The sequence below is a fragment of the Lepisma saccharinum genome, chromosome 14 (genome assembly GCF_977018435.1).
Source record: "Lepisma saccharinum chromosome 14, izLepSacc3.1, whole genome shotgun sequence".
Taxonomy (NCBI): domain Eukaryota; kingdom Metazoa; phylum Arthropoda; class Insecta; order Zygentoma; family Lepismatidae; genus Lepisma; species Lepisma saccharinum.
Window position 1 is genome coordinate 78,181,601 of NC_139242.1, and position 144,179 is coordinate 78,325,779.

Genomic DNA, 144,179 nt, shown 5'->3' on the forward strand with positions numbered 1-144,179 from the left:
CCTCTCTCCCACTGACTACCATCTCTTCCGGCATCTCGATCACTTCCTGACAGGGAAGACCTTTGCTGCTGATGATCGGGCGGTGCAACATGCCGTTAAGGAGTTCTTTGCGTCGCAGACTCCAGACTTCTTTCGCCATGGAATCCAATTGTTGGCTGAGCGATGACAAAAGTGTGTGGCTGCAGACGGCGACTATTTTGATTAACCAGGTATTGCAGTTTTGATTTTTTTGGCCTTTGGCAATGACGCACCTGAGCCGGACATTTCATTCGCACCAACCCAATAGTTATCTTATAACTATCCATTCTCATCTTCGTGATTAAGGGCCTCTCCCATGGCGCAGTGGTAGCGTCATTGCCTTGTAATCAAGGGGTTCCGGGTTCGATACCCGGTGGAGGCACAAGTGGTTCGGATCCCACTTTAAACTGTAGGTCCAGTCCCAATTAGCCTTACTGTGCATAAAGTGGACTAAAACACCAACTCAAACCAACTCATCTTTGTGATTAGCCAAAGGTGGCAAAAAACAAAGTAAAATAAACAAAATCAATCTATTTCTATCAATGTATATTTTTGCTTTTCTATTTTGACTTCTATTATTTAACACTGACAAGGTTTTGTTGCAATTATTAGTAGTAGTAACACATTCAGTGTGCTTTCCAACAATAAATAAATAAATAAATTAAGGAGCAACCATGAATCTGTGGTTTCATAGATAAAGAATAAAAATCCTGGTATTCAAAGACCCATAAGACTAAAACGAGGTCTCAATAAGCAAAATGTCACCAAGAAAAGTTGTTCCACACAATGTCCCCTACACACTATGAAAGTCTGTGTTATATGAGGACACTCTGTATATTGTATGGTAAAAGGATAGAACAAAGAGCCAGATGGGCAGTTACCATGAATTGAGCTACTACTTATATAGATAATTTTAAATAAGTAAATCTGTAATTCCGGGAGAGATAACAAAATATCACCCCAGCTAGCAAAAGTTTCATAAAGCATCCTCCCAGCTGTATCACTGTCACCATAGGATATTCTCTCCAGCTAGACCCAAGGCTTGACCAAACATCACCTCAACTCACTGGCATACCCAGAGGGGGGGACTGATGGGGCTACAGCCCCCTCCAAAATTTTGAGAAAATCACAATTTTCAACCAATAGCAGTGAAGAACTCTGGGAAGAAACAGTGATAAATGCAACCCCACCCCCTTAAATTGCTCCCGATTGCAATTTTTGAGAGTGGAAAGTTCTAAAAATATGAAATATCTTGTAGTTTATTCCGCCCCCTAGAAAGCAAGTATGTACTTTACAATTCCAGCCTCTGCGTACGACGGTGCCTCAACTAGCAATGTTCACTTGAAGCACTGGATATATACATATATACTGTAACGAGTTACAATGGTTCACCATTTACAAATGACAGCAATTGTTTCGGAAAATGGCTTTTTCAGCACAATTACACACTATATTATTGTTATATACGTACATTGTGAACTGAATAGTGAGTGATACTTTGAATTTCTTTCCAGGAAAGCCTGTCATATTTTCAGTGAATCTGAGGTCATTTGTTATAGATTCAGTTAATATTATGGAAGGGGTAAGTGTTTGCAGTTTACATTTTTACATCTTTAATTACAATAATATGTCCCGCACCGTGGCTGTGCGATCTAAGAGACCAGGCTTTGGACTCCAACTATGGGACGTGCACATGTTTGAGTTACCTTGGGGAAGCATAACATCTTTTCTCTTGAGATTTTGGCCTATGTATGGGACCAGTGGCCACCCAGCATCATGAGGAAATTTGGGAATTACGAATGAGTAACTTAACCTAGTCAAATATGGATCAGGTTTTATTGCATAATACAACTTCCCTGACACATTAAATTATGGAAGACTTGCATACAGAAATGTATCCAACGTTTACGTAAAGTAAGAGTTTTGATAGGGCCTGTATGCTATTTTGATTTAAAATTCACTTTAGCATTTTACGCATATTATTTCAGTCTCAATTGATGTGAAAAAGCATAGGTTAGAACTGAAGCTATATCTTAGTCAGATGAATCAAGTACATTATAACTGCAGCAACATAGCTTTTATTTCATACGAAATTATACATATTTCCTTAGTGCACAATGGTGGCACAGCAGGCCCGTAGCCAGGCAGGGGCCAGGTGGGCTAAGCGTCCCTGGAACTACCATCAGCTCCCCCTGGCACTGAGGTCAGCCCCCTTGACATTAGGTAAAACTATTTTGAGTAATTTGTTTGCAGTGAAAATGTAGACAACAGAAATTATTTTGCTCACAACTTTGGTGAAGGATAAATTCAGGGAGCATGAACAGGAGCTATTACATTCGTTCATCTTATTTATAAGAAGTCTTAAGTAGCGGCAAGTATTTAGGAGATTCTCTTCTCTAGACTTCAGGAAGTTCATTCACAGGGGAGCTTCTTTATCTGTACCTTCGAAGTGCAAGGGGTGATTCTTCCATGTAGTACACCTAATTGTCAACGTCACTTCCACATAGTACAGCCTGGACTGCTTTTTGCAGACTAACGAGGCTATGGTGACTGGCACTATGGCCAGTATAATTCTGTATGTTGTCCTGTTTATTGTCTTTATGTGTGCTGAGTGCCCCTTTACAGCCTCAGCATTTAGCCGGTCAGAATATTTTAAGATTTTATTTATGCGACACTAGTTTTGTTATATGTTATGGTAAGGGGCTGGACTCCGCATAACATGATGGGTGCAAAATAGCCTAAGTGCTGATGAACCCAAAAATTTCAATTTCAAATTCAATCAAATTATCTGTACCTTCATTGCCCCTGTTACGACCTCCCATTTATACAGAAATCTATGACTTTGATGTCATTATGGAAATTCCCTCCACATCTTCGTCAAAGGTTAACAGCTCCCAAGTTTTGGGAACGAAGAGGAGTTTTATTGTTTCGGTCGGGGAGTGGAATGTTCGGTAGGCACTATGATTGAATATTGTCCATTTTTTCTTGAGTAATATAAATATCTGTATCATCAAACATAGTATGGAGTGTGTAGTAAGGGATGATTTCAGTAGCAGCCAATTAACACCTCAAGTGATATTTTAAAAGATATAGAAAAATGTAGTACTTGTGTGATATTTCTAAACTTTATGTAACTTAATGACCCCCTCCCCTCACACACATAATTTACCTTCATTTAACATTGTTAAACTTTTGAAAAATGGACTTGATTTACAAAGTTCCCCCTGATAACCCATGAGACCCCCCCTGGAGATCAATTCTGGCTACGGGTCTGTGGCACAGTGAGATAAAATGAAATAATAAATACATATTACCAGGCAAATTGCATCACCTTGTTCAGCCACTTTGGAAAGTTCAAGAATTTTAATAAAATGCTAAGGAAGCAGTTGACAAGCTCTACACTACCCGTCTCAACTCAATTCCATTTCTAAAAGTAATTTCTCTTATGTAAGACAAAAATTGGATGAATTTTGATGGGCACTTTGCTTGGTAATATTTAGGTATCCACTGTAGTATGAGTACTCTTGTGCACTAGGTTTGTTCTATAGTTGCAAAGTTGGAAACTTTGTTCTGTGATTTCAAGAGGCAGGTTTCTATAATATATAGTACCGACCACCTTAAGTATTTTGATTATAATTTTTGTTAAAGGGAAAGAACTGTGAATTTCAAAGCAATTTTATATTCTTCCAGAATTCCTTTGCTATAAAAAGATTTTATATGTTTTATATTTACTTATAAATAGCTACATATTGAGAAAAATAAAAATGTATTATTTTCGACAGACTGAAAAATGTCGTCCAGTACCGACCACCAAATATGGACGACAGTGAAATACAAAACAATTATTAAAATCAATAAAACAAGAAACCATTTACCTTAGTAATGTCTGCCCAATTCTAATAACTATATTTTGTATTATTGTGATATGCAATACTTAAATTGATGAGGTAGCTTTAGATGCTCTGCCAAATCATATGCAAATTTTAGGAATTCCTTCATCTACAGCCACCTTCATAACTGCTTCCGCCCAATTTCCTATTTTCCTCTCCTTCAGTGTTGTCATTTTCCTCTGTAATGATAAAAAATAAAGGATCTGACCACTATCTTCAAATTAGACCACATTTTCTTCTACAGTTAATATTGGTCAGTACTGGACAACGATGGGGTGGTCGGTACTGGACGACACACTTGTTGTTAACTTGCAGGTGATGGCACACCATGTAGTGAATATATTACATAACTTTTACCATAAACATTAACCTAACACATGTACCTTGCACAAGCATTGCAAAACACATGATGGACTTACCTTAGAAAGAACCAATGGTATCATAAAGATAACTTTTCTCACTCAAAATATTGTGAAACTTGTTCAACGCCTCTCAGTTCCCTAACTACTGAACAAAAGACATCGTGCCCGAACTATGTAAGGTATGACTACAGGATCCCTCCACTTGTCGCTGTAGTACCCTGCAATCTATCAGTGGAAGTGAGAACTGTAAGCCTGTCGGTACTGTAAGACTTTCCCCTACTACTGATAGTTTATAATTTAATGTACACTATCTACAAAAAAGTAATTGGGCACCTACCTGAAATGTTTGTATGCGGTCCATGCAGTACGTATGTGCAGGATGTCCTCTGGAATGTTCTGCCATTCCTGTTGCAAAATCTCAGACAAGTTGGCAAGGGACATTGGTCGCATCTCCTGTGACCTCACCTGCTGGTCCAATTCATCTCAAAGGTGATTGATGAGATTAAGGTCAGGACTCTAGGTAGGCCAATTCAAGCATTGAACATTGTTGTCTGGATATCACAGCAGCTACATGGCACTTGGCATTGACATCCTTGTAGTAACAGGGGTTCATTCCATAAAAACAGCACAATATTTGGAGCACCATGTATTACAGTACTGTGAGTTAATGCTGCCACAAATGACCACCAATGGTCCCACACAGTAGTACATGAGCACCCCCACACCATAATGCCACCACCATGAAATATCTTGGTGGGCAGTATGCACTCTGGTAGAAGGCATTTCCTGGGTAGCTGCCATGCACATACTAGCCTACCAATCTTGACGCGCCACTCCACAAAACCATTTTCAATTGCTCCAGGGTCAATTGTAAAGGTCCAAACAATACTTGAGCCTCTGGACTTCATTGGTCTTCGTGACATGGGGATTATGTGCAGCTCCTCTGTCTGATCCAAGGTGGTGGGCCTCTGTTCGCAATGTTCCAATTGAAATGGATACTCCTGTTGCAGCCTGAAACCTCTGTCTGATGACAGCCACTGACTGCGTCTGGATTTAGACAATTTCATGTTTCAGGCTTTGGCGATCTTGGTTGGTGTTTAAGAGTTTATTTCATATTTTTCTGTTCAAACATGATAGCAAAATGAACTTCCACATTTCAAAAACATGAAAAGTGAACATTGTTATTTCACATTTCATGTTTCTGTCAAAAACAAAATATGCATGCCTCGACCAATATGTAAATCGATAAGGTATTGCAAAATAAAATGCTTGCAGTAGAAATTGTTAGGCGCGGGATGTTTGCTTGAGCTTTAGGACAGCTGGAGTGCGGTGGGATGTTTTAGGATAATTTTCGTAGCTGGGGAAATTGCACATAATAAAGCAGAACCTCAATTTTACTTTTTTTCAGGAAATAACGGTGACAAAACTTAAAATGTAACATAAAGGTAAAAAGGTAAAGTGCTCCCCTGTGCTTAGCACTACGCCATGAAGGCGTATAGGGGGTGTGGGGGTAACGCCCCACACTTTCTTGATCCGGTCGTGAGTGGGGTGATGTGATCAGCATCATGCCCCTGACCGCCTTTACCCCCCAGGGTTTCCCCCAGGTACCCATGTTATTCGATGCTGGGTGGGCGCCGGAGCTGCTTCCAACGTTAGAAAAGTTCGCGGATTTGAACCGGCCGGGGATCGAACCCGGGACCTTGAGCATGGTAGTCAGACGCGTTACCGACTGAGCCATCGCGGCTAATGTAACATGTAGGAAGATTTTATAACATATTGCTCTATAAAAATTGACTGTATTTTCTTAGTGCACCAGTGTTGGTGGCAGAGAGAGACAAGGGGAGGAGGCACTCACCCCCCTCAACCAGTCCAGGCCCTTACTGCCCCACAGGAAAAAAATAAAGTAGATAAATAGAAGCTCTTTCAGCACAAGTATGCACTATTGTGTGGTATTTAAGTGTATACTAAATTTGACAAAGGTGTATGAGAAAATATTAGAGAAAAGAATAAGGGAAGTAACAGAGCTGAACATGAGAGAGGAACAGTATGGATTTAGAAGAGGCAGATCAACAGTAGATCTGATATTCACCATAAGGCAATTACAGGAAAGGCATTACGAGTATGGAAATGATTTTAGATTTAGATTTATTTCATCCATGAATCACATTTGCATTTTCATACTGTGATATTGGACATGTCAGTCAAACATTACAATATACTAATACAATGAAATATAATAATGTAATATAAATACAATGAAATGATACCTTATCCTATTACAGATTTATGCTTGGAGGTGTGTACTTGTATTAGTTTTACTGTCTATACATAAAAGTAGTCGTAGAATGTCAAGTTCCCTGAAGATTTCCCTACATGGTTCATTCCATTTCTTTCCCATCATAGTTCTTAATACTTTTTCCTGTAAATACTTTTGTGCTGTTTGCTGCATTTCCCCAGAATATAATGCCATATGTGAGTTGCGATTCGAACAGACTAAAATATAGGGTTTTTGTTGTGCTTTTTTCTGTTATATCTTTCATGATTCTTATGCCATATATGATTTTGCTTAATTTTCCTGCTAGATAGTTAATATGGGTGTCCCAATTGAGATTTTCTTGTATCCATATGCCCAGAAATTTTGTGGAAATTTCAAATTTAATGTCTTCATTTTCTATGTTTACAGTTGATATGTTGTTGATTTTATTTCTTGGGTGGTGGAATTTTATTGCTACCGTTTTGTTTTTATTTATTGTTAGTTTGTTGCTGCTGAACCACTCTGAAAATCTGTCTGTTGTGTGTTGGTGTTAGAATTAAGTGTTTGCTCATTTTTGCCAGTCAGCACTATACTTGTGTCATCAGCATATAAAGTTGTTTTGGTTGGCTCTAAGTTTGATGACAAGTAATTTATGTATATGATAAATATAATTGGTCCCAGGATCAAGCCTTGGGGGACTCCACATGATACTTTACAAGGTTTAGAAAGGCAGGCAGATACAGAAGTGTTTTTTGTATGTAAGATTTCCACGATTTGACTGTGGTTTTGTAAATAGGACTTGAACCATGAGTTTACCAACCACCTTATACCATAGTGGTTTAGTTTATTTGTGAGTTGGTCATGCGATACTGTGTCAAAAGCTTTTCTTAAGCCTAGAAATAGTCCAACGCGTTGTTCTCTGTTGTCTAAGTATGTTCTGACATGTTCTATGTATTCAAATATTGCTGTATTTATGTATTTGCCTTTCCAAAAGCCATGTTGTGAATTTGAAATTATGTTGTTCTTTTTTAAAAAAGGTTGTCAATTGTTTGTTCATTGCAGTTTCTGATTTTAGAGAAGGGGAGAGTAATGCTTTGGGTATGTAGTTACTTATGTTGTGCTTATCCCTCTTTTTGTATATTGGTTTAATTTTTGCCACCTTTAATTTGTCGGGGAAAACTCCTGTGGAGAAGGATAGGTTGACTAGATAGCACAATGGATGAAGGATATTGGTAAGACTTTTCTTTATGACTGTCAAAAGGTATATCATCCAGACTGGTGGACCATTTACTTTTCATATTTGAAATGATGTTTCCCATTTCCTTTTCAGTGACTGGTTGTAGGTACATTGATGTGCTACAGGATTTTACCTTTATTTGTGAATAGGTTTGATTTGGTTTTAGTTTGCTTATCTCTAATTCAATGAGGTACTTGTTGAACATGTTTGACACTGCCTGGGGGTCTTTTATGGTTAACTCCTTGTGCTGCAGTGTGAATGTTCTCTTGTACTCCGTTGTTTCTGTCTAATTCTTTGTTTACTACATCCCACATAGCTTTGGATTTGTTAGAGTTGTTTGATATTAATTTGTCATTGTGCATTTTTTTTACTGCTTGGAGCACTTTTCTATATATTGATTTATATTTACTGAAATAGTCTTCAAAATTTTTAGTTATGTTTGTAGTTTTTCTGGATTTGTTAAGGAATCTCATTTTTTGGCTTGATGTTTTTATACCTGTTGTGATCCATGATTTGTCTTTCTGATTTTGTTTCTTAACTTGTTATTTTGGAAAAGCTATATCATAATAATAGGAAAAAGTATTATGGAATTTATTAAATGCCTGATTTACTGTACTGCACTCATATACAGGGTGAACAGAAACTATAGGAACAAACTTCAGGAGGTGATTCCTGACAGGTAAAGGAACAAAAAAGTTCATATCAACATATGTCCGGCAATGGACGGTGAGCCTGCAATAAAGCAATTAGTACTGGTACACATTACATGGCATGACTTTTTTCCATGTTACAATATGTGTTCAAAGTGGCTTCCATGGGATGCAATGCAAGTGTCCACACGTCACATCATGGATTGCCTCACTCATTCGAATGTTCCAGCCTGTACCCGAATAGCGTCATAGGCTACATGGACACGCTCTTCAAGGGTCTGCACATCAGGAACTGGCTCAGCATACACAACTCTTTTCAGATGCCCCCACAAGGAAAAAGCAAGGGGATTTAAGTCTGGTGATCCTGCGGGCCATGCCACAAGGCCGCCTCTTCCAATCCATCTTCTGGGGAAAATGTGTTTGAGTTCTTGACGAAGAATAATGCGAAAGTGGGCTGGCGCTCCATCATGCATCAGCCACATTACCTGTCGTATTGCCAAATGCACATTCTGAAGCAAAAGAGGCAGAGTGTTCTGAAGGAATTCCAGATACGTCTCTCTGTTAAGGGCATTGTGGAAGATCAAATGGTCCAAGTAGGTGGTCGCCAATAATCCCTGCCCGAACATTGATGCTGAACCATTGCTGATGAGACGATTCAACCATTCCTCGAGGATTGGCTGTAGCCCACAGATGACGATTGTGTAGGTTGACAATGCCATCTCTATCAAAGGTCGCTTCATCGGTGAAGAGGACTAACGACAGAAAACCCAATATGGTGGTGGCCTATTGCAAAAACCAGCGACAAAACCGTTCCCTTGGAGGAAAATCTGCAGGTGATAATCCCTGCACACGTTTCAGGTGATAGGGATAGTAGCGATTTTCATGTAGGATACACAACACTGTCGCTTGGCTTACACCATGCTGGCGAGCCACTTGCCTGGAGCTTGTACTGGGGTTGTTCTCAATATCATCTAGCACATGTTCCTCCAGATCTGGTGTATGCGCATGCCGCGGCTGCCGTCCATGTTCGCCTGTATGAAAGTCCCCAGTGGTGCTGTCTGTCCGGGTACGTGGCTCGATAAATCCGTGTGGCCTCTCGACCGTTTCCATCTACTTGACCGTATACGAGAACAATCTCGGCTAGTTCCTGGTATGAATAATGGACCATGGTGCTTCGACGTAGCTCCAATCACACAATTTACAACACAACAAAGCACACTGTGAGTGTTGTTATGAGAGGATGATGTCGTTGTTCAGTGCCATCTACCTTGGCAAATATGCATTTCCGGACATATGTTGATATGAACTTTTTTATTCCTTTTCCTGTCAGGAATCACCTCCTGAAGTTTGTCCCTATAGTTTCTGTTCACCCTGTATATCTTTCCAGTTTTCTTTACTACGTAAGTGGTTGAAGTAGACATAATTATTGTCATTAAAAATTATTTTCTTTATGTATTCAGTTGTGGTTTCAGTTCCATTTCTTTTGTGAGAGAAAGGAATGGAAATTTTAAATGATTGTGCAAAGTGATCAGAAAAACCTGTGTTGTAAACCTCTACTGAACATTGAAAATGTAGTGTGTTTAAGAGTATTTGAGCCAGAGCAGTTTTGGAGTTTTTTGTCACTCCACTCGGTTCTTTTACGATAGCATTCCTAGATATAGAAAAGGCATATGATAGCATGGACAGAACAAAGATTTGGAAGACTCTGAGAGAGAAAGGAGCAGAGGAAGAGTATTGTGTAGAGTGCAGAGCACATACAAAGCCAACCAGAGCTGTGTGAAGATACCAGTGGGAACAACAGAGTGGTTCAGTAAAAGTAATGGACTAAAACATAGAAGTGCTCTTTCCCCACTGCTCTTCAAAATTACGATGGATGAATTAACAAAGAGGTGGGGAGGAAGATAAGAGAGGAAGAGATGAAGGCCCTGTTGTTCGCTGATGACGTAGTAATATGGGGAAACAGGGAAGAAGAAGTACAGAGACAGCTTGATAGTTGGAAGGAGGAAATCAGAAGAGCATGAATGAAATTCAACACAGAAAAGAGTGAGGTGCTAATAACAACAAGAAACAGATCCAGAAATATACCAAGAATAAAGATGGACATGGAAGAGTTGAGGGTAGTGGAGGAGAGTTTCAAATATCTAGGAAGCATAATTGAGAGAATTGGAAGAATAGATGAGGAGGTAAACAGAAGAGGACAAATGGGTGGTGGACTATATCCAAGTGTTTGAAGATTAATATGAAACAGGGATGTACCTATGAAATGCAAGAAGATAATATATGACACATGCCATGTGCCAATAATTATGTATGGAACAGAGACTTGGACAATGACAGAGTGAGACAGTGATGCAGGGAGGGGAGTGGAAATCAAATTTTTAAGGAGTATATTGGCGAAGACTAGAAGGGATAGAATAAGGAATGAGGAGAGCAGACAGACAGTGAGGGTGGTGAAGTTCCAGGACAGGATAGATCAGGCACAGATGAGATGGTCTGGACACATGAAGAAGATGGATGCAGAAAAACTACCAGTAAGAGCTTACAATGCACAAGGAGTGGGAATAAGGCCAAGGGAGAGACCAAGATGTCTGTGGAAAGAGCAGATAGTGGAGTGTGTTAGGAGAAGAGGACAAGATTGGAACACCGTGGAAGGAGAGGAGTAGTGAAAGACCAGGAAAAAATGGAGAGGCTTGACTTCTATGCCGACCCAGCCAGAGGCAAGAAATGGCGAAGGATGATGACTAAATGTAACAGCCTCTCTAAAATATTCCTGCTCCACCTCTCTGCCTCCCCACTCATTTTCCTCTGGCATCATCATTGTAGTGCACAAATGGGATATAATGGGGTAGTTCCTTGTTTCGTACAGGCAAAATGCCAAGTTTAACAACCATTTCCCCTCTGATATGTTGCGTTAGAGCTAGTCAAGATATTCCTTGTGTTAAGATGCACAACTTTTCTTCCTTCCTTCTTTTCTTTCAGAAGAACTTCTTATAAAGGGTGTTTTTTTTAGAGGCGGAGAACTTTAAACTGGCAACACTGTTTTCTGTGACAGCATAGAAGGCAGTTCCCACTTCTTTCGAGGTTAGTTTGGTTTGGCAAATCATCATGAATAGACTCACGCCGAAGCAACGGTTGCAAATTGTGCAACTTTATTTTGAAAATCATGGTTCCGTTCGACAAACTCATCGAGAATTACGTGCAATTTACGGTGCTCATAATGGTTATGTCAATAAACAAAATTGCCGCATTTGGAGTGATGGTAATCCACAAGCCATTGTCGAAACACCATTACATCCAGAAAAGGTGACCGTGTGGTGTGCTCTATGGGCCCGTGGAATAATTGGTCCGTATGTCTTCAAAAATGATTTTGGTCAGAAAGTGACAGTCAACGGTGCGCGGTACAGGGACATGATTACTAACTTTTTCGTGCCTCAATTGCAAGACATGAATGTGGCAGACATGTGGTTTCAGCAGGACGGGGCCACCTGTCATACAGCGCATGCCACAATTCATTTACTGCAAGAAACGTTCGACGACCAAGTAATTTCACGCAATGGCCCTGTTAACTCGACACCGCGTTCGTGCGATTTGACGCCGTTGGATTATTTTCTCTGGGGATATGTCAAGTCGCACGTCTACGCCGATAAACCAGAAACAATTGAGCACTTGGAAGCCAATATTCGACGCATTATTGCCGACATACAGCCTGATGTACTGCGAAGAGTGTGTGAAAATTGGACCTCCAGATTACGTCATGTACGTGCCAGTCGCGGTGGCCACATGCCTGAAATCATATTCAAACATTAATGCCATAACATGATCTGTAAAGTACAACCAATTACATGGATATTGAAATAATTTTTCTGTGTTTTATTTCAACTTAAATTCTCTGCCTCTAAAAGAAACACCCTTTATATAATGCCTGACAACACTACATTTTGTAACCATCTTTGACTATAAAGAACATAATCACAATGCAAAGATGTCCAAGTCAGCACAAGATTGAGAATGGAAAATGAAACCACAATTACAAACAGTACCCCATCACATTGCTGCATACATGTAATATTCTGACATGCAAGGTGTACAAAATTGTAGTTCATGGATGCAAAATCAAATCAAATCAAATCAAACTGAAATTACCTAAGCTAAAAATGATGTGATATTGGCAATCAATTTCAAGGTAATTCAATAAATGTGTAAGTTTGGGGGAAATTGAGACTCATAAATTCTCTCAAGTGGTGGTAACCCATACTGTTTACCATTGTATGTTTCTTGTAGGAAATCATATTGGGTAAGTGATTATGTAAGAAGAAAGGGACAGTTACATAATGTTTGCATATAAATTACAACATTTTATTTCAAACAAGTGTTTTTGGGTTCTTTCAAACTAGTAAGGTTAAGTTGACGTTAATTTCCTCTTAATGGAAGTTAAAACCAACTTAATGTGGCTGGTAAGCCGACAATATTTGTTTGAATCATGTTGTCAGGAAAGCTACAATCCCAACATTTTATTTATTTTCAGGCAATCAAGATTGGCGTAAATTTTCTCTTCAACTGGGTGGACATGAGATTCAACATGACAAAAGATGGGAAGGAAAATTTCAGATTTCCAGTGATTCCAGACATGAGGCATTACTATTGGAAACCAGATTTTTTTGCTTACGAAATGAAAATGTTTTCACCATTAGGAGGAGATTCAGAATCGATAATTATGTTTTTTTATGGTTACAAGAAAGTAGGCTACATCATAAGGTATGTTTTTATATCATCGAATTGAATTCATATTAGTGAATGAAGTAACATGATCTGGAATATCATAAATCAGAGATTAGCTATGTTATATTTTACCTCCTTTTCACATACATGGACATTTTAGGACTACTAACTCAAAGACGAGGGAGAGACATGTGCTAAGTACACACTTGGGCATGCAACTTATAGTATGCCTACTTCTGCCAAGTGAATATTAAACATAAATGGCTCAGTGCATTCACTTACAAAATCTTGCTTTCATCGTCTTCAGGAATCAAACTTTTAAAATTGATTTTTATGCCAGCATTACAGGAGATAAAAATATAAGATGTCTGGATGAAAGATAATCAAAAATAAAATGTTATACCTCATAAAATTGAGATACGTATTGCTTAGTCTTATAAATATACCAATTTCAAGTACAACTTTCAAAGTTGTTTTTTTGAGAAATATTATTGAATCACTTTGGTGAAGCACTGCTCCAGAGACTGGTATAGGCTTCCAGGCATCCTGTAATGCAGTGCATCCTTTGATGGTTCGAGTCTTTACCTGCCACTGATGAAATCCACTTCCGCTGGGTCCCTAGTCATGTTAGCTTTGCACTATTTTCCCACCATTGGTGCATGATGTTCCTTCAACCATCATCAAGAAGTCATTCTAACTTGGCTGTGGATTAGACACAGCCATCTAACCCATGGCCACTTACTGCAAGGACTGGATCCTCCACTGTGCCGCATCTGTAATGCCTTTTTAAGTGTTCAACATATTCTTATTGAATATGCCAATTTTAATTTCTTTAGACAGACTTTTAATCTTCCCAACTGTTATCAACCCTGTTAGGAGTTGATGAGTGTTTTAACAAATGTTTTTATCTTTTTGGTTCTTCTTCGTGGCCATGCAGTCTAAGGCACTGTGCTTTGGAATCCGACTGCAGGACCACATGGTTTCGAGTCCTCCTGGGTTCTTGGCCTGTGTATAGGACTGGTGGCAACTCCCCATCGTGAGGAAATTGGGGAGCTACAAGTGAGAAGCGTAACCTAGTCTCGGAACTCTCCTATAATGGCTGAGGGTTCGATGTGCTGACCCCAAGTCACCCCATTACTGGTTGAAGATCTCCACACCTGTAGGTAGGATTGTGGGAGGGAGACTGGCAGTCGAGAGACAGGCCAAGGCCCTTGCAGGCTGTAGAGCCATGGGTTATTGTATTATTTTAGCTTTATGAGAAGAGCGGAAAAGTTTTTAGTGTATCCTTACCTCTTTAACGTGTTGTGTTTGTCCTGTGCAGGTTCCTTTACAACCTTGCACTTCTAACTTTTCCCAAGTAGTATTTTATGTCCCTTTTTTAACTCTCAGGGAAAGATTTTAAATAAGGGGATATTTCCCTGTGTACATTGAAGGGTGCAAAACGATCATATGTTCTGATACACCTAAAAATTGTATTCAATGATTCATTCACTGCTGGTACCACTGATAAGGAGTGGTATATTTTTTTACTTAACGCTTTACTGGTAAAACTGTGAGCACTGTGCTCACCTTTGGATGTAATAACATATTTTTCAGGATTGATTAGAAATTCAGCTTGCCGTGGATGGAGTGCGAGGTAATCTTGAATATCTGGGGAAAAGAGGTGCCCTCACTGCTCTCAGTCTGTGCAGACATGTCATTTTGATAACGGGTGTGTTTATGAACACTACGCTCATATGAAAAACTCAATATGCTGACCAAGGCAGAAATTTATTTTGTTATAAAACAGGGGTTTCCAACTGGCGGCCCGCGGGCTGCATGCGGCCCCCGTTACCTTTTTCTGCGGCCCGCGAAGCCAGGTTGCAAAATACATTAATTTTATTTATTTTTATTAAAATACGTTCTTTTTTTACTGAAGGAACGGATGCTCTGTGAAGAAAGACAATATCACAGGTAGAATTGATTTTGCAGTCAATAATGATAATCAGAAGAATCTAAAGTGACGTAACTTTCTCTTCACATCATGCATTCCATCCCTTCGCTATGCGGAATGAACTCGACCGCTTCCGCAAAGGCTTCACTCTTTGTGTTTAGACACAAACCTCAGAGAGGCACTATAGAGATCTGTTTTACTACGCACGAAGTACGAAGAGATTTCCAGTGTACCAACTCTGATTGTACTGAGACTGATTGTTAAAGTTTGTGCAAATATCGAAATGAGCAATATCTCCAAAAAACGTAAGATTGAAAATTAAAATAGCTTCTCTCCAACTTGAATTGCGTGATTTGCAAAGTGATGGATGTGTTCCTTCAAACTAGGCAAGAAAAGAGGCCAGAGTTTTTCAAATACCTTTCAAAAGAACGCTTTCCAAACCTTCGTAGTTTTGGGCGAAGAATGACATCGATGTTTGGCAGCACATACACGTGTGAAAGTGTTTTTTCTTCAATGAAGTTAATCAAGAACTGCTACAGAAGCCGACTGGCAGATTCTTCACTGCTTCACATTCTGAGACTTTCAAATACAGAAATTCACATACAACTTTAATAAAAGAAGCAGATTGGGCTCAATTTTCACATTGAACACTTACTATGAAGGATTCTTATTTGTATGGTGTGTCATTAATTTCTATCAATTCATCAATAAGTATTGGGGTTTTGTGAAATAAATTGTAATTACACAATTTTGATTTGTAATTCCATTGTTTTATTTCCTCATTTTAGAAATTTAGGTTCATCGAAAGTACTACATTTTCAGTTCAGTACTTACAACTTTTGTAATTTTTAATCCCCTCCCCAAAAAAATGCGGCCCGCCTATCAACTGCTGGATATAATTTTGGCCCTCGGACCTTTTGAAGTTGGAAACCACTGTTATAAAACATAAACTAAACGTAACATTTCAACCTTCTAGCAAGGTCTTCTTCAGACTATGTACCAAGTACAAATGTAACAAGGTACAAGAACAGGACGATATATATACACGAAAATACTCCCCTCCATACTATTAGAAAGTTGTTCTGGAACATTCTAGCAGGTGGCTTACCCTTGTCAACTTTACTTTCACCTGAAAGTGAATGTGGTTGGACTCTTTATCTCACGCTCTATTCTTCTTCCTTCTTCTCTCCTCTTTCTCTCTTGTCCTTTCCACTCTTTCTAACACCTTCCTCCATTCTTTGTTTAACTTCAGTCCCCCATTCCACTGCATTGTGTCTTCTTCACCTTTCTTCTCTATTTCCTTGGCCTCCTTCCATTTTCTCACTAGTATTCTCTTCTCCCTTCCTATCTGCTTAGCCTCATCCCATTCTATGTCATGTCCTGTTTCTCTCGTGTGTTTAAATATCGCATTTCTCTCTCTCTTAAGTCGTACATCATCCCTATGTTGTTTCAACCTGTCTTTCAGCCTCTTTTTAGTTTCTCCTATGTACACACTCTGACATTCTTTACATTTCACTTTGTAGATAATCCGTTCCTCTTCTCTGTTTTCCTTTTTCTTGTTTGCATTCTTTGCTATTCCTAAGATGCTTCTCCCTCCCTTCCTGTAAGTTTTAATGCCCGCCTTCCTAAGCACTTTGCATATCTTTTCTGTGGTCTTCCCCATACTCCTTATTCCAAACCTCCTCTCTTTTTCTTTCTCTTCCAATTCTCCCCTGCCACTTTTCTTCCTTAATTTGTTTATGTCCAGTCTATCCTCCTTTTCATAGCCATTCTTTTCCAGCTGTTTCCATAGGCTATTTATTTTGCCTTCTTTTTCACATTCTTTTGTGCATATTTTCTTGATTCTGTTTTCCATATTCTTTATAAAATTTATTTTTGTCACCTCACTTACATCACTTCTTTTGTGGCAGAATATCCCCGCTGTAGAGTCCAGCGCAGATATTTCTGCCGTGCGATGCGCGAAACAACTAAAGAAGCAGTGTTGCTAATGGAGCAGATAGAAAAATCGCTGCAGTGCGCCGATGCACAGCTGTTACGTACAACAATAAAATTAGAGAATTCAGGTCTATCTAACGTTGAGTTTTAAACGTCATGTATTATACCAGGACTAGGATTAATATGTACTAACAAGTGGCTTTGTATGTAGCTACATACATATGGACTAAAAATTCGCAAAATATGAACTAACACATAAGTAAAATTACCAAAAATGCTGCAAAGAAGACTTCTTCATACGATTCCTTATTTGAGTGATTTCAAACAAAATAAAAAATATATATATATTATTTTTCATTGCATTAATGCACTGGTGGCGTTCTAACTTTTCACTCCCAAAACCTGTATACACTGGTATGGAACTGCAATGGCAGATAATAACATGCCAACGTGTTAAACCGCTACAATTGCACCATAACACTCCTCCTGAAGCAGTATTATTATTTCCTCTCTGAGATCGGCGACAGTCGGTTGCCTTTGTTGTACATTTACAAAGGATGCCGGCTTCCACAACAATAACAAGTACATATACTGCCACTAGACGATAAGCTGCGCGGCCTTCATGAACGCGTGCACGTTGCTTAGAATTTCCCGAGCTTGGCTATGCAAGGTTTTTGATTTCAACTTTGACAGAACTGGAGGCATTATGGAATTTAACGTTCATTAGCAAACACACACTTTTACATACACACACGCAATACACGCACACAACGTCAAACCGGTCAAATACTTAGTATAAAATAAAAATATGGTGCTTCCAATCCAACAAAACTCACCGCCACTTTACCTGCCTTTCCCCTTTCGTGACAGAAATAGTGCTTCATTATTACAGTTGGCAATACTAGTTACTAGCTAGCCAATGAACATGCACTGCATAAAAGAAGCAAGCACTACGCCGTGCTATATTGCCACATTACCATCCCTGCCGAACGGTGGGAACCACGAGCTGGAGCGCTATTCAATTGTTTTCAATGATGTTTGCGCGAGTGTGTCCAGGAATGGAATGACAATATGGCAACAATAGCGAAGGTTTTCGAGCAGGGTAGAACACATGATGCTAAGAGAGAGGGAGACGAAACGAAAATTCATTTCTACGCAACGGCAAATTTACGTGTGTGGCACTCTACACTTCTTCTGATGCAAGTGGTTTCAATTTCTTGTACTCTCTTCCTTTTCATCAATATATCTTCTTCTTCTATTTCGAGTTCCAATAATATCCTTTTTTCTTCAGCTTGTATTTCTTTGGCAAATATGTCGAGCTGCCTCTTCGTTCCCTTCCATATGCCAAAACAATCGTCCACATATCTGCAAAACAGAATAATTTTGTCACCTCCTTTTACTACTACTTTGTTTTCCCATTCATTGATAACCAATTCAGCCAATGCTGGGCTTAGGCTAGAACCTATATTCAGTACTTCACTCATTAACATTATTTTATCCCCCATTATACTGTAAACATTATTCCAAATGGTTTCCAGCACCTTCACTACCCTTTTACTATCCCATTCTCCTATAATTTCTTTTTCCATCCTCTTTTTAATAATGTCCAAAATGTGTCCCCTCTTGGTGGTCGGGAACATACTTTTTACTTCTAAAATAAACATTGTCGTCTTCATCTCATTCAACTTTAGTCCTTTTATGAGGTCCACTACTTGTTCACTGTTCTTAACTGCTCTGCTTTCTTGCTGTGTTACTAACATTTCAATAACGCTCATATGTATACCAACCACATCACCATTTTCTTCAAAAATATTTCATATCTATAGCCATTCAATAAAGTTGTTTAACTACGTATTTTCATCTTAGATTCTTCTGTAACTATTTTATTATTTGTCTCCATTCACTTATTACTGCTAATATTTCTCACTGATATTCAGCATAAATGAAGAAATGCAGATTGAAGCAAGGCTTGCTGAACCAAGAGCTGAGAAAAGAGAAGACCTGGCCAGAGTGTTTGATTCTCAAGGCTATGTTCAGGAGCCATTGAATAGTGATCATGATAGCAACAAGGATCAATCTGACAATTGATTTGTGTTTTCTCATCAATATATTGGGTATGGTGAGGGTACAAAGTAGAAAAAGATGGGATTTATTACCAACATTGTGCAAATATATTGTACAATATGAAATTAGTTAACATCAAAGTAAATTCCCAATAAAATTATAAAAATTGATATGTTTTTCTTGATTATTCGTTTTCCATAATATGTAATAAATAATACACGTATATATATATAAATATATATTAAATTAAATTAATTAAAAATCTATATTTATTATATAATAATAAAATGATATTATTGCATAGCAACATTATTGATTATTTATATATATATATATATATATATATATATATATAGTGGTGGTGATTGGGTTCCAAAACCAGGGGGGCAAAGACAGTATATTTCCTTTGTAGATATGGTTTAGCATAGTGCGAGGGCAAAAGTGGCGAAAAGTGGGAGGGGGGGCAACTGCTCCCCTCGCCCCCCCTAATTGCCACCACTGTATAGCAATAAATATTTATGAACAATTTTTGAAGTGATGAAAAAATAATTGGAAAAATGACAAAAAAACAATGAAATTCATATGCGAGTGCCAGGCTCACATATTCACTAGCCATGTTACTCTGGAACATGTGTACTAATGAAGGGTTAATGGTGCACAAAATGCTGGTCTACTGTATATTTCTGTTACTAAATCATAAATAAAACTGGGCAAACTACAATAGAATGAAAAATTGATGAAAGCTTCATAGCTAGGGTAAAACAAAAAAATGCTTCATTTGTAATGTAATTTGGAAAATGAATTTCCAAAACTGAAGAAGTACAGACATAAAAGAAAATGAGTGGAAGAAGTCTTATAGTCTTATAGGAGACTGATATGCGATCCAGGGTAAATGTTGATGGATAATCACAAGTAGAATTGTTGATTAACGGTTATTATGCTGGAACTCGAACTTTACATTTCCGGATTTTACCTTTTCCCTTTTTATGCATTTAATCTTTATTGCAACAAAGCAAAATGCTACAAAATTTTCTACGGTTTTCCATTTTCAGGCATTTTATGTTTTATCACCTTGGTCCCCTGCAAAATGTAAAATCAACGTTCCACTGTAGTAACAATTTTGTCAAATTAAAGCTTTTTAAGTAGTTTTGTTACAAAGTAATCCTAGATAGAAGAATTGTAAACATTACTGATAACATGGAAACTTCCAAGTACAGAGTTGAAACATTGCCTGTTTAAATAATATATATTTCTTGAATTTGATTTCAGTTTGACAAATTAAATTTAAAAATTTGGTATAAAGGAGGTGTTTATAATATTGAATGATTATTTTTTTCAGGGGCTTTCTCATTGTGAACTGCCAATTTGATTTTTCAATGTACCCAATAGATATTCAAGTCTGCCCTATCAACTTTGCCGTAAGTAAGTGCTGTATGAATCACATTTCTACAATACTACAGGGTGAGCCTAAAAGAAATAGACAGATTAAACACTTTATAAATCGAAAACTGTTTGCTTTATGAGGAAGCATGTAGTACTGTTTTATAGAGAAACTCTTCAAGCTTACACCTCCACTTTTCGTTTATTTTCGTGATGTCAGCATCATGTGAGCATCCTTGATGCCAGTCAAACAATATGGCTGCTAGCCAGGTAGAAAAGGCTTTCTGTGTGCATGAATTTGCAAAAACAAATTCTGTTACTGTCATACAGTGTCGTTTTAGAACATAGTATGGCAAACAACCACCCATAAAGCAGTCCATCCATGATTGGAGCAAGAAAGTTGAGGAAACTGGTAGTCTGTGCAAGGGGAAAAGTCCTCGGAGAGGAGAACTGGACTCTCACATTGATATCTGCCGTATTACAAAAGGGTCACACATAGAACATTTGCAACTTAGCCATGTAAACTTCAGGACGTACACTTTCAAGCACGTAAGTATTTCATCCATGTTATTAAAACACTTGTTTCTGTAAAACTTTGAAACTGTCTATTTCTTTAGGTTCACCCGGTATATTGTTACAAATCAAACTACATAGCAAACATCTCGCCAAAATAGAAACTCAATGACAGATTTGCACAAAACTGAAGTCTGTGGCATGACAACCTTTTCAGGCTAAGTATACCAGACCCAATTTCATGATCAGCAAATTCATTTGTCCTCATGCCATTGGGTCAATACTAATAGCTGAATTCTCACCAGTTAAGTTTGTACACATCATTGTTTTCTTAAAAATTCCATCCCTTTGCTTGATGACTAACTATGTATATGACTCAGTTGGTTGATTATATTATTAAATTGGTAATTTAATTTATTTCAAAAGAATGTGGATCTTGTGAATGGTTGACTAAATCTCTTACACTTTGTCCTGTTGATACAAAGACTGTGTTTTGTGTTCTTGCTACTCTGGAGCAATCAAATACATGCCAACCTCTTTGGCTATAAATGCACAAGCGCGCGCGCACACAATCACACACACACACACAACCTAATGTAAAAGATGAGTTAGTATTATATATTAATAACAGAGAGTCTATAGCCTTAATGTTCCCTCTTATGCCTACAGAGCAGTAGTATCTCGTGACTTTTCAAGGAAGTGTGCTATTCAGATCTTCTTCACAGTAGAAATTAGGATCTCTTGCCTAACATGAACTCTCATTCAGTTTTGGGGATTTTGAAGTGATGTGACATTGTGATTACAAATACATATCATTAAAAGAACAACAGTAAGAAAAGGATTTCGAGTATTTCATGCTTATTTATAAAAAATATTGCATCCCCCTATACTGTTAAATATGTTTTTATGTGGGCCTAAATAAATATCAAGTATTACATGCAATAAACTTCTTTGCTTGAATACTTCATTTGAACAGGAACTCCATTCATCTTTCCTTTAGGATAAATTTCATGTTCATAAAATGTTTTTTCTGACCGGTCTTTCCTTTTCAGAAGAAAAGGTAGGCAGAACAGCCAAATTGTTCAACTTGGCTTGGTCTTGGGCTGAAATATGATTTAATCTTCTTCTTAAGAGCAGGAAAACTTCTTTCAACTCTCACCAAAAAAATATAATTCACTCGTTACACTACATGGCATGGCCATGTCACAGAGAAAGCAAGGAGAGGCAGCAAGCAACATGACATCAGAGGAGAAAGATTTGCCCTAGTTGTTCAGCACATGAGATGCATTTTGTTTTGTACGTAATTGCTATACAAAAGTGCACACGTTCAAAGATGCTGATATGTTTGCTGAGTTCCATAATAAAAACAGAACAGCGGTTCCTCCATTGAACATTTTCAGTTGCTACTGGTCAGCCACGAAGAACAGGAGGAAAAGTTACACTCTTGACCAGAAAATAAAATTTCCACGGGAAGTGAACGCTAATCCACATAAAACTATAACTGAAATAGCTGCACTGAATTTCATTCTTGCTTTTGTGATTTCCTCATTCCAACTATCAAGCTGTCTCTGTACTTCTTCTTCCCTGTTCCCCCATATTACTAAGTCATCAGCAATCAACAGGGCCTTCGTCTCCTTCTCTCCTATCTTCTTCCCCACCTCTTCATTAATTGCATCCATCGTAATTATGAAGAGCAGTGGGGAAAGAGCACTTCCCTATTTAGTCCATTACTTATAGGGGCTATCCACGAGTAAACAAAAACATATCGAATGACACAATCGATTGTGGAACTGTAGCACAACAACTTCCGGTTCAAGGAGGCCACGTAATTCAAGGACATACTTGTGGCCTTTCTTCTCGTTTTATATACCGGATGAAATGGATCATATAAAAGGACTTGACGATGAGGAGAATAAGAGAAACCAGGGCAAAGTAGAGGCCTTTGCATATCAATTGGATGAGAAACTAAGAAGTAATACGGCACTATTCCAGGATGAGATCCATTTGCTGATCGTAGTTGCATTGGCGATATTTGTAGCCGACATATTTAATAGAAAGTATTTTTTCCTACAGAGCGACGAGCAAGAACGCTTAAAGCACGTAAATCTTTGGACTTTTTGGGTACCTGCACATCCGTTGTCATTACTGCGGAGTCTACTCCTGCTAATGGGCTTCAAATTTTCATGCCTGACAGCTTGAATGCAATAATTTTGGTGCCTAGATCTCGAGGAAATGGATGAAGAGAGATCCGTGAAAGATTATTTAGCCCTGATCGTAGTTTACATCCTCCTTGTACAGTGGGATCCATAAGTATTACCGTGCAAATTGTCCATGACCATTTTCATTAATTTTTCTCTTACATCCTATGTGTTTTTAAGTGATGGATTTTTGTGTATGCTGGTGCAGAAGTTGTCAACAGCTTGTTTTGAGTTTTCTTTTAATTCTTGAAGCTCTTATTGGGTCAAGTAAAGTGAACGAACATGGTGATGGACAATTTGCACGGTAATACTCATGGATCCCACTGTACACACCCATTCGTTCCTTTCATACATGACACAATCTCAGCTCCCTTTAGCGGCATGTTGTGAGCCTACGAACCGGAAGTTGTTGTGCTACAAGTATGGCGTCCGCGCGAAGGCACTTCCTTCCGGTGGATAGCCACTATACTGAACCACTCCGTTCTTCCCACTGGTGTCTTCACACAGCTCTGGTTGGCCTTGTATGTGCTCTGCACTCTGCACACAATCTCTTCCTCAACTCCTTTCTCCTTCCAAATCTTTGTTCTGTCCATGCTATCGTATGCCTTTTTTATATCTAGCAATGCCATTATCAAATCATTTCCATACTCGTAGTGCCTTTTCTGCATTTGCCTAATGGTGAATATCAGGTCTACTGTTGATCTGCCTCTTCTAAATCAATACTGTTCCTCTCTCATGTTCAGCTCTGTTACTTCCCTTATTCTTTTCTCTAATACTTTTTCATACATCTTTGCTGAGTGGCACATACGTGTTATTCCTCTGTAGTTTTTACATTCCTTTCTGTCACTCTTCTTAAAAATGGGAACTATTAGTCCCTTTGTCCAATCTCTTAGCACTTATCTCTCTAGCCACACTGTTTTCAACACACTGTACAGCCACTGCACACCAATTACTCCTGCTCCTAGTATCATTTCCACTGGCACTTCATCTACTCCCGGTGCTCTACCTCTCTTCATTCTCTTCAGAGCTTCCTCCACTTCTTTCCATGTGAGATTCATTTTTTCCTTCCTGTTTTCTTTTTGTTTCACTTTTTCATGTTCATTTCTTTTTTCACATTCAGCAATTTCTCGAAATGATTTCCCCACATTCCCCTTATTTCTTCATCCTCTTCTACAATGTTTCCCCTTCCATCCCTTAGCTTACAGCTGTCTCCTCTTTCTCTTACTAAGCCATACAATACTTTCTTGTTCCCATCTACATCTTCTTCTAGCACTTTGGCCCATTCTTTCCTCCTTTACTACTGTTCTTGCCTCTTTCTTCTTTTCCACATACTCTTTTCGTGCATTTTGTGATTTAACTTTAAACCATTTTCTAAATGCATCATTTTTGTTTTTCACTGCCTCTCGAGTTCTGTCATTCCACCATGGTGTTTCTTTCTTCTCTCTTTTCTTGCTTGTCCTTCCACATACCTTTTCGGCTGCCTCTACTAATTCTGTTTAAATCTTGTCCATTCTGTTTCTACTCCTTTGGGTTTATCTCTTGGCACTTTTGTTCGCAATATTTCTTCAAATTTCTCTTTTATCATCTTATCCCTCTCTCTTGTTCCTCCCTTCTATCTTTTATTTTCCATCTCCTACTAGTAGCCTGTGTTCACTGTCTACGTTCTCACTGAGTATTACTTTAATGTTGTTCATTTTCTTCTTTACTTTCTTGCTTACCAATATATAGTTTATTACAAACTACACTACAAATCCAACCCCACTTCGTCTGCCCTCTTCAGTCCTTGCCCAGTACAGTTTATAGTCTTTCCTCAATTTCATTTCTCCTCTTCCTTTCCATTTCATTTCGCTCATTCCAAAGATGTCTATCCCTCTTCTCTCCATTAGATCCACAATTTCTTCTGTCCTTCCTGTCAGTGTTCCAATATTCAATGTCCTTATTCGTAGCCTGTGTCGTCTCCAATTTCCAGTCCGGTTGCTTCTTTCTTAACTCGGCTGTCAGCTAATCGGGCCTGTCACAGCCTACACTTGAGTGGTGGGGCTGCCACCTGTGGGTTTTCAGGTACACCCTTGTTTTCTGTCAGGGTTCCAACTCCCTTAGCCTTTCTGGATCCCTCCAGGCACACAAGGCAGTGGGGGCTAACACTTTTATGGTGGTGTTTCTTTGCCATGTCACAAGGCTGTCGATGGCTATCTGTAGTATTTGCTGAGTATGTCCATGCCGCTGGACACCTTTCACACCCTGATAGCCTTGCTGCATCAGTCCGGTACTGCTTATTTGAGTTTCCCCTTATTCGCAGCTCCCCCTCATATCTGAGGCAGGTTTCACTATCTGCCACCTGTGACCCATCCAGTAGCTGAGGCTCGCACTGGAGTTAAATTAATTGTTTATTGCTATCAAAGTTAGTTTTAATTTATATTTCAACTCTATTGGTAAAAAATCATCTTAAGTTTCTTGCATGGTCACAAATGTTTCTCACAACTTTTTTGCATTTTATAATGTACACTTTTGCAGTACTTGATTTCTAATTGTTTAAATTTTGAACCAAGTCTCTTTACCACAAACATTTTTTTTACTTGGTTTTATTGATTGATGCCAATGCTGCAAATCCATTTTACTATAAAAAATGGAATGAATTTTATCTTATTTATGTTGTTCATATCTTGAATAATATGACACCTTGAACTATCACATATGTTTAGTCTTAACAATAAAATACTAAAATATATTTTACTGCATACACGTTCTTACAAGTCTGTAGAAGACTAGGGCTAATACAAAACACTCAGCACACAATAAAAAAAACACGAATTTCTGATGTTTTGCTCATTTCATAATAATAATAATAATAATTCCTTTATCCAAGCATCATCAGGAAAAAGGATGAAGGTAGAAATCAACATGCCAACATGACTAAGGCAGAAGACCTGAGTTCCTCTTCCATTTTGATGAAACTGTAAAAATAACAAAATTTTAAGTTTTTTTTATTGCGTACCGAGTGTTATAAATTTGTCCTGATTTTGAACAACAGGTAAGAACAAGATATTCCATGTCTATCCTAATGCACTATCACTAAAACTTCAAGTGGCTCCAATTTCCTTCATTGCAGAGGGACCTAGTGTGGAGGAGATGGTTTTGGTGTGGAATCAGAAGAATAAAGTAAGCCATAAAGAATATCAACTCCCATTGTATCATGTGAAAATGTGTGCCAATCCACAATCAATGGTTAAAACCTTAGCTGGAGGTAAGAAATATTAGCATATGCATTTTACATTATGCCAAGGCGGTCAGGGGCGTGATGCTGATCACATCACCCCCACTCACGACCGGATCAAGAAAGTGTGGGGCGTTACCCCCACACCCCCTATACGCCTTCATGGTGTGGTGCTAAGCACAGGGGAACACTTTACTCTTTTCTTTACTTTATTTTACATTAAGAAATATATATTATTATCGTAATTTACATTCATTGCTCTTGTTGTTATTATTATCATCATTGTTATTTATACATCCATCTTTGCTTTAATAAAATGTATTAAATAATATTCAATTCAGTAAAAAGAAAACAAGTAAAACAATGTAACTAGCAACACTTTACTTTTACTTTTTTGTTACTCCAAATGTTTTCTACCCTGATTAAAGGTTTGTGGGTTAAGCTACAAGGTTTAGAAAATAACTATTGTTTGTTTTATTCATAACTAACTAAGCAATATGCACCATCAAGAAGACATATTTGTAGTTTATTCCATCCATAATCCAACATATTTCTAAGGAATATGATGATACATAGATAGATTGATTGTTTCATTTTGTTTATTTTACTTCACTTTTCTGCCACTTTGGCTAATCACAAAGATGAGGATGAATTAATGAAGGGACACTCACAAAGAACACCCATGCCAAGGCTGGGATTCAAACCTTGGACCCCTGGCATCATAACATGTTGTGCTAATTACTCTACTCTAAGGACCATAATCATACAATTGTACAATTTTTTGAAGTTTTGTTTTAAATTTGCTTTATGATCAGATAGGATAATCAGGACTAGACCTACAGTATAAAGTGGGGTCTGAAACACTATGTACCTCCACCAGGTATTGAACCCAGGACTCCTTAATTACAAGGCAGCAATGTTACCACTAAGCCATCATAAAATTCTTGATTTTACAAATGCATAATTGCAATTAACTGTTTCTAAATTTACACATATGATTTTCAATTTGTTGCTGCAGCTTGCTAAATTATGTGAATGAGATAAATATACAATATAAATAATTATAATGGTGTGTTAAATGCAAGTTAAACACAAATTATTATACTAGTTATATAGTGAAATGTATAAACTTCATTTGAAGCTGTGCATTTATGACCCGTTTACATTTCAGGAATGAAGAATGTATCCATTCTACGATTCCATATTGTTACAAGTAGACTGTTGAAGAGACACATTTTTCAGACATACATTCCAAGCACAATATTTGTGATTATGTCATGGGGAAGTTTTCTTGTGCCACCACATGTTATACCAGGAAGAATGATTTTACTTGTAACTACATTGCTATCTATCATAACATTATTTGCTGGCAGCAGGTACATTAGTTTTACTTTTTACAATTGATGCTTATGTGAATTTCTGAAGTACAACTTGTCTACCACCTGATAAACTAACTCAATATATGTATTACTTTTATAACATCATATGTATTCCAATGTGAGTCATTCAGAGGCCACAAGTTACATTTTTCCACTTCTTGGTTTCAATAAAGCAAAACGATACACAATTTTACACATTACAAGCTCTTTAGCATCGGTTTCTTGAAAATGTAAAATTAAGGCTTCACTATACTTTAACGTACTACAGTTATGCTATGTGAATGTAGTTATGGCATATTACATTTGCATATATACTGAACTACAATTCACATGGATAAACTTAAATGGGTAATGTTCCAAATCACATATCGTCTTTATTTGGTTAAAAAGGATTTTTTTATTTGCTAAAAAATCTATTTTAGAAGTAAATCAAAGTTCTGCCTTGATTGTGCCAAGGAAAAGTTTTGTAAAGCTTTGAAGACGTATTTGAAAATGACTTGCTAATTTTAGACAAGAGTTTCTGAACTTGCATTAATTCAACATGCCAGAAGTTTGGAGGAGGAGGAGGAGGGGGGGGGGGGTGAACCTTAAAAAAAAAAATTTAAATATGGCCATGATTCAAATCATGAATCAAATAACTATGTGCACCATTTGGAATTGGCTTCAGACACTTTGAATTCAAGGAAACAGCCATCAATCAGTATGTCAGGGAGAGACACTTTTTGCATAAAGATACCAAAAAGATAAATAATTCTTACATAATCCAATTAAACTATGATGAATCCAGACCCTTGGATAGAAATTTATTTCATGTCGAGGAGTTGTTTGTGAGAGAGATTATATAACAAAAAAAAAGTGTGTATCTTAATGGCTGATGTTTTAAATAGGGATCTCTGCATGAATCACTACTAAATTTTAATTTTTAACACGTAATGTGCAAAACAAGATTTCTCATCCTTTTTTTTTCTGCTTGCTGTTGCATCAATGATTGTGTTTATTATTTTTTCAGAGGAGAAATTCCTCCTGCTACAGAGATAAACTGCATAGAGGCATGGCTCCTGTTCTGTATTCTTTTTGTATTTAGTGCTCTACTTCAATATGTACTCATTCTCTACCTTGGAAGTAAAGCAACTTTGAAACCTAAAAAACTCAAAGACTTTATGTTTAATGGTCGTTTGTATCAACGAACAGGAACAGCTAATACCAAGGTAGGCAATCCATTATTGTAGTTTCATTACATGCATGTGTTTGTGTGTGCATTTTCATAAATTAACATTCTGCTAGTTTTTATTCAAATTGACATCTTTATGAAGAACATTTTAATTATGATTTTATTTTGTCTGTAATAGGGTATTTACATTTATTTTTGCAAGTACAGCCTGGACATTTGATTACTTATACAATGTGAAAAATCAGAAAAAAATGTGTTGCAAATGGATGTAATTGTGGTGGCAATGGTATGATACTTCAGCCAATAGATGGCAGGTCACACATTGTTGATACAGGGTGACTACTCCAGAATGAATATATATATATATATATATATATATATATATATATATATATATACATATATGTGAGTGAGTGTGTGAGTGTGTGTTGTGTGTGTGTGTGTTTTTATGGACTGGCAACAGAGCTTGCATTATGCAGGAATGAGTAGTCTCTCATGGTGGTCTCGAGTTGTAGACACTTAAAGAATAATGTACAGGGTGGCCACAAAGTGAGTGTACCCCCTGGTTTTTTGCCGCAAAGTAGGTTTAATTGTTGTTGATTTGCAATCGTTGGATCATGATGAAACTTGATTTAAAGTGCAAGCCGTACCGTCCTTGTTACATTAATGAACTCTCTGATGCTGATAGGACGTGATGCCAGAATATCTCCGCAAAATATCTGCCAGGACATGGCAGCAGAATTCAGCTGTGCTACAATCTTGATGGTCTCCATACCAATGTCCTGGACAATTGAACTATCAGGTACGTGATCACATCGCTAACAACAACAACCACTGTAGTATCGGAAACAAAGAGGGGTACGCCCACTTTGTGACCACCCTGCACATCCTTGTATATTACCACTAATGGCAATAAATAGTTATTGCTGTTTATATAAGCATCGCTGCTTCTGTTAAGGATCCTGAGAAAATGAAACTACAGAGAGCGTGAGTGTGTAAATTACATAAACTTGTTCACAAAAATTTTAATTGGCTTTCTTTTTTCAAATTTTCAGATGCATGGAAAGACCAACACAAAAGCAAAGTTGATTCTTTGGAAAAAGTTCCAAACTCTAAAGAAATTGTGCCAGAATCCAGACAGTGAGAAGTGGGGCATACAAGACAGAATTTCTATTTGCATGTTTCCAATTGTTTTTGCCATCTGCACTGCATTCTACAGTTACATTGTGTCAGCAAAGCTACAGACAAAAAGTAAAAGCAGCCTTGATGAAGTGGAGAAATGTTTTGAAGCATACCTCAAATAACAGAACATATTTACTGTTATCCGTATTTTATAACTTTGTGTGAAAAGTATAATAATTCTTATTAATTTCAATCATAAAAATTCCCACTGTAACGTTTAGCACCTGTGGGCATATTAATCTTATAACTTCATTATTTTATTTCACTTCATTATTATTATTATATTATTCATTGTTCCAGATTACTAAATATATACACAGGGTTAGTCAAAAGTATCGGGACAGGCCAGTAATAACGAGATGCGTGGACGGAGCAAAATCACATGTTGCAAGTGGGTATTGGTGCGGAAACTGCATTGAATAGGGGTGTGGCCACCATGGCAGCCATCTTGGATTCTGCCATATTGGATATCACGCAATATTTTCAAATGGAAAGGGGTATGTATGACACATCAATTTAGGCTAGAATTGTCCCACAAACGACAATCCGAACTCAGTTTGGACCTATCGCCATTCGTGGAAGAGATACGTTTGACTGCAAAAAAATGAAATTGGTCTGAAATTATTGTTTACTGTATTCCTGTGGGTAACTTTACACTGGAAATTACAGAGAGCATGAACAAGAAAACATGACATTGAGTTACAGAATGCATCAAAGTAAGTGCTCAAACTGCTTCCCGTCGACTGTCTGACAATATGCCAACCGATCGTAAAAACTGCAAAGTGCACGTTGCAGCATATCCCGAGAAAGTCCTCTTGTTTCGTCCACAATGCGATTCTGTAGATCATTCAAGGAGTGTGGTTTGGTGCGATACACTTTGCCCCCATACATAGAAAGTAATCCAGGGGTGATAGATCGGGAGATCGGTTTTCCTCAGTTCCCCCAGCCGAATGCCAGGATGGAACCTTACTTCGAGGCCGTGACTTCTACTTCTCTTCGTTTCTTCCATTTCTGCCTCTAGTCTTCTCCGGCTTGTTTTGATAGTATGTTGAAAACAACATAATATTGCAAATAACCGAATAATGCCAGTCTAAACAATCCTTCCTTACAACAGCGTAACATACTCTTTTGTAGCTAACAATCCAATTCGACGAATTAAGAGCATCAGGTACGTGTTTGTTTTATTTTCCCTTCCACGGACAGCAATAACAGTGTTCGTCTGGATATGGACTCTACCTGCACACATCCCTTGTAGATTGTAGTCAACTTCCTCGAAGGTCAGTTGCATTTGCTATCGTCCTTGCGAACGTTCTGCATGTCGCTCATGTTGGTGAGTGTTGTGCCAAAGGAAGGAGATTTGTGTCTGTGTCAGTGGTCAAAATGGAGCTCAGTGAACGAGAATATATTACGTTATTAATGATGCGTGGCTATGGAGATCGCAAGCGATCGTATACCGAGGTGCGACAGTTATTTAATGCTACATTCCCTGAACATAACCCAATTTCAAAGTCAACCGTCGAAAGAACCATTCGACGTTTTGCAGCAAGTGGAAGTGTTAAAGACCGTGTGCGATCAGGAAGGCCGAAATCGTGTAGCAACGAGGCAGTTTCTTTAGATGTGTTACAATCTTTTGTGGAAAATCCGCATACATCGACAACCAGCATTGCCAACAAGCTGAACATTTCCCAGAGTTCAGTACAACAAATTTTAGTGTGCAGTAAGTTTAAACCCTACAAAGTGAGTTTAGTGCACAAACTGATGGAAGATGATTTTGATCGCCGTATTGAATTTTACGAAGTAATGATGCGAAATGTAGATAATGATAGTATTCACCTCAATGACATTGTATTCTCTGATGAAGCGACATTTATGTTAAACGGGCAGGTGAACCGACATAACTGTCACTATTGGAGCGATGAAAACCCGCATTGGATGATGGAACATCATACGCAGTATCCACAGAAACTGAATGTTTGGGTAGGAATGATGGGAGGCATCATTCTTGGCCCTTTCTTCATTGACGGCAATCTGACAGGTGAGAAGTATTTGACAATGCTTCGTGAACAGATTGTCCCTGCCATCCAAGTGTCCACACAGGACTTCAATCGTGTTTGGTTCCAACAGGACGGAGCGCCGCCACACTATGGATGGGATGTTCGACAATACTTACATGAAACCTTTCCACAACGATGGATTGGAAGACGAGGTATGATTGAATGGCCTGCAAGATCTCCCGATCTATCACCCCTGGATTACTTTCTATGGGGGCACATGAAGGACAAAGTGTATCGCACCAAACCAACTCCCTGAATGATCTACGGAATCGCATTGTGGACGAAACAAGAGGACTTTCTCGGGATATGCTGCAACGTGCACTTTGCAGTTTTTACGATCGGTTGGCATATTGTCAGACAGTCGACGGGAAGCAGTTTGAGCACTTGCTTTGATGCATTCTGTAACTCAATGTCATGTTTTCTTGTTCATGCTCTCTGTAATTTCCAGTGTAAAGTTACCCACAGGAATACAGTAAACAATAATTTCAGACCAATTTCATTTTTTTGCAGTCAAACGTATCTCTTCCACGAATGGCGATAGGTCCAAACTGAGTTCGGATTGTCGTTTGTGGGACAATTCTAGCCTAAATTGATGTTTCATACATACCCCTTTCCATTTGAAAATATTGTATGATATCCAATATGGCGAATCCAAGATGGTTGCCATGATGACCACACCCCCATTCATTGCAGTTTCCACACCAATATTAATTTGCAACATGTGATTGTACTCCGTCCAAACGTCTCTCTTAGACAAATCTAAATTTTTGTAGTCAAACGTAGCACACCCTGTCTCTTCCAGGAATGGCGATAGGTCAAAAATGAGTTCAGATTGTCGTTGGTGGGACAATTCTAGCCTAAATTGATGTGTCATACATACCCCTTTCCATTTGAAAATATTGCGTGATATCCAATATGGCAGAATCCAAGATGGCTGCCATGATGGTCACACCCCATTCAATGCAGTTTCCGCACCAATACCCACTTGCAACATGTGATTTTGCTCCGTCCACACATCTCGTTATTACTGGCCTGTCCCGATACTTTTGACTAACCCTGTATATATATATGTACTAAAGAAAAAGCAACAAACATTACATACTTATGCTCAATAATTTATAAGTAATCTTTGTTTTTCCATTATATATATATATATATATATAATTGTTCTAATTTGTATTGATTTGTAATCCTTTTCATGTTTTTATTCTTTCAATGTATACCCTTTATTCCATTGTATTGCATTAATCTCCCTAGAGGCCGAAACATGCTTGCTCTAATAAAGACGATCTATTATTATTATTATTAATTTATGCATTGCTTGTTAAGACTTGTGCTGAAGGATGTACTGAATTTACAAATCATTCTCCTGGAGAGGGGATATTGGCTCCATCTTCCCCAACATAGGAAAAACCACAGGCACAAATCCTGCAGATGCAAACATAGACAGGCCAGATCAGAGTTTCCAAGATTTGTCCTATCTTCCCTCCATTAAGCTTTCGGGGATGAGCAGGATGTATATATTACATCACATGTATTCTGCTCAGGAAAAGTCGAATATCCCAGTAACACATGACAGCAATTAACACCATATCAATTACACATGATATTTCAGTTCTGTCTTTTTTGTTCATTTGTATGCAGATGAAGGCATGACATACTGAATTACAAAACAATATATCCATTGTTACTGTTATTAACCTCTTAACTGGGTATGACGTAATACTCCGTTCTGGCTCTACTGATTTATAATGGGCATGACGGGATACTACGTTCTCATGTTCTTACTGCTGATATCTGTTGTGTATGACGAGATACTTCGTAAAATTACTTTCTTCTTTGTTTCACCAGATGGCTCTGACTTCCAGACTGTTGTAACCGTTAGAATTAGCGGGAAGCAACGAACACAGCCCGACGTTCAGTTCTATCGCGTATGCAATAATGGGTCAGGCAAATCGGAAGCGACGTTTGAAGAAATATTACCAGAAGATGTTCCGCTATTTACTTGATCTTGTGTGCCTGAATGCCTTTATATTATACAAGAAAAATGGTGGACAATTGTGGAGGCTTGATTTTCTCATAGTATTAGCTGAAAACTTATCCTCATCTGGTGCGGTACAGAAGTCTGCCAGCAGGGGTCGTCCGTCTAGAAGTCCAGCACCAAGTCGACTCATGCGACGATGTTTTCCAGACACGCTGCCTGCAACTTCTAAAAAGTACCCTACAAGAAGATGTGTTGTATGTTGGAGCAATGGAAAAAGAAAGGAAACATCGTATTGGTGCCCTGACTGTGAAAAAGCTCTGTGCGTTGTGCCATGTTTTCGTCCATATCACACTGACAAAAGTTTAAAACTATGAACTATTTTAGGTGTAACTATTGTATTTGAAAGCATTGTAATTGTAAACATTGTAGTTGTAAACATTGTAACTTTATAATTGTAAACAATATATTTGTGAACATTTCATTTGAAATCTCGACATTGTAAAAACATAGATGATTTTAAACCAAACTAAATATAAACATTCCTTTTGTAACCATTGCAATTGTAAACATTGTAGTTGTAAATCTCGCATATTGTAAAAAGTACAACAAGGACCAATAAAAGAATAAACAATACCTAAATGGTATGCCATGGAGCACAGAAATATTAACTAAAATATTGGTTTACGAAATTCATCAATTTATCAACAAAAATTCCCAGGGCAGATTGGGCTTTCGACGAGGAAATTACCCAGTTAAGAGGTTAACAAGCAGAGTTTGAAAAAGTCCCTTCTTTCCCTCTCAGTATTATGGGATAGATCTTATAAAATGTACTCTAACTTCTCAACCACCGCTTTTTGCTGATATATTTCACCTTTACATGTAATACTGAGAACAAAGGAACACTTAAACCATGTGTGACAATTAGGGGTCCAGGTGCAAAGGGCCAATTTTCAAAATTTCCCGAAAATTACAAATTTCGAAAATGTTGTGTAATTTCTGTTTTTTTTTGTTTTTTTTAAATTGGGGGACGAGCATTGCATATCTTAAAGAGTGGTTGTCCATCCACTGTTCATAGAGCCGACGCTAGAAGCGAAATTCCAGAAATTCTTTCAGTTAGCTGGTAACACTGCAGCTTTTATACATTGTTACTATTTTTTGCCACAAAGTATAGGCCTATTTTCAACAAAACTTTGCACGATTGTAGGAATGTACTACTGCTATATACTACATTTTTCATTCATATCGGTTTATTGTTTTGACCACAGAGGCGTGCCAAATACCAATTTCTTTCAACTGTCATTATTGGGAGGTACAATGTATAAATTTCAACTCCACTATAAGCCCTATCATTCTGAAAAAACAAGAAGTTGTTGTTCCTGCTGACTTCATACATTTATATGTACTAAAGATGAAAACCACAAACATTAGACATTAGTTTATACATATAATCCTTTTTCTTTCTTTCTTTCTTGTTTTTATTCAATTTGTATTTTTGTAATCAATGTTCATCCATCACACATGAACAGGTTATATTCATATATTCCATTTGTACTTTTCATTTACTTTACTTTGTATTAATCACCCAGACAAGGGTTTGTTGTAAGAGCGGCCCTCGAGGCCGAAACATGCCCACTCTAATAAAGACTATTGTTATTATTATTGTTTAAGGCAGCCTGCTTTAACTAAGACAAACAAGAAGAGAGACAATGCTTCAGACTCTCAACTGCAACATGTGTTGTGGTTTCAGAGGGAGAGAAATAGGGTAGGGTTGTCATACTTTCACAAAGACTGTAAACAGATATAACTTTTGTCATTACATGTCAGACAAAACTTACACTAATTTTATTCATTATTGTGTGGATAAAAGATACTTAGAAGCAAATTATGTTATTACTATTATTTCGTTTTACCACTTTACACTGTGCTTCACTACTCGAAATCTTGATATTTAATAAATAAAAAGTGAAAATATGCAAATGAAACAAATACAATGATTGCTTGAACATAATCTATGTATTTTTATTACTATTACTGTACAGTGTAAGTGGCCTTCCCGATGGCACAGTGGTTGCGTCGTTGCCTTGTAATCAAGGGGTCTGGGTTTGATACCTGGTGGAGGCATATAGTGATTCCACTTTACACCGTAGGTGCAGTCCCGATTAGCCTTACTGTGCATAAAGTGGACTTAAAACACCAAATCAAACAATCAATGTACAGTGTAAGTCTGTGATCAAACTAATCATGTTGTTCTTCCCAAAGTAGAAATAGCACTGATAGTTCCCATGCCAATCAGAAACAACTTGTGATGCAAGGTGTTGCTATAGTTTAGCTCATGTGTGATTTTTGTGTCTTATGATAAATAGTCACAGTAGTCTAGTCCCTACAGCATCTAACTGTCCTGCAGAATGCCTGAGGTTGATCCAATGTTGGAATTATTCAGGCTATGTCCCCACATAAAGCGACTCCAGAGTTCACCCAGCCTAAAATAAATGGGTACCTGGGGGGAAGGGGTTAAGTTGGCCAGAGAATGGTGCTGGTCACATCACATCCAAAATGGCAAAGACCAAGAATGTGTGGGGTCCTACCACCAAATGTGCCTTCATGTCATGGTGTAATATGCACCTAGCTTACCTGATGATAATTTGTTGTACATTAATACAATGATGTTGAACTGGCCTTCTTTCAAATCTACAGTGCATATTGTAAGCACTTTATAATCACAACAAATTATTGTGGTAATATATATACAGGGTTTTCGTAAATGATTGTCGGGGTTACAAACAAGCACTGTACTTTACGTAATAAAGGTAGACACATGCAATTTTTTGCAAAATGTTAGAAAACTCACCAAGTTTTTATGACAAAGTCACAAATGTTCCATGTGCTCGCCTCACGATATCCTGCAGATATCTAAGCGATAGTCCATTTCCTGCCACACTCGGGATAGCATATCACGTGTAACACTGTTGATGGAATTCGTTATGCGTGTTTTCAGTTCCTCGATGGTAGTGGGTAATGGAGGATAGTAAACGGTATCCTTTACGTATCCCCAGAGAAAAAAATCGCAAGGAGAAAGGTCAGGGGAACGAGGCGGCCATGATAAAGGTTTTCATCCTCATCACTCCCGCGCCCAATCCAACGTTTTGGTAATTTTCTGTTGAGCAATGATCGCACTTCACAGTGGAAATGAGGTGGGGCTCCATCCAATTGAATGATGAAGGTGTTAGAATCTTCTTCCACTTGAGGAAATAGCCACTCATTCAACATATCCAGGAATGTCAATCCTGTAACTGTTTTCTCCATGAAGAAGAATGGACCGTACACCTTTTCTCGTGACACAGCACAAAAAACATTCACTTTAGGCGAGTCCCGAACCAATTCAACAAACTGATGAGGATTTTCCGTTCCCCATATGCGCACATTGTGTGTGTTTACTTTTCCACTTAGGTGGAATGTCGCCTCGTCAGTGGAAACGAAATTCTCGATGAAATTGTCATCGTCAGTCATGAGATTTTGCATATCGCTGGCGAACGTTTCCCTTACACGACGGTCGTTAAGTGTTAGCTTTTGATGCAGACTTAGGCGGTATGGTTTCATGTTGAGCCGTTTTCGTAGAACACTCCATAATGTTGTCTTCGGTATGTTTAGTTCCTTGGATCCAGCAGGAATCGATTTCTTCGGGCTCCGTAGATAGGTTTCACGAACACGCTCCACATCATGTTCCGGCACTGATGGTCGACCACTGCTTTTGTTTTTGCAAATGCAACCTTTTTCCTTGAACTTCGCATACCACCTTCTAATCGAATTGTCTGATGGTGCATCTTTCCGATATCGCGCACGAAAATGTCGCTGCACAACTGTAACGGACCTCGTTGCGTGATATTCAAGGACACAGAACGCCTTCTCACTAGCAATATCCGCCATTTTGGAAAACTGCCGCCTAGCGGCAGAATCTGGAAACAGAGGTCTATGAAACAAATAAGGAACAAAACTTGTTGAGTTTCTCAAGAATATCGTGCATTTGTGTTCACCATGTCATTCACCCAAATCGGTTACAACAATGAGGAAACCCCGACAATCATTTACGAAAACCCGGTACTTCTACATCTTCAATCCAGACCTGGCAACTCTGCAGGTCTCTAACTTCCGTTTCCGCTTTTTCTTTTACCACTGATGATGCAGGTTGTGGCTGCGAAAATTTTAATTTTCTGCCATCTGGTGAGCGTTTCCTTTTCCATTTTCTTGTTTTTTATTTAACCCATGTGGCCCTCCTTCCTTTCATCCACTATATATAATTCATAGAACAAACATGGAGAAAAATTCAATTCTCGTATAAACATATATCACATGGTGTGTTATTTGTCCACCCAATTTCTGAAAATCTTCAAATTATGAAAAAATTGCATCTTTCAACATATTTGTTGGACAAGTCTAACGCTACACATTGGTCATATTGGACCAAGTATTTATCAGTAAAAAAAATGGAAGCAAATCAATGACTATGAAGCAACCTGCTCAGGGTGATTTCGTGTGGAATAACCCCAAAGGTTCTTGTGCTCACTCTGTAGTCATGGGTGATTGTGCTAAAATTTCTATGTATTAAATGTAAGCTAATCAATATATTTTTCTTTTTATAAAATGCATTATTTATTCCATTTTAGACTTCCCTTCATAGTAACCTAAGAATTCTAAGTTCAATGTCAGTTGTAACACCATGAATATTTTATTATTAAGTTTCACTGCTTAGTTTTATTTTTTTTATTTCTTTTATGATTGCTTATACTGTTGTTTTCCTACATATTTTGTGTTAATGATGACCAATGTTGGAATATGAAGTTACTTTTTTTTAATAAGAGTACCTGTATGCAGTTGCTTCTTGAAATTTGGTAATTGACAAATACTTTATCAAGTAACCATTAATGTAAATAAGAAGTACTTTTAGTTACTTTAAATTTTTAACATAGAAAAAGTTTACTTGAGCCAGATTTCCTATTGTATCAAATTCTTCCTTCAAAGAAAAGGCAAGTTGATGATCATTAAAGTGTTAAAAAAAATGCTATACTATTATGCTACATTGTCAGGACATGTGCCCACAACTGTATTTTAGAACAGCTGTGATATGGTAAAGGTAAAAAAAAGGTAAAGTGTTCCCCTGTGCATAGCACCACACCATGAAGGCGTATAGGGGGTGTGGGGGTAACGCCCCACACTTTCTTGATCCGGTCGTGAGTGGGGGTGATGTGATCAGCATCACGCCCCTGACCGCCTTTACCCCCCAGGGTTTCCCCCAGGTACCCATGTTATTCGACGCTGGGTAGGCGCCGGGACCGCTTCCACCGTTAGAAAAGTTCCCGGATTTGAACCGGCCGGGGATCGAACCCGGGACCTTGAGCATGGTAGTCAGACGCGTTACCGACTGAGCCACCGCGGCCACTTTAAAAGACGTGTGATATGGGAGCATATAATCCCCAACAATCATCCCAGACAGACCAGTTTCTTTGTTCAATAGTAATTAAATATACTTTGAATTTTTTACTTCTATATTTGTTATACCTGACACTATATAACATTAGTTATAATTAATGTTAATTTTAGATGATTATCTATGAAAAATAACAGCCTGCTTGCGCAGTTCCTGTATGAGATGAAGGGGTCGTGTGTAAAACATGGTAAGTGATATTTTGATCATTTCTGAGTTCATTAAGAAAACAGGTTATTAGAAGCTATACTGTAGATAAATTGTTTTCATGCTGTGTTTACCAATTTCAGAAGGCTTCCCTGAGTCCAATGCAAATTGTATGACATGGCAATTTCACTCGAAAATTGAAGGATGGCACATTTTACTTTGTAATGCAAAAATGACAAAAATGTTACTTACCATTTTTTACACCGAGCCCTTCAAATATATTGTACAAGTATTTCATCTAGAAATAAGTAATTGTAAATTGACTTACAAGTATTTTTTTTAAAAAGTACTGGTGATTGTAACCGAGTTAGTTTTTGAGGGAAGGAACAGCAACTTAGTTACTTTTAAAAAGTGACTTCCCAAACACTGATCACGATAATGTGCATGGATGATTAGACATGGAGCTATTGGTGATGATCGACTCCAGTGGGATGTCCAGCCAAATGAGCCAGGAAGTTCTTCTTCTGAATGAAGCCTTTCGTGCACAAAGGGCAGGTAAACGACCTCTCCCCAGTGTGGGTTTTGAAATGCATGAGCAGGTGTGCCTTCTGACGGAACCTTCTGTTGCACACTTCACAGGCAAAGGGTTTCTCGTTTGTGTGAGTTTTGCAGTGCACCATTAGGTGAGCAATCTGACGGAAACTTTTGTTGCACAACTCGCAGGAAAATGGCCGCTCACCTGAATGCACTCTGAGGTGACTGTCCAGTTTTGCTTTCGCCTTGAAGTCTTTCGAACACATTGAGCATACATACTTACTACTTTTGTTTGAATCGTAACCTTTCTGGTACAAATGTCCCACTCTTTCTCCTCTTCCCGGTGCAGAGACAGTTGTGACATATCTTTGAGAAATGTCCGTGCATGTTTGCTCTGACGAGATCTCTGTCCATGTGCCTGTGAGACGAACAGCATCAAAGTCCATCGGATTCAGAATTTTGTATTCATTTGTATCATTCACAAAGCACTTTAATTCGTCTTTTAAAGTTTCTTCACTTATATATGATGGGACATCACATCTGAAATTGAAAGGATAATATTTATATGCTTTCTGAATCAAACTTACATATCATTTGCTTTTACCTTCAATGTATTTTCTTAGAAACAACAAAATGGTATTGAATACTTTCAGATTATGATTATATGAAAACATTTATACACACATAACTGACAAGGACCAAGTAAACTGGGTGAATGACTAAGATGATGGACTTCTGTTGGGGAGGTTATGGGTCCAAATATTACTGCCGATCACCTTCACTGAAATATTTCTGTTCTACTTCAGTCACTCGATGTAAATGCTATGGTGGCATGTTTAATGAAAGATTCTGTTTCAGCTCCTTGCTGTGGTTACCCAAACTTTACAATTACGCAATGTTAACTAAATCAACAAATGGCAAGGGCATTAACATTAGTTTCTGCCAATAGAAACAAATATGGAAAGAGTGAATAGAATATGACATGCAAATATGTTAAACATCATAAAAATATGAAGATTTTTTTTAAAGTAAGAATCAACACATAACAATTACAAAAGAGAAGTGAGAATGGACGCAAAGCTCAAGCAGTAAATTTCTTGTCGATGTTCTGGTATAGTTTTGGGACAGGCCCATCCCTTCAACAATGAGTAATTGGGGCAACTATGGTGGTAAACAGCCAGCATGATGCTGAATTACATTACTTTCACCTCTGTTCTACTGAAGCTGAAAGGTATCACTTTTATTTTTGTTAGTATAAACTTCTAATGCACAAACATTGCCTCTATTTTTCAAAACAAGCACAAACATTGTTTAAAAAAACAAGCCATCAGATAGCAGTAATGGTGTTTACCAATAGTTATAATTCACTTTTGTAGAAAACGTATTAGCAATTAAAGATTGTTACTTTCTCCTAAAATTTTTACATGAATTAATGCTGATTTCAGTCTCAAGCAAGATATGCAAATTTGAAAATACGGAATAGCTTTTCAATCACTTCGATTTTCTTCTTCAACTATTTATCATAAGGAAAAATGTCAAGATATTTCACACAGTGCATTTGTAAATGAATGCAATGAAAATATCTAACTAGCAAATCCTTTAGTGTCTTCAAGCTGTATGGATGCTTGTGTGAATAATGAGAGATCGCTTATCACTATATCTTCTGTTGCATCTTGAACATCCAAAACGCTTTTCTCCAGTGTGGGTCCTGATGTGATTAATCAAGTGGTCCCTCTCCTTGAACCTCTTTTGACACAATTTGCATATGTGTGGCTTCTCTCCAGTGTGGACTCTCACATGGCGAGTGAACTTCCATTTGTTGGGGAAAGTTTTGGAGCACTCGTTACAATGGAACTTGTGACTTTTGCCTACTGTGCCCACCATTCTCACATTGCTATTACGTATGAAATGCACTGATTGTATTGTATCCATGTTTGAGAATTTTTCTTCAATACTGGTAATTTTTGTTTCCACAAACTGAGACTTGTTGCACTTGTGCAAGCCAGAAGTTTGATCCGTTTCCTTATGAAGTTTGTATCTGCAACCAAAGAAAACAAGTAGAACAAATGTGAATCTCTCGCCTAATAATTATATACCAGAACTAAATTATGTCACAAATATTGATTGATCGACTTATTTTACTTCGCGTTTTGTGCCTCTTGGCTAATTTGCAAAGATGGGGATGGGTGATGAAATTGATGAATGGACATTCACAAACAACCATGTCCGAGGGGGATTAGAACCCGGGACCCCTATGTCACAAATATTACTTTATTAAAAATACATTCATGCTATTTAATGATTATCTTGTCATCATGAAGGTTCTCATTCTTTGTAAAAATATTTGAAGATCTCTGAATTCATATAGAGCGAACAATCAGGGAATGCCATGCAATGGCAATATTAATAAAAATGAGCAAGTGCTCGAATAGGAGCAGAACAGGTACTCAAGTGAGCATATATTCGATTTCGTAAAAAATGAATAATGTCCTATTTACATAGTTTCAAATCCAATGACTGCCCATGGATTTATTAGCTATTTACAACTTGGTACCACACATACGTGAGGGTGTGCATATAAGCACATTCTTAGTTTCTGAGAACCTGCTCTATTCAATCACAACACAATGTATCCACATGTTATCACTACTGGAGGCAGGGCCACCGTTAGGGAATGTGAGGCCATGTGCGAACTATATCCGTGAGGCCCCTGTATTATGAAAAGTGAAAAAATCAACATCACGAGTTTATTGTAAAATTCTACATTAAAGCAAACATGGATATTAGTATCATGTACCGGTAATTATTATCTATTGCTCGTATACCCACGTGCATGTTCGTACTATCCTCTTTTGCCACCAATGAAATCTAAAATTTGACACCATGTAGAGGAAGGTGACATCAAGGCAAACAACTTTCCTTAATGACTTTTTCTGATCGAGACCTTCTTTCTGCACTATAACCCCCCCCCCCCCCCAATATATATCCTGTGATATCGCAGCCATGTACTGCAAATTTATTGTATAAAACAGACGGCCACTCACTCTCACTTGAGTCTCGTAGAAGCAGAAGCAGAACTATCATCTGGTGCAGAAGATGAAATACACCCGTCCTCGCAGTTTGTTCCTACATTGCAACCTGACCCACAGAAGAGTTAAATTTAAGATCACCACCGCCACTGGCACACACGGCTGCGACTGTATCACCAACAACAACACTAACACTAAACCCCAGGATTTCGATATTATTTCCGTTTTATCGAAGCAAACAGTACTTAGAGGTAGTAACAATTTTTCGAAGGCACCTTTCTGGTTTTTTTAAAAATGCTCCTCCCCTTCTTTCCTTTTTATAGCCTTTTGGAAATTTACGAAATTTGTCCCGTTTCCTAGACATTTGATTTCTTCCCACAATTGCGATTCTACACACCCGCACGCACTACTGTCTCAAACAAGAATCACTTCATTGACTTGAAAGTCGGCACTTTGGCATAGTTGACTGCAAACGCTCCTTCTCTGGGAGGGATTGTACGGAAATAAAAGTAAAATATCTCCAGATCTTTATTTCTATTCATCTGCGGGGGATTATGCCGACACAAGGGCTGTTGATGAGCTCACTGCCTGCCTTGAGAGGTATGTTTATAAAGCCCCTTTTTGGAAATAGATAGAGCTGTAAAGTTTGACGTCAGAGGGATGAAAGGTTGCTGCAGAAAACATACGACATGCCTGCTTAGAGCAAGTGAAATGGGGTCGTAGCCAGGCAGGGGCCAGGGGATGCTCAGCTCCCTCTGAAATTTGGTAAAACTGCTTTATAAAATTTATTTGCAGTTATTGTTGAAAATGTAAACAGCAGATATTATTTTTCTCAAGACTTGATAAAGATTAAATTCACAGAATAAATAGAACAAATATCACAATCGTTCATCTGATTTATGAACTGAAGTCATAGTAGCAGGAAGTAATTACAATATTCCCCCGGCTTCAGCTATAAGTGGGAACAAGGGGTGTGTGTGAAGATATTGATAAAAGAACTTTATTCATTTGAATGATATTTCTACATTTTCTGTGTCCTACATTAACTTAATAACCCCCCCCCCCCCCCCCCCCGGAGATCAATTCTGGCTACGGGCTTGAAGTGAAATATGCTTGTGTATTTTTTAATTATATTAGTTTGTTTCTTCTGAGAAATAAATATGTCCGCAATTATATGTTGAAACTACTAAAATATAATTTTAAAAATCTGATATTTATTTTCCATGTTTCCTTCCAACAAAAAGTAGCTAAAAGTTATTGAAAAGATAAATTTGGTGTAGGAAATTATAAATTTGTGCTTTATTTTTTCACAAGAGTGCTATGAGCGCTGTTTAAAATCTGAAGTGCTTGGAATATTACCCTATAAGGGACTAAATAAAGATCGACACCAATCCTGGGTTGTGAATTGCTCACCTCGAAAAGTCCAAATGAAAACACCATGAAAAAATTCTTGCAAATCTACTGCTGTGCAGTCACAAGTAATAAGAGGCAAATGATTGATTGTGATAGCAATAGGACTGTTCTCCTGCTTTTCTTATTTTGCTTAACTTTTGTGCCTCTTTAGGCAACTTGTAACGATGAGAACGAATGATGGTTGAATGAAATTGAAGAAGGGACACTCACAGAGTGTCATTGTGGATACTCACAATGAAATGAAATTAAACACTGACGCCCAGGCCAGGATTTGAACCTGGAATTTTCGGTGAGGTTGACCTCTCAAGCAACTTGACCACTAAGGTGGGCTCATGTCTGAAAATAACAATGATTGACTGACTTTCTTACTAGAGTACTCAATAAGAATGCCCTAGATAGGGTTTTCTCACAAACTTTGTGGGGTGGAGAATTTTCATTTTAGAAAAAACTGAATGTTAAGCACACAAATTACCTCGTGCCAAGAGTAATGTGACAAAGTCATGTATGATTTACAACCAATGTATTAACCAATTTATCGTGCAGATGATGGCCTTCTCTCTTTCTCTACTCGACAAAAGCAAAAGCACTGAACGTATCCATAATTTCGATGTTCTTCACATTAATGTTACTACAAACAATTCCAGCCCTCTGAGAGCCAGGGTCTGCCAAGTAAGTGCATCTTTGGATGATCCGTGGTCAGCACATTGAGTCCCATCACCGCTGTTTTTTGGCTTTGGAGACTGCCACATCTTCTTTTCAAGTAGCTCGTCAATTGTCCTCACGATGCTGGGTCAACCCGAAATTTTGGGGGTTCCCACCGGGTGCAGGCCCACTCGCTCTAAAGCTAGAGTGCTAACCACTATGCTATGCGGGAGCCCTCTTCACAGTAATAGTTATGCTTTCTTTTTATCTACTAAAGCATCTTTTTTTCTAATTTCATCTATCATCATAGTCACAATCAGCGCAAAGAACAGAAAAGTGTGTCTTTTTATCATTCTGGTTCCCATTTGCATAGGAATTTTAGGGTTTTTTAGTGCCAACAAATATGCACCCTCATTACTTTCTAAAACGAGAGCATTACTAATACATGCTTTGCACTACTTGGAGTACCAAACACTCCAAAGACAGTTTCATCTTGCCGTCAAGAGAAACCCTGCTGCAGTTGTAAACACTAGAGCTTGAAAAGAGCCCAAGCGGTCCTTCAGGACTTTGATGCCGTCTCTTCTTTTCAACTTTTCTCAAATTGGCCAGATCGTAAATTCCAAGAGCGCCGGGTGGCACACCCTCAAATGTGTTGTCCCTCAGCTTGAAAAATTAGACAAACAACCATTTTATGGTGCCTGTCCTCTGTCGAGCAATAATATAATCACAGGAAATCGAGGAAAATTGGTTTCACAAATACGTCGCTGTTCCTTGTCGGTGAATTCTGAATGATGGCTTGACAAGAATGGACACCATTGTCCGTTACGAGAAATCAACTTTGTTATGTGGAATCTTTCGTTTCACAGGAATTGTGTTTTTCTTCCTTCTCTTCCTCTATTCGAATGCAATCTTGCTTGCACAAGAAATGAATGAATGAATGACTGACTTGAAAGTGCGAGGCCCTGTGCGGTGGCATGCGTCGCACACCCCTAACAGCAGCCCTAACTGGAGGGAGTAGGTGCTCTTGTATGGGCAGGATCTCAGCCATTTTATTCATATGAGCCAATGAACAACTATTGTCATTTAAAAATAAATGCATTGACATGCACACCACATACGAGCTGAGACACGAACCAATACTGATGAACCAATATCAGTTTCAGTGGTATTGGTTGGTATTTAATTGCCAATCCTGTCTAATAGTGATTTACCCACACATCCACATCCCCAAACACCCCCAGAATTTCTTCAACGATATTATAAAATTTTCCCCAAAGGCCCAATTTATGATCATTTTGGCTTAAATGTACACTTACACCCTCTCCCCAAATGGAAATTCTGCATAAACCCCTGCTATCTAATACTTTCTAGTCTCATAGTCTGAGAGAGTCTAAGGGCCTCCCTGATGGCACAGTGTTAGCGTCATCACCTTGTAATCAAGGGGTCCGGGGTTTGATGCCCAGTGGACGCACATGGCACAGTGGTTCGGATCCCACTTTAAACTGTTGGTCCAGTCCCAATTACACTTTCTGTGTTTAAAGTGCACTTAAAACACAAACTCAAATTCTCAGAGAGTCTGCAAAAATGCCACATAGTACTTTCAGGGAAATATCCTGAAAATCATGCATAATTTTCATAATTTTTGTAACAACAGGAAGAATGGAGGAATGGATTTCGTGATTAAATGATCATCTCATGTGAATTCATATTTTGGAAATGAGAGATGCGGTGGTCGATAAATACAGAAAAAACTAGTACTCACTTTTTCCGCGAAACAGTTTTTCTATTCAATAGAAGCATGCCAAGCAACAGTGGAACAAGTTCCAACGAGGATGGTGTCAGTGGCTACTGAAAATAACAGAACTACAAAAAACAATTTACCACTTTTCTGTTTTATTGGCTAATCGTAAAGATGGGAATGAGTAATGATATGATCACATTGATGAAGAGACACTCACAATCAACATTCATGCCCAGGCTGAGATTTGAATCTGGGTTCCCTGGAATGCTAGCAACCAAGTACACAATTATTTATTGTACAAAGGTTCTTCACCGATATATAACAACGCAAATAATGAATAAAACCCATATATTACATTTTATTGATAAAAGTAACACAAACTGATGATATACAAATGCTATTAATGAAGATACAATAGGTACAGTGGAACCATGATTTTATTCATGTTAGGGGGAATAAAAATGCTCTTGATAATAAGAAGACGTAAGTGAGTTACGTCTTCTTATCATGATATTATGTTTCCAGATTTTTACATTTTTCTGCATTTTAAGTTCTTGCTGCTTGGTCCCCTGAAAAACACAAAATCGAGGTTCAACTTTTTTTTTTCTAAATATGAATTACTTCTAATCGAGGTTTAACTTTTTTTTCTAAATATGAATTACTTCTAATTTCATAAATGTTAAGCCAAAGTTGTTTGCAGATTTGTAGATCTCTTACTTAGCAACAATAGCTTCAGATTACAGGCAAATTATTTTTCTTGTGTACAAGTAGATGCCTTTTTAGATGGTCCTTGGAATGGAATGTCTTTCTACATATTAAGCACAAAAATGGCTTGACACCTGAATGCATTCTAAAATGCCTGTCCAAATGAGTCTTCTGCCCAAATGCCTTGTTGCATATCTTGCACACATAGTTCCTCTCTCCTGTATGGGTTCGGAAGTGTCTGTTCATGGCCCATTTACCCAAGAAGGTTTTGGAGCATATGCTACACTCATATTTATTACTTCCATTGGAATTTAAGCTGCTTTCATTGCATTTGTCCTCCATTCTTGAAACGAGAGTGGCATTATCTCTTGATGATTCCCATGGCTGGTTCAGGTCCAGGTTTGTTTGCATGAACAGCATCTGTTCTGGAGAAGGAAACATTGAAAATTTGCTCGAGCCACTTTTCGGTCTGTGGCAGCTAACTCTTGGATCCTTCGACATGGAACATCTGGAACTGAGAACATGATAACCATGAGAAGTTTTCGAGCAAACGGAAAAAACATTGCTGGCTGTGTGCATGCATTCTCCATCACTAAGTGGCTCTTTGCTCTCTGCACTCCAAAACATGAAACTTAACACAGATGAATTCACTCTCATGGACCACTCTGTGAATAGAAGAGTGCCTTGATAGATTGCAGCTGTGATGCCGATTGCAAAGTGCCACCTCATGAGGAAGAATAAAAACAAGAAAAAAGAGAGAGATGATAGAGATAAATAGATGGAGAGAGACCTTAGGATACCAAATACATAAATAGAGTAAATGTGTTGTAACCAATAAGATACATCATAGAATTAAATCAGGCCTTCCCATATCTGAATATATTAATATCTGAATTATGAATCCCATACCTGACTATATATCAAAATAATGGAAACCCCTATGGTCAGCAAGACAGCATCTGTGTGGGGGTGGTAACACTGAACATTCGTGCACTGCGACTGTCATTTGGTTAGTTAGCAGTACGACAGGCGGTGTAGTACGTATGTGTGTGTGCAATCGCCAGATGTAGGCGAGACAAAATGGGGAACCTTTCCGACTTTCAACGAGGGCAGATTGTAGGAGCGCGGTTAGTTGGCGCAAGTGTAATGAAAGGTGATGACGGCATACACAATTCGTGGCAAGACATCGTCAGCGAAGTGTAATAGTGGAGAGAAACCCATCCTCCGTGATCGGGACCTCCAAACATTGAAAATGATTGTCTCAAAGAACCATCGAGTTAATGCAACACAAGTGGCACACAGGTCCAAACTCAATCAGCATCTTGAACAATCTGTTTCTACAATCACAGTCCAACGCAAACTGCACATCCACAACCTGAACATTCGCGGCTAGGTGGCAATCGCCAAACCTCTGATCACCACCAAGAACGCATTAGCAGGATGCAAATTGTTCCGGGACCATGGAACATGGACCAACGATGATTGGAAGACAGTAATTTGGTCCAATGAGTCATTCTTCACCTTGTTTCCCACATCAGGTTGGGTTATGTATGGCAGATGCCCAAGTCAGCTTATGAGGCGGACTGCCTCTGTCCTAATGTTAAACACGGAGGTGGATCTATGATGATGATGTGGGTCATAATTTGAGGGTATTCCGTTGGTCCTATTATCACTTTCAATGGATGATGTATGGCCAAGGATTGTTTGGACATTTTAGGTGACCAAGTGCATCCTATGGTATAGATGTTGTTCCCTAACAAGGATGCCGTCTTCCAAGAGGACAATGCCCCAATTCACACTGCTGGCTCTGTTCAGGCATGGTTTGATGAACACGCAGATGAACTTCAACACCTAGGCTGCCCAGTCTCCTGACCTGCATGTTATTGAACATCTGGGGTCCGTTTTAGAGCAGCGAGTCTGGTGCAGATATCCTCCCCCTTCGCTGGTAGAACTGAGTGCTGCACTGCATTATGAATGGTACAAAATTTATCTGGAAACAATTTACGAGCTGTATGCATCCATTCCGTGATGACTTGCAGCTGTACAACGGGCTAAAGGTGGTCCCATGCCATATTAAGCAAGATCGGTAAGATGTTTCCATTCTTTTGATCACCATATCTATGTCTTGCGCTATTTAATCAAATAATTACAGGAAACTAGTAACATAATAAAATCAATATAAAGAGTTTTCACAATGTTGAACGTGGCACAACATTTGATTTTTTGATTGATTGATTGATTGATTTAGTTTATTTTACGTCACGTTTTGTGCCTCTTGGCTAATTTGCGAAGATGGGGATGAGTTATGAAATGATGAAATTGATGAACGGACATTCACAAACAACCAAACCCGAGCAGGATTCGAACCTGGGACCCTTGGCATCGCAGCATGATGTGCTAAGCACAACATTTGAAAATGAGCCTATTGCAAACTTGGAAGTTATAATATAATGTTATATTACTAAATAAATAACTTGGAAGTTAATATATGCCAACCCACCATTCTGAAGGAACATATCAGTAGTCTCACTTTAAAACCTCTGAGTGCCACAAGGTGGGAAAGCAGATTCGATGCCTTAACTCCGTTGAGATATCAAGTGGGAGAGGTCTATGATGCGCTCCTTCAAATAATTGGCGACAATAAAACTGTCCAAATAGTCGCAATGGTTGCCCAGGGTTTCAAAATAGCTAGCACCGGCCCTGGTAGTAAGTAGTTAGATAAATAACAGCATTTCATATTTTTCACTTTATCTATGCATAATGTTCTGTAATCTACAAGTACAATAAGCAGCACCTAAAGTGTAAAGTGTTAGCTGGGGGATGTTGGTCGAGCCCTGGGCTTAGCTGGGGAGATGCTCGTACAGTTTAACATGATGACATGAGACAGGGGGGATGCTTTGCGAAAACTTTGCTAGCTGGGGGAGGGGAATGACATCCCCCTGAATCCTCCATCATTCCAAACACTGACCATAAGAGAAAAGAGCGCTTATAATCATGGACCTTCGAATATGTTGTCACATATTTCGACACTCCACATGTTGCGAAATCCAGTCCGTTGAGGACCATTTTTATGAACGATGAATCCGGTCTGGTAGGACCATTTATGATTGATGATCCTAGTCGGCAGGATTTATTGTAGGTTACTACTTACACCTCTCTGGAATGGATTGTGTCAATTATAGGGCTAAGTTCACCGCAATCTTCTTGGAGTTGTAAAGAAAAATACAGGTACACACTGATAACCATAACTATGTATTATAATTTATACACACAACACGAAATCACACTTCCCTGCACTCCTGTCTAGGGAAAACTTTTTTACACAAAGTTTGCAGCTGGTGTCACAATAACACGCCACTAAAAACATAGCCACGTTAGGCTTACGATATCCGTAAGTGTACGCGACGGTTTCCAGTTGTTGCCCGAGTGGCTTCTCCGCGCACACTGAAACTGTAGAGTGCAAAGATATGGCAGTAACAAGACATCACGCTCAGAATGAATTAGCCAATGGGAGTGCAGATTTCTTATGGCATTTGATATACACAAATAAACAATTGAAGCTATATGCAGACATAAAGAAAAAATAAACGTGGTTAGTTTTATAGATAAATCTCCAACACCATACATTTTCTTTTACGGCACTGTTTAGTACCTCTTACTTACTTAGATGTTCATTTCAAGTGCTGGCTGTGGTACATCAGATTGAAACCAATAAAAGTTTGAATAATAATTAAAAGAACACTGTTATTTCATGTACATGCATGCGGCAGACTGGAGGATGTCATTTAAATAACTGTTACTACAACCTCGCCTTTAAAAAAGAAAACTTGTAGATTTTTCCAAATGTTGGCAACAACATGTTTAGAAGCTCTAAAGGATAATTGAAGGGCTCAGGTGGGTGTAAAACATGGTAAGTGACATTTTGGTCATTTTTGAGTTACAAAGTAAAATGTGCCACCCTCCAATTTCTTAGTGAAATTGCCATGTCATAAAATTTGGATTGGACTCAGTGAAGCCTCCTGAAATTGGTCAACACAACACGAAAACAATTTATCTACAGTATAGCTTTTAATAACCTTTTTTTCTTAATGAACTCAGAAATGACCAAAATGTCACTTACCATGTTTTACACCCGAGCCCTTCAATTGTAACATGAAAACTTTAGCACGTGTAATTTTTTTACTTAAAAGTTTTAATTGATGGATTTTGTTTAAACACATTACTGAGAATAATATTAGTAATACTATTTTTATAGCAAAGTGTAAACACAGGTTATCATGACATTTTAAGTGTTAATCATCAGCATGATTTATTTACCAGTTGCTTCTTCTCATCACTGTAGAGATTAATGTGCCTTATGTTAACTTCAACACATCGGAGCATTCACTTGGCTGGCCATGAACAACCATATGTCTCTCTACAGTGCATTTTGAACTGAATCCTCTGTTGCAAATTGGACACCAATATGGCTTCTCGCCCGTGTGAGTTCTCAAATGGGCTTTCAGGTGCGATGCCTGTCGGAATGCATTTGAGCACAACCTACATTTATAAGGTTTTTCTCCAGTATGTGTTCGCAAATGCCGAACGACAAGCCATTTCTCACTAAACGACTTTGTGCAAATATTGCAAACGAAGTTACACGATCCAACAGCACTGAACAATGGTTCTTGATGATGAGAAGCGTCAGAATTAGTGTCATTTCTACGTAAATTTCCTTGGGTGAGCCTTCTCGAACACATCCTTTGATGAACGTTCAAAGATGATGTTAGTTTTGGCAATTTGTGCTTTGAGTTGCCTTCAATGGTTGCCAACCTGCAAGTGAAGGAAAGGATAATTGTAACATGGCAACTTTATCAATCAGAAGGTTAAGCGCAACAAATCACAAATGGCACTGCACTTTTAACACAAATCAAACCTGAAGCTTCAAATACACAATAAATTATTGTGCAATAACAGCATCCAAAGATATTAGTGTTCTTATGAATAGGATATCTCGTGTGGTTAGTCAACTTTGACATACGCATTATTTGGGTAGACATGTAAGTGGTATTTAATATCCAAGATCGGAACTGTTGGGCAACACACAAGGGTGTACCCTTAGACTCCATCTTTCTTTTTTTTCCACTTTGTCTCCCCTTTCTCGTTTTCATTCTCTATCTTGCCTGTCCTCCTACCACCCCTCCTCTGCTTGCATGTACCTCCCCCCTTACCACTTTTCCCTCTTCCACACTCTGCTCATTTTCACTTCCATATTCATCCAATTTCTCTAACACTCCCACATTCTTCCCAATCTATTTCTCTGTTTTCATGTCTCTCAATATCTTGCTTTCACTTTCCTTTCTACCTTGAGATTTGCATGAACAAAGGTTAACACACGAAGGCAAAAAAAGAATGCAAATTCATTCCATTTAACAAGATATTTCCTGTGATTTGTAATACATTAAAATGGAGCTAAGGAACAGAACAGTTATGAGTACTTGTGGACATTTCTAGAATTGACAGTATCTGCTCTGACCAAAATTATACTTATTTATGGATGAATACTTTTAGAATTTAGAATTGAACATTTGTTGATTTGGAGAAAGAAATTTTTAATTGGGTGAGTGCCCATTACTGTTCATTTCACACCAAGTGTACAAAACTGCAGATTGGATATAAGCAAATCTGATGTGAAATCCACTTGTCACTTGTTTGTGATTTCAGTCTGAAAGCTCCCTAAAGCATATGCTCTGTCACTTTGACCATTGTGATTCACCTGCTCCTCCCCTTACTACGCTTCCCCGATGGCACCAGAATTTTCCGGCCTTGTCCCCGCATGAAGCTGCTCTGGTGTTCACCCAGCCTCAAATCAATGGGTGCCTAGGGGCAACCCTTCGGGGTAAAGGCAGGCAGAGAGTGGTGCTGATCATTTCACCTCCAAAATGGCTGAGAACGAGAATTGTGGGGCACTGCCCCCAACATCCCTTAAATGTGCCTTCATGGCACTGTGCTATATGCATGGGGACAAATGGTCTTCAACCACCATCACTTATTACCTAGTATCTCACCCTGATGTGCGACAACAACAATCCTATGATGGCCTATGGCCTGCACAGTACGAAGGCTTGAACACAAAAACTTGCACCATTAGAAAGCATCTAAGAACCAACATTGCTGTAAATAATTCCATCATCAACAGGCTTGTTTTGACTAAAAATAGTTGCTCCTACTATAGATGATGAGTAGATATATGGTAGAACACAATGCTCTCATATCCTCAACAACAATTATGATACACCAATAAATAAATTTTCTTAGATTCTATCTAACAGCAGGAGCAATTATAGGTTGAGCAAATCAATGCAAAGAAATCACCATCACTAAAAAGGGCAATGTAAGACATGGGTTTTCTCAAGTTCACTTTATGCACAGAGGGTATCAAATCCAGAAGAAGTCATCAGGAAGGCCCGTAAGACATGAAGAAACTAGCAACAAAAAGTCAATCTATTCAAGTCCATTTCGAGTGTTTCATAAAAAGTAGTTACAAATATTTACTACTTTACTTACAAGAACACCATGCTATCAACCACAGAATTCATGTTTTTCTAGTATTCCATGGGCCCTTGGATCAAATATATATATGAGCAAAAAAAATGGCACAGAAATCACTACCATGAAAGGAGGAGAAAAATAACGTATGGGATGAATCAGTATTTCACATTAATCTGATATTATACCTAATTCCGAACCATGACTTGTACTTTCGAAGGTAAAAAAAAAAAAAATGGCTTAAATAACTTACCCAAAAGTTGCTTCAGAAAGAGGAGGAAAGCACCACCCATAACGAATATATCTCTCTCTACTTTCTATTGACTATAGCTCTTTTCTGTTCTTGCGGTAGACACTCTAGAAGCTGGCAGGGGAAGTGGGGAGCGGGGAAGCGACCAATCCAGCACGATAAGAAATCTAGCGGCCAGTAGAACGAGTTTCACGTAGTGCTTTATCTGGCTGCGTCGTGTCTCTTGGCGCCACTGCTGTTGTCTGGTTGGTCTGTTGCGTAATCCCCGCTCCCCACTTCCCTTGGCAGAACTAGGACCGGCCGCCGTAAGAACTGAAAAGAGCTATAGGAGATATTCACACCTCCATTTCCTCTTTCTCCTTTCTAGTTACGATACTTTCAATTTCTTTCCTATCTTTTGGATTAATTGCAATAATGAGAACTTATAAAATACATGATGGGGCTGGCTTCAATGTACAAAATGCACCATGCAGGCCAGCTCTCAATTTTCTCCATTTTGATTGCTACAAATATTTACTTAAAATCATTCATTATATCTACTCTTTACTCATTGAGATTTTCATATTTTCCATGATAGATGACCTATGTTTGCAGAACATAGTATTTGCATTTGATAATACACTATAAGTATATCTTTGTTGCTGCATTGTATGATATCAGTTAGGTGGCGAGACAGCCAGGGCTAAACCTCACTCATGCAAATTAAAAAAATATATTTCATAAGTATATTAACTTTTGGAACTGGCAATACACACAATTACTATTTGGGAGCTGCTTGGAGGCACATAAAACTGTGAATATCTTCACTTGATCCCATAAACAATACCGTGGAGCCACGATTTCACATTTTCCATAGGACCAATATTTTTGAAAAACTTACAATGCAGGACAATATAAAATCCGGGAAAAATTTTATAGCATTTTGCTCTTTTGCAACCATGAAGATTTAATGTATAATGTAGGGAAATAGAAAAATGAACAAAGCATTTTAAAGTAGAGTTTGAAAGCTGTAAGGATATCTCCTGGAAATTTATTATTTAAAGTTGGCGATCGTATGAGTGACGTTGATTCAGTTACCTTCCTAACATCAACATTGCAGTCAGCAAGGAATAGCAAGATGCAAACTAACTGCATTTCTGGAAAAAACATGTATTTGGAAAAAAAGAATTAAAACTTGGGAATAAAATCTGTAAAATATGCAAAAATGGTTCACTACATATATGCTTCCATTTTCTTATAATGTTGCCAAAATACGTAAGAAAACAATTAACTACACCTTTTCAATAAAAACATGCATTGTACATAAATCCTCCATATATACTGGTGCATTGCATACATATACAGGCTCCAGATATAAAAGTACAATGCTTTGTAGCTCTAAAAACAGGAAAATGAAAATGCAAAAATAATTCATGTCTAATATGGTACATCAATGAATATTAACAAAAAATCCGCTATTCCATATCCTCATGGATTAAGAAAATAACAATGTAATGTACTGATATTTGAATAAAGAAGGAAATTAATAAAATCTAATTGTTTGTAAATATAGACATATCTTTATTTTTTTACCAGTTAAAATTACACAACTGTTGTCAAGGGCGAGGTGGTATTGTTTCACAAAGTTAGTCTATACAATGCACAATGGATAAATACAGGAAGACAAGCATTCAACTGGTTCAGTACAGACTACTGTTTAAACTCCAGCCATGCTCATTTTGAAAAAAAATTCATTATTCACCACTCAATATTCCACTTACTCTAAAATACAGTACTCAAAATTCAAGTATGTATATATTTTAACACCCCACACTACTACAAATCTAAGTTTACATGGCTCAATTTTACAACTTGGAGCTACATTTACCGCATAACAACAATACCTTACATGGGTACTAAACCTGGCTTGTGCTGTGTGATTTTTACGCACACAGCTGCACAATGGAAAGTATATGTGTAAAAGTTTCAATATTTGTAAATGCTCTGGCCTAGGTTGCTTTTTGCCCGGTAGCCAGGGAAGCCAACGGTTGCTTTCCTTCAACGGGTTCCCTGTTTGAAAGGTTGCCCCGGTGGTTGGGGGTGTGTCGTTTGTCGGAGGTATAAATACCAGGTTCCGACTTGTTCTTTCTCTCATATATCCTGAAACAGACTCTCAGACTCTCAGATCAGAAAGTGGCCATCCCTCAATGGATTAAGACAGTTTTATGGATGCATCGAGACACACAAAGAGTAAGCGCCGTATGTGTAGGGACCTCTGCATGATAAACTGCGGGGGCGGGTAAGCGCTATGCTAAATAGTGCACTAGTAGAGTGAAGTCTAGATAAGTACATTTCTCTGTATGATGGAGCAAAAGGCACATTCTGTTGGCAGGAATGACATCTCCCGGAGTTCTCTTGTATGTACAGTTTATTTACACATACCTCCCCTACTCCGTATATACATCTTTCCATTACAAATCCAATAACACATGCTTTAAGTTGCCTTTTGCCCCATCACACAGAGATACGCATTTATCAAGATTTCACTCTACGAGTGCACTATTTAGCATAGCTCTAACCCGCCCCCGCAGTTTATCACGCAGAGGTCCCTACGCTGTCCTCTTGTTAAGTGCAGTACATCTTATTAAAGCTACAAGCACACTATTTAGCAGAGCACTAACCTGCCCCCGCAGTTTATCATGCAGAGGCCCTATACATACGGCGCTTATTCTTTGTTTGTCTCAATGCATCCATGAAACTGTTTTAATCCATTGAGGGACGGCCACTTTCTGATCTGAGAGCCTGAGAATCTGTGTCTGAGGATATGAGAGAGCGTAACAAGTCGGAACCCGGTATTTATACCTCCGACAAACAACCCACCTCCAACGATACTAGAGACTCATTGGCCTGCAAGAAACAGTTACTTGGGTGTATTTATTAAAGTAAGGTTGCCTTTGGATGACTTCTCAAAAGATTACCCCTCACACCACTGCTGCCTCCAAACAGCACCCAATCCACTAGTTTCAAAACAATTTATTAAGGCATTCTTGAACACTGATAGCATTGATAGCACTATGTGCAGGTATGTTTTGTTGTAGGACTGATGCATCTGCTATTCTAGTTGTTGTGAACTGTTAACAGTCATTACCAAGCATGTCATTGTATGACTGCACATAACCGAACCATCAAAAATTAAGGTCTAAAAATGTGGTTTGTGATGTGTGGTGGATGCATTTGCAATTCATGCGAGAAGTAAGATTTTCATTAGCTCAAAACACAACATTGCATTAAATTGCTTACTCATTTGTAAACATGATGTTATTGTTATCACATGTGAATCTTTGGACGGTGGAGGTACATAGTGGTTTTGGATCCCACTTTAAACTGTAGGTCCAGTTCCAATTAGCCTTACTGTGCATAAAGTGGACTTAAAACACCAACTCAACCAATTAATCAATCTTTGAAGAAGTGCAGTGCAAGCATTTTGCTGAGCATTCAAATCAGCATCACACAGTTCTTTAACACACATGGTCGAGAATATTTTAGGCCTAAATCCTTGTTCATTTGACATCACGTTGTTCTTCAGGGTATATGAAGTTCTGCCAAGCATTTTCATGTTGACTTAATTGACAACTGCTTCACTGATGCCAGTTTTCATTATCACTGAGGGTCTCCCATTTTGTGCGTGAATGTTCAGACACTCTGTTTGAAATCGACACTTTTCCCACTGTAATAATGTTATTCGTGGGGGGTGGCAGAATACCAAAACTTCTCTTGATAGATTGAATTGTTGTTTTAGGTCCACTTTATGCACAGATAGGCTAATCAGGACTGGACCTACAGTTTAAAGTGGGATTCAAACCACTATGTGCCTCCACAGGGTATCGAACCAAACTGCATTTGGAACTGCTTCATAACTTATTTCATCATAATACCACATGGAGTCTCTTATACATCCACAATGTGAGAATCAAATGCTGTTCAATATGCACTTGTATCGACCACGATCACCAATGTTCTTTTGAAACTGATGCATGGCTATAGAGCAGCCACAAAGAAAAGAACCTTTGGCCAAAAGTCTCCGAGCACCTTCCCCTCCATTGGTTCAACTAGGCCCATAAGGAAGCACGCTCCAATCTATCTCTCCCCTCCACATGAGTCCAATGCATAGGAGAGACGATCCTGCTCAGGCTCTTTTGCCTGTGGTTCCAATATACAACTACTACCACCCCACCTCCCTTAGTTTACCACATTGTTAAGCATTGGATGTCTTGTAAAAAACAATTTACCCCATGTCTGCTGTAGTTATTCATACAATGTAAGGCAACTTATGAAGTAAATAAGGTGTAATTTGACTTATGGCCCACTCTGTACTTTCAAATTTCTAGACCACATTTTCAGAGATTCACAAATGAGATTCCGCAATTTTAGTTCGCTAAGAGAAAACCTTCAAATGTAGGATATGATTGGGGAAGGTTAAAGAGACAAAGAGGAACAGGTCATTAATATTCAGGGCACTCCAATTGTTGTACAATTACATATTTTGATCTGAAATTTTCACAGCACCTCTAGACACTTTCAAGAACAAGTCTGGCATTGAATTTAAATGAAATTATTCAAGTCATTTCATTACTCTTATAATCTATCATAACAAAATTTTGGAAAATATAGTTGATGTGTTGAAAAGATGTCTCTTCATAAAGACTATTACAGATAAATTTGAAAATCCTAATATACTCACACACACATACATACACACATGATGCTACCTAAGTTATAAATTACAGTTATAAAACTTTACAACTTTTACTTATTCAACTCTAGCATCTACAATGTTTATCAGGAGAACTGGATCCAAACAGAAAAACTGAAAGCTGTTACAAATAAAGGAATTGAAAAGGTTTGAGAAAAGTATGACGGTCAGAATGTTGGAACCCAGCATCACAAGGCCAATCGGGAAGTTGCTTGAAACAAAGTAAGAGGTTTGGGAGCAGAGAAGCCATGCAATGAACAGATCTTTCCTCACTCAATTAAATGCTACATGGCAGTCATGGCCCATGGAGTGCTTAGTTTAGGACAAAGGTATGATGATAATGACGACAAGTCACACTTAATTCCAGCACTGGAGGAAGTTTGAATGATTTGCTTTATTTTACTTTGCCTTTTGTGCGACTTTTGGCTAATTTGCGAAGATGGGAATGAGTGATGACATGATGAAATTGATGAATGGACACTCACAAACATCCATGCCCAGGCCAGGATTCGAACCCGAGGGCCCTGGTGTTGTTGCACGATATGCTAACCGGGGTGGGGGACAAAAATATTTGGTACTGGGAACTATTTTATTAATTTGACTTGGAAGAGCAGGATCCTGCAACAACCAAGATGTCATTAAGTAGGCTGAGATGTCGCTCTGCCCCTTATTGACTTGGACGCATGGAACTTGAGATGCTTCTTCAGATGCTCCTTCTGGCGAAAGGACTTGCTACATTGTCGGCAGAGGAAGGGTTTCTCCCCTGTGTGGGTCCTCAGGTGCCTCCCCATCCTCCACTTCTGGTCGAAGGTCTTTGTGCACACGTGACACACATAATAGCGATGTTCGGCAATGTAACTGTACAGGGACTGTGCAAGAACACTGTCACCATGCGAAAAATCCAAGTTGGATACACTAACAGAAACTGGTGCTTCAGTTCTCTCTGGTTTCCAACACAATGCCAAAGGATGATCTCCAAATTCAGCAGTTTCCAAAATGTACTGGCTTTTTATATCTTCCTCTTGTTTCACAACACACCTGCAACCAAGGAAAAATATAATAACAATGTAGAGAATGCATTGTCAATTTATTAAATGCAAGTGAAATGCTTCCTGATATGCACAATGCTTGACAACTTCATTTTCACTACGTCTAATTACAAATGGAACATGCAACTATAATGAAAGTCTCACATTTGTTTCATTTGTAATTTGATGGAATTATCAAGTCCACAGTATTAAAGGAAGAAATGATGCTAAGTCAGTTTCTGTGTTGAAAACTCCATCACATCCATTAAATAATTGTAAAGTACTGGAATGATGTACAAGGAATGATAAATAAGTTTGGTTTGCAAATATTGCCACTGCAGCACTGCAGTCAAGATCTGCAAGTGCTGAGTTTGTTGATTCTTTAGCAAGGGAAGGATGCCATTATCAGCTATTCAAATGGTGTTTAACATGTTTTATAAGATTTAAGAAAATTGAGAAGCCTACCGCATGTGCAATGCACTTTGTAATTATTTTTTTTTTAAATGAGGGAACATGAAACCAGCTGAAATTGTTTTTTAGTGCTGAATGATGTCCTAAGTTGAAATATTGATTCAGCCCTAAGAAGACACTAACAAGCATACAATCAAACATCAAACCAGAAAACTCCATGCAATCTACGAAAAACTTCATATACAACATACAGAGTGTCCCATACAAAACCAGTATGGCTGTACTGAACGATACATAGGAAATAACCTAATTTAACCTAATCTGTAAATGTAATAATAAGTGATGGAAGTGCCTTCCACCAACACCGATCCACTGCACCATGTGATCATGCTTTCAGTAACACATCCTAATTCTTGAGGAGAGATGTTTTGTAACACGTTTGTAATATTCAATTTCAGTTGGTCAATCATCCGAGGGATGTTAGCATACACCTTGTCTTTCAAAGCTCCCCATAAATAAAAATTGCAGGATGTTAAGTCCGATGATCAAGGAGGCCACAGGCCCTTGCTGACAAGCCTGCTGTTGGGAAGCACTGTGTTGTTACGGGACACACGTTCATTGGATGTGTGTGAGGTCCCACCATATTGTTCAAATATGCCAATCTGCTTTTCAATTCCTGTTAATTGTGGGTAGAACAACTCAAAGATATCCAGATATAGGGCAGATATTGTGCACTAAATGTGTACCTTCGCCAGGTGAAGAGGTTCTTCATGCATGATATATAGGCTATCCTGCAAACGAAATCTGACATTCTGGGAATTAAAATAACCTGGCAGATGGAACCATGCGTCATCTGTCATGAGGTAGAGCATAGGGACCAAGTAACCATTAACCCTTAACCGGGCAACCAGTGTCTATCGGAAACTGTTGCTTATATTTTTTGTCACATACTCCAAACGACACTTCCTGCGAACCTGATATTTTTTACTTTCTTTGTTTCTCTCTCTTTTTTTCATTTCACAATATTTGGCTTTTTTTGATAAAGAAGGTCAGGCGTAAAAAAATATTTTCCATTTCACTTATGTAAACGGGCAAACAGTGTCTGTCGGACACATTGTAAAGAAGTCTACTTGAATATGTATTAACAAATTTTCAATAAAAATAAAGTATTTAATAAGACATCACATAAAATATTATTAACACTAAAATTGAAAAAATGAAACATATATGAGCAAATAGAACAATTTCCTCACACTACCTTCCAGCCTAACATTTTTCATATACTATGCTGCAAAAATTACAACATGCAATTATGATGATGATGATGATGAATACAAGAATTATGGGCGTAACAATGATGATTATGTTAAATATCATGTTACTCACTTGATTCCACAGCGATGAAACATAACAATCTTGCATTAGAAGGGCAAGATCCATTTAAAACAATGCAGTGTCCGACAGACACTGCTTGCCCGGACACGTTACAAAAATAACTTGCCCGGATAAGGGTTAATGATCTAACACAAGAGCCAGTTGCAATAAGCAGCTCGTTTAGCTTTGTCTAGTTCTTTCAATTCACGCACTACGGTTGCACTCTTTAAAACACATGGTGGCATATTGAGTGGGATACACCAATTTCTTGAGATAATCTGCATGTCGATTATCTGGGGCTTCTGGTTATGTCACTCCAAATTCTGTCCATTACCTCCTGGGTCTTCAGCCAGGGGCCATGCCTGATCACGTGGTCTGTGATGCAATGTGTAGTGTCACTGAAAGGGGAGATTCTTCTACACGAGGAATTTTGCACACTCTACATGGACTTCCCCCTTTTCCCCTCTTGGTGCACATGTGAGATAGGAGTCAATATGTATACAGTTTTTTTAAGATCAAGCTGAAGGTATCCACAGTTTATAAGTTGTCATAATTCACTGTGAAACCAAAGGTGTAAAAAAAAAAAAAAAAAAGTTTGTCCAAGTTTGTTTCAAATCAACTGGACTGGACCTACAGTTTGAAGTGGGATCCGAACCACTGCATGTCTCCACCAGGAATCGAACCTGGGATCCCTTGATAACCAAAGGTTTTCCTGTAAGAATAGAAATATATATGGCCCTTTCATACAATGCAATAAATCATCCATTGGGGAACTACCAACACTGGGCAAGCCCTGGAATCTACCAACACATTGAGTGAGAATGAAACATTGGAGGAACGTTAAATTGAGTAAGACTGGGACGTAGGGGTTATAATAAGTTGGGTAAGAATGAGAGAAGGAAGGAACAATGAGCCTTTTCTGCTCTTTCCAAATTTTTGCAACAAACAGAAGCATGGAACAAAAAAGTTGCAGCCATCGACTTTAATTTTCCTTTGCATTACAATTGCAATTGTTGATTCTATGAACAACACTAAGAAGGATGCAATGCAGGAAAGAAATATAATAATAATAAATGACAACATATGGCCAGAGGATTCCTAAACCAGTGAACCCCACATAACAATTTATCATGATTAAATTACTGTCTTGTCTATGATTGAAAGAAAGTGATTTTATCTGGTCAGGTTGAAAGAATATCTCATGTAATTTCAAATTTATTGCCTTTTAAAAAACAACTTGGGGGCTCCTATGGGCTACAGTGTCACAATAATTATATCATGGTGAAGTTAAGGATTGAACATATAAAAATTTGCATTTGTCAGGCGATTGTTCTTACAAACAGTCTTTTTTTTTGTGTGCTCTTATATGGAATTGTTACACTGTTATTTTCAGTGCTACATTTTTGCCACCAGACACTTCTTTTTTGTGATTGTTTCATCCTATTAAGAATCTAAACCAAACTGGAAGGGTTCATTTTCAGGCAATTAGATGCAAAGCATGTTTAAATGTGATCAAAATCAGTGTTTGAACTGCACCCCAACTTGTGAATTTTACACTGTGCAAAACAATTTAGACCATAATTCCCACATCTCTCATTACTGATTTTTTTTATATAAAAAAAACTTGTCAGACCAAACAAATATATATACTTTCATCATGTTCTTTACAAGAAATGCTACATTTTGAAACCCACAGAGTTCAATGAGCCTTTCAATTGTCTCTGGAAAATGATGTTCTGTTCTTACCATTACTTTCAGTTGCAACAGCACACTTCAACACATTTCAAATGATCCACAACAAACTACTCACAAATACTCTCCTTGAATTTCCTTTTCAAAGTAAAAACACAAAAAAGAAACCCGCCTTTCCAAATAGTAAATGCTTTTCTTTCCATGTGCTGAACACACGAGTGTTTGGTTCTGTTCTCCATGTAGCATCACACACACACACACGGCAGCCGCTAAAGATAAGTGTCATTCCTGCCTCTTCCCTTTATTAGTCTTGTTAAGCACTCCCACTTCTTTTCAGGCTCAGGGAACAGCCTTCATAGTTTTGAACCCTTTCAGTTATAACACTGAACAAAAGATTGTCACAAGCAACAAAACTGCAAGTGATATGTGTATCAGTACAATAATTCAGAGATACGAGAGGTGTTCAATAAGGTTTCCCCTAACCTACTTCCAGTGGTCGTATGGAGATGAAAGTGCACATGGATAAACATTCATCCTTACATGGGACATACTGCAATTTGTAGCCATGAGCTAATAACAGTTTCTGTTTTATGGCTGCGAAGGTGTGAGGATGGAGTCAGTGGAGTACAGAGTAGTTACCAGGTTCCTGTTTCTCTAAATGCTCTAATGCAACACACCACAACAAATTTTCCAGAAGATGACAATACTGTATGGAACAGATGCCTCATCCTAGAGATCATAAAGCAATGGCATAGGCAATTCAAATGTAGTCGGACCTCAGTGCAAACGGCTCCTATTCCCGGTCGACCCCAGTCAGCCTTAATGGAGACATCGTCAACAAAGTTGAGGCTGCAATTGTAGATCGCATAAACGGAAGGTTTCAACTTGCTGGGTTCACACCTTTCCAGAGCGTAAAATCAAAATTTGTTATTTACTTACGTACAGTGAGTATATACTTGTCAAAGACAACGTTTCGGTGGCAACTGCCCCCCCTTCTTCAGGTCAAAAGGTCGGCTTTAGGGAGATCCACAAAGCTTCGTCATTTAGAAAGGATATAGGTTTTTACGTGGACAGGTTGAATGCTAGGATAACAAATGACTAAAACAGGATTATTCCCACATTTTAAAATCCCTTAAAACTCATATAAAAACTGTTAAAACCTGTGTTACTATCCGATCACAATTCACATGTTGACTGGAACTGGTATGTACTCAAATGTGCGAGGTTGCGAGTGGAGCTGTACGTGGAACATGGCAACACAGCACATAGCGATGTCCGTTGAAACGTGTAGCGATGTCCGTTGAAACGTGTAAAATGCAGGCGGGCACTACGAGTCAATGCTTGTGGTGTTGCCACGTTCCACGAACAGCTATATTTCGCTGAATAAAAATCTGAATAAAATCGGTTTCGCAATGTGAATTGACAACAATAACGGATTTTAAAAACAGATGAAAATAGCTTCCAAACAAGACTAATATTGTATTTGTAGGATTACCCAATACTAAAAAAAAGTTGTTTCGCAAAATTGAACATAACGGTCTTTTGAGAAATTTTAAAAATCTGAAAATTTAGAATTATGTTTAAAATTTTTCTGTCTGCACCATACTAAAATTTCATCTTGAACAGGCAACACGTTTTCGATTTTTAGAATTTCAAAGAGAGCGTGCGTTCTCACGACGATATAAAATATAAAGCCTACTCGAAAAAAAATTGTTAGCATAGATTAACGCAGAATTGAATAAGCTAAATTTTGATGGAACTCTGTTTTTATGTAGGTTGACTCGTTAATTTTTAATTGGATTTCAAACTCGAGTATCTATAATTCTTAATCCAACAGTAGGTTATCAGTATCAGTGAATTGTACATGGTATATTTTCAATTTTTAGGTAGAAAGTAAAAGCTAATTTAAAATTCTTACTGAAAATTTAATAATTCTGATAATATATACATATGTTGTTACAAATGTTCAATACAGCATTTATCTAGTATTAAGTTATAGGTCACAATGTAATACAAATTACTGAAGAAACAACATGCAGAATTAAAGACATGGTATGGCACCACATTACATTTGTACAACATTAACTTAAACACAATTACATACAGAATATACCAATGTGATGACTGAAAACTTGGACTACATGCTATGTCATTTACCCAAACATGTTTGTCAACATTTTCAGATTGACCTTAGTCAATGAATACGAGGATCACTATTTATATTTTGAGCCTTGGCAACACTAATTAAAGTTAGGCGCGATTTGACGTTTGCACGGAATCGTCTGGCATTATTGACCATAACGTACTTCAAATGTTTTGTCAATAGCTTCATTTGTGTTGTTTATGTTGCCTTGGAGATTGCGCGACAACAATAAAATGGAATTAACTCGTGAACATTTTCGTGCGATGATTTTTTATGATTTTCGACGTGGATTATCAAGACAAGAGTCTATCGATCAACTTACTTCCACATTTGACGATGAAGCCCCATCCTTTGCCACTGTGAAACGCTGGTATAACGAATTTAATCGTGGCCGCCATTCGCTCACCGACGAGATTCGCGAAGGTCGTCCAAAATCAGTTGTTGTTCAAGAAAACATTGATGCTGTGCAAAACCTAATACTGCAAGATCGTCATGTGACATACTGTGAGATTGAGGCAACCATAGGCATTAGTTCCACCAGCATATATAAAATATTACATGATCATTTAGCTGTGAGAAAGGTATGTTCTCGTTGGATCCCACACAATTTGACAAAAACTCAAAAAGACGCTCACGTCAATTGGTGCAAACAAATGCTCAATAAATACAATCGTGGTGCTTCAAAAGACGTATATACGATTGTAACAGGTGACGAATCATGGATATGTGCATATGAGCCGGAACGTAAACAGCAGTCGACTGTGTGGGTGTTTCAAGATGAACCCAATACAACAAAAGTTGTTCGCGCTCAAAGCACATCGAAACAAATGGTCGCCTGTTCTTTCGGGAAAACTGGTCATGTGGCAACTATGCCTTTAGAGGAACGCAGAACGGTCAACTCTGAATGGTACACAACAATTTGTTTGCCAGAGGTCTTCGGTCAAATATGGAAAACAAACAAACGCCGTCGGATCATTCTTCATCAAGACAATGCCAGCTGTCACACATCTCGTCTAACAACCGACTTTATGAACAGTCAAAAAATCGAATTGATGGGTCATCCGCCATACAGTCCTGATTTGGCACCCAATGACTTCTTCTTGTTCCCGAATGTCAAGAATAAATTGCGTGGACAACGATTTTCGTCGGCGGAAGATGCCGTTGATGCGTTCAAAAACCATATTATGGAGGTGTCTCAAGAAGATTGGAAAAACTGCTTTGACAAATGGTTCGAACGAATGCAAAAGTGTATTAACCATAAAGGAGAATTCTTCGAAAAACAATAAAACAGTTTTCAATGCCAAATTCCTGTTTTTTCATTGTTAGGCTCAAAATATAAATAGTGACCCTCGTAGTACTAGCATAAAAAATATTGAAATGATTTGTACACTAAAGACATTCATTCTGAAGACGGGGTCCCCCCCAAAAATTCAGTCAACAGTACAGGACATACAGTACTAATTTCCAATCATAAACTAACTTTGTGAACAATGTATATTTTACTGCATTAGTTGCCAAATGTGTCATTTCGCATCAACAGTATTCATGCATAAACTAATGCTCCCAGATTTTGAGGATAAATTGATTTGCATTACTTGACATTTTTCAAGATGAAACATATTAACATATTTGTGCACTCATATTTTTAGTGCCAATAATTCTTCCACATCACAAGTCAACTTGGGTTTTTGACAGGCCACTGTATAATGTAATCTATCATCTGTATATAGAAGTCTCTGTGACATAGATGTTGTACTTCCAGCCAACCTGTGATTACTGAAATTTGATATACGACTACATCGTATGAGGTTTTGATCATAATAAAGAAATGCATCTTAGTAAAAATCATATTCAAAGCAGTATGGGTTTTTGACAGGCCACTGTATAATGTAATCTATCATCTGTATATAGAAGTCTCTGTGACATAGATGTTGTACTTCCAGCCAACCTGTGATTACTGAAATTTGATATACGACTACATCGTATGAGGTTTTGATCATAATAAAGAAATGCATCTTAGTAAAAATCATATTCAAAGCAGTAAAGAAAACCTGACCTTGCCTAGATTCAACTGCAGGTGGTGAATATATTTACCCAGATGTTGAAAACATAACAATCATATTAAGTGAGATTATGTTAGCTGTAGTAAAAAAAACAGTAGCAGAAGAGGAAGTAGATGAAAAAGAAGAAGATAAGGAAGAAGAAAAAGAAAGAGAATATAAGTTAGACGTAAGAAAAGTTGTCTGCTCTTGTGTGGTGTAGTTCATGCGTAATAGGAAATCGAAATATGGGTCAAAAGTAGGGATGGGCAATATAGGAAATTTGAAATTGTGATATATCTTCAAGAAAATATCGTCACAGATGATACGATACAATGTTTTTTCGATATTATGATATCTGCGATATATCATCATCTGCATGATATATATTGTTAACTATTGTGACAATATATCACTGCCACGATATATACAGCTAAAATATCATGATCATCTATGGCTAACACAATATATATCGCCAAAATATCATAATGATATATCATCCAACACTAGTCAAAAGTGAAGTTTGTGTGACGTGGACATTGAGTTGCACTTGATTCAAAGGCTTCCACACCAGAAAGACTTATTCTGCATGAACGTGAAGTACATACGTGCCAATATGCTATGTATTATTGTATTTTCTCTATTATTGCATTATTTATATTTGTCATGGTGTATGAAAGCAATTTGGTATAATATACTGCATAAAAGAAGAAGGCTGGCAAATACTGGTGTTTTATTTGTTAATTAAATTGAACGGAATTCTGCTAAAAAAAACCTACACTTTCCACTTGCGACTTGTTCAGAGAATTCCACACTTAAGGGGTTAAGCTGTTCTGGTTAAGTATTCTGTAAGTTTCATGTAAACATATTAAAGTTCTTTCAGTAAATATACTCAGCTGGTCGATAGCCTGAGAGAGAATCTATTCAAAATACATACATTTTTAACATCATGGAATTCACTTTGTAAAATTGTCAAAACTGGTTGGAAACAAAAGAGCTGGAGATAAACAACTAAACAACATACCCGTCAAGTGACAACCACTGGTTAAGAGAAAGTGAAGACAAAACATTTTAAAATTAATATGATCATTACGAAAATGTAGTACAGAATGAAGACTCAATATTAGTTCAGTAAGATTAGCTATCAAATGCACGTGTTGTGAAAAAAAAAATTATACTTGAGTTCCGGGGGGAAAAAATTAAACTCCCAATTTATCATTCTTGCTGAGTGCATAAAGTGATCGTTCAATCTTCGATCTTGCTACTAAAGTTCGTGGGTTTAGGTCTCAGCTTGTGCATCAGTGTTCTTTGTGAGTGTCCCTTCATCAATTCCATCAGTTTATCATTTATCCTCCTCATCACAATTGGCCAAAAATGGCAGAAAGGTCATGTAAAAGAATAACCATAAAACACATTTACAATTACTAAACACTCTTTAGATTTATCATTGCCATTCGAAATTTATAAAAAATTGATAGAATCAGAACTATAATTATAAATGTATTGTACACATTATGGTAACAATATTTTATCTTCCAGGTAACAATATTTTATCTTCCAGTATATTCCACATGTATAAGTATTCAACATATGTAATTATTACATGGGTCTTCTTGTTCTTGTATGGTGAATGGCAAGTGAAAGGTACAGATTGGTTAATTAAAGTTTTTGTGATTATTGAATTGATTACTTGTACAGGGTGTCCACGCTAGAGGGATCGAGAAATAAGTGATAATTTCTAGTGAACAGAATGTATTGGTAACATAAACTTTTACTTTTACTTGATACAAAACTCACCAAGTTTCAGATGATGTTTAATGCAACTCGATATGTGCACCTTTGGTGGCTCTGCACACATCTAAATGGTATTCACAGACACTTTCACATATTTGCCGATTTGCGGTAGTAAAGAACCTGTTTTTCAGAGTGTTCTGTCCCATTGGAGAATCGCTTTATGACCAGGTGGATCCACATTCCACGTACGACGAACACGGCATTGAACCCGAGTAACAGATTTCTCTTCTACTAGCCATAACACGCACTGAACTTTCTGTTGCGGTGTCCACATGTTTTCCACTGCGCGATCGACTACTGAATGGTGCCTGGCTTCCTTTAGACACAAAAGCTATTGACGCGCATGCGCGACTGTGTAGTTGTCTGAAAACAGTGTTGCACAATCTCGGAGAGTTTCTCTTTCATGTCATATGAAAAATACAGCAATATCCTTATCTGGTTTTAAATGGCGAGCATTTATTTCTCGATCCCTCTAGCGTGGTCATGCTGTATTATCGGCCTATGTATGCTAATATTTGGTTCTGTGTTTTTTGTGTGTAAACCAATATATGTACGCATACATATGTGTGTGTGTGTGTTTACCTGCCATATGTAATTGGAGGTTTTATCTCTGTTGAGGGTAGTAATTAATAAAATAATCTAAATAAATAAATTAGTTGACTAAAGCTGTCTTTGGCGTTAATTCACATAAAATTCCTTTTCCAGAGTCCCAAATGTTCCTCGGAATGGAAAATACCGACTAAACCATCCATGGAGTCAACATGTCCTAAGAATTTTGTGCACTTTTCAATAATTTTGTACAAGATTTTTAATAGTGTGTACTATTATTTACTCATTTAGCTATCTAGGAGGTCTTTCAAAATTTGTGGGACTATGCAAAGTAGTGACTATTGAAGCACGTACAATATGTATATTGGTAATTACTATAGTCAGTAGAACCTTTACATATTACACATATCACACCATTCCCTCTTCAATCATGCAATGGATAATGCTTGGATAAGTGATGGCGTTTAAGGTGATGCTTTAGGCGAAATCTTTGATTGCATAATATACATGAAAAGGGCCTTTCGTTTCTGTGCATGCTGTAGTGGATCTTTAGGTGCTGTTTCATACGGAAACGTTTGTTGCATATCTCACATGTGAATGGCCTCTCATCAGTGTGGGTTCTGAAATGAATACGGAGTCTCGATCGTTTCGTGAAAGTTTTCGAACACAGTTCACAAACATGTATCTTTAAGTTACCGTCTGTGATTGTAAAACTTGAATCGCTAACACTGTGGATGTTACCATCAGAAAAAGTGCTTCGAAATGCAGAATCTACACCGGAAATTACACCAAGATTTTCCTGCTCTTTTGTTATGGAGATCCTACCAAAATGTGATGAATCATTCACATTTGCTTCACCATAATAGTGTGCAGCTCCATAACAGATGCCTGCTGAATCTTGCTCTGATGCAAAACAATCTAATGCATACCTGCAAGCAAGAGAGACTGATGTACAAAACAGCTGGGCCAGGAAGGGAATGATTATAACAAACTACATGACACAGTGGATAAAAACTCAACAATTTATGAAATTATAGATACTCGAGTTTGATCTTCAATTAAAAATTAACCAGTACACCTTCATAAAAACGAGTTTCATCAAAATTCAGCTTATTCAATTCTGTGTTAATCTATGCTAACCAATTTTTCTTTCGAGTTTGCCTTCTATTTTTTATCATCACGAGAACAAATAAGTACCTTTTTTTGGTTTTGCAAACGATGGCTCTCGTTGAAATTCTATAAATAAGAAACGGATGGTTCAATTGTGATGAAATTTTAGTACGGTGCAGGCAATACTTAGCATGCACTGACTTACAGTGACAGCCTGCAATTTCCACAGTTCAACGGACATTGCTGTATGCCATGTTGCCATTTTCTATGTACATCTTACTGTACTTTACTTTATACTGTACTGTATAAAATCGGTTTCGCAATGTGAATTGACAATGATAATGGATTTTAAAAACAGATGCAAAGAGCTACAAAACAAGATCAATTTTGTATTTGTAAGACTACCCAATACTAAGAAAAAGTTGTTTTGCAGAATTGATAAGAATGAATTTTTGACAAATTTTAAAAATCTGAAAATTAAGAATTGTTTAAAACCTTTTTGCCTGACCATACTCAAATTTCATCACGATTGGACCATCCGCTTTTTATTTATAGAATTTCAGAGAGAGCGTTTGTTTGGAAAACTAAAAGAAATGTACTTTTTTTTGTTCTCATGACGATAATAAAATAGAAGGCATACTCGAAAATAAAATTTGGATAGATTAACGCAGAACTGAATAATTTTAAATGTTGATGTAACTGGTTTTTATGTAGGTCTATTGCTTAATTTTTAATTGGAGTGTAAACTCGAGTATCTATAATATTTAATGCGACAGTAGTCTAGCAACAAGGCAAAATTCACATAAAATTCCACTTTCTTCTGCACAGATTTTCCAAAGTGGAATATTCAATTTTCTCTTAATTTCCACAAGAGTATCTGGCTTGTACTCTATCTCTCATTTAAAAATTTAAATTGCTGCCTACAGAAAAAAATTGTCATTGCAAATATATTGCGAATTAAAGATGAAACTAGCAAATCATATTAAAGGCAGTGCACTTTACTCTTCCAAATAACATTATTCACTACTTTTTTGTGTATTATTGTTATCCTTAATTTTGCCATAACGTATCTTAGCATACAATCTTCAGAGAAAGCAGAAATTCAGACTGAACTTGATGAATTTTCATCTAAATTCAAAGCCAGCTTTTCAGGTTGATCATGATGTGAATTAAAATTAATATCAGTTTAATGTAGACTCTCACTATAGCTTAGTCAAATATGAGGGGAGGCTGAACTTTGCAGGGTGTACTGGCCAATTCTTCTATATGTAATGGTGCAAAAATCGTCTTTCTATGATTTTAACTTCCCTTTCTTTTTCAGGTCCAAAGTGAAAATGGCAGCACCTCCAGAAAAGCTCTCCAAAGGCGTCATCCTGTTGCATGACAATGCCTCACCACAAGCTGCAGGTGAAACAATGGCGACACTGACCTCCTTAGGCTTTCAAGTGTTGCTCCATCCACCCTATTTGCCTGACCTGGCCCCATCTGACTATCATCTGTTCCCCCATCTGAAAAAACACCTCAAGAGACAACGATTTGGTAGTGTTCAGGAGGCAACTAATGCTGCAAATCAGTGGTTACACCAACAGTCGGAAAAATTTTATATTCAAAGACTTAGGAAGTTGCAGGACAGATGTCGCAAGTGCATTGACTTCTTGAGGAAATATGTAGAATAGTGTGGCAGTTACAGCTTCCTAGTTCCATTTTTTTCTGGGAAAGGCTCAATACTTACCAACCTCCCCTCGTATTACAACTGACAGCATGGAATAGCATCTGGAAGAAATGCACTCACCCCAACAGAGATTGGCCTATGAACCCTACTTATTGCACAAACAAATCACCAGTGTTCGGAAAGTTACTTCTTTAAAAGTAACTACTTACAGTTACTTGCCTCAAAAGGTAACAGAGTTACAGGTGCTGGTGCTTGAGAAGTAACTCTAAGTTACTTTTATAGTTACTTCGTACTGAAAATTATCTTGCAAGCAATTACATTGTATGTACAACTGATGATCATTAACTGGAACAAAATAATATATGAAGACTTACATAACTGAAGCATGACACTCGGACTGAATACAATCTTGCCTCGGTTTGCTATGGGTAAATAAATAGGCCAGAAAAGGTGAAAAAATACCTTTGTTTACATTTTTCAACCACCTGATAACTCTGCCAGATGGTGGAAGGAATTGAAACTCCTCCCACAGACAAGCAAAAGCCACATGTGACCTCAGCCAGCCAATGAGGCACTTCCAAGGCTGTGACATCACACAGGAGGTAGTCAGGTGTCCTATTATGTTCTGAGCTTGGCTTCCAAGCTCACTTGTGTTTTGTGGCTTCTTGAGAGCAGGTGAGAGGTTGTGTTGCTGGCCAAAACCAGTGCATTAGTAGCAGCGTGGGCCGTGAATAATGGACTTACACTGGAAATAGGCATCCAAGGCCCATATAAATTAAATATGGATCTGAATTAGTGTTACCACACAGGCAATGCCTTATTAGAAGAAGTTCTGAGTGAAATTTTCGCCAATGTGCCGAAATCTGTGTCCCATATCCAAATTGGGAAAGCCAGACCATATGGTTTGCAGGAAGGAGCCATAGGAGCATCCATCAAGTATCCATGAGCATCCATGGTTATATCCAGCAATCCTCCCATGGAAAGCCAGGAAAGTGCTCCCATTAACCCCAAAACCTTTATTATCTCAAGGAAGCAGACCAAAATCACAAGTAATTCAGGAAAATACCCATTATTTTGTTTTGTGTGCCCCATCAAATGCCAGATATTGGGATGTGGCGTGGAAGTGTGTGACCCCCAAGGTATGAAGCATAGTGTGTGGAAATCTGTAAGTACAACTTCTTTTGTGTATTTATTTGGTGTTTTCTTTGTGTATCAGTGATGTCTATGCTTGGTGGTGGCCATGCCACAGATGGTGTTATATATTGAATAAATGTGCTGTTCCAATGTGATCGACTTGGATATCACTGACGTGAGCAATAAGTCTATAAAAGCCTCCTCAAAAAGTTCGACTGTTGGTTAACAGGTCTCCCAAGGGACACCTGTTATAATCCACAGAACAACACAGACAGCATAGGGTCTGTGTGTGGCAGCGTAAAGCGTTGCTCTTTTGATTATTTTTTTTTGTCTCCACCAAACCCTTCCCATAACAGAGTCGCTGAATCTCTAAGAGTAGAATAATCTTAATAGCATTATAACATCACCCTTATACAGTTTCATGAAGTAATAAGTTAGCATGCATGGAATTTATGCAAAAGATAAATCAAGTTTTCTTGAGACATCCAACAGGGTCCATGTATTACAGACTTCTTAAAAAGCAGAAGAGCTACTTAACTGAAGTAGTAATGTAGTTATATATGTATTTATAGAGGCACAAGTAGCATTGAAGCATAATTCATTTGCATTTATAGGTAGTTGGGGTCTGACAAAAATACACATCAATATTATGAATATAATAAATGAAAGAACAGAACAATTTTGTGACATTTGCATCCAAGTACTGCTAATTTTCACTCAATGTATTTATTTATATATTATATTTGTAAAGGTACAAGTATCATTTTACTGAATAGAACACAAAATAGTTTTGGCAAAACAATATGACACATACGTATATTGCACAATGTCTTGTCCACTTTAAAAAAATAAATACTTCGTTGTATTCACATCATATTGGAAATACATGGGGAAAGTAATCGCCTAGAAAGTTCTGATAGTATAAAGCTTGGGTCACACACCATTGTCTACTCAATAGCTTTAATATTCAATTTTAGTGAATCATAGATAGAAGTGCGAAACTCCCCCAGCAGTGTCCACAGTTCATGTTTCAATTAATTTTTGGGTGAACACAGATGGCAGTGATTACTCCTGGAGCCTTCCCGAGATGGACAAGCATTGCACTGCCAAAGCCTGTGTTCTCAAAAAATTGAGGAAGTTTGGTAGAATTTTTTTATTATATTGTTGACTATTCGAATTTTACTCTGAATAAATTTGAATTCAAGGAATATATTTTAGCATGTGTATATCGCGCCACCTTTCGAGAGTTTTTTTTTTTTCTTTTTTCTAATTTAAGGTTATCAACAATGCACTTCACTATAATAAGTACACATACAAGCTATAATATGTACTTCAGCTGTTTCCTCTTTGATTGGGTAGCATTCAGAAGTCTTTAATGGCAACATTTACACTGAGAACACGTTTTAATTAAACCTTCATGGATTGATCTAGGTTGGATGAATTCAAAAACCAAAATAAACAAGCCTACATTCAAGGGAAGAGGATGCACCAGAACAGTTGGTTCTTTGACGGAAGGCTGTACGGTGCATGCAGCCTTGCGTCCCTCTCCAACTTAAAATAAAAGAGGGCCCCACAGACGGTAGAGACTTTGATGCAGTTGTGGGGCTTCTCACTAACCTCTACCTGCACCCAAGCAATGATCTCTGTAGTCAGGAAGTCCTTCAGAAATGTTGAAAAGTGAGTATGAAAGGATTTCTCCCGAAGTATAGTAAAAAATTGGAGAAGTATGCTTTCAATTTTTTTATGAGCTATTAGGAAGTGTACCAGTGTGGTTAGCAGGTTGGGTCCCGTTAGCAAGTGTCTCCGTGTGTGTGATGTTTAATGAAATACATTACAGTAGATGATTGCTGGCTGGTTTGGCCTTTTCTCTGCCGGCAGGTTTAAATTTTCTTTGAAAAGAGGACTCATCCCCCCTCTCATAGCGGGGCCCATGAACGGGCATCAAGTGTGGCATTGAAGAAGTAAAGCTGCGAAGGAGAAGAGTTATTCGTAGACAGTTATTTTTTCCCGGGACAGCGTAGCAACCGGTGTGCAATCACAGTGCAGAACGGTTATTTTGACAAAATCCTGTTTCCCTATTGGCTGCTTTGGGAAGGGGGATTTTAAAAATTTTCACTTCTTGCCCAAGCACTAGGCCTAATTGGTTGTTTGACTGCAAGTACCTTTGTAGGGAAATGCAGCAACAAAGGGTCACTGGCACAAAGGCAGTTCCCGCACCGGATATAGGAGCAGTGCAGGAATATTGCTGTGAAAGCACACTGGCCACATGCAAAAGGCTAAATAGTCGACATTCTTCTACATGTTATCATATGAATTTGACATTAAGTACCTTGTCTTGCTGCAAATTTCCTTACCACGGCCAAAAACTGAAAAAAAAATAAAAAAATCACAAGACCGCAATGATGTGAGCTGACAATGGTTGGTTTCATTAATGCTGATCACTTGTGACCTTGGGTTAACCGTGGCTGGCACGTGAAAGGATGAAGCATAAGTTTCAATCCTCATTTTTCCATTTAACACTCTCCCCAATTCCAACTGATCCGCCTCTCTCCCTCCTTTTCTTCCCTTGTGATTGCACAAATCACAAATAGTGCTGCCTTTGCGATTTTTTCTTAGTTTCCTTCCTCGGAGCATAGTCAATAAGAATTCCTACTTCTTCAGCTTATTGTGCAACTCTGCTTCTATTTCCAATAGTTTAACCATGGAAAGTGCCGGCAAACGGAACAATATTATAGTAGTCGAAAGGAGTTCAACGGCTTCATATTTCTCCTAGTGCGTCAATACCTCCACAAGTATGAACATGTCATGACCGAAATATGAACATAAAGATGTTTGATAACATAGCTCTCTTTCAAGTTGATCAATTTTGCCAAAAATTTCCTGATTGTCCATTCATTTTTTAACAACTTTCTAGACTGTTCATAATGTAAAGACAAGGGAACGGAATTACACGTACAGTAACTAAACCCAATATGGCCTACCTAAGGTTTCTAACAGCATACAAAGTCAGAAAGGTTAAACTAATTGCAAGATTCAAAAGAGAGAACATTTCTGGATGTTTACTATAAATTCGAGCAAATTTCAAATAACAACACGCGTGTAGGGATCATTTTATTAAGAAGTAATGTTTGGGCCATATTGGGTACATGTGTGTACCCAATCATGTACCTGTGTGTACATGTGTGTACCTAGTCATTTTATTTTGTTCTTTCACATCAAAATATGCAACAGAAATTGTAAAGAAAGTACCACAACGTTGCTTTTATAGGTAAATAAGTACACTGATACAATTTTATTTTCATAATGACATATGAGATTTGCATGAAGCTACATTGTATACAAACCAATAAACAATGGAGTGATTGATTTACTTTATTTTACTTCACTTTTTGTGACACTTTTGGCTAATTTGCGAAGATGGGGACAAGTGATGATATGATGAAATTGAAGAATGGAGACTCACCAACATCCATGCCGAGGCTGGGACCTCTGGCATCGTAGCACGATGTGCTAACCACTCCGCCATGGGGGCCGACACATGGGAGTGACATGTCACAATTTGTTACCAGAAGAACATGGATTACACAGCACAGTCTGGACAAACAAAAGGTTCTTTATCATCCTTAGTGAGTTCCACACACACTCCACGTGAACATAAGAGTAACAAATGTCACATTTGCGCTTGTCCTTCATGATATATTCCTATGTAGGCAATACAGAGTCTAACTTGGATAGTGTTGTTATTTTCCTTCATATCATATCATGGATGCTATACCTTGAGGCACAAACCACTCTTCCACGACCCTTTGGGTAACGTCCTATTGCAGAGTAATCAAGGAACTAACTTCCTGTGTGTGAATTTTATTCCGGGTAAAACAGTCTTTTCTGTGCATGATTCCTACTTCCTTAAATATGCAAATTGGGGAGCTACGAGAGAATAGTGTAACCCAGTTTCGGAAATCTCCTATAATGGCTGAGGGTTCGACGTGCTGACCCCATGTCACCCCATTACCGGTTGAAGTTCTCCACACCTCTATGTAGGACCTCTATGTAGGATTGTGGGAGGGTGCCTGGCAGTCGGGAGATAGGCCAAGGCCCTTCGAGGGCTGTAGCGTCATGGGTTACTTATTAATTTATTCATTTAAGAAGGAAAAATCTAAGGTGCTTTTCGAAATAGGTGAAATCATAGATTAAAAATGCATGTCCTGTGGTTACAGATTTTTAAAAAAAATCACTGTCTAAATGGGGATTTGAACACACACATGTTGGTGCCTCACTGGCAACTAAAAAAAAATGTAACTGTGCTCGAACATGCATCCTTCAGAGCGTGAAGCCGTAACACTAACCACCCACCTACACCTTCTAGTGGTAGGTATTTATTTACTTATCAAGTAAGTTTTCAAATTGTTTCACTACTGGCAAAGTGAATTTCTTTTCCCTTTCAGATGTAGTTCTTTTTCCACACCGATACATTTTTTTTACCTTCTGCCACCCATGGAGATCCTTATGAAATACATTATTGGGATGCAACTCACAGAAAAAAAAAATCTTAGTTTAAAAAAACTTGAGGTGGAAATGATGTGATCAAGCACATATTTGACCTCAAAATTTTTCATCTTTGAAGTTTTGCTTGCAACGCCACCATCAACTGAGCATTTATTTTCTGGACATATAGTACATCAACAAAAGGGGTCTGTGTGATTCCAATGTATCCAAACAATAAAATTTATTAATTCAATTAAACAGTATATATTGAACTTAGGGTGCGAAGTTTTCATTTGTCATTTCATATACTCAGACTCGAAATATATCTACAAAAAGTCACAAATGTTACAGATACACTAATCTATAAAAACCTGTTAATTGTTAAAGAATTTCAAACTCAAATTTACGAAATCAACTTCAATATATCTTATCTTGCAATAATCTTCCGTCTGTCCAATAGATTGTTCTGCCAAAGAAACTAAACGGAATGAGAGAATTCTGGTTTATTTTACACACAGTTTTCTTTTCTTTCCTCGATAAAAATAAAAGCTAAACTGTGAGAAACTTGCATTGGGAATTTAGAAATATGGAAAATTCAATTGGATTTGGATTAATAAAAAATTCAATTTTTCATGTCAAGGGCAAAGAATTCACGCATAATTCCTGGAGTCAATAATTCACACATAATTCCTGGAATTCAAGGAATTCCCGGTGAGTAGCCACCTGGTAATTGTACTGATAAATGCCAGCATGGATTATTGGATGCTTCTGAGAAATATAAAGTTTGCTACATCATTATATACGTTAGAACATGACACTTTAATATATCATTATAGAGGAGTTATTGTTCAAAAATATTTCTTGATTTGTTTACGTAATTATTAATAAGGCAGTTCTTTAATCCTACATTTTACCACAGAATCAACTGATGTTCTGGGATTTTGCAGAAATCACAGGAAAGTGTTTCACTGGTAAAAACAAAAACTCTAAATTGTAATAATAATAATTATTATTATTATGGCTACCATTATGATATTACAATACATAATATCAACCTGCCATACAAAGTAGCTTCTTTAAAAGCATTAGGAACCCTTATGATTGTGTAGTGGTCATTCCTGTTGGATTATGTAAAAAAGGTTAAATATTCCCTTCTTAAATAGTAGGTACAGGCCGATATACACAATAAATAAAGTATTCAAAGTGGAGGGTGCCATCCGATCAGCTACAATAATTTACGCAAGCTAGCACCTTCACAGCATATTCCCAAGGCTTGTACAAACATCCCCCATTTAGGAACTCCCACTTAGAGCAAGAAAACTATTGCAAAATAAACTGCTGAAACATGTATATGTATTTACGTATAGTTCTATCACTTCTGAAACTTTATATCAAGAAGATAAATGAATGAATGAATTAAAATTTTTGGGTGCATCTACACTTCAGGCCATTCTGCACCCTTCAAAAAATTTGAGGAAATATCCCCTGACTTAAGAGATTAAAACAAGAGGTGTAAAAAGCCTCTTAGGAAAAATTAAACGTGCAAGGTTGTAAAAGGACCTGCACAAGATGAAAACAACACATAAAAAATTAAAAATAATAATAAAAGCTTCCTCACAGACGGTAGAAGAGACCAGCTCATTGTAAAAACCTAAAAACATTTGATAAAATACTGTTGTCATCATCCAACAGGGAATATGCCGAAAACTTAAAACATTACAAACACGACACAATGGAGGAGGGACCTGCCCTTGTAGCAAGTGACCATGCGTGAGACGGCTGTGTCAAATACAGAGAGGCGAGAGGGACAGGATGAGGAATGCCAAGCACCTATAGTGGGCTGCTTAATAGCGTGAAGCTTGTTCCCCATTTCCGTATCCCACTCTGCCTGCCAAGTGTCAACAAGGGAACAACAAAACACATTCTCCAAGTCGCTAGCTGGCAAAAGGTGGATGAGAACGTCGCCATCTGCATTGGCAGATTTAGCGGCAGCATCAAGAGGATATATTAAGTTATATTAATTTATATAATAATTATTTATTAATAATTAATTTAGTTATATTTAGAATAGATTCATAGCTAATTTACATGGACAATTTCTGTCATCTGCCTGGGCTTCAATCAGAAACGAATATGAGAGCCTTCTTTTGATTTTAGGAATTTAATGTTTTTCCACTGCAAAGAATGGTGCTTCATTAATTTTGTAAACTGCATTTGCGTCAGGCGTTGCAAAATTGAAGCATAATACTTGAAAATAACAAAGAAAAATGTAAGCATCCATCCAAGACCATGGTTTTGCCCCTGATCTTTCCTACCCTGCTACAGTGTTGCATACTCTAAGCCTCTGTTTCAGTGGAACTAAACAACCTGTATTCATGAATACGCACATGGCTTTATTTCTTACGAAAAAAGAAGAAGCAAAATCTACTGATACTTCCACGTCACAATGTCAAACGTAACATATTCAAACATTCTTGAAAGACTTACATTGCCCATTCTGTGCACGAATAAGATAAATAAACTATAGAGTAGAGTTTGCAACTCTTGCAGACATCCATAGTTGGGAATGCAAGCGTGATTTCTTCACCTCATTTTGGCTGGTCCGAGCCATGGGCAAACTTACCAGGTGACATGCAGAAAAACAACAGATAAACAATGGATGGCAGGCTTCAATTATTAACAAACATGAACAGAGAATTGCATCTCTCCTCGGTAGATACAACACAGTCGAAAAGAAAGAATGAAAATATTCCAAGTGAAGCGGAATTGTGGCTTCAGATTTTGAAAACACTTTATGCTTCTATAGGACATGCAGAAAGCAACAAACATATGAAATATTCTTTGAGAACTTTTGAAAAATCTATGCAAGTGGCACTTTCCGTAAATGTCCTTAACTCATGCTAATGGAGAAAATCTATAATGTTTGTAAATAATTACAGATGTTCTTTTGCAACTCTCTCATCATTTAACCCTTAACTACTATGGACAGTGTCTCAGATAATGTTGAATTTTTCTTTACTTTACTTTTCGCACCCTTCCAACTGCAGGTGGACCCTTCTCCATATCTTTCAGTTAGGGTGCTGGCTACACCTAGTCAAGGTCACAAAGTATTCCCTATGTTTTTTTCAAATCTTATTGAATTCTACTTCCAGCGAGCAGTCTGACAGATGTACCATAGCAGTTATGTTAGTTTTTATTATGTTGCATTTCAAATGGCTCATAATTCATTTTCAGCAAAATATTACATAGTACTATGAACTACATCTCTTTGACAACATAAAAATGTAGACATTTTAAGAATTTGGAATTTTAAAAAATAAAGATATTACTGATTTTCTTCCTCTTTGCATACATTACGTTACGTTCCTTAACACTAGAAAGCTAACGTATCGTAAAACCTACGATCCAAGATGACCATATTTCACCATACACCTCTTAGCTGGTGGGCAATATACTTGTCTGCTCAGTTCCGCTCACCACGTTGGCTTTTGTCTCAGTTTATGGCAGACTCAGTTGTCAACCGGCCGCCGGTATAGTTGTTTTCAGAACGCGCTCATACATTTTACGACACATTAGCTTCCCTGCCTGGATTTTTGCTGGAAACCTTTATTGCAAACTTTTAATTTTTTTCATTATTGTGAAGTTTTTAGTGAGGGTTATGTTTTGATTGAATTAAAGTTCAAATTATTTATGAGCACCAAAAATGAATCCACAAAACCAACCAAGCACAATCTGCGGAATTTGTCCATCGGTAAAGAGTAGTATGACGTCATTGTACTGCTGCCGCTGCAACAAGCCGATCTTGGGAAGCATCAAGGAAAATGCTGTGTGCACTGCACTGATGAACTTTAAAACAGTTTTTTTGTAACCAAAAGGTTTGTCAAGGTGTATTCTAACAAGTCATGTACATCAAAATTCAATTTTTTTAAAACCTATTGTTGTCATAGTTTTTTAACCCCCTCGTAAATTTTATGATCGATTAGCTTTAATGAAACTTTTCATGTACGTTAGCTTTCTAGGGTTAAACAAAATCATAATAATTGAAAACTGCTTTGCAATATTCTTCTATAACCATGTCAAGTCACGTGAAACGCGTCAGAAATAGAAAATAGCGAAACAGCCAGTTCAAATTTCAAAATAAAAACACCAGTATGACAGACCCCTGCATAGTAGATGGGTGATCATCAACATCCATAGAACTTAAGGGTTAAGAAATCCAGGGCTATAACTTCGAATTCTATTATACCTACACAAGCTGTCTCAAATAGTACATGTAAACAGTCAATTTAAGAATTGGAGGTATACCTAGGCTTCTATTCTGCGAGAGCTTCCTGGAAATAAATATGTCCTATCGGAAATAGGTAAAAAAGTTTCAAGTATGAACGAATCCTCCACTTTCCATTCCACACCCTATACATTCCAAACTATATAAACTCAATTAACAGTTGTGATGGTATTCCACACAATGATCTGAAATTTTCAAAAACTCTACCTTTGAAATGTAAAATAAGGCTCTCAAGAATTGTGACAGCCTAGCATTAGAATTTGTATTCTTATTGGTCTTACGTACTTTCCATTGTTATTCTACCACTTTTGGCTTCTTGCAACAATGATGCTGAATTATGGTTAACCAAATAAATATATCTCCTATAGGAACACTCCTGTCCAGGCAACAACTCAAACCTGGAACCAAATGTGGGGAAATTGCATGTTGATCACAGAAGTTCAATGATAACTGGAACAAAAATTCCAGAACAATATTTTAGTTGTTAATTTTTGTACTTTGCAAGATAAATATATTCTTACATTTTTTCATTTTCCTTATTTATGATGCATGGATTGGGGGGAGGGGAGCTGCAGTATGTCACTCACTGTTGAGAAGGCATCAATAATTTGTAACTTTGGTGCATATGGTAATTGAAAGAGACTTCTACATTATTCTCCTTGATAGACTGAATCTAATGAAAGCTGCACCATCAGCTCTACACTATGGGCCAAAAGTCTAGTACTATTTACAGTGGAAGAATGTATTATTCGAAAGCAATTAAACCATTAGCTGAAACAAAAGATTTCCGCATGAATTGCAGCCTTTTTTGAGAAACAGAGGAATAAAACTTACTGCTACATTATGGCAGTTAAACAATTGTAAATCTTTTTTTCTTTGTTTTTAATGTACAAACAAGAGATATGCATGTATTTTGGCTTATAGTCCTATCTTTCAATCCCAAGTTCAACTGTTTAAACCCTCATTCCTCATGGGTGAGCACCATGCTCAGCTTCATTTTGAAATGCTTGTACAAAGTAATTCGAGCTTCGTGGAAGTGTAAGAGCAAAGATCTCGCCTACCTTCCTTTGTGAGTATCCCCTTTCAACAAGATACCACAATTGAAAATATGAGTCATTGCAAAGTGTCTCTGAACCATCTCTGTTTCAGTTGTATCGGAGGCACGAGAAGAAGGGAGCACGGTGCTCACCCGCGGGCAACTGTATTTTCACCTGGTAATGAGTTACAATAGATTTTATTTGCTTCATAAAGAAAGGAAGTGAAGCATTAAATGTGTATTATTCACAAGCAAAATCATTACAAATATGAAAATACGTGGGGTGAGTGCCACGCTCACCCGTGAGTAACGGTATGACAGACCCAACTGAGAGTACAACAATAAAACTGTTGCTTGTCTAATTGCTTACCTGATCTAGAAGCCAGCTTCAAAATGTAGCAAAATATCTTCCAGGGTTCAAGCTGTACACTCACACAAGTTCTTCCACAAATAATGCAACATTGCCATATAACTGAAGTTAATTATCTGATTCCATAAAAAATCTTCTTGCACCAAGTGCTGAATATAACACGATTATTTCACATTTAAAACCGCAAAAAAATTAAAAGTTTCAGATGATAAAACAATTATTCCGAATTTCACATCCTGGGACATTATAATTATTCTCTTGTAAAAACGTAAACTAAATACCTCTCTTGTGCATCACCAATGCCAAATGTACGTATTTTCTAAAGTTTTGTTAAGGTTATAAATCTGCCATATTCAATTGCCTTACTAATTTCCAGAGCAGTCTTTTAAAGTATTTTGCTGCTATAAAAAATTTAAGATCAAAAGATCTAATTTTCAGGTAGTTGACCTGGTCAAAATAGTGATGATTTACCATCCCACTTCAGCCATCTGACCATCCCCAATCACACACTGCATTTGAAACTTCCCATTACGAAACTAACACTTAAATGATTCAAAAAAATTGTTGCAAGACATGTTTCTTGATCACCGAAAATGTAGAAGAGACAGAGATTTGAACATCGAATAACTTAAAAAACCAGACATGTAGGAAAAATAAATTCTTCACTTGCCATCTTGAAACGATTTAACCAATTTTGTTCAAATACAAAAGCAGATCAGTCGTCCAAGGTTTCTAGTAGCTATGAATATTAATTTCAGCTTATCATGGTAACAAAATTGGTTATTTTCCTGTAGTTTACGGTTATTACAAGCATAAGAAAACAGTTTTTTTCTTTGTGACGTTTCAGGAGAACACACGCTCCTTTCATCAGACATTTTTTTTTTTTTTTTTTGTTCTCCTGAAACGTCACAAAGAAAAAACTGTTTTCTTATGCTTGTAATAACCGTAAACTACAGGAAAATAATTCTATCATGCAAGCAATGCGTACATACAAGAAAAACAAAATTGGTGATTTTGCCCAATTTCTGTACCTATGCACCTCCAAAATAACATAACATTTTATCGAGAGGTGTCCTAAAATTGCTGAGATTTTCATTTCTCATTTTACAAAAATGTAGTCTAGTCAAATGGTTGCATATCATGGGATCTTCCTGTGATAAGGAAAATCATTTTTTTGTGTACTACTGGCCTCACTCCTCTCCTAAATTATGTACTATATTTTAAAAGATTATTAACAGCACTGTTTCTCAAATCTGTAAAATTACTGATCTCAACCATGAGTCTCAAACACAAAAAAAAGTAAAAAGTAAAGTGCTCCCCTGTGCATAGCACCATGCCATGAAGGTGTATAGTGGGTGTGGGGGTAACGCCCCACACTTTCTTGATCCGGTCGTGAGTGGGGGTGATGTGATCAGCACCACGCCCCTGACCGCCTTTACCCCCCCAGGTAGCCATGTTATTCGACGCTAAGTGTGCGCCAGGGCCACTTCCATCGTTAGAAAAGTTCCCGGATTTGAACCGGCCGGGGATCGAACCCGGGACCTTTAGCATGGTAGTCAGATGTGTTACAGACTGAGCCACCGCAGCCTTGAACACAAACACAAACTGCACTCAAATTAAGAAATAAATATCTACCAGTGCAGCATCACACTTCATAGGACAATAACAACTCACTGAAAATAAAAAGAGAAAAAGTCCTAGTGCTTACAATTGCACAAACAGAAAAATCCATTTCCTTACTCAAAAATAAAAATAATGCCTCAAAAAATATCTAGGAAGGACATTTGTTTGAGTGTAATTACCTTTACTACTACTTTTCAAGTTTGAATATTTAGTCACTTTTATCATCAAATTCAAGAGCAAAAACTAGGAATTAGGGATTGTAACTGGTACTGTAATAAAATATAGCTGAATAGTATCCGTAAATAAGAACTTGAATCGGAGATCGGTAACATATTTACGTATTGTGTGAGTTACTCACTATATAATATAGTCAATACAAAATTTGTATAAAACAGTCTTTCTTACGTGAGCGAGTATGAAGTTTTTTTGAAAACTACGTTTCTGGGTTCAACTGCCCCCTTCTTCAGGTTCTTTCTTTCTTCTAGGCACAAATAATTTTATGCCGTGTCAAGTGTGATTTTAGTCATTTTAATGGGATCTAATGCAAAAGAAGTTTTATGGATAATGGGAAGCACCTTTTATCAGTTTTTTTTTAAAACAAGATTTTAAGTGAATGGTGAGCTGTTATTGACAAGTGCTTTTTAACCAGGACCTTTTAACCTAATCCTTTTAATCACACTTGACACGGCATAAAATTATTTGTGCCTAGAAGAAAGAAAGAACCTGAAGAAGGGGGCAGTCGAACCCCGAAACGTAGTTTTCAAATAAATTTCATACTCACTCACGTAAGTAAGACAGTTTTATACAAATTTTGTATTGACTATAAGAACATGAAGACACAACGAGAGCACCTCTCAAAACAAAATAAAAACAATCAACTTTCTCAATGCAAGAATGACTGAATATGGATCAAATGGAAGTACAAAACTATTAAGAAATTCCACTAATTACATATTTTCTTCAACTAACAAACTTGCAGAAAAATCATAAATTGCTTCACAAATGTAAACACATACATGTTGTTCATGTGGCATTTTATCAGAATAGTAACAAATATACAACTAGGCCTACATGTGTAAACTGTTGTTCAGATAAAGTGACACGATCCTCATTTCAGTGCGTTACATTATCTAAATGCAAGTGAACACAATACTACCACACATAAATCTATCACTATTTCACACAATTTCCAAAAAACACATTATACCTTAAAACACCCAACATAATAAAACATTGATATATAAGAAACACTGAAGGTTTTCTTTCTTGAATATACTTTAAAATCAACTGTCAGCAATGGCAGTATGTTTAATGTTTAATTCCTGCCTTGGACATTGGTAATCTTTGTGCACGTCCATTCATAAATTTTATCTAAACACTGTCAAGATACAGAGAAGTACCATATTTACACATGTAACGGCTTTTGATGGGGGAAAACTGAAAAAAATTATATCTTGTTCATAATACACAGTAGAATTCAGGTTCCAGAAATTGTTTTCTTACGTGTAGATTGTAAAGCTGTTGCTACGCCAATCAAGAGTGAATGAGATCGTATCCATTCAATCAAGAACAAATAACATCATACCTATTCAATGAATCACCTGTTGACCAAGAGGAGAATAGTCTTGTGTATACAATGAGTCACCAACCCAGGCCACCTCCCCCCCCCACCCTTGCCCTCCACTGTGTTTAACATCCCAAAGCTTTCACTTTGCAGCTCCATCCAAGAAGTGGGCTTTTCAGAACTGGAGCAGAAGCTACATAATTACATTATGGATTTGCAGCACTCAGGAAGATATTGTCTATTATTCCTCGCATGGCAATTACACATCCTGTTTGTCAGGAGGTGTGTGATCGAATCTTACCAAAACAGCACCACTTTTCTCCATGTCTTAAAAGGCTTTGATACAAAGTGAAAAATCATAGAAAACGACCATTTCATTCTTGTATGTGTATTTTTTAAAATTATTATTACTAAAGAAACCCAATCTGGTAATTTGTATTTGCGCCTGTTGTTATATATGTGTTATATGCAGTGACATAGTGAAAACATGTGTGGTTTCATGCCGAATTATTCCATACATAATATGCATCACAGTTTTTGGGAGCAAAAATTTTGCAAAAAAAAAGTGCACATTATACATGAGTAAATACAGTAATAAATATAAGAATATTTAAAAGAGAAAGTCAGAGAGAAGAAAATACTATGTGCTTTAAAAATGAAGTTTGGATCTCAAGACAAGTGTACCTGCCTAACCTGAAAGTTATATAAAAAAAATCAAATTTATTACTAATAACTGTGTCCAATGTATGTTCATTTTCTACTTTGTAATCAACATTATAATATCAATGTGAAACTGTAAACTTTCTGTGTAAAAAAGCCACATTTTAGCAACCTTTAATTTCAAGTGAAACTGGATAAAAGTGCCTCTTACAGACACATTACCAATTTTACAAATACAGATGATAGACTGATAACTATAATTGAACATTGGCTGTAATTGGGCCTGAGATTGAACCAGAAGTGACTACCCTGTAGCTGAATCTTCAAAATTGCATTGTTACTTCATTTAGTTGAAGTATTGCATTCAGTATACAAATTCCCAGTGTGTAGGTACATTCTGTTCCCTTGAATTACCTTATTGATCACTGAAATACTTTAGACTGCAATTACTGGACCTTCAACGTTTCTTATAGAAGGTAGCACACTTCAAAGCCTATAGCAACTAAATGAGAAAAAAATCTTTGCTCAAACCACCAACTGTGTAAAGTGCACACAATCTAGAAAGGCAAAATTTCTGGAGTCAATGTCTGAATTTCCACTTACTTACATAGAATCCAGTGCGTGCTTACAAAATGAACCATAGCGCACCACATTGCGCTCACTGTCACCTGGTGAATGGACCCCAAGATTAATCAAAATATTTGTTAAAATCAACAGAAAATACACAAACAGCATGATAAAAAACACTTTAAAAGTTATTCCGACCTTTCGATTTCATCTCGGAATCATCATCAGGGCTGGTTTTAGTGATGACGAAGTGAACGCGGTTGAAGATCAGCTGGCGCTACTACATTTTTATCATACTGTTTGTGTGCTTTGTGTTGATTTGAACAAATATGTTGCCAGCACACGATGTGAGAAGTTTTTTACCGTCACATTAATCAAAATGTTGAATTGAATGATCGATTTGGTTAATTATACCCACTTTTGACTAATCACAAGGATGAGTGATAAGATAAAATTACTGACGGAACACTCATATGCCCAGGTGGATTCGAACTCAGGATCCCTTCAAAATGTTGGAGGAATAAGAGAATCTAATATGTTGTGTGCTGCATAATGTTAATAACAACAATGTTGGTATGTCCATAGTGTGCAGTTCAGTAACTGTCGCTGGTTGACTGATTTACTTAGAGTTGCAATTTGCAGATTGACTGGAACAAGAATGACAAGAGGCTCAAAAAAAAGTTAGGGACAAGGATATGGGAGGTAAAAGTATTTTATTCAGCACAAGGTACACTGTATGGTTAGACTAGAGGGTGAGGTGTAAAGTGAGCGGCTGTAGCTTAATGAGAGAAATTGAGTATGTATGTTTTACTTCACAAGACTCAATGCACAGCATTGGTATGTTGACGAAAGTGAAAGTATTGGTTTGTTGAGTTGGTGTTTTAAGTGCACTTTTTGCACAGTAAGGCTAATCGGGACAGGACCTACAGTTTAAAGTGGGATCCGAACCACTCTGTGATTCCACTGGGTATTGAACCCGGGACCCCTTGATTACAAGGTGGCAATGGAAAGCGTGCCAAGTGACAGACAGTCTAAATTTCAAACTTTGAAATGCAACTATGAAGCAAATGAAATGTGCTACCTTCATAAGGTATGATGCCAAAAATTTCACTTACCGTTCAGCAGCAGCAGCAGAACTCATCTCACTGTTTGTCTCACATGGATCTTCCACCTCCTTCTTACACTCAGTCTCCAATATCTGAATATCATCATCATCGTCATCTTCATCCATTGCATTATCACAATGTTCATCAACACTTCCAGAAAAAGATGCACTTTCAGATGCAATGACTTCCGCTTTTGTGTCCGTCAATTTCTTCGTGCAAGAAGAGAAGTCAAATGAGTTTGCTGCATTTTTGAAGTTGCTCCCTACACTATCCGGAGCTAGTGTTTCACTACCATTGCTCACTCCCCAAGTTCTTTGTACAGGCTCTTTGGTTCCACTACCACATGCTGTAGCATCATCTAAAGTCTCAAGTTTCACACGGCAAGGAACTAGCACCAGATCGGAATTCTTGGGGCGGGGACTTCTTTTCTTATTGAAACGCACAGGATCTGGTGGCCACGGTGGCTCTTGACACTGGAATATTAAAAGAATATTAGTTTCCACATCCATATAGAATAACACTGTTAGTCTTAACCTACAGCAGATGAAAGCCTCACATGCCAGTAAACCCTCTCCCGACGGGACCTTTTCAATGATATGTTTTGGAAACATGGAAACAATGTCCGGAATTTCGCTTCTAGTATCGGATCTGTGGATTCTGGATGTACCAAATTTGGAGGAAAGCATGAGTAAAGGCCACTCTTTGAGGATATGTAATGTCCGTGCCCCAAATTTTGGGGAAAAATTGAAATTGGGCAACATTTCCGAAGACAAATGTTCGGCAAACTTTGAAAATTGGGTGTTTGCCGTGCGTCTCCCTACTCCATTTGTTAATAATAGTAACAATATTGTTTTGTAATTAGAGTATTACATGCCTTCATATATATAATAATGAACAAAAAATACAGAACTGAAATATCATGTGTAGTTTTCAAGAAATAACACGTTAATTTCTGGCACATGGTTCTGGGATATATACAGGGTATACACAAAAGAATGGTGCAGTTTCAAACGTTAATAAAAAAAAATATTTCTTATCTTACACGGGTACAACATACGTGTACATCGTCAGCATCGGCCATTGTCCAAGTTTCTCATGCACTAACAGCAGTTTGCTTCTCATGCCAAGTGGGAGGTCGCGGTGCAGCAGGAGAAGGCTTTGGGTGTGTTCCATTTTTAGGTGTCCAGATCTGCGATTACAGTGTAGAATGAATTTTGTACACAGTTTAAAAACGATGTACCACACGAGAATAACATAACCAGGTGGTAGGGATAGTTTGTGGAAAATGTGTAAAGGCAAGCTGAGACCTTGCCGACCTCTTGTTTCTCATGACAGCATTGAAAGAGTGTGTGAGGCATTCAAGTGACTCGAGCATGCAGGTGCCCCGACTGAATATCAATTATGACGGTTACATTCTGCAAACGGACAGAGTCCTCCTTCCCTCCATTTCCACAGGAAAGTACGAGCTTCTCAGTGGTGTTCTTCCACAGTGCTGGATTGGACGTGTTGCAAATGAAGACAAACAACTTTCTCCCTTGGCCACCCGGTTCACCGGATCTTACACCATGTGATTGCATTCTTTGGGAGGTTGTTAAAGGCAGTGTTTATGTATCATCATTGCCCTTATGCATCCATGACCTTTGTGATTGGGTAACACATGCACTGCAGGCCATTACAGCAAACATGATACTCTAAATCTGGGATACAATTAATTGTATCTATTTAAGATTTGGGGCAGGAAAAATGGCTCGATCAAATGATTGTTGATGATGCCCATCCATACTTCTGCCTGGGCGTGCAACAGTGGCTGGATGAAAATTACCCAAAGAAATGGATTGCCCGAGGCAGTCTGATTCCCTGGCTGGCTCGATCCCCCGATTTGATGCCTTGCGACTTTTACATTTGGAGACACATGACAAGGCACCCGTAAACTCGCAAGAAGAGCTCAGGGAGAGGATCTTGACAGCTGGTCAACACATCAAGGACACCATCACATCACGAGTTAAGAGACCAAATGTCCGTAAAAACCTGCGTGCCTGCATTTGTAACGGAGGTGCCCACTTTGAGCAAGACGTGTAATGTTCTTTAATTGTATTGTTCATTGATTCCATTCACATGAAGATGAATGAAGTATTATTTCTTGTACACAAATGTGTATGTTAGCAACATTTGTACCTTGTTGGATAGCAGATGTCACAAGGAAGAAATTTAAGTAATTTGTATGCTTCATGTCATACCATTTTTGTTATTAATACGTTGCCAAGTAAACTAAGAGTGCATTCTTTTATCATCACTTGTAAGTTTAGACCCACCCGTTACTTACATGTGATTGTTATTTGGGAAAAACTTCTTTCTAACGAACCACATATTTGTTAGCTATCAGAAAACGCTGAAATAAGATCCATACAATGAGCAGTTTTATCTCAATTCATGTTTTTATGTGGAAAATTGTCATTTTTTAAAAAAAAAAACAATAGAAATTCGATTATCTCGAAAACTACTAATTTTCGGACGGGGTATCATATGGTCAAATATATATATATATATATATATTCCATCTGTCCTCAACGGCTTTACTCTAACTGTCCACTAAAGGTTAAGCCTAGTTTACTTTGGTTAAGTACACAGCAGAATATCATGACCATTCACTTGTTCATGGCCTCTACACGTCTCTCAGTCAATGGGTCTCCCAATAGCATAGGTAACCATGTCACCTTGTAATTTGGGATAATACATAAGTTCCATGCCTGGTGGAGACTCATTACACAGAGGTTTGGAGCACACTTGATTGATTAATTTGGTTCATTTTACTTAGCTTTTCTGCAACTTTTAGCTAATCATGGAGATGGGAATAAGTGATGATATGATGAAATTGATAAAGGGGCATTCACAAAGAACACACATGCCGAGGCCGGGATTCAAACCTGGGGACCTTGACATCATAAAATGAAGTACTAACCACTACACCATGGAGGCTGCCTAGATCCGGTCCTGATTAGCCTAACTGAGCACGAAGTGGGCTTAAAACAAGCATTTTCCTCTCTCAACCAATGTAAGCAAGACACATTACTTTATTTGAAACATTGCATATGGCAAAGAAAAAGAAAGAAACCAGGAAATCTTTTATTTGATCATTTTTACACAACACCTATTTCTTTTGTTTTCTTCAAAGGGTCTTTCTTACTCTATAAATAAAGTAACTTACACAAGAAACTGAAAAACGTAAGGGTATATATTAGAGCTGAGGTGATACCGATGTATCGGAAAGTATTGGTTGGAATTCATCTACCGATACCAGCCTATACTTTTCCGGCATTTTGGTCTTTCACGGTCGCCAAAATACCTCGCGACACTTTCGCAGAGTCTAATTATTCCGGAAATTACGCAAAATTCATTTTTTTTTCTTTTTACTTTCCACCAATTTTGCATAAAAACTATGTTTGGTTACATAATATCTATTTGAATATTCTAAAGCAAATTTCTAGGTAAATTGATGCATATGATTGGAGAAGAATATTTACGCAGCAATATTGATCAATATTTTGAGCAAATATTAATTATTGTTATTTTCAAGTATCGGTATCGGTGGGAATCGGTAAGAGTATCGGCATTGCTATTGGCTTATTGTGGTATCGGCTCAGCCCTAGTATATACACTTCATAAATGTATGTTAAGGTTAAACCTGATTTTCAATTGGCAGTATGCAGAAGATTCAGACAATGTTTCTTATTGCTATGACACCTCGAGATAAAAAAGACGTGATATTTAATAAGAAAGATGCCATTTTTTCATGGATACCCACACAAAATGAAAGGTACGTGAATTTCATAAAGTTCTCATTACATCATCTATCCAAAGGTGGTCACTTTGACTGAACCTTCACCTCATGGCACAACCTCACTCACACCTTCATGAGGGTGCCCACCTCTGCTTCAATCACCTTAATGCTTACCTCATTCTCAGGTGAAAGAATGTCTTCAGATGTGGAGACAAATGCATTTAATTCTATTTCAGAGTTGTGCGAGGCATTTCTAAATTCCTGGAAACTGTCCAATTTTGTTATGCAGGTGTGGCACACAAACTTTGGTAGGTTGTCTTCTTCCGACACCTGGAAAAATACACAAATGCACCTAACTAAGCTTTCAATATTCTTAAGAATAGAAATGTAAATCATTAAAATCAAAATATCTGCAGTTCCACATTTTTTATATTTTGCCCATCATTGATGTGCAACTCATAACTCTGATACGCGGTGCTCTATTTCTGGCCGTATGCAATAGTACACCATACTGGCAAGTTTTTATAGGTGGTTGTTTATGAACATACCACATGCCTTGAGTAGTTCTTGTGATGAACACAAGAACAAACTAACTTGAAGAGTATCGGAACCTTTCCTACCAGAAAAAAAAAACTGCTGATATGTATGATCAGCGGCGGCTCTAAGGGAAGAGCCGCCGTGCCATGGCTCTACCCTCAGAAAAATCACATGCTTCGCCAAAATATAGTTATATTAATATACATTTACGAACAAGGAGATTCGAATCTCGTAAGCATCCAAGCTTACAACCACCTCAATTCCTACACCGCATACACAGCTGTTCTCTTATTTGCTCCGTGCCAGCATGGTGTGGCCCTTGCGCGGAGGCATGAAAAAGTCTCCACAGGAAACGAGGATGGAGGTGGTAGCCATAACACAACCAGCCGTGCCCATTTTCGGGTGGCATGACGCGAGAGCTTTCACATTGTGTTCACATAGTTGCAAACTTCATAGAGTAGTGACTAATCCTGACCGATTTATAATACTCGTTGGAGAAGTAATTCGCTAGAAAGATACTTTGGTACTAATCTGATATTCCCCGGACAGATTTCTTCATTTTTACAGAAAAAACTACTTACAGTAATAAGTTCCTGTAGCATTGTCTGGAAGGTGTTTTGTGTGATGCAACGGATTTCTTCAAATTTAAAAATTTGGGGCTCATTTGGGAGCAGGTGACTTCGGCCAATTTCTAACATGCCCTTAACAGGGACTCTATAGATAAAGCCGGGGAGCCGGAGCGGAGGTGGGGCCGCATTAGCGGCTGGGGGCGGTAGGTCAATTACCCCAGGGGCGGAGCCCGGAATCGGTGGGAAATTTGGACTCAAAAATAATTTTTTAGTTTAAATTTCCCACACATTCCGGGGCGAAAAACATGAATACACCTTAAAGAATGGGTACTATTATAGTATGGGGGAGACACCTATAAATCATATATTTCGCACTTTTTTCCATTGCTACCGTACTATTTTGGAATGTGAACATTTCTTAAGGTGAAATAATGCATTTCTAATTAAGATAATGTCTATTTCTTACATTTACGGGTACTTACTGTTACTTGTTATTTCGATTCTGTAACACATTATGGCAGGCGATAGCGTACTGATTTAGGGCACGTTGTGCGAGTGTTTTGTCGATTTATGCAGTGTTGAAACCTCGTTCACCAGAAAATACCTACTTTGGTGCCCGGATTTGAAATTATGCTAATACCTCGCAAACCATTTTCCCGTAAGGTTAGGTTAGGTAAGCATAGTTAAAAAAAAATTAAAAATACTCGACACGTCATGTTCTAGTGAAAACACGGTGAGTTTGAATCACTGACTATGGGGTCACGTCATCTTAACACACGGAACATTGTGCTCTCGTGCAGAAAGCAAATGGCGGCAGCAGAAACAGAGTGTCGGATAGAGATTTTCGCAGAAAACAACATGTATTCGCATTAAAATAGATCAAAACTACATTCACGAACTTCCACAACGCTACAGAAAATGATTTCCGTAAGTACTTTCTCCTGTAAATTTGAAGAAATCCGTCGTCTCCCCTATACTATAATGTTACCAAAGAATGTTCCGAGAAGCAGATAGGTAAGTACAAATGTCAAAAATTGACAAAACGAAGTTACAGGTGTGCGGGGAATATCACATTTTTACCGATACTTTCCTGTCTACTTGGGAAGAACGGAAGTAATGTCTTCCCAAATTTATATAAACATTTAGATAGATGCATCTAAAAAACCATCCAGACTTTATCGATTTCTTCGTTAAGGTGGGATTTCGCTTCATTCACGAAAATAGCTCCAATTTTCCACATATCGAGTAATTATTGTTCGTTCCTCTCACACACAATATGGCAGAGAACACACAAACTCAATTCCGTAAGTACTTTCTCCTGTAAATTTGAAGAAATCGGGGTACTCCGAAATCGGATTCCCGGCTTTGATAGTTTTACCCATGCATTAAATTAAAATTTCATAGCTGCGAGTGTAAATCACTGTAAGTCAAGAATTTCTACAAGTCAACCTCCATGGTACCCCGCCTCAGCCGGGTTCGGTCGGCAACAAATACCGTTCCTCCTATGAAAAGATTCTCTCTCTCTCCTTAGAAACAACATTGAAAATTCTGTAAATCGGTCGCAGCGAGTTACCGTTAACTTTGAAAGAAATAATTATTCAATACTACTTACTACCAATGACAGGCAGTTCAAAATTTTCTCCCTCAACTCTCGCTGAAGTCCTTCTTCGCAAAAGATGTCAAGTTTCATGCTCGTGTTAATCAAACAGAGTCTGCATAAAGAACTATAATTAGATTTTCGAATTTTCATGTTTGTAGATTCCTTACAATATTATCTTTATTAAAAAACAACAACAAGATAACTTCTTGGGAACACAACAGTACACAAAATATAAACACTTTAAGCACAGATTATTGAGTATTACACTGACATGCACAGAACATACGTCCAGTTTCTTCTTCTTCCTCCGATTAAATTGAATATGGGGTCGATTATTTGGGGTTGGGGTGTGCGCAAGACCATCTTGAGGTTCAGGCCACAGCGCTCAGTCCAGACGTCATCATCTGGAGGCGATCGTTATAACGCTGTAAACTCCTTGTCGTAATTTTACCGTAGATAATTAAGGTATATTTATTTCTCTTATGAAGTTAAATTTTGACATTTACCCTCCCGACGAATATAGTTAGAAGAAAAATTTATAATATTGAATATTTACACCAAAATTTTCATTCAGGAAGTTACTATGACCACCACAAAAATTCCTACCATAGCACAAAGAAAAAGTTGAAAACCGTTAAAAACTTCCTGGCGGAAAAATTTAAACATTGTATACCTTTGAAAAATTTTATCGGGAATATTGGTCAGCTACAATAAAACTCGTAACCGCTTTTGTATGAACTTTTGTATGTAAAATCAATTGATTAAATAAAACAAAAAACATGTTAGGTTGACCGTAAACTTTCCAAGTTACCTAATCAATTAAATTGTCTGTAAGTTTACCCAAAATTAATCAACCAATTAATGCAGATATTCTGTGTAGCTATACAATCTCAATACAAAACCTTAATTTCTATATTCTTGCAGCAAAAGCGAAAGAAATTGGTACAAGGGCAATGTTACATTTCTGTGATAAAGACTAAACCTAAATCATTTGTCACATTGTAATTTCGATCCTATTGACTTTATTGAACGAAAGATAATAAACAAATTGAATATTTTCATTGTCGTTAGTAAGATCTGTGACAATAACTTAAGAGTTTCATTGAAGAAAAAAACAGATTAATATTTCCATTTTAACGTTCACTTGGGAAATAAACATTTGGAATATTTCCTTACACTGTTTTTTACATTCTGTTAAAAAAAATCGTGAAGAATGTTAATAAATTATGAAACAATAAACATTATCACTGATTTAATAATCAAAGTTACGAACATTGAAGCTTCACAAAGACAAAAAATAAAAAGCAGTTCATATGAAACAGTTTTAAAAATTTAATACATTTGTAGTTCATATTAACATAGCTAGGTAACAAAATGCTTTCTGTGTGAAAACATTTGTATTTGAAACATAAGTAATATATTCTTGGATAGTTTTACACACGAATATTTCATCGAAGTTCTTGTTACACATCGCAACTTTGTATTTGAATGTACAACATATCTTCCATTAGCCTCCGATTAGCATAAAGAAGCATAAAGCGGGATAAAATAAGAATAAATGTACATATGTATCAACTTTGCCCCGTTGTATAGCTTTCTTTCATTAAGCACATTTTGAAACTGAAAATTTGTGTAAATAATATGTATAATTTATCGAATGCTTGCATGAAATTTACACTAACAAATTGCTTTGGTAGACGTAATATTAACCAACGTTTGTAATTCAGGGTAAATTATTTGATATTCTAAAAAAAATGTTGACATGTTGTCCACATTTACGAGTATATTTGATGCCTATTCCGGACACATGAAATGTTTACATTACTCTTATTTATTTTTTAGTATAAAACACTTAACTTGTATCTTTCCGTAGTGACTGAATCACATGGAATTGCTCTAAAATTTCTCATTTTTAACAACATCTTGAAGAAATGTGAACGTTACTCTTACCTTTTTCATTATAATTGCCTCTGCAATTGAGTACACAAGACTTATACACCATACCTCTTCCACATTTAAGCATATTTACACGTCATGTAAACTCGATTACAGTTCTTAAATTTGCATTACAATTCCATATTCACTAAAAAGGTCCAACATTGATTCCAAAGAAGCAAATCAAACATGGCGGCTATCTCGCCTCCAGTTGATGACGCTTAGTCACGTGACCGGAGCAAGCCATGAGGCTTTCAGATTGAGAAGGTAATGGTGTGCGGCAGTGATGTGCGTCTACGCGTAAACAACGCTAGTCTACATTCTACACGTAGACTATTTTATACACGTATATTACGTAATCTATGTAAACAACATGGCTAAAGTTGATAACTTAGCGAAGGGCGCCGTGGAATTAAAAGCAAATGGACATTTCCTCTTTGACATGAAAAACGTTTTAAATCCATTCATTTTACAGATAATGACACAAACATGAGATGTGCAAAATATCTCGGCGATATTTGTTTCGGTTCTCGAGAAACACGCCTTCAAACATCGCTGAAATTCACCTACTACGTCACGGATTTCAAAACGTCCTCTCCACAGACAGGAGGTCCTCTGACGTCATCACTTAGAAATGCGTGCAGGCGGGGCTTCTGCTCGTCCCGTCAACTTAGCATGAGCCGCGGAAGCGACAGAAAATTCACTTGTTACTGTGTAAAACAAGTATCTTACAACTTCCAGTGCAAAAATCTGTGCTCCATTTCTTGGAGATGAATTATGCCCTAGCAGTATAGTAGTATTTACTATAATTCAGCCACTCGGTAGAGGGTTTTCCCATTAGGGTGACAAAGCAAACTTTGTAACAGTCAATGGCTGAACACGTGAACAGCCTTGTTCATTGCGAATACATAGGTTAGTTCTGACTGGCAAGATCTTAGTGTTATAGGAATGCCTTTTCTGGAATTACAATTATTTTCGTCATAATATTTTCTTCACAAATTTTAAGATAATACTTTTAGAACACACAGGTTTACACACCAATTTCTGCAATATAAGAGGTGATACGGTATAAAAAGGTACGGCGAGTTCTTAAATATCCTGCAGTAAATGACAGTTTTTTCAGTTATTATATATATTGCAAATTTTTGTATTTAGCCTACTTTTACGTCGCTTTTCCGTTCACTTTGTTTAACCGCAACGATGAGAACTCTTGGTTAATTTCTTATGTATCATCTCTAACATCACATTTCTTCCCACTTTTGGCTAATCGCTACAATGAAGATGAATAACTACAAGCAGTATTCGAAGTCGGGGTGCAAGAGTATACCACCCCACACAAACACACACTACCACCAACTGCACAATCTAAGTATCACCCAACCTGCCATGATAAGAGACGAACTTTTTCTTCTGTCCCATCTCATTTCGAAAACATTCACTTGTCCCATCTCCTTTTATGAGACGAGACGGAACATGCTTCGTCTCGTGAGCAACACTAACATTAACAATAGAAGCATCCCCCTAGCTGTCCCCAAAGTCTCGAGCAAGCATCCTCCCATGTAACAATTTCCAGTTCAATGAAATGTCACTCACAAGGAAACAGTCATGCCCAGGTCGAGAGTCAAACCTGGAACATGCGACTTCCTCAGATAAATCATGAATTTTGTGTATAATAATTACAACGCCAGTTCATTCCTGGTAATTCTGAATCTGCAGTTTGGTTTGCATATATAAGCAGGATAATATTCAGTTTTCGAGGGCTGTACCGTCGAAAGGATGAGTAAAAAAAAAATAATAATAAAAAAATATTAAGAAAGTTTTTTTTTTGTATTTATAATGATAAGCCTTTGCATACGTTGTTAATTCTATATTTTTCTAGACTTGAGACGAGAACGAGAATTGGCCTCCCAAACCGAGACGGATCTTTATAAATTGAGACGAGACTGTCAATGAGACATTTACAAATAAACACGAGACAGACATTTACAACTCTCGACGAGAACGAGACCAAGGCTGCCATGTCTCGTCTCGATAGGATCCTTAGTGGTGAAGTTGTGAACCAACCAATTAATGCGTTCGGGGTAACGAGATGAGGCGGCTTTTTTCGCAGTACAAAATTCAATTAATTATATCGTACCATTTCAGTATGGGATATTGTTATATACATGGGCGTATATATAGTTCACGGGGGGGGGGTCAAATTTTGGTATGATTAGGGTTGCTTTATTTCGTAAGTAAAAATCCAGGACACTGCTGGCCGGAAGCTTGTTGGGGAGCATGGGGGGAGGGGATGTTGGACCCGACAGAGTTGTGTGTTTGTAGCAGGGTTGGCATGTTTAAAACAAAAGTGTTTAAAACACTTTGTTTTAAACGTTTAAAACACACGGCTTTGTTTTTTTTACAAATGTTTTAAACGTTTAAAACAATGTGTTTTAAACATGTTTTTTTTTAGAAGTGTTTAAAACACATTTTGGTACTAGATATTTTATAGTCTGTGATATTTTTTTGTTTGGCAACCCTGTCTTTTCATTGAATCAGTGTCAATTAATCCTTGCTTTACGGGTCTCACTTATCGCACAACACTTGAGCAACCTTATGTTCTGACATCACGGGAGAGAGCTTTTTAATTTTGGCAGAGTCTGCTGCACGCGCGTGTCAGCAGTAAGAATAAGCGTCAAATTTGCTGCTGCCACGTAATTCGTCTGCTAAGAGGATGTTACAAATCTTAAGAACAGATGAAGACGATTAAAATGCAAGTATATGACTATTGGGAATCAATGTACAGGTAATTTAGAACCTTTTTCTTAGATAGCATTTAGTTATATTATTTTAATGCTAACAGAACCTAACCTAACTACGAGAGCATTTAGGTTTATTATTAGAAGAATGCTAAGGGACCTAATCTTAAAACATTTTTGTGTAATTAATCGCTAAAACTTCACAGTATGTGTTACGGACGTAATTGCATACATAGCATGATGAAATCACGATAAAACAGTCTGCTGCCGCGCGCATGTCTCTTTTGGGTTACAGCAGAAAAAGAACGTGGCAGCAGAGAATACCTTTAATTTTGGCTAAATGCCTACGTTGTTAGGTTAGGCAGGCTAGCTATGTATGCACAAGGTAGCAACACTGTTGTGCGACAAGAAGGGCCCGTGCTTTACTGTAGAAATCGAAACTTCTCAGTTCTTTGTTTCGTACCGTCCTGTAAGTTTGAGACTGGTGGAAGTATCTGAATACACAATGCGTGATTTTGATCATGACGTGATTTTTTTTTCTCTTGTGATATGATTCATTGATTATGGGATTAATAGAAATAACACCACGAAACTAGAGAAAATGCAAATTTGGGCTATTCGTAGCATAAGAAATACAGCGCACACGACCTCACGTGAAAGCAGAGAAGAACTCCAATTACCCACGCTGGAATCCAGACGAAAATATGCATTTCTACTAAAAATTCACCAGGCAATTAACAAGCACCACAACTTATTAAAGGACAAAGTAATGATATCTAGTAATAGAAATTATCCCAATCTGCGATCCAACAACACCAACAGTATCCGAGTACGAAAATGTAACAAGGCAAGATACGGATCAAAATCCCTGTCATCACGGGCAAGTAAAGCGTGGAATCAACTGCCTGTAAATTGCAGAAAGGAGAGAAATTTGGCCACATTTAAACAACAGATTAGGACATTAATTTATGAATACTGACACTGTGCCTATTCTACCTCATTTCTTCCTTCATAAAACGTAGCTGCAAAAAATGTTTATTTTAGCCTATTTCTTATATTTTTCAATTATATAAATTTATAATATTCCATTGTATGTATACTTATAAACAAATAGCATAACTGTATATTAATTCATGTAGGGCAAAAAGCTGTTTTTGTTGTTCGGAATCAATGTAAAAAAAATGTAAGCTTAATTGTAACCCTACTTTAATAATAATAAATAATAATAATAATAATTGGTTTGTATAACTGAATGAAGCGCAGACCTTTACTTTAGGTAACGCAATTTTGAACTTTGGATAGATCAATTGATCTGGAGAATCTATTATGACACTGCAAGTTGTTTTCTCCTATATAAACTGTTCAGGCAGCAGGGCATATTTCACCCTTATTTTTCCACGACGAAGATAGTAATTCTATAATATTAAGTTTCTTGAAATTTAGATGAATATGAATCCTAACCTACTTCAGCAGTGGCTGAAAAAGGGGGCCATTACCCCCTACTTTTGTCCCTGCAGTAGAGGTGTGCGGGATCCAGAAAAGTCGGTACCGGGATCGGGGGGGGGGGGGATCCCGTCCCGATCGCGACTTTTCGGGGTCCCAAGCAGTAGGGAAATACAGAATGGTCATTTTAAAAAGTCGTCAATTCTCGACATTTTCTTCTGTAAATGTATGTCTGGAACGTATCGGAAATTGTTAGTTTTTGTACCAGAAGTGCAAAAACAAACACTTAAGATGAAAATTACGTGTAGAATTCGAGATTTTAAGAGCTTCGGGAAATTTCGAACATATCCCGTCCCTAAAATTTCCCGACTTTGTCGTTAAATTGAGAATTTTTCCCGTCTCGAATGTCGGGATTTAAAGAATTTCCCGTCCCGACCCAAAAAATTCTGTCCCGCACACCCCTTCCCTGAAGTATGGTAAACATTATATCCAAAGGGATATAAACTGTTCTTGCAGCCACTGTACTTCAGTAATATAGTTTCATAAAAATGAGTATTTTTTGTAGGGGGTGTGCGAGACAGAATTTTATTGGTCGGGACGGGAATTTTTTTTGAATCCCGACATTCGGGACGGGAAGTAGTCGCCATTTCCCGACAAAGTCGGGAAATTTTCGGAACGGGAAATGATCGAAATTTCCCGAAGCTCTGAAAATCTCGAATTCTACACGTAATTTTCATCTTCAGTGCTTGTTTTTGCACTTCTGGTACAAAAACTGACTGCTCAGGAACCCGAAAAATCGGGAATTTTTTTCCAGATCCCGGTCCCGACTCTTCGGGATCCCGCACACCCCTATTATACTTTTACTATAATTTACTGGGAAAAGGTTGACTTTCTTTTGTTTAAAACACATGTTTAAAACATGTTTTTTTAAACTCATGTTTAAAACTATGTTTAAAACAAAAAAAACATGTTTTAAACAAAAAAAACAGTTTGTTTTGTTCTTTTTAAAAAAAACACGAATTTTGCCAACCCTGGTTTGTAGTCACGAAGTCACACTACTTAGTATTGATACTTTTCTGTTCATCTTGTGCCATTACGTTTTTAAGAACCAAATTTCTTTAATATGATTCGAGGGGGAGGGGAAATAACTGATTTGACAGTCTCAATGCAGTTTCTTATCGCAGAAATTTGAAACTATCAGGAAATTGCAGATATTGGTCTGCAGTCCCATCTGGTGTGTGGAATTACGAAATTTCCTTCCCATCCGTATCCCATCCTATACGTCTCTAATTTAAGAGAATGAAATAAGTCCGAAGGAATTTTTTATGAACAAGCGGATAGAACAAGGAAACTGGTAATTTTAGTGAACCAAAAAATGAGGGGGGTTGGACCCGTTGAATCCCCCTTAAATACGCCCATGGTTATACACATTATTTCTTTGTAATAATTATACATAAACTAAGTATAGATATGTACTGTGCAACTAATGTAATCTTCTCAGTGTATTTTCTCTTATCTGCACAAAAATATTTGATCATAATTTGCGCAACAGAAATGAAACACAAACTGAAATTGTTTTATGGAAAATAAAGTTAAATAGGCTTTATAAATAAAGTAAAGAATGTGAAAATTCCTATTTTGCACAACATAGGTTACGGTAAATATCGACAAATATAAGTTTAAAAAATAATTTTGAGTGTCTGATCAGCAACCAATTTTATAAGCAATATTTTTCGCATGGCCTGAGAACACACACGCAGCTGAACCCTTTCATTTATCTTGCACGTGAGCAGCACGGATATTTCATAGAAGAATGATCATTACAAAGCATAACTTTCCTTTCTCCTATCGCTCCTTCTTCCATTATTTAAATCTGTACAGATTTGTAAAACTGCTGCACGTGTTCGCTCACCGTGGGCTACCCATCCGGAACTGGACGCTCGAAGCAGACGACAAACGATCTCTCCCTAAGGAGTGACGTAGTAACATGGCGGCGGCGTGTTTTCAGCTCCACGCTAGCCTCGCAACTTTGGAAGTCTCGTTTCTGCCTTAAACTGGACGCAGAGAAACGCGAGAACTTGCAGGGGTCATTTTTCCAGGGTGTAGTTTTTAAAATTGTTGTAAAAAAAATGAGTGGAAATGTCCATTATACTGCGTATCAGTTGCTGATGTTTAAGAGCCCGTATCACCGCTGGTGACGATACCTAAAAAATAGGTCGACTTTCTGTGCTCGAACAGTCAAGTGTGTGGCATTTAAATTTTACTGAGTTAAAGATCAAATATGAAGTTAGTTATGTCGCGCAGCCTTTTTTCAAATATATTATTTATTACGTAGTTTTCCTGATCTCAATTTCGTAAAATTCACTTGCTCGCCAATTGTATGTAATAACTTAAATCAACATTTTAAAGCGCAAGAAAGCTTCAACTGTTCTTCTACAGCAAAGAAATGAAACTGATCTTACATAATTTTCTTTAGAATGTCTGTAGTTTGTCGACGTACAGAGCAATGTATGTAAATTTTAACTTCGACTTTTCTAAGCTGGTCGCGCTAGCCGTTTCCCTCTCTGTACCGCTGCGCTCAAACCCGCCCCCTATCCACACTCCCTGCGGTCCCTTTTTTCTTTCACAATCGGACAGTCTTCCAAGAAAACCGCATGCTGAGAGCTAGGAAAAGAAAAAAGGAATGCAGGGAAAGGTTTTGGGGGAGAATCAATGGTTTGGGCGATGCTTGTAAACAGTTCTTCACTACGCTATATCCTAATACTAAATCACGATGGGGTTGTAGTGCAATGACAACAGTGAAGAACGGGGAATTTCCGCAGTATATTGTTCACAAATGGGAAGGGTTGGTTGCACAGACTCAAGTACACCTTTACAAAAGGTTTGCCTGCAAAGGAAAAATTGTGCCAAATTATAACTTTCTTTTTTGTGAGAACACGAAAGTCCATTACCAAGGGATTTTTTTTAGGAGGAAGGTGACTTTACTCAAAGTTTTTAGGTAAATATTGTGTAAATTCTATCTGGTGGTGGATTATCAACCAGCCACGCAAATGAATGACTTTTTAGCTGTCGATCATAAATAAGTTCAATGAACGTTCATTGTCAGTTTGAAATATTTCTGAGGGTCAATGGTAAAAAATACTTGATCTGTTATGGAAATAGTGCTATTTTTAAACATTTTGAACGTCCGTTCAACTTAATTTCGAATTTGGCGCCTTTCATGATTTGTAAGTAGGGGGATTAAATATATTTACTTAATACTTTACTGCATTATTTTATCACCAATTACCAGTGACGTGCGGTGACGACGACACTTGGGGTAGCAGTCAGTGGCGTGCTCAAGGGGGGTGGGGTTGGGGTGGGTCATACCCCTCCCCCCTTTAGGGTCTAGTATTCCTAAAAAAAGAATGTCAATAACAGGAAAAGATTGCAAAATGATGAACGAGTACTAAAAAAAAGGTACACGTAAACGCCGCCCACATTCGAAAATAAAGAACGATTTGGGTTCGAATCTCGGCTTGGCCATGGGTATTCTTTGTGTGTGTCCCTTCATCAATTTTATCGTCTCATCTTCGCGATTAGCAAAAAGTGGCGGAAAAGCGAAGTAAAATAAACCAAATCAAGCAATCAATCAATGATTTGATTTAATTTTTGTTAATTAGCGTCGCTTTTTCTCATATTTGGTTAATTGCGAAGATGAAACGATAAAATTAATGAAGGGACAAACACAGAGAACACTCACACCCAGGTAGGGGTTCGAACTCGGAACTCCTGGTGTCGTAGCGCGCTGTGATAACCATTCCCCCATGGTTGGTTGATTTGGTGTTTTAAGTACACTTTATGCACAGAAACAAAACAGGTAACAAAAGACACTTTTTTGTAGTTTCTTCAATAATATTCATTTAGCTTTTTGAGTTCTGAGATACATTTTTAATTCCGAATTATTTCATTATTCACTGCAGAGTACAACACATAAGACAAGAATGCACACTCATCACGGGATCGAATCCGGGCCTGGATTGTTCATATGAGGTCCCTTCATCAATTTCATCATATCATCACTCATCCTCATTTTCGCGATAACCAAATGTGGCAGAAAACTAAGTAAAATAAACCAAACCAACAGCAATATGAACGCGCGTTCTCTTGTCCAAATAAATACCTTCGTATTTATGACTGTTAGAGGCCAAGAGTAGTATATTTAAATAAAACACTACTAAAACGAGAGCGAGAGAGAGCCCGAGCACATATTTGTAATTTAATCATTATATATTCCATACTTGAAAAAAAAGAAAGAAAGCATAACATTATTGTCGGCACATAACATGTTCCCATTTCATAAATAATAAAACTACATCCCATATTATACATACATATTGTACAACGTGTAAAAGGTTGTGTAAATAGAGAACATAAGTACTGCAGAAAATTTTACCCTGAATTCTTTAGAGGATTTACAAAACATCTATGAGAAACCAATCCCCTATCTGTCCTATAGGAGATAGACTAGGGGACCTGAAAGCACGTGCTTTCAACCATTGCAGCGGGGGGCGAGGGGGCAAGGGAGGTAGAGGTAGAAATCTTTCTTTTCCTTGGGCCGGCCGTTTCTACCTGGAAACTGGTCAGGCGGAAGAAGAGCGAGCTAGGGTATCCAGTCAGCTGTGCCCGCCGATCACACCGATGGACGAGAAGCGCGTGGAAAAGAAAGTGTTGCATATGAACTGTGGCTTTAACAAGACAATAAATATTGTGATTTGAATATAATTCGAAATGTGAGATTGATTGATCTATCTCTGCTAGACTAGCTACTCCTCAGTGCACGTCACTGCCAATTACATACATACATATATATATATATATATATATATATATATATATATATATATATATATTACAGTCAGACCCAAAGAAGTCACAACATAAGATAGTTTTGTGTCATCATATACAAAAATACTTTTAGGCATAGGTCTTATGTAAAATAAAATACATTAATTATATGTTGTTTTTTCTTTTCCAAAGACATTATTTAGTGGAATAATATGACAGACTTACTATTGATGGTGACCATACAAAACACACCATAAAAATTTCATTCACTTTCAACTTTCTGGGTCCGGCCACCGTGGGGGAGTGGTTAGCACATCGCGCTACGACGCCAGGGGTCCCGGGTTCGAATTCCGGCTTGGCCGCGGATGTTTGTGAGTGTCCATTCATCAATTTCATCATATCATCACTTATTCCCTTCTTTGCAAATTGGCCAAAAGTGGCACAAAAAGCGAAGTAAAATAAAGCAAAGCAATCAACTTTCTGGATCTACGACAAATAACACTATTTCTGTATAAGGAATTTTAGGCGTGCTCAGATCCTCCGATTATGGGGAGCAAGGGCCTTGATAAGAGTTCAGCTGACGAAATAAAGCCCTCATTCCATCTCACTGTTTTTATTACATTGGTGGGAACAAAACAGGGTCAGTCGTGTGTGTCCCGACCCACCTAAAATCACTTTATTAGATGAATTTCAACTTCAGTGGCACCATTGTTCTCTGCTGGCGCTTTATTTTCCATCTCTGTGGTTCAAAGACTAATGTACGTATTAACGTGGTTTAGTACCGCAAATTCAAAAGAACTACACATAATTTATTCATGTGCATATATGGGCAATTTATTCTGCAGACACATACAGATAATACAACTAAAGAATGAAATATGTGGAGGTGTTAATAAGAAATTTGCTAGTGGGAGAGTCCAATTACATAGGAAGTAATTCACTACCCTTTCCTTACGTAGTTACTTGGAACTTTCGTACGTTTGAAAATAGTATTTACTTTTATTTCTATAAAAGCATAATGTTGTTTAAGAACGGTTATTAGATTCCTCTGCACTAAATTTCTAAGTGAGACTATTAAGGGAGAACTTCTTCCTTCCCCCACATTTACTCACCGTATGCGCAAAGAGTGTGAATACTTTTTTGCTGAAATAGGAAAATTAACCACAGCAAGAAACTAATAAAATACGCGTACGTCTGTTTTTATGAACAGCTGCAGAATTATCTACAAACTTGTTGAAATTCACAGTTTTGCTAGCTTGTACTCATTGGACGAAATACATACAGCCAGGAACGGCGCTACAAGGAGGTTAGGGGGGATGAAACCCCAACAACAGATCTAAGCTCCCTGTAGCCCCCAGATTTTTATAGTACGGTAGACGCCTTGCGATCGAAAATTAAAGAAGTAGAAGCTATCTTACGTAATATTTTACATTATAAAACTTCCCTTAGGGCAAGACCATTGCAATGTTCAAGTACATTTCCTGCTTTTATAATATCGCAAGATTATTACAACGTGTTGTACGTAAAATCGTGGTTGGAGGTGGCAGCTGCAGATCTGCATGGATCAACAACGGACCAAAGGCTCCCCTCTACCAACCTACCACACACAAACATAAACACAAACATACCCTCTACGCTCTATTTATAATATGTGTGTGTGCTGTGTGTGTGTATGTATATTATAATGCATATGTGTGTGTGTGAAGTTCTTGATCTCATGTTGACAAAGTCACATCTAAGAGCCTAGAGGGTGATTCAAAAGTCCCTCAACAACTCATATATAAAGACATTGGTGTGTTCCAAGTGGACGTCATGGCACGGTGCTATATGCACAGGGAACTAACTCGAGAATTTGTTCTGAACATTTTTCTACCAGAATGTTATGAAGTCTGAATTACTAGGAATTATCACACTGATAATTCCACTTACACATCAGCAGGTCAGTGTTCGCGCAAGACGTGTGAAGTAGAGATGGCCAAATCCAGATTTTTTTTTTTTTTTTACTATTCGGGAATCCGATGGAAAAATGAGAGAATCCGGATTTCGGAGGTAATCTCCCCATTTCGGAGACAATCCGGATTTCGCTACAACCATAACTTACGTAGAATTTTCAGTGAAAAATGCAGGCTCAACGAGGAGGTCATCGAACCTAAGGATGAAAGGATGGAGAGAACATCGCTGACAATTATACGATTGCCAGCAGGCAGGGTTTCGGAGCTAGGTCGCGGTGGTACTAAAGGAGCCCTCCGGAGCGGAGTGATTCAGTTCTTTTTCACATGCATGCTCGGATCCGGAGATATAGTTCGCAACTATGAATAATAGGAGTGAACAGTTAACAGAATCAAGCATATCTGGAAACTAGTAAGCTGCGTGAAAACTGACATACGTGTATTTCAGGATAACTATGATAGATATGAACAAGAAACTGTATTAGCCTTATCTGCGGATGTTTAAAAAGTCCTGTAGTAAATTCACAAATTCGTCGTTCCGGTTCAATATGAGTAATATGCATTGGCTGTAAATAGTTTTAATTGTATCAAAAATGCTAAAAGTACACATTTTACTAACTACACGACTTTCCCAATGATTCCAAATGACTAACTTGGACTGATATTCATATTCATGTGCATTAGCACTGGCCTCCGTGATGGAGTGGTTAGCACATCCGGGAGTTCGAATCCCGGCATGGATGGTCTTTGTGAGTGTCCGTTCATCAGTTTCATCATATAATTCATCCTCAGGCGGAGCACAAAGCACGACGCCTTAGGTTGCAAGACACGTTTTTATTACGTTAAGAAAAGAAAGAACATCAAAATCATCTCACCTAGGATAATCCACCAACTGCAGAAAACACAAAAGAATGTCTTCCGCCTGTTCTGCATATGTGTCGCAACAGGCTGAATAGCTATGCACTACTACAAAACATCGTCATTATTTCCCTAGTTTACAGCACCATACAGGAGAGATATCCTGCTACTCGATGTTATAAACTATTCCATATATGTTGGTCATAGGCGTGCGCACGTGCGGGGGAGGGGGGGGCGGAATTGCCCCCTAATCACGGACGTTCGCAGATTTTTCCACAAAGGGACAAGAAAGGTATTTTTTCATGGGGCATATTACCCCGATACTAGTGCTGTCCCCTCTAAAAACACCACTTGAATTTGAAATTATCGCATTCCTGTGTCCCCATTACATAATAATTAATGTAAATTACTATGACTGAAATATAATTATACTTGTGAAATATATACTTTTAGGTTGACCTTAGTTTTCGGGGTGTGGTCATCCTTGCCCCCCTCCCAGACGTTCCATGCCCCTATATTATTATACTTTCACCTAGAAATTTTGTGGAGAGCAATATTGTCGCTGTTATTAAACAATATTTTATATTCTAAAAGGAAATGGCGCAACCACAAGGGGACGGGGGGGCATTGCCTTATGCCTTTTTCCAACCTTGGACGGAAATCAATTATGGGGAGGGGGGGGGGCATACATTGAAGTAAAAAAAAAGCAAGACTAGCAGAATCTATACTAGTAGCAGGACAAAAGGATACTCAAGACGGAATTAGTTTTCACGTCCATCTTGCATTATTTCTTCCAGACGGTCAGGATCACTTGCAGGGGGTTACAGAGGGACAATTGTCCCCTCGACTTTAAATTTTATACAAATAAAAATACATTTGGTAAAATTTTCTTTCTCGCTTCGCTCGCGGTACCTGCTTTTCTTGCAGTCTTGTCAACTTCCGAGCCGTAGCTAGGAAGTAGCGGGAGTTGGCCCTGGGCGCCGAACAATCTGATTGAGAAAAATTGTAAAAGAGAATGCCATGCCGTCTCATGAAATTTTTTGCGCCCTATTAAATCAATACTGTTTTCAACTTTCAAAAATTTGGATCGAAAAATTTTCTTGCTCGCTTCGCTCGCAGTTTCTTTTCTCCAATACATTGTAAATTACCAGAGAGAAAGTAAGAACGAATAAGTAATGCAGACGGTTGCTGCTATAACAGTTTGGTTTGGAGGAAAACGAGCGCTCACATTTCAGAGACAATCTATATAATTTTTGCTGTTGGTTTGTTAAGGGGCGGATGAATAGATTACGTAATGTATTTAAATAATATGTTAATACCTAGGTATATATATATAATATATACACGCGCGCACGCGCGCGAACACACACACACACACACACACACACACACACACACACACACACACACACACACATATATATATATATATATATTTATATATATATATTTATATCAAATCAATGCAAAAAAACTAAAACAGTGAGATAAAATGAGGTTTTCTTTCCCGATCTGACTGAATTTTCAAGTCTTTTGCCCCCACCCCTTATCAGAGAGTCTGCGCACGCCTATGATGTTGGTACCTTCTTCTAATAATAAAAACAAATTAAAATAACTGTAATATTAAATTAATAATTAAAATATTAATTATTATTGTTATTACATGAAAGACGGCATATGAATAGGAATATAACCGCACATATTCATTATCTAGCTCATGAATAGTTCAGATCGCTTCAATTTGTATAAAAACAACTGCCCTGGCAAGGTGATTGTGATTGATTGATTGATTTAGTTTATTTTACTTCGCGTTTTGTGCCTCTTGGCTAATTTGCGAAGATGGGGATGAGTGATGAAATGATGAAATTGATGAATGGACATTCACAAACAACCAAGCCCGACCAGGATTCGAACCCGGGACCCTTGGCGTCGCAGCGCGATGTGCTAACAACTTTTTTTTATTGTCTCATTCTGATATACAAGTTATGGAATTACATTGTTTTTGACATAAGTGTAGTACTGTTATTACAATTCGTATTTCTATCTGGTTAATCTTTACATTTTTGTTTGACCTAAATTAAGTATAAAGCACTAATAAGAAATTTGCATACCATTTCTTCCTTGCTTGGAGAGGAATTTTTTCATATTGTTCTTGCAAGAAGATACTGAATTGTTTCTTAAAACTGCTCTCGTCATTCTGAAATATATATAATAAGTATTCTGTTATCAACCATTGTACTGCTCGTTGTTTTGTTGGTGGATAAAAATTGAAAGCAGGAAAACTATATCTGTATCCGTAAACTTTGTTAATGAGGTGCGGCATATACGACTGAGCATTGTTCGCAATTTGTTCCACGCCGTGGAGGAGTTGCGACACTTGGTTATCCTGTGGGCTAAAGAGTCAGGCACGTTGCATGATATACAGTTAGGAGAGTCACTGATTCCATATTGGTATGTCCTATCTCTTGTCAGTAGTTGTATTGATACTATTATAAACTCAAGAAAGTATGAACCCCCCTCAAGCAGATTTGGCTATACTTAAAACAAGCTCAACATGCCCATATGAGCTTTTTGCTCAAGTGTGGAACCCCGTCTAATCCAAGATTTTTGTAAAAATGCCCTCAAATATTTCCTGAGAAAGTATGAACCCCCCTCAAGCAGATTTGGCCATACTTAAAACTATGCCAAGTTCCCATATAATCTTATTGCTTATAGTGTGTTTTTCTGTCAAAATCCCAGGAATCTTGAATTGATATAAAGCTCATATCTATTGGGTTCTGAGACCCAGTAGAGTGTGGTGCATGGTTTTTATTGCTTTGTAATCGGGAGGCTCGGGTTTGAATCCTGATAAAATGTGAAGCCTCCCCTGATGGCAAAATGTTAATATTGTTGCCTTGTAAACAAGAGGCTCGGGTTTGAGTCCTGATAAAATGTGTAAGATTGAAATACATGTGGCAAAATAATATCTCCACACATGAGATTTTGAGAATAATTATTCCTAGTTGATATACAACTCCCAGATCTGAAAGCTGGTAAAAAGTGTTGTTCAACAGAGCAAAATTATTCTCTATTGGGAACCACCTGCTCAGCCATACAATAGGGGAAAAGCGGGCAAACATAATTAATTGTTTGCATGTTTTGCCGGCACGCAAGAGATATAATCTACACAGCTAGAAGGGAACATTAATGATTTTTCTGTGCGATTCACTGAAGAGGCCATTAATCTTTCTGTGTGACATGTAAAAATGTAACAAAGATTATTGAGATAAAGATACACATTTTCTGTGCAACATGTAAAAGTGTAACAAAGATTATTGAGATAAAGATACATATTTTCTGACACAGTAGCAATGAACTGCTTTTCATGCTGAAAGCAATTCTAGTTTTGTATTATTCTGATAATAAGAGCCTAGGCAAGGCTTGGAGAATAATTCATTGCAGTCAAAATCCAATTTTGTCTGTATTAAGGTCTCAGAACCCAGTAAAATGTGGGCATATTCCATATTGAGAAGTGTTAATATTGTTGCATTGTAATCAGGGGCTTTGGGTTCGAGTCCTGATATAAGATTGAAATATATACAACTGCCCACAAATAAGATATTTACTGCTAGCTGATAATACAGTTGAGGTTTGTGTGTTGTACAACAGCATAATAGAAGCAAATATCTTCTAGAATTGTTCTGTGACTCTCTCATTTCTTACATCATAAACATATGATTTTTCACCTATGAGAATAACACTACATATGGTGTCATCAGGTAATGCCTCATGGAATTCACAGATAATTTTAATGTTTGTCCTGTCATTCACCACAACTTGTTTCCTTTTTGAAGTGTTGATGACAAACATGGGCCTCTGTGCTTTGAATTCATCTGGTGTGTAATACATGTCAGTATTGCCAGTAGTGACCCTTTTGAATGCCGTAAATGCCTCATATAATTTGAGGAAATCATTCTTGGACATGTCTAAATTGTAATTTTCTCTAGGGAATACCTCATTTCTGCCATTTTTAAGATATATGTTCTTGATGTTGCAGTTATCAAATCTACTTGAATTTTTTTCCTGATTGTTGTGTCTTCCAGTCTGAAACAATACCACCACAAAATCAGGCATGTCATATTGTATACTGGAGAATGAATTTGTAGCATCAAACTCATAATATGTGCCAGATGCGGGCTTCTGTACGCATTGATATGTATAAAATTGTAGAAGAATCTGTGGATTTTTTACTATATCTGCTTTGTGTTTAAGAGCATAACTGGCCTCATATTCAACAACAGGGATTCTTAGCTCCATAGTCTGAATAATGCATTTGCCTTCATCAGGTAAGGTATTAGGCAGAGCTTCTCCTGTAGGGTTTAATGTGCTGTACCTCATCAAAGCATTGTTATCATTGGCAGCTCTTCTAAATGTAATTCTTAAACCACCCTTCCACATAATTTCTTTGTAATCTGAGAAGAATCCTGGCAACAGGCGCATGGGGAACAGCACTGTGTGGTTCTTAGATAATATTTTCTCACCAGCCTCAAATCCACCTATTTTGTAGTAAGAAGCCTCGGTTTTGGATAATTTTAATGTGGCCAAAGCTGTGGAGGTAATGCCGGGATAATCCACTCTGTTTATAACAACACCATGCTTTCTGATCTCAATTTCAGAGAACAGATGCGGCACAAAATTATCTACCAATCTTATATTTGAATTTGCCGGATAATCTGTTCCATCGAGCTTTACAACATCAAATTTGATGTATAGATCTGCTCTGTGGGGGTGTATAAATCCATCCCCTACATCAAGATCAACTTCAATTTCTGTGTTGGGTTGATTTAAATTTGCAAATGTCCTCCTGTTTGGGGGGAATGATTGTAGCTCATAACTCTCAATATTTTCCATTTTCTTCTTGTATGTATTTTTATTTAAATATTAATCTCTATGATTGCAGTTGTTGTGGCTCCAGCAAAATCAACTAATTCTTCTTTTTCATTAGTGACCATCAATTCAATATAATCTATTCTATTATGGCACACAGGAAAATATAATGTTGGGGATGGATTGTAGATGATTGGCTCCATGAATTCGGAATTAGGTTTGAATGTTGCAATGATGCCAGTTTGTTTGTGAGTGCCTATACCATTTGATTTGGTGATCATACCCTCAGCCACATTACAGTGAATATTCAGAGTCTCTATGGCTAAGAATTTAGGTATATTCATAGCAGTGTGTTTGATGCCTGCTTCAAGTTTTGTGTTGTTCTCAAATCCTAACAGTTCTCCTATAGTACCCAGATCCACTGTTTCTGTAGCAGATACAATCTCTACTCTGTGAGTGACAGAATTTTGAGTTAATACTACACCTCTGGGTAATTGAGCTTATAGAGTGGACAGATTATATTGCCCTGGAGTGATGACAATTTTTTGATCCCCTACTGCAATTTTGTTGTTGTGGTGTGTAATATTAGGGATCAAGTACATGCCATAAAATGCTCTGAGAGCTATTGTTTTGGGATACACTATGTCATCATGCAATTTGAGTTTCAATATTGAATTTTGGCTGGTGAGATGGAATACCCCCATGATGTTTCAGATACCACAAGGCTTTTTGAAAATTTTCAATTGATGGTTTATTTATTTGAGACATATATCTAAGAACAGATAAACACAAATGTCCACAATTAACATCTTTGAAATTTTGTACACGGGCATTATTGTAATAAAGATTAGGTGATTTTAGATATTTTATTAAATTTTCAGGTGGAACACCTCCAAATGAATCAAACACAAATGCCTCATTGTTTAAATATTTAAGATAACAGATCCAGTGAGTGCCCTGATTTTTGTACTTATCCAAATTAACAATGCCACACTCTTTGTTGAGTGGTTGTTCTGGTAAAGAATCAGACATGTACACACCTCTAAAATTTTTGATGCCCAGTGGCTTGATTAAAGCTTCAATATCTTGGTTTGTAAGCGGCTCTTGTTTTTTTTAAACTTATTCATGGCTCTCTTAACACCTTTGCCTTTTTTCTCCATGGCCAGGTTATGGCGCCTCTGCTCATCTAATTCTGCCTTATTTTTCTTGGCATCTATTACTGTTTTTGCTATGGCAGCTGATCCCCCGGCCAAGCTCCCAACAGCCCCGAGAGCAGCTAAGATGGCCGGGATAGTAAATATAAATCCCCCCACATGTGATTTTTTTCTAGATTGTTGTAATTTTTTTAATTGGGGGGTACTAAGCAACAATTTCATACCATGGCCCTTTGCAAGACAAGAATTTTTTTTCTTGCGCTGCTTTTTGGTTAAAAGACTATCAATAGGCCCAAGAGATTTGAGACCTGCATAAGGTATTTGATACATAACACCCTTGGCCTTCATTCTAGGTTTATTATATACATATTCACAGCCCCCACCCCAGTTTTTGTTTGGTGCTCATAGCTATGGTGGTCCCCAATGCTGCTATTTTTTCACTTAAAGAAGCATCTTTGCTTACAAATCTACCAAATGCAGCCTCTTCTAATTTCTTGTCTGCAACATGTCTCTTGTCAAGATCAGAATCTGTGTTGTATGCTATGTCATGGTCTCTACAAGCAGCATCTAGGGGATTAACACCAGGGTCCCCTCTGTTTAATCTATGGTCCAATTTTGTACCGGGACCACAATACTGATAGCCTGGAATATGTAGTTCAAATGGCAGCTTGTTTATAATGTCATTAACCAGGCCTCGACCCTCAGAGATATTCCAAAATTTGGGGGGTAGAGTATTAATAATTTTTATAAGATATCCAATCCCCTTAGTGTCATTCACTATAAAATTAGATAATTTGGTGCTTATCATGTCCATAATTCCAACCTTTTCATTGTAAAAATTGTGGTTCCCAGCATTTTCCTCCCCAGCTATCACCAATAACATATCTACAAGTTTCCTGACATCATCAACCCACACAAATTCTTTAGGCAGGGTGTTGTATTGTTTGATTCCACTACCTGTCTTAATTTGTGACCATATGGGCTTGATTAAATTATTGTATTTTGCTCCACTGCTAGACTTGACTCTTTTTTGTGTGGGATCATTGTTCTGGTATAGAGCATCTGATTTTATTATAATTTCTTTGTAATAATCATAATCTTGATCTGTATAGCTGCCAGGCCTTTTCCTAGTCATCAGTTCCCACAACCCAGGTGTGCCGGGGTACTTAACAAAAGCACCTTTTTCTCCGAGACGAGATTCTGAATAAACAATCAGATCATCCCCCATAAATGTTACTCTGAAATTGCCAATTCTATGTATGATACTGCCATCAAGCTCTGTGTCAGCATATAAGCCAAACACCTCATCTTTATTGTCTTTAGGTGTGGTTAAATATTTTTGAGCAAGAAGACCCAATTCAATAGGATCCTGAGTAGCTTCAATTCTTCTAGGAGCAATAGGACTAGGTGTATGAATACTGGAAAGTGGGGTGATTGGATAATCTAATATGTTCCTTGCAGCTACAGGTACAAGCTCTGTGATCAAATTTTGATTTTGCTCTGTAACAGTTTTGATATTCTTACCTAATTCACTAATAGCATCAATGATAGGCTGTTCTGTTTGTTTGTGTTGTTCATAAATTCCCCGGTTCTCTGATTTCCATCCCTTAAATCTTTTTACAAGATAATCTCTTAATTTAAGATCATCAATGATTGGCCTTTTCATGTTTATTTATTTATATTTCAATGTCTAGAAAATTGTTGATTTTATTTCTGTATTTGCCACTATTGGGTGTTCTTGTCATATCAATAGTGACAAACCCATAACTGTCCTGGTTCCAGCACCTACTGCAAAACTTGGAAAAATCATTGTAGCTCAAGTCCCCACCTACATATTCATCATGTATGTGTTTGAGGTTGGTATGATCTTGATGAAACACACATATAAAATTGCTGTTATCTCGGATCAGTTGCTTCGGTATTTTAGAAAAAGTCTGTGCCAGGTAGAAGCAATCAATGTTTTTGTGCCGGCCCTGTGTAAAGAAATTTCTAACCTTGTTTTGATTATCCAGTATAATGTCATCAAACACAACAACAGAATTATCGAGACATTCATGAAGTGGCTTAACATCTGGTTCAAAAGTGGCAATATCCAATCCATCATATAGCTTCATCAGCTGCTGATATTTTAATTGTTCCAAGCTCTTAGAGAAGACATACAAGTGCCTGTTTTTCCAGTCTAACCAGTTGGGTGCCAATAAAAAATTATCAACCATTAGTGTAGTTTTACCACAAGCAGATGGCCCAACAATAAGACACCTAATATTATCAGGCAGCAATTTTCCATTTCTCTTATTCTGCTGTTCAGGTTCTGGCAGCCTTTTTATAACATCCCAGGTGTTCATATTATTATTTTGTTTGCATCGATCCAGCTATGTTCTGGAAGTCCTAGCCATTTGACAAGTAACTTGCTGCCTTTTCTGCGGATGATTTTTTCTATGAGATATGTGTCAGGCTGTTTAGTTTTGCTGAGCTCTTGTTCATAGAATCGGCCTTTGAGAATTTCTCCTCGATGATCTTTTATTATATATGTGTTAAGGGTCCCGGGTTTAACTTGAACCACTGTAAATAATTCAGTGCTCCAGTTTCTTGTAAAGCCTCTTTTGAATAAGTGCTTATATTTGCTGATTCTTACTTGTTCACCCACCCTGTATTTGGCCTTTCTTGTTGTTGGCTGGTATCTAGGATAATAAACAGTCCTGATCAATTTTTGCTCATCAGATGAAGTTACTTCAGAGGGTTTCATGTTGATTGTGGAATGGACCGAGTTGTTATATTTATGTAGAAGTTCTGGAAGAATATTAATCCATTTATAATTACCTTGAAGTGTAAATTGTTTATACATAAGATTTTTTAGGGTTTTGTTGAATCTCTCTACAATTGAGGCTTTGAGGTCACTGTAACTCGAGTAATGTTTTATTGCCTGGCTTTTAATAAATTGTTGAAACACTGAATTATAAAATTCTTTGCCATTATCTGTTTGCAAATAGCGCGGTGATCTTCCACTCTGATTGATGATTGTCCTGAAGGCTTCTGTAACACATGCCCCAGTCTTGGATTTGAGTGGCAGAGCCCAGGCAAATTTTGAAAATGTGTCTATTACAGTGAGTAGATACTTGTAGCCCTTGTTGATTTTGTCTAAGTTTTTCAGCTGTCCACTTGCCATCTCAATCAAGTCCCCTTGCCATAAATCATCTATGCCTTTTGTGACTACTGGCAGTCTCTTATAATTATGTCTGGCTTGTCTGTGTAATTCATCAACAATAATTTGTCTAGACATAATATGAAAACAAGAATATTGCAACTATGGGGTGTTCAGCAGCTGAGACTGCAGGATTTTCTAAATATAATTTGTCTCCAATATGTATTTTAAATTCCAAAGAGCCATCATCTTCAGTATAGGCTGTTTCTAATGTATTGGGGTCTGTAAAATCCTCTAACTCTACACTGCTGATTTTTACTTTGTTCTCAGCATTTGTTATTGATAAGGTAGGGTAGTGGTGTGCCTGTGGTTGAAGCCAATATTTGATCTTGATTGGTCTCAGTGTGCCCCCAACAAAAAACTGGTAATAAAATTGTGCAGGGGACAGCATATATATTTTGCCACCTGGTGTAAATGGTGAATCATATTCTTTGTTGGGGATGCTGTACAATTCAAGAATTATTGTATGTTTTGGATTCTCGATTATGCCTGTTATTTCTTTTTCTGCTGTAAGCAATCTGCTTGTTACAGATTCAAGGTGCTCATTGATGGTCCTAACAACATCATCATGGCCTGGCTTGATTTTTATGTCCACAATAAGTTTCTTGTATTGTTGCACAATCTCTTGAAGCTGGGTGGCAAAAACAGACAGAGCATTTGCTTGATTGGATTCCATGGTCCCTAGCTGTTGCTTGATATTAGCTACAATTTGTTGCAAATTTTCAATAACTGCCAATTTTGAATTTTGATCAGTAAGATCATGGACCTGTCTTCTGATATCCTCAAACAGGGCATGCAGTTCATTAATATGTTGATTGGTTGGTAGAGTGGCCACTGTCTGAGTGAGATGTTTGATCTCTGCCTGGATATTCTTGATATCTTCTGATTTCAATATGCGATTCACTGCCCTTTTTATATTTTTAAGTTCCTGTGATGTGGGAAGATTTGATACTGTATTTTGCAAAGATTCAAGTGCCAATTTTACATTGTTTAATTCAGAAGCATCAGCCACATTTTGCATAGCATTTTGGAGCAGGGCTATATCTGCCTGAGAGGGTGTGGATTGTTGTAAAATTTCAAGCTTTGTTTGGATATCATCTATCAAGTGATGAAAATGAGATAGCTCAGATTCAGTGTTGAGGTTTTCAAGCTTTGTGATTTGTTGCTGGATACTGACAAGGGTATCTACAATTCCAGGCAGGCGGGATTCTAGTACATTTGCCAAATCATTTTGCACTGCTGCTATTGTACCTTCAAGATGGGTTATGGAACTTTGAATTTTTCCAAAATCTTCATATGTTTCAAGTTGCAGCTTAATATTTGCTACACTCCGAGTTATTGCATTCAAAGCATCAGAAGATGGCAAGTTGTTCATAAAATTTTCAAGTGTCTCAATTTTTTCTTTAACCTCGGCTATGGTATTGTTCAGGGGGTCCAGATTAGGTATTTGGAGTGACTGAATCTGTTCTTTTAGAGTGGAAATCACTAGATCAAAATCTTCTTGTGATTTTATGCTTTTGACAATTGTTTGGAGCTGTGCCTGGACATTATTTATCTGCTCTTCCAATTGTTGTTTCAATTGCTCGGAGTTGGTAGCCTGGGTCTTAAATTTGGCTTGAAGAGCTGCTACAGCTTCTTCTAAACTTTGAAAATTATCTAATGTTGCCAGATCAGTATATTTCTGAAGCAGCACTTTGAGTTCAGAATCAATTTTAAGAAGATGTCCATGCATTGTGATTGTAAATTTGTAATTTCTAATTGAAGACTGGCATTGAGTGTGGTCTGTAAAGCTTGTAAATCACTTCTTAATTTTTTGACTCTGACATCAAGCATCAGAATCTCATCACTGTGATCTTCATGTCTTGTATGGCCAAATATATCATTAGGCATTTTTGTTTTAGTGGTTATTTATTATAGAGTATCTGATTCTTAATTCTATAAAAAAGGGTATAAGCTTGTCATATGACCCAGGGACCTCAATATATAAGCAGTCACCAGCAGAAACAGTATAAACAGTGCCAGAAACCATGTTTGAGTGCTTAATTCTATAAATATTTCTCCCTACTGAAATTTTAACATCACCCTCAGGGGTTGTAATAAATTGCAATTGCCCACCTACAGGTAATTGGTAATGATTTAAATTATTGTTAAATATGTACAATATTTTACCTGTTTCATCATCATTATCTGTAAATATGCTGTTCAGATGAATAATTAACAAGCCACTCAGTTTAGACAGCATATCAGAAGAGGGTTGTGGTGTTGGCAGCTCCATAATAGCCTGTTTTTTGAACCCAAATAAGTTCATAGGCATGTTTATTTATTTCAAATCATGCTCTGTAATTGGGCATTGATTTCCATTTTTCAAATCACAATGCCCCCAAGGTAAAGTATGTATGCCACATGATAAAATGCATCTCTTATCATCATGTGGGTCCAGGGCCACTTTTCTTACAATATTTGAAGTCAATAAGTGATCCACACTCTGAATTCTGGATTCTGATGTTTTGATTAAATTCTGGGATTTGAGGCAATTTTTATAATCTTCAAATACAAACTCTTTTTCCACAGTCACTCTGCCAATGCCCTTGGCCTTTTTGGCAACAGCGCCACTACATGTTTTAAAACTATACACCTTGGCACTTAACCCAGCAAATTCCACAATAACATCACCAAGTGTCTCATCTTTTAATTTGCCAGGCACCTTTTTGTTGTGGGGTTTAATTTTTGAATGTTCACTGGTATCAAAATATTTAAACAATTCAGGCTGTGCAATATCTTGATAAACATCTTCTGTTTTAATATCAAGAATAAAACTATCCGTGTCCATGTACATCAATTTTATATTATCACCATAAAAAGGTTTCAGCACATCATAATACAATGTTAACACATGTAATTTGGCCAATTCCAATATCACAGCCCCTACATAAATAGGTTTATCAAACTTAATCTTTGTTTTTTTCATGTTGAAAAGTGCCATATTTTCATCATAAATTCTTCTGTAATTGAAATTAGGCTTTGCAACCAATTTTTTGCTCAGGCTGGGGTCAGTAATTATTTTAACATCGGTATGTTTTCTGACATTTTCAATAGTTTTGCCATACACAGAATTAACCATCAATTTAAACAAGCCCTTATCAAATTGGCTCTTTGCAGATGTTCGAAGCTCTGTATTTGTATCAATGTATGGTTTCAACCATTCTGAGTGCCTGAACCTCAAAACTTTTCCAATTTTGGTCACTTGAACACCATGTTTCATCAGGAACTGGAGGTTTTTGTAATATATGACATAACCCTGTTTCGGCTCCAGAGTCATCATGAGCTTCTTCTGTTTAGAGCCAGGTGAGCACTTAACCTCAGGAATTGGGGGCAGATCAGAAAATTTATTGTGCAAATCATCAGGAATTGTCAGATCAACCTCTAAGAAGAGGCCATAATTACTGTCATCAAAGTCCTGAAGATCTTCAATATTGAAATCTTCAACCCATTCAAGCCCTGCATATGGCAGTTTTTGCATCATGGCATGACCATAGAGGCTGTTTGCATCTACATACACTATATAATTTGATGGCCGTGCTGGATCATAATTGGGAATATGCTTGTTATTTGCTCTGGCATATCTCTGGGAACATTGCACCATCCCTCCTCTTATACATTTCTCCATAAACAGATACGTATCTTGATCTTGGATCTGATCCAATGGCTTTTTGGTGTTGAAAAACATTGCGGCCCATGCTAGGCCCGAAACACTGAAAAAATATATTGGATCCAGTTTATAATTTTGCATAGAAGATTTTCTGAATGCCTGCAATATATCAGCTAAGAGGGTGACATCAAGTTTCAAATAAGCCTTGTGATAATCACCAAATGTCTTGCATTTCAAATTGTTCCACATCAATTGGGCATGGTGATAATCTTCATCAGTGATTCCAGATCCTCTGATTTTGCTGTAAAACTCTTCTTGTGGTGGCAGAGAACACTCATCAAATTTAGAAAAATCTGTAACATAGTCATATGGATATACACCCTTCCGCCTAATTAATTTCAGGTCCTGATTTGGAAACAAGGCACTTGTGATTTTGAATTGATCATCAGATAATTGAGTGGCCAGTGTAGCCAGGCTAGCCGATAAAATTCTGTAAGAATCAAGAAATCTTATGTGAATAGGAACACCATTAACTTTAATTATCTTGCTAATAGATATATATTTCTCATCATTTTCAGCTAAAATATTTAAATTCTGCTTGTCAAACCCCTCGTATCTGATCAGATGATGGAAATCATAATTGGATGCACCATGGCAAAATATGGGGACAAATTTTGGTCTCTTGATCTTAATATTACAGCTATTACACAGGGCCATTAAGAATTTACCATCTGTATGAGAATGGTGTTTCACCTTGATATTTGTATCTGAAAATTCAGAATCACATACCGGGCATTTTTCTGCATTGTTGAAATCTTTAATCTGTTTCTCTGTTAAAGGCAACATGGGTTTTGATTTTAATAAGATGTTAGATGCTATGTCACGGCACTCATTTTCTATTCTATGTGCAAATATTTTGATGGCATCTGGTCCCATGTATAAGTGTGGCTCACTAGCTACACCATCCCGTATAACTATATAACAAAAACTGGAAGATTCATGTAGCTGGTATGGTGTAATTGAAGATTCTTCAGGATCTGGATTGCAGAATGCAAGAGGTTTGAGGTTTGATTCAAAATCACAGACAATATATGCTGGGTGTTCCAACAAGGCTTCAAACTTTTTGAATTTGCAATTTTCACTTGGATTGGGCATCACCATATGAACAGGTTTATAATTTTTACAGTATTTCAGATGCTCAATTAACTTGTTTTTAGCAATTTCTGCATTTTTTTCCCGAACCCCATTCACCATTTTTTGACCATCAAATACAGTTAAGCATCTTCTGCACAACTTAAATATTGTATTGGATTTGTCTAGTTGTGTTCTCACCAAAGCTTCAAGACTGTGTATCAGAGTGTAATGATATGTGCCATCCTTTTCAATTAAGAGCAGATCAATCGGAATAGCAGATTCATCATCAAGTGTACTGATTCTGAGAGGTACTATCAAGCAATTGCCAGTGGAACAAATAAATACATTAATAGATAATTGTTTGCCATTAATATGCTTGGCCCTTTTTTCAAATTTATCAATATTCTGAACAGACATTGGATATTCTAAACCCTCCATTGCCTCATCAAAATCATTTTCATGTTGTTTATAATAAGTTATTCTCTCAGGATTCCTTGAAACTGGAAACAAAGCAGCTAAAATACACCACAAAAAGCATTTCTGGTCGGTATTTTCAATATTGACCACGGCTCTTTTGTTTTTAATATTGGCAGGTAATGGCAAATATGTAGATCCTTGTAATGGGCTGAATTCAGAAATATTAACATATAACTTGTGTGGAGAACCGCATAGGCTCCATCCTGACTCTTTTGCTGCAAATTCAGAGTGTTTAATATTCAATTGATCTATTAAACTGCTTATTATTTTGTCTGAATTTGCATTTGAATATACCGGTACAGTTTCTGTTATGTGGGGCTGTGTAAATTTTGTGCCATTTGGCTTTTTATATTGTGTAAACAATTTGAGGGACAGCTTATAAGAGCCATTTTGTGCATTTAGAATTGCCTGCAGATCAGAATTTATACTGTTCAAAAAATTATTAATACCACATCTTGGCTCTGATACAAACCGATAATCTCTTAATTGGGCATTAAAACTGCTATGGATGGGTGCATAGCGTGGCTGCTTTGCTGCTCTAGCATTAACAGGTGCTTCATGCTTCCTTTTCAGACCAGAAGTAGATGGTTGTGAGGGCAATGTTGATAACTGTGCAGAGCAAGTATCTTTATGTTTATATGTGAAGTATTGCATGTTATATTTTCTATGGCATTTGGGGCATATTTTTGTGGGGGTTCTGTATTTGTCCGGGTTACAAATCTTTTGGTGCTTGGCCCAATTGGGGCTGGATATATTTTTATTGCATTGATTACAATATTTTTGACTTGGCATTTTTGTTGTTGTTTATTATATACAATTTCCTGGGTTTCAAATCAAAACTCTATGCTGGATAAAAAATATCAGCTGGGTTCAGCACTGTGCTTTGTATATTTTGTGTGTGTGTGTGTGTGTGTGTGTATGTGTATGTGTGTTAATATTTTTTGGCTTTGGTATTTATATAAAATTTCTTGGGGTCCAAATCAAAAACTCTATGCTTATCTTATGACAGGTTGTAAAGCCAATAGCCTACAAGTGGAAAAAAAGAATAAATATTCATTCACACTGACCTAGCACAAATGCCTGCACGGACATGCATGTCTAGAATGGCAATAACCTTGTTATGTATTGATTTTTGTATAACAGGCTGGGACAGATATAAGCCTGACCCCCTAAATATGAGTGGATTACAATAAACAAGCTGGATGTCAGGCAAAATATTGTTCAATATACCAGAAATATGATATTAAAACAAACAGGCCTGTAAGTATGAGAAGCACTGTAACAACACATCTGTTCTTCTCAACCACTCTCACAATAGTGGCTGATGCAATTGTTTGCACGCAAAGCTTCATAAGCAAAAATCAATACATAACAAGGTCATTGCCATTCTAGAGGGGCTCTGCATATAGATAAAAAAATTGAACCTGGCATCCAATTAAACTTAAACCTGAAGTAAATATGTATATGTAGGTATGGGTTTTAGCTTAATTTCAGGTATAGCCAAAAAATATCAATTTTTGACAAGTTTATGGACAAAAATTCGGCTGATGCAATTTTTGTAAGTATAGCCAAATCTGCTTGAGGGGGGTTCATACTTTCTCAGGAAATATTTGAGGGCATTTTTACAAAAATCTTGGATTAGACGGGGTTCCACACTTGAGCAAAAAGCTCATATGGGCATGTTGAGCTTGTTTTAAGTATAGCCAAATCTGCTTGAGGGGGGTTCATACTTTCTTGAGTTTATAATAGTATCAATACAACTACTCTTGTCACTATAACACGATGAACCACTTCGTACCATATTGATTGGGCAGCTTTTGAAAGGTGTTTGGCGGAGACATTTTCCCATATTTGTGGCCAATTATGTGTATTGAAATCCCGGACTATTCGTGGTACTGTGTGCTTGAAACTATTGATTTCACTATATAACTTTTTAACAGATGGTGTAATTGTCTCATGTCGTAATAACTGGTAGCATACCTGTAAAGCGATGTCCTTATAAAACGAAAATCTTTTGGGGATACTTTGGATATCGATGGGAGCTTCTAATGGAATGTCCTGTATTATCGTCTGTATACATGCTTGGGTCGTTGACTCGTGCAGTGAGAAAGCTGTTTTAAGGCCAGTCTGTACAAACAATGCTCTTGCCTGCGTGTTCACGTGTATTAGTGCCAACCCACCTGTCTTCTCTGATAACGTGACCTCATTTATTACCACCCGGAAAATTGTATCGTGCCACAAAAAGCAGCCAACAGCTTTGTTGACCTTGGCTAAGTGCTGTGTTTTGAAGGGCAGGATTTTTGCTACATACCAAAGTTTAGAGAGAGCAAAAACGTTGATAAATCTTACTCGTGTTTTTAAACTCAGAGAGCGCATCTTGTTCACTCTGAGGACGTAGATTGCCCTCTCGCACGTGAGATTACTATTGGCTTCGATCGTTTCATCGATATTTGCATAGAAGTTTATACCTAAAACTTTTATTTTCTTGTCTACAGGGATCTCCGTATTGTTTGTGAAAGGATTCTCCTTGCCAAGGGGCATCAGGAATGACTTTCGATTGTTTAGTTTTGCTCCTGATGTGAGCTCAAAAGTATGTATTTGACTTTTAACACTGTACAGATCTCTTTCATCCTTGAGAAAAATCGTGACGTCGTCCATGAAACTGCCAACTTGTATTGTGGTGGAAGCCATAGAAATGCACTGTAAATGATGCTGGATACTAAACAAAAAGGGGGCTATTGTGAGGACGTACAATGTGCTACTTAAGGGACTACCTTGTAGTACACCTCGTCGCATTTTAAAACTTGTTGTCAAGAAACCATTTATTTTGAGTTTTAGCAGCATATGATTATATAATGTTTTTATCCAATTAATAAAAGTGTCTCCGAAGCCATATGCTTCTAAGACTTCGTACAGATATTCGTGGCTCACTCTGTCATATGCTTGAGAAAAATCTAAAGATAGAATTGCCTCTGATGCATTCTTATTTTGTTTGGTAATAATTACGTCTCTTATCGTTTGTAGCAAGTGATGTATACTTTGGGACGTATTACAAGCGAACTGTAAATTGCCAATAAGTTTAACCATATATTTTTTTAAACGCTGATTTATGCACCTACTTATAAGTTTGATGTCACTGCTCAATATGGAAATTGGCCTAAAATCTGTGACGAACTTTGGATTTGCCTTTTTGGGAACTAACACTATAACTCCCATGCTACTGGTCTTCCCTATGGTCCCTGTTGTCAACACTTCGTTGACCCATTCCGTTAATTCGTCTCCTATTAGATCCCAGAAACATTGATAGAATTCTGATGGTAATCCATCTTCGGCAGTAGTTTTATTCCTCGGAGCTTTGAATACTGCATCATGAACCTCCTTTTTACAAAACGGTTGTGTGAGCTCAGTTCTTTCATTTTCTGTCAGTGACGCAGGGAGGTAGTTCAAAAAATTGCATTGCGTTTCTGTTGGATTAAAGGCTTGACCAAGAAGATTTTTATAGTATTGCAAAAACCTGTCGTGTATACTATGAGGGCTGGTGACAACTTCACCGGAATCTAAAGTTAATTTATGAATAACGTGACTCCTGGCGTGTTTATGTTCTTGAAGAATGTGACTTAGTGTCGCTTGCTCGTCTGGGTCTATAGGAAGAATCTTGCTCTTTATTATTGCTGCAGATTTTCGTTTCCTATGTATAGCAAGTAATTGCGCTTTTATTTCATTTGCATAAGGACGATCGAAATTACCTTGCAATGCTAAACGATGGAGATCATTCAAGACTGCATACAAAAAATTATATTTGTTTCTTTGATCTCTACTAACCTCTGCACTGAAGAATTTACTGACCTGACGAAATTTAGGCTTAACTCGAGTTTCCCACCACTCGATTAGGGCCTTTTGCACTGGCCGAGAGGCCTTGAGTTGGTTCCACGTTTCCCTGATTAGCTGGACATAACTGCCATTGCGTAATAATGTGCTATTTAAAAGCCAGTATGCGCTACCTTGTCGGGGTTTGATCAAATCTAAATTTATTTTGAGAATTGGGACACTATGATCACTAAAGCATACTGGAAAGTTTTGAACACTAATGATATATTCCTAAAATCTTGGTGCGACATAAAACCTATCGATCCTTGACGCACTATTGGAGGTGATATGTGTGTAACCTTGACTTTCGCCATTGGTGTGTATCCAAGCATCACGCAGTTGTAACCCCTGCGTTAATTCATAGAGCGCAGGTGAGAAGTTGTATCCTGGATTTTGATCTTGTGAACGAATTACGCAGTTAAAATCTCCCACTAGTATAGTGTCTAGTGTGTGGGATGTCAACTCGGGCCCTACAACTGTTGAAAAAAAATCTTCTCTTTCCCGTCTGTTTTGGCTTCCTGACGGAGCATACACATTACAGAGAAACACTGAGCCTAAATTGGCACTTATTTGTCTGCCCGTGGGATGGGGTACTACATTACGTAAATCCAAGTGTCGCCTACATGCTATGGCAGTCCCTTGTGCAAAGGGAGTAAAATTGTTGTAAACTTTAAACATGTTCAGTACAGAAAAATCGTCTATGGCTACCTCTTGTAAGAGGGCCACATCAATAGACGATTTAATGAGAAAGTCATTGAGAGCAATTATTTTGGTCTTACTTTGCATTTGATTCAAATTTATAGATGCCAAGGTAAATGTTTGCATGATTAGAACTGTCCACAAAAGAAAACTAAACTTACTTACATTCTTCAACATTACTAAACTCTAATTTCTGCCTAGAATGCATTAACTATGCTTTCCACTAAATAAATCTGGGGTAAGTTTGTTACTCGTCGAAGGTTTCTCTTTAATTACATTTCCTGAATGACTTGTTAAACTACCCTTTGAAACATCTTGTTTTGGGGTACCAGGTTCTACTCTAAATTCGTTATGAACTATTGTGGAACTTACGCATTCATTTTTTTTCTTCTTCTTTCTACGTAGCACCATGGACTCTTCCGCCACTGACCGTAACCTTGATACAGATCTTGACCGTGATTTCCTAGGAGAGGTAACTACGGGGAATTCTGCCTCCGCGAACAAAGCACTTGGGGGAGGGGGCTGGGGTATGTGATGCATCTCCTCTGCAGTGGTCAATGTTGGCTGCTCCATCTCTTCCCTTCCTGTTGGTGCATTCTTCTCACTAACTTCCTGTCTGGTACCTGTCTCCTCGTCGGTGATTCTGGGGCTATCCGTGTTCCCTCCATTGCTATCTCCTGACGCTGGGACTTCTGCAACTAACGGAGCTGAATCTCTTGGTTTAGTCTGTACGGGTAAGTAGTGTGATTTGTGGTACAACAAGCACGAGAAATGATGAGCCCCTCTCAGGCAGATTTGGCTACACTTAAAACTTGCTCAACATGCCCATATGAGCTTTTTGCTCAAGTGTGGAACCCTGTCTAATCCAAGATTTTTGTAAAAATGCCCTCGGGAAGTTCCTGTGAAATGATGAGCCCCCTCAGATTGATTTGTCCACACTTACAAAAGGCACTTCTGTCAGATTGTTGTCCATAAGCTTGTTAAAAATATGCCCCTCTTGATATTTTTTTTGCCCACACTTAAAACTAAGCCCCCTCACACACACACACACACACACACACACACACACACACACACCCACACACACACACCCACACACACACACACACACACACACAAAGCATATTGTTGAACCCAACTGATAATTTTTATTAAGTATAGAGTTTTGATTTGAACCCCAAGAAATTTTATATAAATACCAAAGCCAAAAATATTCACACACATACACACACACACACACTAAATATACAAAACACACTGCTGAACCCAACTGATATTTTTTTATTAAGCATAGAATTTTGATTTGAACCCCAAGAAATTTTATATAATAAACATAACAAAATTCTAATATTTATTTTTGTTTAACAGGAAGAACAAGTTCTGAGCACATAAGCAGTTTCTGAGGAATACAAGGCAGCAGCAGCAGCAAGCAAATAACTTATAGAAGGCAGTGTGTATCATATCTAATTGCATGGATAATCTTGACACAGGATTTTTTGAGAGAAGATGTATTTCAAAATACATAAAATCTAAGTCACTTGTTGATGATTTAAAGCTTAGATTCTTTGGCCTGTCCGAGTATGACCTGTTTGCTGTGCAGAATGAAACGGAAATGCAGTGGGTGCTTGCCAGTGACAGGCCATTCCAATGCTTGTATCTCAATTTTATCAGTGAGTTTGAAAAATTTATGTACAGCAGGTTCAGGAGAATTGTTGGATTGTTTGTTAATTTTTATACAGACAGGTGCCATTATGATTTAAGGTTGAAATTGTTTGACAATTATTGGTTCAACAATTGCTATGAGCATTGTTTAGAGTATAGGATGTGCATGATTGCATCTCAGAGTTCAAATTGGAGACATTATAAATATTCAAATAAAATTATTAACAAGATATCTAAAAATAAGAAGAAATCAATTTGTTACAACTGATAATGGGAATTTGTACAGTGGTGAAGATTTCAATCCAGAGTTTGTATCAAATTCCAACTATATATATTTGAATGAGCTTGTCATGTATTTTATAAGGCAAAAATTTAGAGATTGCACTTATGATTGTATTGTTGAGGCACTGGGGCAGAATAATTTGCATAACATATGCAACGGTGGGAGAGTTTTGTCCAGCCTCTCAGTGTGATTTCAGGCACAGGAATCTGGCAGTTGGGAATCAACCCGCAGCAGGCAGCCCTGATTATTTCAGCAGAGACAGCAATCAAGGTAAATAAATATTTGCTGCAAGTGTAATTTAATTCTCTTCTCATCAGTGTAACACATCTCCTGTCTTGTTTCACATTTCCAAATCCCTGCCCATCAGTGCTGTAGAAATATCAGCCAGGCTCGGGTCTGTGTGCCGGAAGAGGCAAGATATTTGTTTGAAATCTGTTTTGAAGCCTGTACCTAATCACAGCACAGCTCTGTCAGATATAGGGACAATGAGTAATATCTGTAATTAATAATTCAGTAATCATTTCTAACAAGTTTAATTTTCAATAGGCTCTTCTCATCAGTGTAACACATTTCCTGTCTTATGCAGTTCCAAACGTTTATATAGGAACAATGGTGGAAAATATCAGAATCAGATTATCAGCAGCAGCTATAAAGCAGTAACAGTGTCTTCTGGATTTACCTCCAGGGTCACTGTCTTGCCTGTCAATATTTTCACAAATATCTGCATTATATGTATATTTATAATGGCTGCTTCTCTATCAGAGCTATGCTGTGATGCTATTATTAGGTACAGGCTTCAGAAAATTATACCCAAGCAGATTTCAAACAAATATCTTGCCTCTTCCTGCACACAGACCCGAGCCTGGCTGATATTTCTACAGCACTGATGGGCAGGGATTTGGAAATGTGAAACAAGACAGGAAATTTGTTACACTGATGAGTTAGAATTAATTACTGACAAGATTATTATTGATTACAGATATGTTTTCAGGTTTATTTTTTTGCATCGATTATGAAGTTGTTAGATAGAACATGTGGCAGATATTATTATAGTGATGGCAATGTTGCAGAGAGAAACAAGATTGTAACAACAGAGCCTGAAAAATACAGAAACAAAACATCTCATACATCCAGATTGTTGCAGGTTGTCATTTCTTATAGAGGTTTGTTCTGAATATAATTAAATTTATACTCAATGTCCCTATCTCTGACAGAGCTGTGCTGTGATGAGGTACAGGTTTCAGAGCAGATTTCAAACAAATATCTTGCCTCTTCCTGCATACAGACCCGAGCCTGGTTGAGCACTGATGTGAAGGGATTTGGAAATGTGAAACAAGAGAGGAAATTTGTTACACTGATGAGAAGAAAATTAAACTTGTTAGAATTGATTACTGACTTACCGTATTGATTACAGATATGTTTTCAATTAAATTTATACTCAATGTCCCTATCTCTGACAGAGTTATGCTGTGATGCTGTTATTAGGTACAGGCTTCAGAGCAGATTTCAAACAAATATCTTGCCTCTTCCTACATACAGACCCGAGCCTGGCTGAGCACTGATGGGTAGGGATTTGGAACTGCATGCAAAACAAGACAGGAAATTTGTTACACTGATGAGAAGAGCTACTGACAAGAAAAATTATTATTGATTACAGATAAGTTGTTAGAGCATATAATCATATAACATGTGGCAGGGCAATGAGATTGTAACAAGAGAGAACCTGAAAAATACAGAAACATAAAAACAATAAAACATCTCATACATCCAGATTGTTGCAGGTTGTCATATCTTATAGAGGTTTATACTCAATGTCCCTGTCTCTGACAGAGCTGTGCTGTGTGTTATTATTAGGTACAGGCTTCAGAAAATTATACCCAAGCAGATTTCAACTATGCCTGTTCCTGCATACAGACCCCCCGAGCCTGGCTGATATTTCTACAGCACTGATGGGCAGGGATGGAACTGCATGTGAAACAAGACAAGAAAATTTGTTACACTGATGAGAAGGAATTGATTACTGACAAGAATAATGATTATTGATTACAGATATGTTTTCACAATAAAGTTTATACTCAATGTCCCTGTCTCTGACATAGCTGTGCTGTGATGTTATTATTAGGTACAGGCTTCAGAAAATTATACCCAAGCAGATTTCAACTATGCCTGTTCCTGCATACAGACCCCTCGAGCCGGGCTGATATTTCTACAGCACTGATGGGCAGGGATGGAACTGCATGTGAAACAACACAGAGAAGAGCCTATTAAGAATTAAACTTGTTAGTGACTTATTGATTACAGATATGTTTTCAATTAAGTTTATACTCAATGTCCCTATCTCTGACAGAGCTGTGCTGTGATGAGGTACAGGCTTCAGAAAATTATACCCAAGCAGATTTCAAAATTTTATGTACCACTGCAGGTATCATGCCTCTTCCTGCACACAGACCCGAGCCTGGCTGATATTTCTACAGCACTGATGGGCAGGTATGGAACTGCATGTGAAACAAGACAGGAAGAGCCTATTAAAAATTAAACTTGTTAGAATTGATTACTGACAAGAATAATTATTAATTGTTGATTACAGATATTACTCAATGTTCTTATCTCTGACAGAGCTATGCTGTGATTCTGTTATTAGGTACAGGCTTCAGAAAATTATACCCAAGCAGATTTCAAACAAATATCTTGCCTGTTCCTACACACAGACCCCCGAGCCTGGCTGATATTTCTACAGCACTGATGAGCAGGGATGGAACTGTATGTAAAACAAGACAGGAGAAGAGCCTATTGAAAATTAAATGTTAGAATTGATTAGATTACAGATATGTTTTCAGGCTTATTTTTTTTGCATCGATTATGAAGTTGTTAACATAGAACATGTGGCAGATATTTTTATAGTGATGGCAATGTTGAAGAGAGAAACAAGATTGTAACAAGAGAGCCTGAAAAATACAGAAAATAAAACATCTCATACATTCAGATTGTTGCAGGTTGTCATATCTTATAGAGGTTTGTTCTGAATATTTTATTTTAATTATGAAGAAACACAGCAATGTTAGATGGGGCAGGTTTTAAAATATAGTGCAGTAATAATTTTATACTCAATGTCCCTATCTCTGACAGCTATGCTGTGATGAGGTACAGGCTTCAAAAAATTATACCCAAGCAGATTTCAACTACAAACTTCCTGCACACAGACCCAGAGCCTGGCTGCAGCACTGATGGGCAGGGATTTGGAACTGCATGTGAAACAAGACAGGACACTGATGAGAAGAACCTATTAAAAATTAAATATTAGAATTGATTACTAACAAGAATAATTATTAATTATTGATTACAGATATGTTTTCAAGTTTGAAGTTGTTAGCATAGAACATGTGGAATTATAGTGATGGCAATGTTGGAGAGAGAAACAAGATTGTAACAAGAGAGCCTGAAAAATACAAAAAATAAAACATCTCATACATCCAGATTGTTGCAGGTTGTCATATCTTATAGAGGATTGTTCTGAATATTTTATTGATTATGACTAATGTATTGAAGAAACACAGCAACATGTTAGATGGGGCAGGTGCAGTAATAATACATACTCAATGTCCCTATCTCTGACAGAGCTATGCTGTGATGGGTACAGGCTTCAAAAAATTATGCCCAAGCAGATATCTTGCCTGTTCTTACACACAGACCCGAGCCTGGAAGATATTTCTACAGCACTGATGGGCAGGGATTTGGAACTGCATGTGAAACAAAACAGGAGAAGAGCCTATTAAAAATTAAACTTGTTAGAATTGATTACTGACAAGAATAATTATTAATTATTGATTACAGATATTACTCAATGTCCCTATCTCTGACAGAGCTGTGCTGTGATGGGTACAGGCTTCAGAAAATTATACCCAAGCAGATTTCACAAATATTATGCCTGTTCCTGCTTACAGACCCGAGCCTGGCTGCAGCACTGATGGGCAGGGATTTGGAACTGCATGTGAAACAAGACAGGAAATTTGTTACACTCTGACAGAGCTGTGCTGTGATTAGGTACAGGCTTCAGAAAATTATACCCAAGCAGATTTCAAACAAATATCTTGCCTCTTCCTACATACAGACCCGAGCCTGGCTGATATTTCTACAGCACTGATGGGGCAGGGATTTGGAACTGCATGAGACAGGAAATTTGTTACACTGATGAGAAGATCCTATTAAAAATTAAACTTGTTAGAATTGATTACTGACAAGAATAATTATTAATTATTACTCAATGTCCCTATCTCTGACAGAGCTGTGCTGTGATGAGGTACAGGCTTCAGAGCAGATTTCAAACAAATATCTTGCCTCTTCCTGCATACAGACCCGAGCCTGGCTGAGCACTGATGTAAAGGGATTTGGAACTGCATGTAAAACAAGAAGGAAATTTGTTACACTGATGAGAAGAAAATTAAACTTGTTAGAATTTATTATTGAGAATTATTGATTATAGATATATGTCCCTATCTCTGACAGAGCTGTGCTGTGATGAGGTAGAGGCTTCAGAGCAGATTTCAAACAAATATCTTGCCTCTTCCTGCATACAGACCCGAGCCTGGCTGAGCACTGATGTGAAGGGATTTGGAAATGTGAAACAAGACAGGAAATTTGTTACACTGATAAGAAAAAAATTAAACTTGTTAGAATTGATTACTGACTTATTGATTACAGATTTTATACTCAATGTCCCTATCCTCTGACAGAGCTATGCTGTGATGAGGTACAGGCTTCAAAAAATTATACCCAAGCAGATTTCAACAATGCCTCTTCCTACATACAGACCCGAGCCTGGCTACAGCACTGCTATGCAGGGATTTGGAACTGCATAAGACAGGAAATGTGTTACACTGATGAGAAGAGCCTATTGAAAATTAAACTTGTTAGAAATGATTACTGAATTATTAATTACAGATATTACTCATTGTCCCTATATCTGACAGAGCTGTGCTGTGATTAGGTACAGGCTTCAAAACAGATTTCAAACAAATATCTTGCCTCTTCCGGCACACAGACCCGAGCCTGGCTGATATTTCTACAGCACTGATGGGCAGGGATTTGGAAATGTGAAACAAGACAGGAGATGTGTTACACTGATGAGAAGAGAATTAAATTACACTTGCAGCAAATATTTATTTACCTTGATTGCTGTCTCTGCTGAAATAATCAGGGCTGCCTGCTGCGGGTTGATTCCCAACTGCCAGATTCCTGTGCCTGAAATCACACTGAGAGGCTGGACAAAACTCTCCCACCGTTGCATATGTTATGCAAATTATTCTGCCCCAGTGCCTCAACAATACAATCATAAGTGCAATCTCTAAATTTTTGCCTTATAAAATACATGACAAGCTCATTCAAATATATATAGTTGGAATTTGATACAAACTCTGGATTGAAATCTTCACCACTGTACAAATTCCCATTATCAGTTGTAACAAATTGATTTCTTCTTATTTTTAGATATCTTGTTAATAATTTTATTTGAATATTTATAATGTCTCCAATTTGAACTCTGAGATGCAATCATGCACATCCTATACTCTAAACAATGCTCATAGCAATTGTTGAACCAATAATTGTCAAACAATTTCAACCTTAAATCATAATGGCACCTGTCTGTATAAAAATTAACAAACAATCCAACAATTCTCCTGAACCTGCTGTACATAAATTTTTCAAACTCACTGATAAAATTGAGATACAAGCATTGGAATGGCCTGTCACTGGCAAGCACCCACTGCATTTCCGTTTCATTCTGCACAGCAAACAGGTCATACTCGGACAGGCCAAAGAATCTAAGCTTTAAATCATCAACAAGTGACTTAGATTTTATGTATTTTGAAATACATCTTCTCTCAAAAAATCCTGTGTCAAGATTATCCATGCAATTAGATATGATACACACTGCCTTCTATAAGTTATTTGCTTGCTGCTGCTGCTGCCTTGTATTCCTCAGAAACTGCTTATGTGCTCAGAACTTGTTCTTCCTGTTAAACAAAAATAAATATTAGAATTTTGTTATGTTTATTATATAAAATTTCTTGGGGTTCAAATCAAAATTCTATGCTTAATAAAAAAATATCAGTTGGGTTCAGCAGTGTGTTTTGTATATTTAGTGTGTGTGTGTGTGTATGTGTGTGAATATTTTTGGCTTTGGTATTTATATAAAATTTCTTGGGGTTCAAATCAAAACTCTATACTTAATAAAAATTATCAGTTGGGTTCAACAATATGCTTTGTGTGTGTGTGTGTGTGTGTGTGTGTGTGTGTGTGTGTGTGTGTGTGAGGGGGGCTTAGTTTTAAGTGTGGGCAAAAAAAATATCAAGAGGGGCATATTTTTAACAAGCTTATGGACAACAATCTGACAGAAGTGCCTTTTGTAAGTGTGGACAAATCAATCTGAGGGGGCTCATCATTTCACAGGAACTTCCCGAGGGCATTTTTACAAAAATCTTGGATTAGACAGGGTTCCACACTTGAGCAAAAAGCTCATATGGGCATGTTGAGCAAGTTTTAAGTGTAGCCAAATGTGCCTGAGAGGGGCTCATCATTTCTCGTGCTTGTTGTACCACAAATCACACTACTCGGGTAGCACAGTTGGTTCATATACCATCGGTACATTGTCAGCGGGTATATTAACCGGACCCCTGCGGGGCTGGTTCCCTGAGGATCGACGCTTAGGGCACTGAGCAACTACATGATCCTCCCCCGAACACGCGAGGCACGTACGTACCTGCCCAGGGTATGTTATCCAATAAGAGTCTCCATTCATTGTTACATATGAGGGTATGGGTTTACGTAGTATCATTTTAATCAAGACACGTCCAGTTCGAGTAGGGTAAATGTGATCTGCAGAGTATGTCTCGTCTTCAATTTTTAACACTTCCCCATAAGACCTCATGACACGACTTATCACTTCTGCACTTAATTCAATTGGGACGACATGGATTCTGACGATTACATGCCGCTGGTGGGCCCATTCTACTTCAACTTTATGATCACCATCTACGTCACTGTAGATTACCTCAGCACCAAAATCATTTAGTAACCGTTCTCCTACCACTTTTGTCGCAAATTTCACGTACAAACACTTACGAAAGTAATCTATTTCAAAACTGAGCACTTGGTTCGTAGGCACTTGGTAGACATCATGAAACCATCGATGAAAATCCAATGACGTAGGTCTTGTTTTGACCTCACGGAAAACAAATTTCAAGGTGTTTTCTCTTTATGTATTCATCGTGAACTATTTCATCGTATCTTCACTGGCTCACGGTAATTGTAGTCAAAACCTCGCTTGCACTCCAAAAGAAAATAAAAAGAACTAACACAACACTATCAAACCGTATACGGCCCTAGCTAACTCGGACAGTTCGATCACTAAGCCTTCTCACGCGAAGAGCGGAGCTCGCTACGAACTGATACCTGCACGAGCTGCAGGCAGACTGACCACTCGGCCACAGGGTCGGGCTAGGTGATTGTGAAACAGATAAGGAATTGAATATTGTTTGAATAACGAAAAAGGATGTTAGATCCATTTGACGAAATGAAAAGCTCTTAATTTAATATTAAATCATATTACTTAAGTAGTGGTGTGCATAAATCGTATTTGATACAGTCATCCAAAGTTGTTTGACCCCAATGTAATCCTTCCCTTAGAATATGTTTGACGGAAATACACGTCTCTCGATTATACGACAGATGCTAAACAAAACAAGCATATTTACATTATTTAATTTTAGTACTTCGTAAGTCTCTCGTAGATTCTTTTAAGTTCGTTACGAACCAATATAGTTGAAAATGTCACCTTCCTTTCATGAAAGCCTTGAAAATTAATTTTAATGCAATTTAGATTGTCTACGTAGTCTATGTAAACTACAACCATTCTATGCTACAGGCCCCACTCTAATATCTAGATTTCTTGTCCGAACATCACGTTATCGAAAAACTTCGGGGCTCCCTCATCGCACAACACAATCCCAACATTGCGTACTGACGTCAACGAGAATTTGTGTCATTGTTACGCTAAATGCCTAAGTTATTAGGTTTAATTCTCTTAGCATAAATAATATATTTTCTGTGCATTTATTTTCGTTCTCTACGGCTTTCCTGGTCTGACGTCAGAACGTGAAGTTGGTCTTGGCGGTGTTAAAGGCGGAGCTACTGCGGAGCATGCGCACTCGTCTGGCTCCCTTGGAACATCCAGTTACGCTTACGGTGCTATGGACGATAATATGAAACGGCAAAGTAAAAAGGTAAAGGTAAAGTGTTCCCCTGTGCTTAGCACCACGCCATGAAGGCGTATAGGGGGTGTGGGGGTAACGCCCCACACTTTCTTGATCCGGTCGTGAGTGGGGGTGATGTGATCAGCATCACGCCCCTGACCGCCTTTACCCCCCAGGGTTTCCCCCAGGTACCCCTGTTATTCGACGCTGGGTGGGCGCAGGGGCCGCTTCCAACGTTAGAAAAGTTCCCGGATTTGACGCGTTACGTAACGTCAGACGCGTTACCGACTGAGCCACCGCCGCCACGGAAACGGCAAAGTGGAGATTCTTTTACAAGGAAATAGCATGTCAGCTGCATAGCATATGGTTGCACAGTTCGATCGGGAACAAATTTATTGAGCCAAGTATCACTTCGTAGGTTTCCGAAGGACGTAGAGAGACGAAACCTGTGGATACAAGCAGAACGAAAAAATGATTGGTACCCGGAAAAGATTTGTACAACTTGCATTTTGTTACAATCATGTTGATCGCTTATCTGCGTATTGTGTTGTGGTGAAAAGAACGGCTCTTAGTAGGGTTTCAAACCGAAGCGACATGCGGCAGCAGTGGTTCACACCAAAGTGACAAGCGATACAGGCCCATTTAGTCTATAAATAAGCATTTACCGCACATGGGAAATCAAGTCTCAGGCGGCACAATACACGCCATTGGGAATCTGAGCGACACGTGCAGCTTGTCGCATCCCTTCGGCTCGATACATTTCGTTGATCACCGAGGATTCACTTTCAAGTGGCATGGAGATTACACACCGAAGCGACAAGCAACGACCCCTTATTCTAAAGTAAGCAATCTACCTTGCATACGAATACAACAGACCGGGGCGACATGATCCATAGTACTGAGAAAACAGACCAGTTCAAGCGACATGTGCATTTTCTCGTGGTTCGAAAGGGAGCTTTCAGACTGAAGCGACATGTGTCTCTTGGAAACCAACATTAAAAAATAAACAACACCTTCCGAATTAAAGCGACACGACAAATTGTAGGTGTTGCTTCTCGCTTTCATGTGGCTCGGACTGAGCCGTTTTTTCAATACTGTGCATTGTGTTGCCCCGGCCTGTTATTTGCGCAAGCGTGGTGAATGGTTTGCTTTAGATTGAATGCTTCTGTGCGAAATCTTGATATCGCTTGTCGCTTCAGTCTGAAAACTCCCTTGTTGTTTGAGGTAAATTCGTTCAAGTGAAAGTGGCATGCCACATCATAGGTTCTCCCTAAATCCCTCAGGCGGAAAGGCAAAGTTGAAAGCACACATATTTACCAGCATTTGCATGTGTCATTACTTATGGAGATTTGTTGGCAAAGATTTACTTAAGCATACTTTATAATATAATAATATCACTAGTTTTATAAAATTCTCTTTCCCTCACTTTTCCATTTACAAAATAATTGAATATATCTAAACTTTCATACGTTTTCAGTTCATCGTGTGTGTACATGAGATACATAGTGGTAGTATGCTATACAACTGGTGGCCACAAAGACACGTCATGTTTTAATAATCTGCTCTGCAGTTGATCATCCGACGGATTCTTGATGTCCACTCCTTCATAGTAGAATACCTTTCTTGACTATTGTCGCACAATTTATGAAAACAAGCGCTCATTTCATAACTTCATATGCCGGTGAATCTGTACTGGAAACAATGGGAACTGGCCTAAACCGGAAGTTCTGGGGGGACTGGGCAAGACCTCACCAATGTTTATGTTTATTTTTTTAACACGGTCCCTAGCGTTGTGTAATAGAGGAAAACAAATTAGAAATTATGATGGAATGGAATATTATGGGATTACTACATTTTCTTCCAAACTTCCCTGGAGGAATTAATCGTAAACTTGGCTTCACTGGGGCTAACATTATTCATGATTTAATCGAATACGAACATGTCAACACCATACACAGCGATGTCCGTTGAACCGTGGAAACTGTAGGCTATCAAAATATAAAAAAGAAACATACTTATACTAAACATTCACTAATAATTGATGGCGTCAAGGATTTAGGTGATATATTATTCAATTATCCTCTAATACTAGATTTTGAAATGAGGATTTTCTTCAACCAAACAACTTGTACATAACCCTGGACAGGTGACTTTAAAAGGACACCATGGGTGACATTCAAAGCAGGTTTTATAAGATCATTTTCCATATGCATCCTTTAATTTCTTCTCAAATTCAATAGTCTAAGCCTGTTCGTTCAATTCCTGACTTTAATATTAACAAACTCTTTAATCAAAAGGAATGATCATTTTGTCATCTGAGACTTAATTTCACAAACCGTGAGAGCAAACTTTCAACTGCACCGCCCTTGCACAACCGTGCATCTAGATACATATTCATGACTTGGTGCAATACACAAAGACTTGGAAAGAAGTTATTCCACTGATGAACTGTAATGATTATTGATTGAATCACTTCTATAGGATCGCAACACATTTACATTCACACGACATTCAGATGTCGTGACCCGTACGAGATGCAGATCACAGGAGTGTAATGGATGGATTTTCACAAAATGCTTTATTTTATTTGAAACCTGAACTCATGGGTATTGATTAGGTGCCAGTTTTGACACTACTGGAAGTCTACTTCACTTTACACATATCAGCATACAGCCATAAAGCATACAGTCACTGTCTCTTCGCAAACTAGCAGCATGAAAAAGGGATAAGTCCAATCCATTGGCTAAAATCAAGGTTGAAATAAGGAGGAGTGGCTAACTCATAAAAGTGTGAACTATTTTAAGAGTAGTAAACAACTTCAAGGTTCTCTGAAAACAAGGAAAACAGTGAAAGATGGGTTTTCCCAAATCTGGATAATTGCTTTAGGACTAAATATGGGAATCTGATGATGATTACCCATCATGAGCAAATTGAGGAAATAGACTGATGCATAAAGAGCCACTGAGATCGAAATGACTTTGAAAGGTCACTGGTAAACGGGAAGACACTTTGTTATAAAACCCTCCCCAAATTTGGAAACAGTAACCCAGTCCAGGGGAATTACTGCCTGACTCAGGACTGCGCCAGTCATACCTCTGAGCAAGCCAATGAACATATTTTCTTACTTTAATAATCTTGGATAGTCTCATACAGAGAACTTACTTAGGTTTAGTTAGTTAAGGAAAGGAACTTAAAATATTATAAGTCTCGTTAATTAACTTGTAAGAAATATGAAAGAGTGCCTTATATCTTGAAATGTCTAATTAGAGCTACGCATCCCATGTGACGTCTCTAGCCCCCAAGAGCATTACAGGACCAACTTTACTTTTTTGTTCTGACATATTTTCCCCATCAAAAGTGTTATTCTATTCAAGTCTCTAAAATAATGGCTTTTTCATGTTCAGAAAACTCATTGTAGGAAGTCATTGTTGAAAGCCTCCATTTATGTTAACAATGTATGTGGAGCAGGTATTGTTTGAATGCAACAAAATTTTTTACCATGCGCTCCAAGATGGAATATGCGCATCAAGAGAAATAATGGTGATATATTTTCTTTGAAATCTTGTCCGGGCATGTGGTCCATAAAATAGACATGGACTTTCAACTTTTATAGAGAATAAATCACATCCTGCATCTACCTTCCGTCATATATTGCCTGCATCAAAACATAATTTGAACTTTTTTTCCTTAAGTGTGTCACACCACAAGAAAGTTTCATGATGATTTTTCAATTTTTTGTGCAGCTTATTTTTACTTAATTATTTTATGAATGTGTCGCATATGTTTTGGAGGGATAATGTCAGGTTCTGGGAGAGGGGGGTAGCCCCCCTAGCCCCTACCTAACTACACCCATGTATGTCAATACTTCAGCTTAGGAGAAGGGGTTTTACTTATCGTACCCAACCCAAAAGCCTCCTTGGTCAAGGGGCGCATTTCAGTCTTCTGACTTCAGGAGGGAGAGTTCTAGTATCATTACTACTTTTCTCCTCCTCTATTCTTCCCTCATCTTTCATTCTTTATCTCCTTCTCCCTCCCTTCTCTTATTTCTTTTCTCTCTCTCATACACTAAGAGAGAGAGAGAGAAGAGAAGGAAAGGAGCAAAGAGAGAACAGAGACAGAAGGGAAGAGAGGAACAAAGAGAGGGGAGAAAGGGAGAGATAGAGAAATGGGTTTCTCTATCTCTCTCTCTCTATCTTACTTTTTCTCTCTGCAAGGTAAATTCTTGTTCCTGATTTGTTGACTCAGTGGAAGTGACAGCCTCACTTATCACACAAGACTCAAACAACCTTTAGCTCAAACCAGCCCCTTGACTTGTGACGTCTTACTATTTGCCGCATCGTCGTCATTTTGTTGGCTCACACTGCCCATTTTTTTTGGCGATTTCTAGTTGTGTTTTCCTGTGTACAGGATGTGTTGAAAGAAAGATGGTAATGACTGGCAAACAGAGTCATTGCATTTGAGTGTTCAAAAAGAACACAGTTCATTGGAAATGATGGAATTTGCTGGTGTGTCACACAGTGCAGTAAAACGTGTTTTTAGACAGTGGAAGCACATATACAGTTCACATCATAGTGACATGTCAACAGTTGTACATAAAAGTTACTCACAGACATGGACTGATGTTTCGCTACAAGTCAGCCTTTCCTCCAAGACATCAGTGACGGGCAACATGCCAAAATCAGAACATACATAACAAAGGGAACTTCATGCCATGAACATCTGAG

General features: G+C 37.7%; 2 protein-coding genes across 7 annotated transcripts; one reads left to right on the plus strand and one right to left on the minus strand.

Annotated features, from left to right (window-relative positions):
• The first annotated feature begins 1,537 nt into the window (after positions 1–1,537).
• On the plus strand, positions 1,538–30,253 carry LOC145998624 (glycine receptor subunit beta-type 4-like). Its single transcript, XM_083135081.1, has 7 exons — positions 1,538–1,600; positions 12,937–13,166; positions 20,402–20,484; positions 26,263–26,397; positions 27,539–27,743; positions 28,756–28,954; positions 29,973–30,253. Exons 1-7 carry the CDS (start codon positions 1,592–1,594, stop codon positions 30,219–30,221), a joined length of 1,110 nt encoding a protein of 369 aa, XP_082991207.1. The 5' UTR covers positions 1,538–1,591; the 3' UTR covers positions 30,222–30,253.
• Positions 30,254–39,900: 9,647 nt separating this feature from the next.
• LOC145999069 (uncharacterized) lies at positions 39,901–96,700 on the minus strand. 6 transcript variants are annotated; one of them, XM_083136031.1, is made up of 5 exons: positions 96,476–96,700; positions 93,932–94,087; positions 89,989–90,452; positions 52,145–52,639; positions 48,210–48,341 (listed from the first exon to the last, which is right to left on the minus strand). In XM_083136031.1, the coding sequence occupies exons 1-4, from the start codon at positions 96,611–96,613 to the stop codon at positions 52,183–52,185; spliced, it is 1,215 nt and encodes a 404-aa protein (XP_082992157.1). In that variant the 5' UTR covers positions 96,614–96,700; the 3' UTR covers positions 48,210–48,341; positions 52,145–52,182. The 6 variants fall into 6 exon arrangements, with proteins under 6 accessions (XP_082992155.1, XP_082992158.1, XP_082992156.1 ...); XM_083136029.1 differs by lacking the exons at positions 48,210–48,341; positions 52,145–52,639 and adding an exon at positions 39,901–40,837; XM_083136032.1 differs by lacking the exons at positions 48,210–48,341; positions 52,145–52,639 and adding an exon at positions 41,757–42,335.
• Between the last annotated feature and the right edge of the window lie 47,479 nt (positions 96,701–144,179).

What these genes read in the sequence shown, in the direction of transcription:
- LOC145998624 (XM_083135081.1), top strand. An exon ending in GGTTAAAACCTTAGCTGGAG is followed by an intron (nt 26,398 to 27,538) that starts GTAAGAAATATT and finishes TTTACATTTCAG; the next exon opens with GAATGAAGAATGTATCCATT. An exon ending in ACATTATTTGCTGGCAGCAG is followed by an intron (nt 27,744 to 28,755) that starts GTACATTAGTTT and finishes TTATTTTTTCAG; the next exon opens with AGGAGAAATTCCTCCTGCTA.
- LOC145999069 (XM_083136029.1), bottom strand. Translation starts at nt 96,613, where the DNA reads ATGAAAATTCGAAAATCTAATTATAGTTCTTTATGCAGACTCTGTTTG. An exon ending in TGAACTGCCTGTCATTGGTA is followed by an intron (nt 94,088 to 96,475) that starts GTAAGTAGTATT and finishes GTATTTTTCCAG; the next exon opens with GTGTCGGAAGAAGACAACCT. An exon ending in TCTGCTGCTGCTGCTGAACG is followed by an intron (nt 40,838 to 89,988) that starts GTAAGTGAAATT and finishes TTTCAATTTCAG; the next exon opens with ATGTGATGTCCCATCATATA.